We start from the raw sequence: 144,179 nt of genomic DNA on the forward strand, positions 1-144,179 counted from the left end.
TTCTCCAGTCCACCTGTGTAGTTACTTTGTATTTTCTTTGACAAAGACTTTTTACGTTTCAACTGCCGTGTCACATCTGCGTATGGGTCCAAATTCCGCTCCTCACGTGGACGATACATACAGACAGGAAAAGTTAAAAGGTCAGGAACATGTTTAATCTATGTAAACAGAGTAACAACACTTGAAGCTTGAGAGATGTCAAATGGGGGAGTTCTAGCGTCAATAAAGGTGCCCTTGTTCTTTACATCAGCATTAAGAAAATGCAGAGAACAGACTTTGGTGCTCTCTGTAACTGCAAATTTATCCCTGCGAATGTTAACAACCCAATGCTTCTGCTGCTCATCAAACTGGAGTTACACCATAAAGAACCTGTATATCCGGGTAGGCACACAGCAGTGATAGCTGGATGTAGTGTCCCCTCTCTTCTTCACGAATCCGTGCAACCACACACATAAAAACAATCTAGAAAAAATACCCCAAAATGTCTTCAAAACAACGGCGCTCGGCATTACCGGAAAGATCGATGCTTTATGAGATTTTACCGAAAATACGTCACAACACTCTGTGCATAGAGTCCATTGGTTCCTGCACTCTGAATGTGCCTTGTTAATGTGAAAGTCTCATTTCTCATTCATCCTGACTGGACGCTGTTTGTGTGTGTGGGTGAGTGTGCGCATGTGTGCGGGTCTGTGTGCGCACTATCCCTTCTATTATTGTGTTTCTTTCACACTTTTGTCCCCCTCATTTATGTTCCCAAGACGTGTGTGTGTGTTTGAGGTCAGCAGCTCAAACGTCACAATCGGAATTTCTTTCAAGAAGTTGTACACTGTCGGTCTTTGTCCATCCCCTACAGCCATACACGCACGCACACACACACACCGCACACACGCACACACACCCAAGGTAGACATCATGTAGCACCTGCAGAAACAAGTCGGCGTGTCCTCGAATGATCTCAAATCCTTCTCACTTCTCTGCTTCATTTCTTCAATTAAATCACTTTTTTTTCCAAAATGACTTTTTTAGTTATCTTAAGGCACCCCAACTCGAAATTAGTTTGGAACCAGATGCATTGAAGGTGCAAAAGTGGTACAACATACTCATTTTCCACAGGTGCAAAGCTACTATTTGAAACCCTACTTTGAAACTACAGGCTCAAATTTGAATATGTAGTGGCATTTTGCAAATGTCTGCCAATTTTTAAACACTCCTGTGGGACAATATTACCACATGGCTCGCATACCTGTCAACCGGGGTGTACTGAATCCTACGAAAGTTGTAATTTGCCCTTACATATCTTTATATGATCTTACACATTACACATTATTTTCGAATGGCGTACATGTTTGAAAAGGTGTTTCCACCTGTACAAATTACGCCGAAAGTGTACAACTTGACAGGTATGGGCTCATTGTAAATTTAGCTCTCTACATATTTGAACAACTGTCGTTGATCAATATTCCACAGCACTAGACACTTTAAAGCGTTCAAGGACTTTCTTTCATAATTGCACACCCCAAGTTTTTATGGCTTCTGGTCACTTAAAAATGGTACAACAATTATCTGCATCAACTGCACAACTTACAGATATCCATCCATCAATTATCCAATCCGCTTATCCTCACAAGGGTCGCAGGCGTGCTGGAGCCTATCCCAGCTGTCTACGGGCAGTAGGCAGGGGACACCCTGAACTACCAATCGCAGGGCACACAGAGACAAACAAACATTTGCACTCACAATCACACTTAAGGGCAATTTAGAGTGTCCAATTAACCTACCAGGCATGTTATTTGCAATGTGGGAGGAAAACGGAGTACCCGGAGAAAACCTACGCAGACACGGGGAGAACACGCAAACGGGCGCAGTAGGCGCAGGACACCCTGAATCGGTTGCCAGCCAATCGCAGGGCACACAGAGACAAACAAACATTCGCACTTACACCAAGGGGCAATTTAGAGTGTTCAATTAACCTGCCATGCATGTTTTTGGAATGTGGGAGGAAACCGGAGTACCCGGAGAAAACCCACGCAGGCATGGGGAGAACATGCAAACTCCACACAGGGAGGCCGGAGCCGGGATCGAACCCACGACCTCTGAACTGTAAGGCGGGCGTGCTAACCAGTCGACCACCATGCCGCCTCTCTCTCTCTCTCTCTCTCTCTCTCTCTCTCTCTCTCTCTCTCTCTCTCTCTCTCTCTCTCTCTCTCTCTCTCTCTCTCTCTCTCTCTCTCTCTCTCTCTGTATATATATATATATATATATATATATATATATATATATATATATATATATACACACATATATACACACACATATATATACACACATATATATACACATATATATATACACATATATATACATACACACACATATATATATATACACACATATATACATATATATGTATATATATATATATATATATATATATATATATATATATATATATATATATATATATATATATATATATATATATATATATATACATGCCTTCCATTTGTAACTAGTACACGCAACCCTGAAAAAATGGTGTGTTGAATTTACTGACTCTAATTTCAACAAGAGTTTGCATCAAATAAATACATCTGCATCCAAATACATTTGGCTGCACAAAATAAGATCATCTGGATGCAGAAAATTGTTATAAAGTAGACTACTACGCTACTTAAAACATGTACAGTATTCGGATCCAGATGTTTTGATTTCATGCAACTACTTGAAGAAAATTCAGCAAATCTAACAAACCATTTTTGTTTTCAATGTATTACGTTTTCCTGCAAAGTAGGCTGCGCTGAGTAGGTGGCATAAAGTGCAAAAGGTTGGAAAGGACCCCCATGTGGGGTCGTCTCCTAACCCCCAAATTAACCCCCTCCACCCACTTTACCACTTCTTTTTTGGTCTTGATGTGGTTCTGGTTCTATTTTTGGGTTTCCTGCCGCTGCATCTGCTCTCTCATTTGGCACGCGACCGACGCTGGTGACCGAGACTGCATCAGAACCCGCACCCCCACCCCCCGAAACCAGACCCTAACATTTGCTTGAGCATCACACCAGACCCCACGCGTGGTGCCGCACCAGACACCCCCTTCATCATGCACACTGCTGTGTATTATGTTTGTGTTTGTGTTTGTGGTTTATGCATGTGTACTGTGTTTGTATGTTTGTGTTTGTGTGTCTATGTACAGTGGATGTGAAAAAGCTACACACCTCTGCTCAAATAGTATGTTGTTGTGGTACAAAAATACAAGACCAAGATAAATCTTTTCAACATTTTCCCCACCGTTAATGTGAACTGTATAAGTCAATTTAGAAAAAAAAAATCCAATCTTTTCGAGGGGAATTAAATATAAACAAATATGATAATGTGGTTGCACAAGTGTGCACACCCTGTTATACCTGGGAATATGGCCGTGCTCACTTTCAACAACGGACATTCAATTTGATCTTAAATGGTAGTCAGCACACACCTGCCACAGTTTGAAGTACTGTACCTCTTATTAAACCCAAATAAAGTTCTGATGTTCTCGTAGGCTTTCCCTGGAATTTCTTTAGCTTCTCGCAGAAACCTGAAGGGTTTATCCTGACTGCTATTTGGATCCATGCCTCTGATTAACCCCAAATACTATGAAGTTTAGATTGATAAGTGGTTCGGAATGAATGATGATGATGTTCTAGTAGGATTTTCATTTTTTCTTACAAGTTATCGGTTTCAATGAAGACTTTTTATATCCACTGTATGTGGGTGATCTGGTTGCTATGACATCCATGCCTGTGTGCGTGCCGCTGTGTAAATGTCAAGTAGATTCCATGGGAACCCGGTCAACCACCAACATTCCAGTCAGTCAATACATTTGACATAATTAATCATGATTACTTTGATTACATTCACAAGCGCAAATGTTGACTCATCTATGCTCTTTGATCTTCCTCTTTAATTGACATGCAAGCCACAGCGGTTCCTCTGAGTCGTAAATCTGTACCTCGTTTGAACATCTCAGGGCAACACGGCTGCACTGTAGCATGTCGCATTTTTGCAAAACTACACTATAGCATGTTAGCATTACTCCATTATTGCCTGTTACTGCACCGTAGCGTGTAGCATGTTAGCTAACTAGCACAACTGCACTATTGCATGTAGCATGATAGCATGACTGCACTTCTAGCATGTTAGTGCTACTGGGCTATAAATTGAATACATTTAAACGATAAATGGACCTGCCGATAGGCGATTGCTATCTGATCCGGCTTGAGAAAAAAGTGGCTAGAAGGATGGCGGAAGGGTACCCAGGCTGCAGACGAATAGCAATAAACAAACCGGCAAATTTGAGTAAAATACCCACCAATATTGATGAAATTGCAATTATGATCTACAAGATAATAATTAACAAATGGGAATATGTTCCAAATGTACTTGTACTATATGCAACAAAACAAGGGGAAATATTTTGGAGTAATTGTTATTTTATGCTTATTAGTCACTACGACCAATCACAGCTTGCCTGTTTTCTAAAGCTGAGTCGTGATTGGTCATTACCTGAGCCCTGATAGTTGTGATGCAATATTTATCAGAATGCCTTGTTTCAACTAGTGGGCTTGCATAGGACGTATTCTTGAAAAAAATATGTTTGGGTTGATTTCCCCCTTTAAAGTTGATTTGTTGTTCACCAGTTTTATGCCATCCTTGAATGGTATTTTATGCAAGAGAGCCCTTTGGACTGGGAGAAAAAAAAACAGTATTTGGTTATTTTGTTGTTTGCTTCAAAACCTTTATTGTTGCCTTATGTCTTATATGCATCTTTCATACATATAGTGAAAAAAATATTTTCAAAATGAAACATATGAAGAGCATGTATTTTGACCATATGAACGTATTTTGTCCATATTTAAAATATATATATATATTTTTTGTCATCTGTCAAGTTAGGAAGTGTCTGGTCCTATGTGGCCCCCCTGTAGCACTGACTGAAATGTGTGGCCCCTTCCAGCATTTAAATTGCCAAGCCCTGGCTTAAGGTAATGTAACGCATCATTTTGTAACATCATGTAAAGTACAGTCAAGTTACATAACCTCAAGTATCGTATCATAGCCTGTCATAACTTAGTTGCGGTACTGTAACAAAACATAACAAAGCAACATCATTTTCAAGTAACGTAACACAACGTATGGTAAGATATACATGAAAAACTTTCTTTTCAAAGACAGAAATATAATTGCTTTTAGCATGAAACTGTTTCACTATGCGTGCACGCACACTAAGCCCCACCCGCCACGGCATGCCAGGAATCCTCAGGTAGTTGTCACAATATGCAAATGAAGTGCACCTTTTCTCATATGCGTCACATGACCATGTCCTTTTCTGACCCGCTGGCAACTCGCAACTAACGTTTGTGCATAACAAACATAACACTTCCACGTTATAATTACACGTTTCATTATAATTATGAGTTCGAGATGACGATAATTGCAACGTCATTGCACAATTTGTACAAAACATTCTCAGACTACACAAGGTTCCAGCCAGCTCATCTTTGAGCCTTTGATAAGCAAAAAACAAAAGCAACAGAGAGAATGACAGAATGAGGGGTGGTTGAAAAGTAATAGGCAAATTGTCATAAAATCGATATTCCTGCTCCCAGGGCCTACTTCACCTACTCTTGAGGCCCACGGTAGTCAAGGGCCTATCAGAATCAAAAAAATAACAACAACAACAAAAAAATCCCAATTCGTTGATTTGTCTCTCAATCACTTTACATTCTTGGCATGAGTTGACCAACCCACAGGCAATTCTGTAAAGCGAGTGGCCATAATTATAGTGTCTTAAAAGTCTCAATACTTTCATATTATTCTGCCACTTGTTGAACTTTCTATCAGTCACTTCACCACGACAACCACTGTTTACGCAGCCAAGCTGACAGGACCGTAGCGGTGACTGTTTATCACTCAATATTCCCTGCAAGTGATTTCACATGTCACTTTGATGAAAAGGACATAATGAGCGGACAGGTTGGAATCTCACAGACGCATCAGGAGTGCTTTTTCAACTATCACAACGGCAGAAGCGGCACTGGCGCGATCAAACAAAGGCTTGGAAGGTTCCGAAGTTTAGGTTACGGGTCGTGTGTACTTGTAGAATTGCATGGCTTTAATCTTTGAGAGAAGCATACTTGCAGGTTCAACCAGGTTGCCTCTGGGATAGCAGCTGTGCTGGCTGGCGGGCGCAGGGAGCAACAGGCCGGATACACCGCGCGCGCGCACTCTCGCCCGCAGCCCCGCCATGGTGGCTGCTATCGGTGCGGAGCGTAGGCCGACTTGGGCAGTATTTGATGGTTAGCTATGCATAGGTAAAGGCCCTGGCCCTGTCTGCTCTAAACAATGAAAGACATTATACATGTTATTTATTACATGGAAAAATGAAAGTAAAGATAAGTTACTATCCTAACTCACTCCTGAACAGTCAAAGTGTGCGGACAATAAGTAATCCTCACAAGTGTTTAAAATGTTTTTGGAATGTCTTTATTGATGCTAAAAGGAAACGCAATTTGTAATGCCTCATTACTTTCCTGGATCAAACCCACACAGGGTGAACATGCAAACTCCACACAGAAAGGGCGGGCTTGGATTCGAACCCACGACCTCTGCACTGTGAAGGCGGATGTGCTAACCAGTTGATAACCGTGCCGCCCAGTTTACAACATAAATACAAAAATAAATATTGTAAAGACCAATTAAGTACATAGAAATAAAATGCAAATTAAAATAAAAGAAATAAAATGTAAGTATTTACAGTAGTGACGTGAGATCCAACTGACCCAACCTTCGAGTTTTTAAAAAAGTAAAGTACCGAAACGCTACAGGCTAAAACTGAGAGGTGCTGGTACTCCATACCGGTGTGTAATGCTCAATTTAAAACACTGTGTTAAACAATAAAATACATCTATTGCCAACACTGACCCATTTAACAACTAAATGGTGGGGCACCTAAAATGCAAATAAACACCTCACATTAGCATATGTACATATGTATTTTCTATACCAAGCAAGCGTGTGTGTCCACAACAAGCACATTGAAAACACACACTGTATCTGCTGCTAATCTGAACTGCGTTACCAAATTGTGTTGCTTTTGTCTGTCTACACAGCAGGTTAGCCCATCACTTTGTATTCATTTAAACTCGTGTGAATTTATTTTCATGAGGTTTTCAAAAATAAAGCTCTTGTTGAAGTAAATAATGCAACCTTGTAAATTCCTATTCATAAATGTGATATTTATACTGGTTGAAAATAACCCTTTGGCAAATTCAAAGGAAAAAAAGTGAAAATTTAATAGAAATAAATTTGTCGACAAATTCCGATGAGTTCATCCCAAAATTATTGGTAGCGTCTCCATTTAAACCAGAGGTGTTTGAACTTTGAAGGGCCACGTAGGGAAAAACCCAAAAAGGCAAGGGCTGCATCGACATCTTTCATTTACAATAAGGCAATTCGTCAGTGTAGGTTAAGATATGTGTAGCTATAATTTTTTCATCCAGTGATGACTGATTGCTTGAAAACTAGAACATGAGAGATGATAAAAAAAAACCCTTCAGTTCTTCTTCCTCGCCATTCAGTGTGGTAAGTACAGTAGTAGAAGGCAGGCAAATGACAAGCCGTGTCATGTTATTTCAGTCTGTGCTGCAGGTCTCAAAAAATGAATGGCAGTAGTTTGGACACCCTGAAAAGAATTGATATCAAGAATCGTTTGGAACCAGACTCGAAGCAAGGAACCAGAATTGGAACTGTAATCATTCAAATTCAAACGATGCCCAATCCTACTCTATGCTATGTTTTGTTCTCATCATCATTTGTACGCCTGGCAGTGACTCGTACATTTCCAATAAATACTCTGCCATAATGCTACATAATGACATAATTAATACGCCCACTGGCAGCAAGAATGACTGTATTTCACACTACAGTCTAGAATACAACCAGCGCAAGAATATAAACAAGCAGAGGTTGTGTAAAGGAGGTGGATAAAAGCAGTGGTGCTAAAGTTTGAAAAAAATGGCTAATGATTGGCTGGTAACTTTAGAGAGTCACCAGCCACATTTAGGCGGTGTTCAAAAAAGTTCATTTAGAACCCTGAGTATATCCATCTATCTGCAGTACAATGTCCACTGAAGCAAAAACTGTTAAATCCTTTATATTCTACTGAATTACGTCATCACTGTTTCCTTTTATAAAGTACGCGTTTTCATATTTAAAAACACTTTAGACACCACTGTGAAGAGTGTTTGACTCTTTGCTGCCGCCGCCGACAGAGTCTCTGTTATCCTATGCTCGAGGCTCTTCGGGGAGGCGCCGGGGTCAACGCAACCGGCGGCGTGATCAAACGCCGACGTTGCCCTCTCCTGTTTTTGCGTCTGAGGTCTGGCCTGGCTCGGCCCGGCCGGGCTGCGCCGCGAGCTCGGTAGCAGCTCAGTAGCTGCGCACCTGTGACAACTCGCTTGTTTTCCTCCAATGCACTCAACACGCTCCCACGCTCTCCAAGTGGACGCGCTTGCACCACCTTCACACCTCATCTGACATTCTTTAACGGGAAACGTACGCCGTGCGCACAAAGGTTAAATAGGCTTTTCACGTCCTGGTGGCATCTTAATACTTTCGTTCAAACGTCGTATTTTGTTTTCACTTTTCACTTCCTGTACACATCCCAATTTACAGTGGTGCTTCTAGATACAAGTGAGTATCACACGTTGTGTATTTGGAGCAACCATATGGCTTTGCCTTATACAAATGTACGCTAGCTTAATGACAACATATAGTAGGACATACCATAGACAGGATAACAAAACTAGCATTGATGCAGCATCACATGGAAAATATATCATTGCTCACAAGCATGTATTCTTTATCTTCTGCAAAGAAATGACTTGCTGAGGCAAACAGTAGCTGTAGTTTTGAAACTCTTCTTTGTTTGTATATGCAGTAGCTAAGTCACAAATATCAGAATGGGCTGCAATGAATTAATGATGATAAACTGTTTAATTCTTTACAGTCTATTTAATGATGTTATCACTATTTGTATTTATATACGTTATTATATACAAGTTTGAGAATGTGTGTGTATTTGTTTGTGAGTGTGCATGCCTGTGTGTGTGAAACTGTGTTCTTTTTGTGGAATGCTTGTTCTGTTTGAATTCCCGACTTGTTGTCGATCCCGCCGGTTCAGAGGAGCGGGCCTGCATTCCTGCTTCCCGACAATTCCCAGGAAGGCTGAAATATTCGTATTAGTCGTCCTAATATTGTGATTGTAACTTCTTATTATTTTTCCCATTATGTGTGCTGGCTTCAAAGACCAAGCTCCAGCAGGTGATGTTGTGTTAGCGGAAAAGCTAACGCTAACGCAACTCCACTCACACACACACACATGCGTGTGTGTTGTGTGGTGAAGACTGTCAGTGTGTGTGTACTGTGTCAATGTGATATTCCCCTGTTTTTGAGTTTGTGAGAAAGCAAAAAACAGATTTGTTTTTCATTCTTCCTATCAGGACAGTAGTTGGCGCATTGTGTGCTTCCTAATATGACGGCTTGTGTTAATTGTTTGATACAAAAATAAAAATTTTACAAAGCTTGAAAGGGCTTAAGGGACTTATGAGTGGGCTGAATATTGGCACTTACTGTATATAATAAGTCTGTATGTAAAAATGATGTCAGCACTAAAATTCACCCCCCTAAAAGAATCTGTAGTGATTTAAGGGCTTGTTGGTGATGACTAAAGCCACCGATTGTCCCGTTCCCTTTTAGAGCTTGGCTTGTTTTTTTCTTCCATCTCAGCCTGTCTACGTCAGAACAGGGTGGCAAGCATCATGATACGTGTTGTTTCCTGGCTTGGTTTGTCACGTTCTATTGTCACCTCGTGTCTGAAACTGTGATTAATTGCCACCAAAATTCATATCGTCGCTGTCCTGTGAAAAACACTTATGTCCATTTTTTTCATTTTTTCCACACTGCAAATTTTGTAGAGTACATTTTACTCTAAAAGACTATTTGGTTCCACTAAACAAAGTGACATTTGAGAGTAAAATATTCAGTGTAAAATTCTGCGGGAAATGTACACAAAATTTTACGCTGAATAGGCTACTGGGACCAAATATAGTCTTTTTAGAGTAAAATGTACTCTATGAAATTTATTGTGCAGGCACAGGTGTAGCGATGTTGCGGACGAGTGGGTGAGTCAATTTCACATGAATAGCTGCGAGACAAGGTTGCCTTGTTGAAATTTCAAAGTTGGACTTGGAAAGACTCGAAGCATCGGACTTCAAGCGATGAAGACGGCCCTTCAGCTGAGCATGGCCGTTTAAAACACCTTTTCGGATTGCGGTGAAGGGAGTACCCAGGTGGACTTCGGGGGAAAAGAAAGTCAAGCTAACCTTTACAGATTTAAATGTACTATATAACGACCTATGAACAATTCAGCTTACGAAAATCTTCTCAGAATGCATTGTGTTTGAGTATATTGGTGACTTGTGAAGGAAAACAAACACGTGACAGAAACTGAGGCAAAGCTCAACGCAGGCTGCTTATTTCTTGCTCTTTTAAGTTAGCCATTGAAAGGCTAATCGTTTTGCCGAAGTCGGCCTAAGTAGAAATGTCCACATACATTTTGGGGCTGATTGATCACGGTTATTTTGACAATATTAGCGATGTATTTACTATGATTTTGAATGGACAACAAGTTTCCTGAGGGGCTGAGGGTGCTCCTTTCCAGGATGCGGTTTTAAAGTTGTTAGTTTTTATTGATTGATTTCTCCGAAAAAAAAAAAAAAATCTATAAATTTAGCTTGTTAGTGAAAACCGGACCATACCGGTTGGAAAATCCCTTTAAAGTGGAAGTCAACCCAAACATTTTTTTTAAGAATATGCATTCCCACTAGTTGAAACAAGGCATTCTGATTACGGTAATACTGTGTTTGTGGAATATGAGTTAAGCAACAAAAAACACCTGTTATTAGCCATCTCTGGGGACGGCCATTTTGTCACTTCTGTCCACTGAAAATGACATCAAAGTTGCTCTGGGCTCCAATTACGATCAATCATAGCTCAGCTTTAGAAAACAGGTGAGCCGTGATTGGTCATTATCTGAGCCCTGAGCAACTGTGATGTCATTTTCAGTCGACAGAAGTGACAAATTGCCCCTGAGATGGCTAAAAACGGGTGGATTTTGCTGCATAACCCATGTTTCATATTAATCATATTGCCTTGTTTCAACTAGTGGGCCTGATGGGAACATATTCTTGAAAAAAATATGTTTGGGTTGACTTCCACTTAAAGCAAGACTTATTTGTTTTATAAAAAATGTGCTAATCCTAACCCTAGCTCAAGGCTAAACTCAATATGCACTGCACACACGAGAAACAGACCACACATGCGCAAGCACACACGTCATAATGAAACACACATTTCCAAATATTTTCTTTTTTTTTTAGCTCCCTGGTGGAGGCAAAAAAATAACATATTAGTGTAGATTGTCGAGTAGAATGTTCTTGTTGACCTGTTGTCTACAGACATGGAGCATGTGTGCATAAATGCACGTTTGTGTAGTTGTGTTTTTTCGTGTGTGTGCGTCTATGTGCATGTGCGTGTACATGATGCAATTGTGCAGCAATAGTAAAAAACATAAGCTCAACAACATGACTCCATCTTTTCACAAAAGACGTCAGTGATGTTTTCAAAAAAGTGTCAAATTGGACAAAATATGTGTGCGAGTTTGTGTGTGCGCACGTTCATCTCCAATGTCCAAAGGAAGACAAGAAAAAGCGTTGGATGAAGAAAGCGAGAGGAGAAAGTGGGAAAGAAATGTGTGCAGATTCCTGACGAGCGTAACGTCAGAGAAAAGAGGCGTCAGTGGCGGGATGGCTGCCAGACATGTGGAAGTCATCAGAAGGCCGCCAGAGAGATTGGGGGAACCCCGATGGATCCACCGCAGCCTGTGCTTGCGTGTGTGTGCGTGACCGCAACGTGTAGTCAACGGTTGCCATCTGTGTGTCTATTGTACACATTGGAATTGTATGGATGCTGATAAGTAGCTTTTAAAATAACACATGTGCAGTAAAAAAATATATATAATAAAAAGACAAAAATTTGACTACCATTTTAGAACTTGTGACTTGCTAGCCAAAAAGTTGACAATGACTTGACTTCCGACTTGGTGTCGAAGCAACTTGACATGTCATCTTGTTTATAGTTTGAAATCTGCATTTTAACACAGTTTGCCTTTGGAGCAAGGAAAATGAAATCAAGAAAATAAAAGAGGGGTTTTGTATCATTCACACCCACCTGGCAACCCAGTAAGCATCACAGGTAGGTAAGCTAACGTTACAGTATCATCCATCCATCCATTATCCAATCTGCTTATCCTCACAAGCATCGCGGGCGTGCTGGAGCCTCTTCCATCCGTCTTTGGGCAGTAGGCGGGGTACACCTTGAACTGGTTGCCAATCGCAGGACACACAGAGACAAACAAACATTCACACTCACAATCATACCTAGGGGCAATTTAGAGTGCCCAATTAACCTACCATGCATGTTTTTGGGACGTGGGAGGAAACCGGAGTACCCGGAGAAAACCCACACAGGCACGGGGAAAACATGCAAACTACGCACAGCAAGGTCGGGGCCGGATTCGAACCCACGACCTCTGCGCCGTGAGGCGGACGTACAAAGCAGTCAACCATTGTTCCACCCATGTTACAGTACCAGTAAAAAAAAAACATTTCGGTACAGCTGAGTAACGTAACTAGGGGTGTGATGGTTTATGAAAGCTGTCCGAACCGTTTGTTTCGAATGTTTGTTGCGATTGGGTTTGCATAGTCATGCAAAAATTCCCCCTGCCCTCTAAAGAAAAATACAAAACTAAGATTCGCAATGACAAAGGCACACGTGAAACTTGGCGTGGGTGATTAGCCATAGGACGCTGACAAGACGAACTAGCATTGGACAAGGGAGACACAAACTAATATATGTATATATATATATATATATATATATAGATATTTTTTTTTTCATGACTGTTTTGTTACGAGACGAGGTCTCTCCTCAGACCCGCCCAGCGCTCGCCCTCCCTCCTCCAGTTTAGGTGATGGCGGAGCAAGCGTGTCAAATTCCAGCGTGTGTTGAGGCCCGGTCGCCCCAGGCAACCGGGAAAACACGCCTGATGATTTTACATGCGCAATTCAGCCTGTCCGTCAAACGTATACGTGGGCACATGTCCTCCTTCGCCGAGTCCCACTGGTGGGAGTGAGGCTGAGTAAGATAAAGATGAGGATGATGAAGAGCGGGGTGCAGTCAGTGACATCATCAGTGGAGCTCCAGCATTACAAAAAAAACAGTGAACGTCTTCTGTGGTCGCTGCCATTCAAGGAAGAAGGTGAAAACCGCAACAGCTATTCACAACAACAGTTACACCGAATACTTTATTTATTTATTAATTTTGAGAAATGCAGTAAAAAAAAACACACACACACATACACACAAAAAAAGCAGAACAAAAATGATGTTCTGCTAGTCCGAAAAGGAGTAGGAAAGAAGTCAAGCTTAATAATAATTTAAGTAAAAACACATTTGTGTCCAGTTTTTACTTCCTGTACATGACCGAATGCTCTCATCCCCATTTTCTTGTCCCCCCAAACTTTCTTTCAAGCGCCATATTTTTTTCACGTTGTTTGGATGTCGTGTTTCCAAATTTTCTTCACTAGTTCCTGTAGGCGTCTCGAATACGTTTGTCTGAGCTTTACATTTTCTCCACTTTTTCCACTTTTATCCTCCTAGTACCTAGTTCACGTTTGGTGTTCCAATACTTTTGTCACCATAACCACCACCCCCCTCCCCTCCCCACATACACACACACTTTCTCAGTTTTGTCAAAAGTCCACATTTTCACCTTCACCAATACTACAACCAATACTTTTTTCCAGATTTCTCATATTGTCTCTGTTTTTCACATCCCAAACTTTTTTTGTCTGAATGCCACATTTTCTCCACCTTTGTTGGTGTCCCAATACTTTAGTCAAAACTCCATATTAATTTTACGTGTCCAAATACATTTGTCCATCAAATTACTGTGATATCATCCAACTCCACATTTTAACACCTGTTTCCATTTTTGACTTTTTTTTTTAACTTTTATCATGTGCTTTTAATTTACAGTGTATAGCGTGAGGAGGCGTGACGAGTTTAAAATAAACTTGCATGAAATGCATTATTTTGTTCTCAAACGCAGACACGATTCAACGTGCGTGTGTACGATTGTGGCCATGTGGTGCACATAACGCTTGCAAGCAGCTGACACAGCAGCAGACATCATCTTCGGCGCCCAATCAGGGAAAACACCAGCAAAGCGTCTCTCGCGCTCGGAACGACATCGGCGACATGACGATGATGAGGATCAGTGGCTCAAGGGTTTTGAATGACATAGTTTCTAATCTTAACAGATTGTTTATCTGTTCCATACAGAAGCAATATTGCTGGCACACAAGAAAAAAAAATCATGTTGCAATGTCAAACTAACGTGTTTTTATAGTTGTTATTATTATAGTGAAATAATTGCAAATACAATTTTAAAAAAAAATTGTTATTCATAAAATAGAATTACACAATTTAGTGACAGATTAGTATTTATTTTTAATGATGGACTCAACAAATAATCCAGATGTGAAAAAAAAAATTAAACTAAAAAAAAAAACAATAGAAATTAAGCAACTAGCTTTAAAACAAATTAAAATTAACAGAATTTGAAAAAATAGTCCAAATGAAATTAAAATAATTACAATGAAAAATACAAATCTATTATAATTCTGGTTATAATGTGATAAGTTTCACATTTTAACATGGTAAGTTTCACACTTAAACATGATAAGGTTCACGTTTGAATGTAATGAGTTTCATGTTTCAGCATCATAAATGTCAAGTTTCAGTGTGATCATTTCACATTTTAATGTCATAACGTTCATGTTATAATGTGATATTTTACTTTATAACATAATAACATTCACATTTAAACATGTACATTTCAGACTTTAACATGCAAAGTTTGTCGTTTTTAATGTGATAACTGTCATAAGATGAAAAATTTCACATTTTAACATACGTTTCATGCTATAACACGTTTCATATTAAAGCGTTTTTAGCATAGGTTTCACACTTTTACGTGATAAGATTGACGTAATAACGTGGTATGTACCACATTTCAACATGACAAGTTTCACGTTTCATTACGATGATTTTCACGTTTTAACGTGATGGTAAATTTATCACATTATAATTTGATGAAGTTTCACGTTAAAACGTGATAAGCATCATGTTTTGACATGTTAACTTTCATGTGAGAATGTGATCTTTCACGTTGGTAGTTATTTCGCTATAATAATAACTATAATAACCTTGGTTATAAACTGAAAGTTATCGTGCCCTGTTTTTGTTCCCAGCACAAGTCTAGCACAAAGCGCAGTCCAACTGTGCACATTGGTGGAGATGTCTTTCTTTAGTTTTTTTGCTAGACTTTGCACAGGTATAACTGGGTGTAACGGGGCCATTCATCAAATTTGAAAAACGTCGCAGTTCTCTTGCAAAAGCATGTAAGTCTTGCTTAATTCTTCAAACCTCCATCCATTCATCCATTATCCAAACCGCTTATCCCCACGAGGGTCGCTGGAGCATGCTGGGGCCTATCCCAACTGTCGTTGGCGGGGTACACCCTGAAATGGTTGCCAGCCAATCGCAGGTCACACACAGACAAACAAACATTTACACTCACAATCATACCTACGGACAATTTAGAGTGTTCAATCATCCTACCCTGCATGTTTTGGGATTGTGAGAGGAAACCATATTACCCGGAGCAAACCCACGCAGGCACGGGGAGAACATGCAAACTCCACACAGGGAGGCCAGGACCAGGTTCACCTTCATAAAAAAATGTTTTATTTGTATCAAACAATTAACACAAGCCATCATAGTGAGCACACAATGTGCCAACTACACGATTATGAGAAGGATGAAAACCAGATTTGTCTCTTGCTTTCTCTGTGCACGCAGTAGGCAATATCAGGTTGAGATCATACTTTTATCCTAGTAGTGTAAACACACAGCAGGGATCCAAATTTCAAGTATTTATATTTAATGTGTTAACTGTAAATATCAAAACCACCAACACAAAGTGTTTTTGACATGTCAAAATACACACACCAAAATCCCCTCAGTAATATTACTAAGAGACAGAGAGGAAAAAAACCTCAGTCTCCATTGTGTCGTCCAAATTTCTGCCCGGGAATATTTGTCGACGGGTGTGTGTGTGTGCGTGTGTTGGTGGGGGACGTTGTTGCGCTGTCGCACGCTGGAACGTAATCGTAGACGGAGTGTTGCAAACAGCAGGGTGGTCCTTCTCCTCTCCCTCCTGCTTCTTCACCTCCACGTCATCTTCCTCGGCCTCCTCTAATTCTCACTAATCCGGCTCCCTCCATTGTACTCCACACAGACAGCTTACCTGTAGCTTATTGATAGAGTTCAGGCTGATTGCAAAGTCAACTAATTATCCAAAAGAGTTTTCCCCTGCGAAAGTGTGGCCAGACATTTGCGTAAATAATAGCCCAAAATGTGTATAGTTTTGTTAGACTGTGTTGATCGTCTGGAAATTGCAGTGAGTCGTGTTTCCAGTTCTTCAAAAAGAGCCCTTTACAAACTCAGTACAAAGCAATGTTTGTGATTTTAGTTCTGAAAAGTGGTTTTGCAAGTTTTAGAAATTGTGCAACAAGAATCACTGTTAAGGTTTCAGCATTCAGAATAAACATAAAACTAAAATAAAACTGTAATGTGCATGTTGAAGGGGCATCCTGCTGGGATAGAGGATGGCTTTGAGAAAGTACAGGCATCGCCAATATGAAAATATTTCGGGTTATGTATAACTAATGCCAGCCTTGACGCAACGCAAATGATCCGCTCATCAGCAAGCTTTTGCACAAGCCTGATAACGATCGTGATCATTTGAATCAGGTGTGTTGCAGGCAGGAAGAGATGAAAAACAGGCTGGGTAGCGGCTCTTGAGGACCGGACTTGAGCACCCCTGGTTTAAAGTTTCAAATAGGGTTTCAACCTAAGTTAGGGATTTCAATATAAGATTTCATAAGAGTCGAGATTTCAAATTAGGGTTTCAACCTAGGATTTGGGTTTCAAAATGGTGTTTCTTTCTTCAGTTAGGGTTTCAAACTAAATTTGAATCCAACAGCAAGGTTTCAAGTCAGGACTTTGGCTAAATTGCTCGATGGAATTCACTCCTGGCCCAAATAACAATGGTAAAGGGTACTGGACACTTTATTGGGTACACCATGCAACCACATTCCATAGAAAAGAAATCACCTTTAATTTTGATCATAATTTTGATTGACACATCACAATATCATCTCCATCAGGAATGTGCAAATTAAATGCTGGAGGGAGCCACAATTTTTCATCCATGCTGCTGAGGGGCCACGCACCACTGCACATCATTCCAAATCTGCAATAAATTCTTAGGCCTACTCAAGTTGTAGTATAAGGCAGTAGATGGTATATTCAGTGTACTCAGAGTGTGGCCCAAAGGCCGCCAGTTGCCCATTCTTAATCTACATATTCATAGAGCTAGGCATTTTACAAAAAAATTGCAGGCCGTTTATCGCCTTCCTCCTACAGCCGGGGTATCCTTCAGCCGTGCGCTTGTCTGCCATTTTGTCCGGCCGGACCAAATAGTAATTGCCGGTCCGCCTATCATTTTAAACGGGCTTCCATTAGCGTCCACTGGGCGATATTTGAAACGACAGACTCACCGTGGCGTGGAAGCCTCACCGAGGCCGGACTAAATGCGTCTCCTTTTAGGACCTTTGAGGACCTTTTTGGACCTTTGAGGATCTCGGCCACGGCCAACGGGAAACGGAAGCCTGGACGTGGACATTGAAGCCTCACCGCGAAAATAGACGATTACATAGATGGAAAAAATTGGCTTCTGACTATGCTTAGTCTGACTATGTTTTTATATTTCCTATCTATTGTTTATCGCCTACAAAATGGAGATAGGCGGATAGACGGACCGGTCCGTCACATAGGCGGAATGCCCAGCCCTGCATATTCATATCAAAATATTAAAAACAGCAGCACATCAAATGTATGCATGTGTGTGTATTTGCGTGTGTGATTATAAACACCTGACGGGAACAATTGTTCGGAACTTCAGAAGAGCATATACAGTACATAGCAACGGACAAACAGTCAATATCAGATCACATAACGACAGACTGGTGAATTCATCTTGAAAAAAAATGACATTTTTAAAAATGCTTATATATTACTACATGACATTATTTCTGTTGTTGTTTGATGTGAGTTGATGAATGCAGGCCAGTCACATGCATGAACACATGTGCTGCAGCCAGAGAGCCTTTGTTTATATTGGTATCAAAACACACGCGACTCGAACACACACATACACACTCATACTCACAATCACATACATTCACGCTCACGCAGTCTCTCTCTCACACACACGCGCGCACACAAACACAAACGCACGCAACCTCTCACCTGCACACACAAAACAAACACACAAAGACATACACACACACCATATAAACACATCCACACGCACACACAAGCACAGCACTATCGACAGGAAACATCTTTCACAGAACAGGAAGTGGCGCTCTTCGATTGGCCGGGCATGATTCATCGGCGAGCCAATCAGGTGGCTCTTATTTTGGGGGCCAGTATAAAAGGAGGCATCAGCCGTGCGGATGTTTCACATTCACGCTGAAGTCATGAACGATGGCATCAAGGTGACGCACGCACTACGCGTTATGCTGTCAGAAAAAGAAAAAAAACGTTCTTTTGAGGAGCAAAGGCTGGTGACTTCATTAGGTACACCAGCTCATGGCATATTTCGCAACACTGACTTTTTATTGACACGTGAGCTGTTTGTAATATTATGACCACCAGATTTAGTGACAAAATAGTGACCAAATATGAGCGTGAATATCTCTCACATTTGTTGTTTGTATTTTGGCAGATGTTTTGAGGGGAAGTTTTCATCAGTTTTTTGTTAAACTTTTCTGTTTTTAACAGATTGGTATGGGTGATATGGTGTAATGCTGCTTAGATTTATGTTAATTTTTGCCCAATTTTGATGCGTTTTTCTCACATTTTTGGCTGTTATTCTAGAGCATGTTTTTGCTCTTTTTAATTAAATTTTTTTGTATTTGAATTCTAAATATTTTGCCAAATTCATTTTTATCTAGTTTGTAACTGTAAAATTGTAACAAATTTTGTGGCAGGTTTTTGTCTGCCATAATTTGATAGTAATTTTGGATTTTTTTGCCTTTTGTTTTGTTTTTTAATCAGATCTGTCAGATTTGTCAGTTTTTGGGGGAAGGGGCACATTTTGAGAGATTTTTGTCCATTTAGGGAGCCAATTTGGACTATTTTTAGCTCGATTGTTGTCAGATTTTTTGTCAGGTTTTTTTTTAGACTTTTTTGTTTTGTTGATATGAACATTTCTGTCAGTTTTTAGCCATTTTTGTTATTCTGTTGTGTATTTTTAATTTATAATTTCACCAGATTTTCTCTTTTTTTTGCCAAACTGTTGGCCAGTTTTTCATAAACTTTTAAGAGATTTCTTGTCATTTTTTTTTATTTGTCTGATTTTTTACATAGTTTTACCAGATTTTTGTTTTGTGTGAATTATTGGTTACATTTTTTTTCTGTTTCTAATTTTTCAGATTTTAGTGTGTCTCAGGGCCCTGTTCAGTTATGATAATGAGTGTGACATTATGCACGATGGTGGTCGAATCTTTGAAGTTTTTCCTTTCTTCAGTGCACAAGTCAAATATTCGCCGGAGGCTTGAGAATGCACCAAAAAAAGCACACAGTCAAATAAAAAACAAGTCAAGTGATCCTGCCTGAACCATAAAGCAGGAAACAAAACCACTTCCTGTTCCTCGTGTGTGCACGTTTAGACGAAGCGTGCGAGTGGGAGTGGGGTGGGAGGTCGAGGAGTAATGTGGACCCTCTGCTTTGGAAAAGACACTTTTACTTTTCCATGACGGTCGAACTCCATTGAAAATCGTGTGGGCGGGTAGCGAGACAAGAATAAAACGCACATTTTCGGCCTCATTACATTTTCATATATCGACACTGCGCAATAAATGCTGGAGAGAAATATAGACTGTAGTCTGTATATAAAATGTCCATTTACAGGATGGCACCAGGCATAGACACATACACACTCCCCCCGCCCCCCACACACACACCCTTGAGCACATGCAGAACTCCTCATAGAGATATATTGTGGTGTTTGAGGACCGTTTTTGGCTGGAATATGCAAAAATAATATCTAAAACGTTCTTGTAGCACACAGGGAAGTGCAACTGATGTGTGGATGTGTTTGAGTGTGTGTTGGCGCGCACAACATGTGTGCGTGGAATAGTGGGTGTCAGCCCGTCACTTTACTGGCCTCCACCTGCCACTTGGGAATTTTAACAGACAACTGACATTGAGTGTCTGCGATGCATTGTGGGAAAGACAGCTCAACGGCTTTCATGCGGATGGACGGACGGCGGCCAGCTCATGTTTTCCGTCACACGGACATTATATGGAATTCTTTCCCCGAGTTGAGGGCGTTGACCTCAAATCGTCGGCGGGTGACAAACCATTCCGGGTCCCTCACACGCCGAGATCGTCTTTCCAGGACGGCATCTGTTAGAGGAGGCAAAAGTCAGGTCAGGGGAAAGGAAAGACTGGTTGCTCACCTGGTGCCACATGCCGTCTTTCCGTCAGAATTGAGTTACGTTCCGCACGCCTCACTGGAAAAACACTTTAATGAGGAGCAGCATGCGTCAAAACATTTTGAACTATTTCTGAAAAAGATTCAAAGATCATAAGAAAAAGTCACTTTGGTTTTTCATGTCATAGTCTAGTTCAAATCCTATTTGATTCTATTCCAATCCTAATTGAGTAATAGTCCTGTTCGAATCAATTCATTGTATAGTCCAATAGTCATAGTCTAGCTCATAGGTATCAAACTCCTCAAGGGCCGCTTTCCTGCATGTTTCCTATCTCTCCTTGCCACAACACACCTGACTCAAATGATCAGATCATCAGCAAGCTCTGAAGGAGCCTGATACTAGACTGGACCAGAGCTTGACACCTGTGGTCTGGCTCAAATGAGGTCATAGTTCGGTGAAAATTGAGTCATAGTCAGCTTCCCACGGCACACTGGTGTGCCACGGCGCAGTGTTTGAAAAACACTGGTCTAGTCCAAATCACTTGGTGGTGTAGTCCAAATCTAGTTGTAGTTGAGTCCTAGTAAGTAGTAATCCAGTCTAAATCAAGTCATATTACTGCAGTCCAAATCAAATGAGTCTGGTTTTGTATATAGTCAAATTGAATCACAGTCCAGTCCAAATCACATTGTCTTGAAGTCCAAATCCAGTTGTAGTCTACTTCAAATCAAGTCATAGTCTAATCCTAATCAAGTAATAGTCCCATCTAAATCAAGTCAGAGTCTTGTCCAAATCATGATGTGTAGTGTAGTACAATTGCCGTTGTAGCCTAATTCAAGTGAAGTTATGATCCAGACCAGGTCATTACTTGATCCCTACCACTTTCAAAACGACCTCCATCCGTCCCCCTACCTCTCTTCCCGCTCAACTCGTAAGGCGGCAAAGATCTCCGGAGTATCCAGAGAAAATGCATGCCGGCACGGGGAGAACATTCAAACCCCACACGGGGCCGGGTTCGTATCCACGATCTTTTGCACTGTGAGGCGCACGTGCTAACCAGTCGATCATCTTGCCGCCCAAACGAGTACCGTCCAGTCCAAATCTAGTTTTGTCCAGTGCAAATCAAGTTACACAGTAGTCTAGCTCAAGTTAGTCCAGTACTAATAAAGTCATAGTCCAGTCCATATCAAGTCATAGTCTAGTCCACATTGATTTGCAAATCGATAACATTTAAAAAATGTTCTTCAAATTCATTAACCACATCATATTGCTCTCTCTTCCTCACTTGTATTTGTCTTTCCATAATTGTAGAGGTGATGCTTGTGTTGTGTGTGCGTGTGTGTGTGTGTGTGTTCGTATTGGAAGTTAAGTGTGTGTCCAGCCAGCCAAACTTTTTATCTGGAGTGTGTGAAGGGAAACGCAAACATTCCTGCTGTCAATCAAACGGCCAGCAAGACCATTCGAGAGCATGAGCTCAGCTCCGCTCGCCATCTGTGTATGCGTGTGTGTGGGGGTGTGCGTGTGTGTGTGTGCGCGTGTGCGTGCGCGGCGCTCAGAGCTCTGCCAGCGCGTCACACTCAAAGTGATGTAACGCAGCGCAAAAAGCGAGTGTGGGAAACAAGGAAAACGTCCACCGACATCACCAAACCATAAAACACTCACACGCAACTGAACATGTGATGAACACATAATGAACATGCACTGAACACACACAAGGAATACAACACGACGAATACACAAACTGAACACGCACTGATTACAACACACAGAGTGAACACAACACAACAAACACACTAAATGAACACACGCTGAACCCAACAAAACAAACTGAATGCACAATCAACAGCAAGCACTTAAGTCAACACAGAACAACAGACAATAAAATGAAATTGTCCAAAACATTCTTGAAACACGAAAGGCATCTGGATGGATTTGAATGGCAAAAGTCAACTTTTGGGGTTTGAAAAAAAACGGATACTGGTTCCAGGAATGTTTGGCAAAAAGGTGAAAATCCCAAGCGGCAATGCGAGGAGGCCGCGAGGAATGAGGCAGGAGGAAAACGAGGAGGAGGACGCGAGTGTGAAGACCTTCGTTATGGTGACAGGGATTGCAGTCGCCACGGCAACCGAGGGGGAACCCCGCACAGCTGCCACTGCTGTCGATGCATTCAAGGCCTCCAGGAAACTGCAGCGCTCTTCAAGAAATCACACACGCGCATGCAGTGCAGTGATGGATGTGCAAATGATGTCAATGTGATGTCATGCACGACAAATGACTTTTTCAAGTTTTGGGCTGCAATTGCATGTACATAAAAACAGTGATGATAGTTTTTGGTTAGACTTTTGTACTTTTTCTTTGTGGCATTTTTGCCTGGTTTGGCCCTTTTCCCTCCAAATTCTTGTCTGATTTTTGTATGTTTTTTGTGACTGATTTGTTAATATGGTTGTTATTTTTTTGTCTGATTTTGTCAGATTTTATCTTTTTTTGGGGGGGGCAATTTATGTCAAATATGTACTCCTTGACTGTCACACTCTTGTAATATTTTTGTCTCCTTTTCTTGATGTTTGTATTTTTTGTCATCTTTTGTCAGTTCTTTGTCAGATTTTTCAAATTTCTTTTTCCTGATTATTTATTTATTTTTGACAGATTTTTGCGTATATTTTTCAGTTTTGGTCAGATATTTCTCTGTTTTTGTCCTGTTTTTGTAAGCTTTTTCCATTTTGTGAGGTACCTGTATAAAATGATCCATGTTTAATGGGTGAATTTGAGAATTTGTAAAACGCTTTGGCCACTATATGATGTAGATAAAGTGCTATAAAAGTCCACACCATTTATCTTATTTTCACAAATTTGTTTGCATGATTTGTAAAATGTTTTGGTTAGATTTTTCACATTTTTACCTATTGTATGGTTTTGTTTGCATATTATTTGTCAGTTTTTAGGGTCTGATTTTTGTCGAACGTTTGCCAAATTTTTAGTATGTTTTTTGTCAGATTTATATTATTTTTACACCAAACTTTTGGCAGTTTATGTCAGATTTTTTCCCTCAGTTTTTTATTCTACTTCTTTTTTTGTCTTTTATTGACTGTTCTTTTGGTCATATTTTTGTCCATTTTTGGGTGCAATTTGTATCAAATTCAGGTGGCCTTTTTGACAAAGGCGTGGTCCTCGGGGTCTCGCCACCCGGGGCGGTGGGCTCACGGACCGGGATGGTTGGGGGCGTAAGAGCCGTCAGTATTTGGCTGTGCTACGGAGCGCCAGGCTGTGTTTCATCATGTCAGAGGCCCAGCCCGCTTTAACACAAAGCAGATGTCAGCCGCACACGCATATGTACAGTATTCAGTATTGCACATACATAACCTACATCATGTCAACACATACAGTACAGTACTTAGAACAGTTGGGTTAAAAATAACACAATTTTGGGTTAAAATGGACCAATCCATTACTTGGGTCAATATGACCCAACTTTGTGGGGGTTATGCAAAAACAACCAAAAAAATGATCCGTTTTTAGGGGTGTAACGGTTCACAAAAGTCACGGTTTGGTACATATACCTCAGTATGGAGTTCACAGTTCGGTACAGCAATAAGTCTCAAATGCGTAAGACTGCGTTGTTTTTTTTTAAATGTAGTTTTAGCAGAGAGCAAGTTACAATTCAATTTGCTATAAAGCAAAAAACATTCCCTGTTACAAAAGCACAAAATAGAATAAAAACTTGCGCATTAGGGTTGCTCATAAATAATAATAATAATGGTAAAAAAGATTAAACACAGGAAAACACCCTTTCTTGTATGGATAGAATGAGGTTGCAGATAAAGTCAGGTAGCACTTGCCAACTAGTAACTTTAACTTCATTGTAAGAGCAGAAGAGGACAGCTCATGCTGCACTACGGCTCCTTCTTGTCCACTCTACACTAAACATAAACAAACACAGATGAGAGATACAGTATATATGTCTCTAGGAAAAATATCAGTTTTCAAAACAACCCAAGAAATTGGGCTGTTTTGTACAAAACAATGCAAGAAGGTGGGTCAAATTGACCCAATTAGTGGATCGGTCCATATTTGTCCCCAAATTGTGTTATTCCTAACTAGAGATGGGAAATCCAGGTCCACAAATTAAAATTCCTGCCACAGTTTGTCTTGAGCCACAGGTGCTTCTAATCAACTGAGCCCGTTTACCTGCCAGTTGATTAGAAGCACCTGTGGCTCAAGTCAAACTGTGGCAGGAATTTTACTTTGTGGACCTGAATTTCCCATCTCTGTTCTTATCCCAACTGTTTTTAGAGTGCAGAACACTCCCACCCACATAATAAATATAACGATGATGATAATAATGATGCATTCTATTAAATGATTTCTAAAATGATTCAGAGGGTAAATCGCTGATGGTGTAGCGCAGCAGGTGAAACATACGGCCCGCGGGCCGGAACCGGCCCTCAGGGAGGTTTGATCAGGCCTACAGGATCATTTAAATGTGAAAAAATGCATAAAAGACACGGAATTCATATTTTTAATACGATGCAATTTATGAATTATCTGCTGGGGGGCACATTGTTTTGATCAGAGTAGAAGACAACATTGTTTAAAAATTCCTTTCTTTATAAATCTCATTTAATCTTAAAGTGCATTACAATATTTTTCAATACTAATTACTTGTTATAGTTTTGTGCCTTTGTACAATCAGTGGCATCAGTTGCAATGCATATTTGTGAATGATAAAAGTAAATTGCACATTTGTGTAAGCAAATCTAAGGTGTTTCATGAAATATTTTGTAAAAGGAATGTTCATTAAATGTCAACATTTTCCTAATGTTCTTGTGCTTCTTTACACCAAAACAGAGGAAGTACATGATATTTCGATTTATAGCTGAGTATGGTAGAATTTTTATGGTCCACTTGACATCTACCGAGGCCGTATGTGGCCCACAATATGAAATGAGTTTGACACCCCTGGTGTAGAGGTACACTCGCCTGAGTTGTGTGCGGGCAGCGTGGGATTGGTTCCCACTCAGTGACTGTGTCTGTGTGTGTACCCTACGACTGGCTGGCGACCAGTTCAGGGTATAGTCGCCTTTTGCCCATTGTCAGCTGGGATAGGCTCCATCATGCCCGCGACCCTTGTGAGGATAAGTTGTTGTCATAATTATGAATGAAATACGGTGACATCCACCACATATATCACCAGAGCCCAGAATCTGTCTGCCTGCACCTCCATCAAACACCTGCGCAATAACTTAGACCTGGTTTTACCTGGTCTAAAGTCTAGTCTACTTTCTGTCAACAAATCGTCAGGTGAGTCAGGGGCATGTAAAAGAAAACGCCCTCAATACAGCATGGCACAGCGCCGTCTGCCAAATTTCCAAACACAGCAAACTGGACTTGCCCCAGCATGAAAATGAAGACGCGCCAGTTTTTATACATGGGCACGTGGGCCTATGAAAATAGAGCCCACAGTCTATATCAAATCAAGTCATGGTCTAATCCACTTGAACACATCTCTGTGGTTGTACTTGTCTGACATGGGTGACATGAATCATAATAATGATGACCATGATGATGATGGAGGGAAAATAAAAGGGCTTCCAGAACACGGCGTGCGTGCGTGTGTGTGTGTGTGGTTTTGTCGGGCTGAGCTTTGTCCTTCTGTACTTCAGAGGTTGATCCCCACGCTCACACTTCTAATTACAAGCTAATTACATGTGCACGCACACACACACACACACACACATGTTCAAAGTGAGTAATTAAACAGGTAGTCTGACTGAAGGCTTAATGAAAAGAGAGGGTCTTCAGAAGAGAGCTGAGAGGAACACCCACAGCTCTAATCACCACTGTCATTCTAAGTGTGTGTGTGTTTAGTCTTCGCAGTAATACACAACAACACGTCTCATTTGTTGTCATGTGCATTTTCAAGTAGACACAAACAGATCACAGATAAGGTCAACTTCATTTGTTCTAGACTTTATTTGAGCTGGTTCGTGACTTGATTTGAAATGGACTACGATTCATTTGAAGGAGACTACCACTTGATTTGAACTAGACTATGACTTGATTTGAACTGAACTATGACTTGATTCAAACTAGACACTGAATCAGACTACTCAACGGGAAGGAAAAGGTGAAGCAAAATATTTGGAACAGCTTCCAATCATCTGAGAGGTCTTTCACCTAAACCGTTAGGGTGTTTTTGTGGAAACTTTTGTCCATTGGTAACGACCTGCTGGCTTTTTCTACACCACACTCCTGCAAGTATGCGTTTCTTGACACTAAGTCGTTAGCCCGCTGCTCTTAACCCGCTGCAGTAAACTTCTTTCAGCGGGGTGAATTTCATACGTACAGTACATATTTTGTGATGTATTCTTTCTCAGCACTCCTTCCTACTCTTCCCTCTGGCGACAGAATGGTCCGGCTCCGAAGTGTTTTCTCCCTCTCACTCCATCTTCATGGACTGCCTCGCTTTGACAGCCAGCATTTTTTAATTTATATTTAAATGTATTTATTTATTTATTTATTTATTTATTTATTCCCCTTGTGTTTCTTGTAGGGGCACTACAACACCTTTGACCTTGCTGAATTGTCTCCTGCCTACCATTTTTTTACACTGATTTCGTGTCACGGATTGAACGCTAAAGCACAGCTCGCTAACTTGGTAATCCGGTGGCTAGCAGGTCACCGAGATGGCTCCACTAATCTTTCCATCCAGTGACGACGGCTCCCGCCTTACAGAGAAAGTCGCTGAGCTGAAAGGACTTATCTCCAAGCTGTACAAAATCCATGAGGTTGATCTGCTAATGGACACAGTCAAATGCGATCACTGGCAACTCGAAGCTGACCCTTCCCCTGCTCCTCCAGACAACAACCTGACGACCACCACCGGAGATCCACCAAGGAGAAGCACTGGAATTCTCCACCCCTTCTGCATTTGAGCCCTAGTCGCTGGATATAGCTCGTCGTAGGAGAGCTGCCCGTTTTTCTACCATATACCACATTCAATTGAGTCATAGATTCTCTCCTTTGGACAATGAGGATTCCTCTGCCTTAGCCTGTCTCCCCGCTTCACCCCGTATCATCGGCCACACGGCATCCTGCTATGGGCATTGCGGCAGCCCGAAGACAAAAACAAGCAATCGTGGAAGCCACTGTGGATATTTCAGGCAACGAATCCCCCGTGCTTATATTCGGGACCTCCATGGTTCGCTATGTGAAGATAAGCAGATGCACTTGTTCAGGATATTAATGATGTTATCTCCCAGCTGCTGTCTGAACGTCCATCTGTCTCTGCCGTGGTTGTCTACGTTGGAATGTGCAACCACAAACTGCAACAGAAACTTAAATATGGCCACATCTCTCTTATAAACGCCATCCTGGACTCAAACAAGCAGGTCATAGTTTCGGGGGCCTTTGCTCCTTCATGCTTTGGGGATGATATGTTTAGCCGCATCAGACAACTCCACGTTTGTCTCAAAGGACACTGTCGGAGCAGAGACATCCCATCTGTGGACAACTTCACTTCTTTTCTCAGTAGACTGGACCTTTTCAAACCAGACCATCTCCACCCAAATCTCGCAGGATCTCGTCTGTTATCCCTGAACATTGAACTCACCCTCCGTTTCTGTTATGTATTTTCACAATGACGGTGAGGGCATTTATAGCATTACAGCAGAAGTGGACAAAATTGCGATGAGTTTAAACATTCTTCCTTGGCTGGCCGTGTCAATGACACGGTGTTCGCTCCCAATAATAACACATACTCCCGAGCTGACAAATAACTATCATGTCCCTAATGGTCCGTCCTGGACAGATGCAATAAAAACCGAAAACGTATTGCGTTATGATGCAAAAGTTTTGCAAAAAACGCAATAGTATTGCATAATAATACAATCTTAAATATTCTCATGATGTCTAAATGCGATCTTGGGTGACACTTAAACAGTTGAAAACAATTCACTCTAAAAAATGTTGGGTTAAAAATAATCAAAAATGGACCAATCCACAACTTGGGTCAATTTGACGAAACTTTCTTGGTTGTTTTTGCAGAAAACAATCCAAAAAATGGGTAGTTTTGTACAAAACAACCCCAAAATGAACTGTTTTGCACAAAACAATGCAAGAAAGTGGGTCGAATTGACCCAATTTGTGTATCGGCCCATTTTTTACCCAAAATTGTGTTACTTTTATCCCAACTATTTTTAGAGTGTTCAATCCACTCACAACTGTCCCAGCCGGCAAGTGGATGTGAATAGGAAATTAGCCAGCTAATGAGCTTTAATTAATGTTTCGGAATTGTGAAATTAAATCGTATAGTTAGCATCTCTTCCATGGCATGGTGTCACTTTTTGGTTGTTTTTTTGGGGGGCGGCAGCGGGACGAACTAGGAATCTTGCGATGGCAAATAACTCAGATCAACCGACTTCATTCACTTTAATAGCATTCACTGACATCTCGGGTTTGCGTGATCTCGCGACAATTTTGTGGGTCCAGCGACAGCATCCATGCGTCTCACAGAGTGTTTTCTGTTTACATCTTAAGTTATTTGCTATTGAGAAATATACTAGTAATATATAGTAATGTACAGTGACCAAAAAGGGGGTATGCACAATATGCACCTGAAGGGGCGCCAAAGCGGTGGGAGGAAAGTTATTTTGAGTCGGTATTTTATGTATTTAACAGCTGTTTGTTCACGTGAAATGATGCGATCAAAAACAGAGTCAAGTCACTGATTAGGCGCCTCTCTGCTCCATGACTGTCACCTCCACTCTCCTCTCTATTCTTTACAATAATATGCTCTATGCGGCCCCACTAGTCCAAACATTGGTATTCTGATTAATATTGTGTTTTTGGAATACAAATAAGCAGCTTACGTTCAGCTTGTGAACATCACAATACCAAACACAGTAAATATTTTGGATTTGATTGGTTGTTACCTGAGCCCTGAGCAACTGTGATTGACAGCAAGTGGGAAAATGGCAGCCCCGTGAGATGGATAAAAACGGGTGGATTTTGCTGCTCAATTAATATTTCTAAAATGCAATATTAATCAGAATGCCATGTTTAGACTAGTGGGGGAGTATAGGGTTTATTGTAAATAAAATATTTGACCGACTTCCCCTTTAAGACAATGTTGGGGTAGGGTTTCAAATTATGTCATCGTCAACACCGCTTATCCTGTACAGGGTCACTGGGGGTGGTGCTGGAGCCTATCCCAGCTGGCTTCGGGCGAAAGGCGGACTACACCCTTAACTGGTCGCCAGCCAGTTGCAGGGCACACACAGACACTGTTACTGAGCGGGAACCGATCCCACACTGCCCGCACATAAGTCAGGCGAGTGTACCACGACACCATCAGCGACCAGTGGGTTTCAAATGAGATTTTCAAATGAGGATTTGAATCCAATGTTGGGGTTTCGGGTCAGGGGGGGTTTAATGGAGGCGTTTAAAGCCTAGGTTAAGATTTCCAATTGGGTTTTCAAACTAGGGTTAGGGTTTCAAGCCTGCGTTGAGGATTGAAACAAGGGTTAGGATACATGTTGGTGAAATAGTCGTCATGAAGGTTTCTGGTCTTCAGAGCTTTTGGTTCAGAGTTCCTGGTGGCTGTTCTCAGATCTTCACATCAACACATTCAGCTTTCATTGCCTTCATCAACATGAACGTTGACCCTCACAGGTGGCACTTTTGCTTCTACTTGAATATTTTTTGGAGGAGATGCAGGTTCTGAAGGGATAGTATGCAGTGTTTTGCTTTTTTGTTTGTTTTTAGTTCATTTTCTTTTCATAATAAAGCTTTTTCTCTTAAAAGCCCCTAAATGCTTCTTTTATTTCTTCTTGCAAACACAACAATCCTGTGATTTGGGATGCTTCTCACACTCCAAACTGGACAACATGAAAAATAAAACTCCAAATGTGTGTGTATGTGTGTGTGTGTGTTTGTGTGTGCATGCGTTCGTGTGCGTGCACATGCGTGCGAGGCAACGAGGAAGTAAATCAGGCTGCAATTTGGTATGAAAGCAATGAGGACGTTGGGCTCTTGTCTCAGAAAGGTCACTATTAATATCATCTATTATTGTTTTTCATCCTCAGAATTATTAATTGTTGTGTTATCTAACGATTGCTTTGCATGAATTATTGTTGAAATGAGAGCGGTTGACACCATGACATTCCACACACCGCAGCCATTCTGGGTCATATGTGTAACATTTGAAATTGATGCCACGTCATCCAGGATACTCTAAGTTGGCTACTGTAACTTCAGACCTGGAAGTTAAGTCATTTAAGTTAAATGCTAGTAGTGAGATACTGGGAGTTAGATCAACTGTAAATCATTAATTGGAGCAACCCGACTTCTTTTTCCGAACAAGAGAAAAAGTCATAGTTGCCTGGGTTCAGCCTTGCATTACCATGGAAATCATCATGGAAATAGTGGAAGTTAGCCATTGTAAAATGAACAACAATTTGGTGTTATTTTTATTACGATATTATGTAACGAAAGACAGATACTGGTAGTTAGCTTTTTTTCCAAGTTAGATACTGGATGTGAAATCCTGGAAGACAGACAATGGAAGTTATATAATGTAAGTTGGTTCCTGATAGTTGGAAACTGTAGACACTGGAAGTTACATCATCTGCGAAAATCAGGGTAACTGGACTTTTTTTCTTGTTGTTTGAAGACATCTTCAACCAACAAGGAAATAAAGTCCAGTTGCCTCAACTCAGCTTTTGCCGATTGCCATAACATTGAATCAGCACAGACATATTGGATGTTAAAGCCTGTAAGTTAGCCACTGTAAGGTAGATAATGAAAGCCAACAACAGTGTATTGTTATTATTGCATTATTTCTATGTAACACAAGACAGATACATGTTAGCTAGCCCTAGTTGGAAGTTAGATATTGGAGGTTAATTAACTCCTACAAGTTAAATCCTGAAGTTAGGTACTGTAAGACAAGTGTCACCAACGTGGTGCCCACGGACGGGCACAAAGGTAGACCCAAGGATCACTTGAGTAGCCCACGGGTCTGTTCTGAAAATAGGATTTATCAGTACTCAAAAAGTAGCTCTCAGTTTCAAAAATGTTGGTGACCCCTGCTGTAACAGGTTAGATACTAGATGTTAGAGACACAAACACAAACACACTAGTTGCGCCACGGTTAGCGATGTACTTTTAAAAATACAAGGGGGTGCAAAAGTAGGTATAGAGTTATAAAAAAAATATATTTCACCGATGTGATACTACTGTAATAACAACAATAATGCATGCACACATATCCTTCACATTCCTGTAACACACTCTATAACCAAGTTTTTTTTTTTTTTAACTATCCATCCACAGTCACAGGGCTTCATGAACTAACATTCACACATGTACAGAACCTTGCCCAACACACTCATAATACAAGCAGGAACAAGTCTCAGTAAAAAGCAACGTTTTGCTAAGCTTCATTTAGTAGATAATGACATTTCTTTTCTTTTGCCGTTGCTTTGCTTTTGTGTAGTATCACATCATCTACTTCGATCTCATGCACTGATTCACTAGCTAACAGTCAATCAGATTATTTAACTATCACCGACGGCTGACACATATATTTAAAAAGCACAATGAGGCCAAGATCTCTTAATTTTTTACAATTCTAAATGTTGTCTTTTACTTTTTACTCATTAAACAAAACCATAACAGTGTATTGTATGATTAACAATGACTTCTTGGCCATTGTTTGCGTGGTATGGTGTGAAAGTAAGGTTTTGGTTGATATTGGCTGTAAGAATCAAATGTTCTTTACTGAAAGCCAATTCTTTTCAAGGGGTCTAAGAATACTGCATCCATGTGAAAATAGCAGAAAAGTCACAGGTATCAAAATGTTCCCCTAGATATAGGGGTGGCCAGAGAGTGACAAGGGGTGGCCATAACCACCCTTGGCCACCATGTAGCTCTGCCCCTGCTCAGAATCTGTCTGCCTGCGTCTTAATCAAGTTACACCACAATCAAGTTACACTACCGGCGCCAAAACTTAGACCTGGTTGCACCTGGTCTAATGTCGAGTCTACTTTCTATCAACAAATTGTCAAGTGTTCCATGGGCTTGTAGTAGAAAATGCCCTCGGTCCGCTGGAATGCCCACCAAGGCGCAACATGTTCTATGAAATTCCTAAACATAGTAAACCAGACTGGTGACGATGCACTAGTTTTTACGCCGAACCCACTTGTGCCAGTCTACGAAAATAGGGAGTCAGATATTGGAAGTTAAATACTGTATATTGGATGGAAACTACCAAATAATACATTCTTATTTACATGAAGTTGGTCCTCACAGCATGTGGTGCCGTGTTACCGTGACGCACAGTATCAAAAATGGTTGCGTGTGGTGGCAGGCTTAACTTCCTGACTTTTTGGCTGGCCTGACCGTAGTTTCTATTGCTATCATATATTGTTGCCAACACAACGCCACCCCCAAATCATGGGCAATCGCTAACTTAATATTTTTTAAAACATGTATAAATAACAAATTATTGTATGATAAATTACCAGCCTCCAGTACTAGTAGCTAGCACCTGTTAGCGACTAGTGGCAAGTAGTTAGCTGCTAGCGGTATGCGCGGCGACAGCCGGCTGACTACTTTTCGAAAATTAATCTGCACACTTATCTCAGACACTGACAAGCCTGACAGTTTTGTAATTCCTACCGATCCATTTTAAACAAACCAGGCTTACTCAATTGTGTTATTTTAGCAGGCAAAAGTGCGACTGTACTTGTGACGTCACTTGTGGAGGGCAATTCCGGTCAACAAGGCAGCTCCCTCAGATTGATGAAATATTCTGTTTAACTTCTTATTCCACAAATGTGGCATTATTCAGAGTACCTTGTTTTGAGTAGTGCTACAAACTGTGCTGCACACAATGATATTATTATAAAAAAGATTTATTTCCCACTTTATTATTATTATTTTTTGGGATATTTAATTTATTATTGTTTCAGTTAACAGAAATTTCACGTCTCTATTTTATATTTTTGTCTAGTTGAAAAAAGTAAATTGGTAGTTACAGTTACTCAGTAGTTCACTGAATGCTTACTCAAGAGATTATTTTGAGGAGTCGTTTTTGTTTTAGTCAAGCCATATTATTCTAAAGTAACAAGTACTCTTACGTCACTAAATTTGTTGCTACTCTACCTGTGGAGTGGGCCATGCGGACACAAGAGGACAAGACAAGAGACAGACGGTTCAGCATATTGTTAATCACGTCAAGAACATGTGAAGATGACATCAGGATGTGAAGACAACGTGTGAAGACGTGTGTGACCGGCGATTTGAGTCCTTAACGTGCATTTGGCAAAAAGATCAAGCAGAAGAAAAAAGGTCAATTTTGCTGTTTACCTTCTTGCAAATGCTGTGGAAGCACATGGCTCCAACTAGGCTCCTCCCACTCCAACCACAAATATGCTGGGAATCCTTGTCCTCCTCCTCCTCCTCCTCCTATTCCTCTCACCACATTCTTCGTGACTTGGACGCTCTCACACATCACACCATGTTTTACAGTAGAACTCATGAGAAGTTCATCAGGTGGACCTAGCTGAAACGGGAAAGACACCAGGGTCAAAATCAATACTTTTATCATCTGCATGTCTGCACTGTCATTTCGATGAGTGATGAACGATACCAGACAATTTTGATTCAATAAGATTCTGATGATTACTATTTTGGGCAATTTTTGTCAAAACCAGTATAACTAATTACAAATTATCACACTGATTTCAACTGCTCGCTTCTAGCAGAACTCGCAGTGTGGTAAACAAGCGAGTGCCCAACACAATGAAAGCAGTTTTGTGACACATTGTCCAACACGCAGAGGTGGGCATTTTACTAAATTTTGCTGGTCCTTCATTCGTCATCTGTCAGCAGCCAGTGTACCCGTCCGTCATTTTTCGTGACGAACAAAATTGTAATCATCTGTACATCAGTCCATCAGTTAAGTCGCCCAGTTAGTCCATCAGAAATTAATTGGTCTATCAGTTCATCCCTCACCCACCCAAAAAAAAAAAACATCAGCTAAACGGGCGTCCGTCAGTGACGGACTGACGGACCGTCACTGACAGACGCAGTTAGTGGTGATTACACTGACGGACGAAAACCCCCTTCCGTCACTGCTTAGGCCTTCATTTAAAAAAAAAAAAAAATCCTATCATTCGTCAATCGTCAGCAAATCGGGCGTCTGTCAATGAGGGACCGAAGGCGGGTTAGACCTGACATTAGTAGTTTCGCAGACAAGTACAGGCCGGCGGATCTGTGAGAGGGAAGACTGTACTGCTGTGAGAGTGGTTACAGCAGACTTCAATCATGGCCATTCAAAGTGGCTGTTTGCATTCCCTTAAATGTGATGCACTAGTCGCACAGTGGAGACTCTCAAGGGTGGAGGGACATCTGTGTCATGAAGTGGGTACTCGGGGAACCATCACCAATCATTTGTGTGCTAGGCCCCCACAGTTCTGTCGTGTAAATATAATTCCATGATTCGGAGGGTTTGATGCCTGCTGTTGACATGTTTATGAATGAAATACATCGCATCGCTCTCGATCCTTCATCTGTGTGGTCTGGGCAGGTGTAAGTTCCAATCGACTTTCTGCCATCAAACTATCTGCCAAAATGGTGAACATGCCCAGCGAAAATCTGATTATGCCTGCATATGCGCCACGGCGCAAGTGCGCTGTCTACAGAAAGAGAGCCCTTCAAATAGTGGTATGGCGCCTGACGTGGCCAATCACAAATACCCCACCCAGTGGCGACAATTTAGCCGGGTTTTATACTTTAAATCAATGTTACATCAGATCTGGCATAATATGTCATATTTACATGGAAATGTTCATTAATATGTATGGAAGCATATCGCTGCCACAGCAAACAAACAAAGAAAAACAAAAAGAGTTCAATCAAGATCACGTTTTAACATGATATATAAATGTGATAAGTTTCCCATTTTTCACATGATGAATTTAACATTTTAACATGATATATTTCCCGCTTTAATCCCACATTTTAATGTGATAAATTTGACTTCCAGTTCAAGTTGGCAAACTACTTTTGGTGTCTTGCTAGCTACTTTACGTAATTACGCTGCTCTTCTATACTGCTGATAGAAAAAAATAAATACAAATAAAAATCAAGATAATTGTTTAAAAAGATTTAAGATGTATTTATTCAAGAAGACACTCATACCTGCATCGGGCTCCGCCAGTCACCGGAACCCAGAAGGAATAGCTTCATTTTGTTTTGCCCAATGCGGAAGTCAAATTTAAGGAGATCTGAATGTTAAAACGTGAAATAAACATGTTACAACTTGACATTGAATTGTTTTTTTTCTGGTGGCAGCAATATGCTTCCATACATATTAATGAACATTTCCATGTAAATATGCCAGATCTGTATTCCCTTGGCAGCTTGATGTAACATTGATTTAAAGTATAAAACCCGGCTAAATTGTATTGGGGTATTTGTGTTTGGTATTTTTTAAATAAATGAATAAAATAAAGATAAGTGAACAGGCTATTTTGTTTTGTTATCATGATAAAACTCACTCTTCTTGTCACCTGTTAGCATGTTAGCATTGTCTTGCGCTACAGGCTGACAAAAGGCGCAAGCGTGTTGATCCAGGGAACATAAATCAGAGTGAACACTCTGTTTGTATTTTCTCTCTGTGTGCGTCTGTCCGGCCTTGGAGGAGGTCCAAAGTGTCTGTGTGAGCCGTCGGTTCCGACTGGACCAGGGCTCCCCTGCGTGGCATGCCGGCGGGAAGCGCCTTCCAAGTGGACTTCCTGAGGAAGCGCGGTAATAAGGAACCAGTGGAACCAGAGGATGGGGGCGTGCGTTTAAAAATAACCCGCCTATAAAAGCACACGCAGGGAGCACACACACAGTACAGAGTATGTCGGGATAGAGTATAGGACGCGCTCGGCGCACAGGAACGCACACACATACACAGATGTTCTGCATGCCAGGCAAAACAAAACAAAGTGAAGCAAAGTAGACAGAAAGTTCAACAAAAAGTTGACTTTTTTCCACGTGTCAACAAAAGTCAAGTTTCTCTACTATCTGAATTAAAGCAGACATACTTCAAATAGTACCACTAAAAGTGCCACAACTTTTCACAATAGCTTACCATGCAAATAAAACAAAACACATTGTCCCAACAGGATGTACAATTACTGTACATGTACCATCAGCACTGTATATATCAATACCAGGACCAGATACAGTGCATTTAACAGGGCTGGGCATTTCACAAACAATTTGGGGTCCATTGTTCACCTTCCGCCTACTGCTGGGGTACCCTTCCGCCGTCCGTTTATCTGCCATTTTGTCCGGACCAAGTAGTAATTGCCTATATAGGCCAGTCCTATAATCATTTTAAACAGGCTTCCGTTAGCGGTTCCGACTACCAGCTTCGACAAAGTACCACTAGCAGCCCCCCCCAACATATGAACCTAAAGACTCACCGCGGCCGGACCAAACGCATCTCCCCTTAGCATCTTCTAGGAGCTTTTTAAAAAAGTTTTATATACCTTCCAGGAACTCGGAAGCTTCGACATATTTGAAGGAGATGCCATTAGTCCGGCCGCGGTGAGGCCCCCACGCCACGGCGCACCAAATCGCCCCAAATATCGCTCAGTTGGGGGGTGCGTGGGGGTAAATAGATGATTACATTGACGGGAAAAAATGGGCTTCTGACTAAGCTTAGTCCAACTATTTTTTTAAGTTTCCCATCTATCATTTATCACCTACTAAATGGGCGTCCGTCATAGGCGAATAGGTGGACCGGTTTGTCACATAGGTGGTATGCCCAGCTCTGCCATTTAACAGTACAATTGAAAGTAGCAGTACATGTAGCACTACCTCTACTCGTGGATATATCAGTATACTGTAAGTATGTGTTCCTGTACCTGTACAAGTAGATGGATTGCTACCATTTCCTGTGCATATACCAGAAGCAGTACAGGTTAAATCAATTACCACTACCAGTGCATGTATATGTCCAGTACATGTACAACATAAGTGCAGTGTATATACCAATACCAGAGCCAGTTTGAGTGCATGTTACAGTACCATTGGATCGAGCAGTACAAGTGGCAGTGCCAGTACCAATGCACATACCAGTACCAATAAGTGTACCAATTCATTACCACTTACTGGGCATGTATCAGTAAAAGTACAATACAGTACACGTAGCAGTTCCAGTGGAAGTACGTACAGTAAATCGTGTGTAAGCGAAGGCACTTGGGTATTGGCGAATTGAAATCAGTACAAATTGAGCATCGCCACGTCACCATACAGTACTTAATCCATTCTATCTTTTTGTTTTTGTTTGTTTTGTTTACACCTGACCATGAAGAATATTGAAATGTGACTTAAACCTTGTCCCGTAAAGTTCCTAAAGATTTTATGATCGTATGACTCTGGAACAAGCTATTTATGGTTTGATGACATAATGAGCATAGTTGTGTTACTTTTTGTTTAAAACAACAGGAGACTCCAGAGAACCGGTCCTTCCTGGAATGACATTATTAATAGAAAAAAAATCATTGTTAACAAAAAATGAAAATTATAAACAAATAAGCATTAAAAATAAACGTTACTTTAAATAGAAATCATTAAATACAGACATTAGCACGTCCGCCTCACAGGTTGTGGGTTCGAATCCGTATAAAGTTTGTATAAAGTAGACGTTAAGAAAAGGACATTAAAAGCAAACAATTAAAATACATTTTTAAAAACATGATGAAAATTGACTTTCAAAACAGACATAATTAGAATTAACAAGATCAAAAGCAGCATTAGTTTAAAAAGCCATTATTAAATACAGACATTAAAAATGAACATTACAAAAAACATCATTAAAATGGACAATTAAAACAGGTATTAATGAAAATTAACATCAAAACTACCTTGTGAAAAACAGAACATATTAAATAGACATTAAAAACAGACATGGCTTAAAACATGATCAAACCAGGATATTGAAATAGAAATTGACAAACAACAATAAAAACAAAAATTTTAATTAGACATTGATTTTTTTTTAACAGTCCATTTTCAATTTCTTCAATTTAGAAACGGGCATCATTTTAACATCAAATTAATCAATTTATTTACTGAAATAAACGTGATAAAAACATGGCATGATTAAAAACAACACAAAAAAAGACATTTTTGTTGGGGACTTTATTACACATTAGACAAAGAGACATTAAAAACCTAAGCGGCAGATATTATTGAAAATGGATATTATTAAAAACAACATTTTGTAAACCAGACATTTAAGTTGAGATTGATAAACAATGAAATAAAATATTTAATTAAAGAATTTAATAAATAATTAAAAGAACATACATGATTTAAAACAACATTACTAAAGACCAACATTAAAAATAGACATTTGTAAAAACATAAAAAGCAGACATTATAAACATGATGAAAACTGGTCAAATGGCAGAACTATAAGGGTGACTACTGGTTGTCATGGCAACATTGCTTGTTGTGGTAACCCCGTCACCACGTTCAGTGACACGATCGGTCGCCGGAATGCGAGCGTAACAGATTTCCTTGTGACGAACACAGCTTTGATGTTGTCGGTGACGTGGCCTTTGTCAGCCGTTAGCAATTAGCGATTAGCCACTCCCTTGGCCTGATTTGGCACAACGAGTTGTGGCGACAGAGGCTGCTGACAAACGGGACAAACATGAACGTGCAAAAATCCATTCATGCCAGTCCACATGGAACACAAAAGACCAAAACTTCCTTCCATGAAATGTAATAAATTATTTTAAAATGATTGTAATGGATGGTCCAGTATCGCAGTACCTTTAGTAGTAACAGTAAATGTACCAATGTGAGTTTCCGGTACCAGTACCAGTGGATGTACCAGGACCATGTATTGGCACAAGAGAATGCACTAATACCAGTGACGTACCAGTACATGAACCAGTAACCAAGTACCAGTGTTGGTACCAGTATCAGAACCTGTACTACTATGCAGTACCAGTGCACCAGTTCAAGGACTAGTGTACTGGTACAAGTCCATATAGATTTACCTGTGATACAGTATATCAAACTCCAGTACAGTACCACTACACTCAGCAGTACCTGTACAAGTACCAGTGCATTTACCATTACCAGGACACGTACCAGTAATAAGTGCCAGTGTATGTACTGGCAAAACTACATTCAGCAGTACCAGTGCATATACCAGTACCAACACCAATACATGAAATGGAACCAATACTTGTACCCTCATGCAGTACTAGTGCACCATTAACATATGGGAACACCTTTTCAAACATGTACGCCGTACATCATGAATCTGTATGGCCAATGTCAATTTTATCAGTGTTATCCGTTGCTGTTTTTGTCACCTAACTGCACAGGGAAGAGCTTTCTCCAAGGCCAGAGTCGCCACCCGGATCGCGGCCGTCGCATGTCGGCGAAATTGTGGATGTACCAAGACCAGTGCATGTACTGGTACAAGTGCATGTAGCACTACTAGTACATGAACTAGTACCCAAATGCCTGTGTTTGCACCAGTATAAATGTACCAATACATGGCATGTACCAGTGCTAGTGCTAAAAGCACTATCAGGTCATGTACCCGCTACAAACGGTATTTGGCAGAGATCATGTAGCAAGCTGGAAAACAAAGAGCACACACGTTAACGTAATGAGTCAAATAGCCTGAAGGGCCCAAGGTTGGATTGGAGTGGATCCCAGTGTCTGGTTCATACGACGACCTGCTTTACCCTCTGACGCATGCCTGCCGTTCCTCCGGTTGCACGGCCATGGCCGCTGCCGTTGCCACGGCACACTCAAAGGATCCAGATCCTGTAATTAGTGTCTTTCCTTAATCTGTGCTTACTTGCAGCAGTACATGGTGTACGCCGCAACGCAACCTGACAATACAACACGAGACGACACACCTACTTGTGTGGGTGCGTCTGTGGATCGAGATCAGTGGGCACAACGTGTTTGACATTTGGAGAAATGTCAAGAAAGTAAGTACATAAGACATTTATATTCTTTTGCATCAGGCCGGCAAATCACGCACAGAGTTCAGTACATATACCAAAATCCGTTTATATACCAGTACAAGTATCAGTGTGTGTGTATAAATACCAGTACCAGAACATGTACCAGTGCAAGACCAGAGGACACGCCATTATAAGTGCATGCAACAGTCCTATCAGTACAGGTTCATGTACCAATAAATACAAGTACATTTACCAGTACTTGTACATGTACCAGAAACAGTGTATGCAGTACAAGTGTGAGTATGAGTACCAGTGCATAGATGACTACTTAAAAATGCACCAGTAGCAGTATATATACCGGTACCAGGAGATGTACCAGTACCATTATACAAAATATATACTGGTGCATATACCAGTACCAGTATATAGCTGTACCATTGCCTTCCCCAGAAGCAGTGTAAACTAGCACAAGTGCATGTACCTGTACCGTTGAATGTACTAGTGCATTACAAGTACCAAGGTATATACCAAGACCAGTACTAGTATAAATAACGTTCCATGTACCAAAAAAGTGCTACAATGCTCAAGCAGGTTGAAATTCAGCGTAGGGCTACTGCATCTTAAAACATGTTTTGTTTTCCCCTTAATTGAGATAACTGTTGTTGTCATTTGGGCTAAACAAAAACAAGTTGATTTGAGTTTGATATTTTATTTCTACATCCAGTTTTCTTCGGTTGGGTAGAGTGTGTCCGTGGGTGGGCACAATACACCCCCCCCCCCCCCCCCCCCAATGTCCCTGCATACCAGTACAAGTGCATGTTCCACAAACAGTGTGTATAGCAATACCTGAGAATGCAGTACTAGTACAAATGCGTGTAGCAGTGCCAGGGAATGCACAATAATAAATGGATGAAGTAGTACTATAATAAATATAAATTAAAGAAAAAGACAAAAACATCGTGTCAGTACAGATTTGCATTAACTATAAATAATAAGTTCTTAATATGCGGCGAAAATTACATTTTCACATTCAAGACGGTTCAAAATAATCTTCTCCAGTTTCTGACTGTCTGTTTTGACAACTTTCGCTTTGAACTTGTGCAGCTCAGGCGAGTGTTGGTGTGGAGGCGGTGCAGGAGGTGGGGGAGGCCGGGGGCGGAGTGGGTGCGTGCAGGGCTGGGTCGTGTCTGTGCCCCGGAGGAGTTTAAAAGCAGCCCAAGCGAAGAGTTGCTCACATTCCAGCCCTGCTCCTCTCGCTCCCTCCGCCTCCCCCGGGGAAGCGGCACCGCCACCTGACACCGGGAAACCTCAGCACAGCGGCCGGCGCCGAGTGTCGCCACCGCGGACTCGCTCGCATTCGACAAACTTTGACGAGTTCGGATTGAATAAACAAAGCAAGATGGCCTCGAGCGGAACCATTTTACCATCATTCTCCACATTTTCCATGCAAAAGGAAGAGGTAAGTCACATTGTTTCATGTTGAAGTGTGTTTACATTTTTTTTTTTTTTTTTGCATGATTTGTGTATCTTGAGCAGCAAGGTGGGAAAAGTGGTCAGCACGTCTGCCTCAACGTTGAATTTCGATGTTTGAAACAGTCCTGTGTGGAGTTTGTATGTTTCCCTGTAGATTTTTTTCCTGTTAAATGCTAGATTCACTGAACATTAAAATGTCCATGTGAAGCTAAATTGAGAATTGACATCTGGGTACTCCGACTTCCTTCTGCAAAAACCTGTTAAGACTGAATTGTCCACAGGTGTAAATTGTTGTTTTCTGTATGTGTCCTGGTATTGACTGGTGACCAGTCCATTGGTTGCCTGTATGTGCCCTGTGATTGGCTAGCGACCAGTCGAGGTTGCACCGCGCCTCTCACCCCAAATCATCTGGGTTAGGCTCCAGCTCACCTAGCACTAAAAAGCCCAAGCGGATAACAAAGAGGATGTGGATGTTGACACTTCCACTGTTGTTCTCCAGGTCTGGAGGGGACCCCGAAAGGACGATGAGGACCTGGACACCTTCCTGGACTTGGACTTTATCCTGGCCCACAGTGTCATGAGCGCAGACACCACGGCGGCCCGCGAGGCTGCTGCGGCCAACTCTTACCGGACTCTCGACGGGCGGGCTCCAGGGTACCACCAGCAGGACTACGCGTCCCTGCCGAACCTGGCCACCCCCACTCAGCCGCCTCACCCTCCGCCGCCATACAGCAGCCTGATGGCCGAGCTGCTGCAGTGTGACACGGACGTCAACAGCTTCCAGTTCGGAGATTCGGGCTCCGGCATCCAGGGCGGCTTCTTCATCAGCTCATCAGCTCTCCAGGACTCAACGGGACCTACTCTGAACTTGGGACCTTCCTTCCCAGGTTCTTTCCCGGAGCACCCGTGCATCAAGCAGGAGCCTGACTCCTACGGGCCCCAGGTGGGCGACGTGCCACAGACCTTCAGCAAGGTGAAGCAGGAGGGCAGCATGACGTCATGTGTCCACTCGCACCCGCAACCACGTCTGGCTAGCTCGCCCCCACAAGGCGCCGGAAACCTGACGCCTCCCCTCAGCCCCAACGACATCGCAAACTTCCCGCAGAGCTTCAACCACCACCAGCACCACCACCATCACCACCTTCAGTTTCAGTTTTCCTCCGGGGCGCATTGCCACTTCCCCGCCTTGTACGAGCGGCCGCAGCAGCAGCAGTGCGGCGTCAGGCAGCGCGTGCTGCTTACGCCGCCCTCATCGCCGCTGGACTTGATGGACAGCAAGCCTAGGAGAGGGCGGCGCACCTGGCCACGCAAGCGCACCGCCACCCACACGTGCAGCTACACCGGATGCGGCAAGACCTACACCAAGAGCTCGCACCTCAAGGCGCACCTTCGGACGCATACTGGTAAGCCAGCCGGTCGCCACGCCCCCTTCACACCGCCGTCACCCACCCGGGTAACATCTCTCACCCGTCTGTTGTCTTTTCTAGGAGAGAAGCCCTACCACTGCACGTGGGAAGGATGCGGCTGGAAGTTTGCCCGCTCTGATGAGCTGACGCGGCACTTTCGCAAACACACCGGACACAGGCCCTTCCAGTGCCACCTGTGCGAGCGCGCCTTCTCGCGCTCCGACCACCTGGCGCTGCACATGAAGAGACACATGTGATGCATGCGCTGCTCCGGCGGACGGCAGAATGAATATGTTTTTTATTTTTTTATTTAACCGCGTGTTGCCCTGAATTAAAAAGTGTAATAAATGACAAGTCAGCAGCATGTGATGTCGGAGGGAGCTGGTACTCCACCAACGTCATGTCTGGCACGTGTGTACAGGCGTGGACGCAAAGATGTCAAGAAAAAAACTTCAAGAAGACGACAAGGTTTTGTTGCAAAACTGCTTTCCGCGCGGTGTGACGGCGCCCCTACCTGGACAGACAACATACAACTGTATATACAAAAGGAAAATGTAAATAGTAATATTTTAATGTACATAATTAAACTATTAACAGAACAAACAGAAGCTGTGTTTCTACCATTAGTTTGTATACTCGAGCGAAACTGTTTTCATTTGACTTTTTCAACACCAGTGAATGATTCCCTTCTTTTAGAATTCCTGTGAAATACTCAATTTTTAAATAGGCAAAGCATATTTTGGTCAGCTGTTGTGAAGAAACAAGGTGGCAACCTCCTTGAGGGGGAGAGCAGTGAACTGGTGTGTACTTTAGTGTAGGAATGATGGGAAAAGAACGCCATCTATTGGCTGGGAAGCATACAGCCAGGGAAAAAGTACAGTATTGGGACACACCTTAAATCCTTTTTTATACCTTCCACCAGGGTGGCCTTGACCTACTCATAGGGCCCGGGGCAAACCATCAAATATAGGCCCCGCTCTCTAACTCTAAATGAGATGCTCAACTCATTTTTTTTGAACAGTGACAAACAGCATATTTATGCATTTCATCAATCTTAACAAATAGGCAACAAATCAAAAGGTTCACACACGATACTTTTTATAAACCAATAATGCATTTTTCCAATCACTTGTATGAGTACAAAAATAAATTTTAATAGTACTGTATTGCACTTATGTGCACTTATTACACTTAGCCAAATTAGCACACATAGTGCACTCTTGCGCCAGCTGCCAGCCCAGAGGCAACCTCGTTGATCCTGCACGTAAGCTTTTCTCAAAGATAAACTCCATGCAGGCCCGTAACCTAAACTTTATCACCTTCCGATGCAAAGGTTTGAATGGCTTGGCGGGGGTCAATCAAGCCGGACATGTTCACTGGTGTCTTCTGATTGTAGATATAGAGTGGTCACCGTTCGGTTACACTTCAGTTCAAAACTCACAAATTCTCCCAAAATTTGGTGGGATTTAGATAAGGACATTGTTAAGAGCCAGAAAACATTCAACTTTTGGCGTCAAAACTATTCTTTGTGTGCATTTGGATGCATGCTTATGTTGTGCAGAATCAAAGAGTGGAACATCTGCTCGGAAGCAGAAGGAACGGAAGACAAACAACGAAAAACCCCAAAAACCAGCGCGACCGCGCTCAACGGTTTCCTGGTTGAAGAGCTGGTTTGGTTTGTGGCCACATCAGCACTCTGGTGTTGTTGACAAAAGATCATATGATAATTAATGTTATCAGATGCAAACTGCAACATTTTTACTTGAAAGGCATTTAAAAAAAAATCATCCTCATCAACTGCCATTCCGCTATTCGGATATCATATTCAATGCATAAGCAGTTGCACCCTGAACAACTCAGCCCTCAAAGCCCGTCACAGACAGCAATATGAAGTTTGGTCAACACACCGATCATGAGTAGAGCCACCAAGAAGTCTCAAAAAGCCACGCCCGAAGAGAAGTCTACCATTTTGGTTTGAAGTTGCAATTTTAGGCTCATTTTACCCATCTTTGTTGCCAACAAAGACAACAAGGCATTTTGTCCCACTGCTAACAATTGTGCACCACATATACTAGACACGGTGATATAATAAATATTTCCTTTTTTGTCATTGTGGTTGGTCAGAGAATAGTGGTGAAAGTCGATGACTCATGCCATTAAACACCTAACTGTAGAAATAACTTTGAATCATTTCTTTTAATCATTTAAAAATCCAACCCCATAAATCATTTTGACTTAGCAAACGTGTGTATCATGAGTAGACCCACAAAAGGTTCTCAAGGACCCATAACCAAAATGACACATTTGCATTTTGGTAATTCTGCAATTTTGGTATTACCTTTGGCCTAATTGCTACTAAATTTGAACCACGCATATAGAGTTTGATGAATAACAATGAAACAAGAGACTGAAACCAACAAATTTAGCCCCGAAGCCGATTTACCTGTCTGCCTTATCTGTCTATCATGAATAGAGACAAAAAAAAAAAAGTCTTCTGAAGCCATGCCTGAAAAGACACATGCAGTCTGCCATTTTGGTTGGAAACAGACAATTTTGACAATTTTTTTTTGTTTTTCTTTTTGCCACTGATGAATATATTCGTCAGGTACGTTTTGCGACGGGGAGGCGTGGAATAGGGTGCAGATGAACATTCCTCCAGTATTGACGGCAGATATTGTATGTGTAACCAGTCGCGTTGTGTTCTTGCGACGCCTTGCTACCAACACGCCAGAGCGCTCACCAGTGAGGTACAATTCCAGGCCGTCGCCACAGCTTGGCACCACATTTGAAGGGACAGGAAGTGAGGTTTAGGTTTACACCAATGGGGGTGCATAGAAAATATATATATAAGAAAATGTTTTATTTGGCTGCTGTGTGGTCGCCTCAAGGGTGTCAACCTAATTTTTGACATTGTTTTGTTTGGGCGATTTTAGTTTTGTTTTCTCAGTATTTCTGTGTAAGTCTCGTCAGTGATTATTGTGTCCACCTGTCTGCATTCCACACCCCAGTGTTGGCCAATCAGCTCCCTCATACCTTGTGTGCCTTTTCCAGGTGTTTCTCGTTGTCTCGCTTATATTTAAGTTCCTATTTTTTGTTCTGTCCTTGTCGGATCATTGTCGCTGTCAGGTGGTTTTGTTTCCCCCAGTGCTATGTTTTGTTTCTTAGTGTTTCTTTGCTACTTTAAGTTTTGGCCTTTTCAAGATTTGTTTGTCCTCGATTTTGTTAATAAATATTTTCTTCAGTACCCCCTGCTTCTCCTACCTCCCTGCATTTGGGTCCTGCATCCCGAAACCATGACAGACACAGGCCATTATAATTTGATTTCCCTCACAAGGAAGTTATGACCATGAAACCATATAGATGTAAAATGGCTATATATTATTACATGTGCACAAAACAATGAGTCATTTTGAACTCACAAGCGAAGGAAAATAGCTTGTTTGACAAATCATTTGCTTTTGAAAGGGCTTTGGGCACAAAATAATGTGTGCAATTGCATCTACTTCATCTTTATTGCCAAAGTCTCTCTTAAAGTTGAAATCAACCCAAACAGATTTTTTTCAATATGTTCTATGCAAGCCCACTAGTTGAAACAAAGCATTCTGATAAATATTGCGTTTGTGAAATGATAGTTAATCCACCCATTTTCAGCCATCTCTGGGGCGGCCATTTTGCCATTTCTGTCGACTGAAAATGACATCACTACTGCTCAGGGCTCAGGTAACGACCAATCACAGCTCACCTGTTTTCAGAAGCTGGTGAGCCGTCATTGGCCGTTACCTGGTGGTAGTTGTGATGTCATTTTCAGTGGACAGAAGCGACAAAATGGCCGCCCCCCGAGATGGCTAAAAACGGGTGGATTTTGCTGATTAATTTATATTCCACAAACGCAGTATTAATCAGAATGCCGTGGGCCTGCTAAGAACATATTCTTGAAAAAAAAATGTTTGGGTTGATTTCCCCTTTAAGATAGACTTTGGCAATAAAGATGAAGTAGATGCAAATGAGGCTTGACGCGGTCATTACCATTACAGCTGCTGAATGATATGCAACGTGAAGCTTCTTTTACCGAAGTTGCATCGTGGGAAATGCGAGCACCCCTTGGCTCTTCAAAGTGTTAAAAAACACACTACGGTCACAGTGCATGTGAGGCTCCAGTCGGGCCACTGGTTCACACTCACTCACTCGCCCCCTCACTCACTCTCTCACTCACACACACTCAAACCTATTCGGCTGACAATCAGTTTTTTCCTCTTGAAGAAATCAACCACACACTCACATGTGAGAAACCACAGTCATGCACTCCACCCTGTTTTGCAAATGAGTTGCTACACCAACGGCAATTCATTTGGATGTTTTTATTTATTTTCCTTTTTTTTTTTTTTGTTCACACAAATTAAAGCCGCTCAACCTGCTGACATGAAAAGGGACCCCAATCATCAACCTGATACACCTGCTGCTCCTGTGTGCGCGTGTGCATGCAAGTGTGTGTGTGTGTGTGGGGGGGTGTGTGTGTGTGTGTGTGTGTGTATGCTATGTAAAAGGTTACAAACACAACAACAACAGAAAACAATGTCTGTGCTTCTAAACTATTCATATAAATGCACATATACACATGCACACTCACAGGAGAGAGGAAGCAAGTTAGGGTGGGTCTGCCAGCAAAGCACACAACTTCAACGTAACCCAAAGTGTCCTCACAAAACATATGCCAGTCATTTAAAGGGAGGTCAAGTAAAAAAAATGGACTTTATGGTGATATGTTCTATGCTCCCCCACTAGTCTAGACACAGCATTCTGATTAATATTGCGTTTGTGGAATATTAATTAAAAAGTAAAATACACCTGCTTTTATCAATTTCGGAGCGGCCATTTTGTCACTTACTGTCGACTGAAAATTAGATCACGGTGGCTACACGACTCAAAAAACAGGTAAGCCGTGACTGGTCGTTTACCTGAGCCCTGAGCAAAAGTGACTGGTGGAAAAATGAGTGGGTTTTGCTGCTTCATTCATATTCCACAAACTAAATAATAATCAGAATTCTGTGTTTAAACTACTGGGGCTGCATAGAACATATTATGGAAGGAAATGTTTTTACTTGACCACCCCTATAAAGCATTACATAGAAAATGAAAGGCAACAAACACATTTGTGTAATTGTGCAACGAGAGTAATGTGACACACGTTTTAATTTTAATTTTAGAATGACCACCATGCATCTTTTATCCTAATTTTTTTGTGTGTATTTTTTTTCTAATCATCCATTCACACAGTGCCACACATTACGCCACATTATCTCTGCGACTTAGGTTGATGGACGGCACACAATGACTAAGAAATCATTTATTAGGGCCTAAGCAACATCTGCTGCTTTCCCTAATTTTACATTTTTAAAAAATCTGATTGGTGCCCAAGAAGAGTGAAATATGTTTACAAGTATTTATTTTTGTATTTATAGGTAGTTTCATCGTGTTAGTGCAACTTGGCATAGCGTATAGTTTTTGGTTCCATTTTAAAATGTACTAAACATCCATCCATTATCGATACCGCTTATCCTCACAAGGGTCGCGGGGCATGCTGGAGCCTATCCCAGCTGTCTTCGGGCAGTAGGCAGGGGACACCCCGATGGGAAGAACATACAAACTCCACTCAGGGAGGCTGGGCCGGGATCGAACCCACGACCTCTGAACTGTGAGGCGGATGTGCTAACCAGTCGACCGCCCATGTACTAAATATTTACAGAAAAAAATTTTAAGGCCACGCATTCAATTTAAGTTGCTACCTCATCTATAAACATGTCAGGAATACAGGTACAAGCTGCAAATATATGTACAAGCTTTAAAATAAGTTATACAATCGTCTTAATTGTCTTTATTATTAACTTGTACATCCCTTAAAGAATTCTAGCTGTAGGCTACTGTTGAAGAGCAGCTGCTTGCTGTCGTGAAATGCCGCGATTTACCGATGAGTCGACTAATCGCGAGTACTGTTGGTGATTAGCCGACTAGCATAATAATCGTTTGTGGCAGCCCTACAGTGGCCGCCCCGCCTAGTTAGACACAGTGTGTGTGTGATGTCACCGGCCCAAAGGGGTTGTCTTGAAGACTCTGAGTATGGCGATGACAAACTGTCGCTAAGTTGGTCGCTACGTTTTTATTGTTTAATCAAAGGAGTCTCACAGCACATCAAAGCCAAGGACATAGTAGTGTTTAATGCAGAAAACTAACAAAAAGAACTACAAATGAATAATTTTATATAATTGTCTATACAAAGCTGTATGTTGGCTACCTTGTCTATAGAAACTTGAATGTTAACTTCATTGGCAACTAGTGTTAAAACCTGTATGTTATCTTTAAAGAATTGTCGATCATGTTCACGTCATTGGAGACTAATAATATTTAGAACAAGAATGTTAACTTCATGACTTTATAGCCTGTATGTTGGCTTCATTGGAGACATAAAAAAAAGATGTCTATAAAAAGGTATATTAGCTTTAATGGAGACTCTTAAAATGGTTATAAAAATGTATTAACGTCATAAAAGTTGTCTTAAAAAGCTTCATTTTGAGTCTTTAATGTTTATAATAACATATATGTTTTCTTTATTGGAGACCGAGACATGTTAACAACCAATAAGGAGGAGAATGAAGGTCTTATTGTCCACGGTAAGGAGAGAATGTTAATAGATGGAACTTGGGGACTATGAAACCAATACGGTGACGTACAGTACGAGCAACGCTAACATTATTAGCATGGCTGTTGATTGTTGTCATTTCTAGCAGTGTATCATCAAATGTTAAAAATGTTGAGAAAGTGAGTCAGCAGTTGTGGTTTAGTGGCCACCCAGGTATTTTATATTGCATCACTTTATTCTGTAATAATGGAGTAGATACCATAAAGCGGAAATTGTGTTAAAGAACTGACAGCACAACACAAGAGCAAGTTCTAGTAGCACAAGTCCCAGTTTAGGCACCGCCTTCCTTCACTGCCGTGTGAACTTGTTCTTATCACTAATCTCCATAAAGAGCGCAGAAGTGAAACTACACTAAATGATGGAGGAGGAGGCGGAGGAAGTGGGCCTGAGGTTTCACACATGTGTAACCAAGGACAATGAGCGGCACCACAAGCCTAACATTTTACCCACATTAGCCAATGCTGTCCCGATGATGGATAATTAAAGCGTTACAACAACAGCCCTGCTCACCACGGTCTGTTTTGGATGGACTTTCTCATGCAAATGAGCTACTTGTGCTCACCCAGAGTCCTTCTACATGTGGGGTGTGACAACATGAGTATGAGATAGTACTGAATGCTTATCAGTTTCTTTTTGTATGTTAGCTGGATCATTCATTTTTTTTCTGGATACCATGTCGCATCATATTTACTTGATGTGCAGATTATCAGAAGCCAATACTAATCTCTAGTGTGGAATGTGAGGAAGGCAACCCGACTGAACAACAACAATACCTACACTTCACATGCACAATATAATAAAACTGAGTTAACAGAGTTGATTTGTTGTAATGCATTCTAAAATTTAAATTAATCTCCATAGTTAACGCTTTAACTTTGACAGCCCTAATATATATATATATATATATATATATATATATATATATATATATATATATATATATGTATATATATATATATATATATATATATATATATCCATCCATTATCCATACCGCTTGTCCTCACAAGGGTTGCGGGCGTGCTGGAGCCTATCCCAGCTATCATCGGGCAGTAGGCAGGGGACACCCCAAACTGGTTGCCAGCCAATCGCAAGGCACACAGAGACAAACATCCGCACTCACAATCACACCTAGGGCCAATTTAGAGTGTCCAATCAACCTACCATCCATGTTTTGGGAATGTGGGAGTAAACCAGAGTACTCGGAGAGAACCCACGCAGGCACAGGGAGAACATGCAAACTCCACATCGGAAGGCCGGGGCCGGGATCGAACCCACGACTGTGAGGCGGACATGCTAACTAGTCGACCACCGTGCCACCTATGTGTGTATGCATTTATTTCCCTTGGTTGTTGTTGTTACTAATGTAGTATGGACGATTTGACTGTAAAACTGAATTGCCCTTCTGGGATTAATAAAGTGTTCTGCATCTGAATCTGGATCTGTTTAGCTTCCATCTGCATTTCTGTTGCCTCGTGACATGTAGTGACAATAAAATGCAGTCCAATGAAAAAGTAGGCAAAACTTGGTGAGTTTTTGAATTTGGCAAAGCTGTAAAATGACTCATCACGGCAAACTCGTCTCTGTCCAGATGTCCGTCTTTATCAAAGTTGCTCAGGTCCCAAAGCTGCCAGCAGTGCAAAGAAGGGGAAGAAGCAGGATAAGATAATTGGATTGACATTTACATTATTGTTTGATGACAAACATGCAGCAAACAAACATGTAGGGCAAGCGCAAACCTTCCTGAGGATATCCAGAGGCAGCTTGAAGTTGAAGTTGGACTGGTCAAACCTTCTCTTCCCACACGAGGGCCGTTAATCGGTGACAGACTTTCAAAAATGCCGTCAAGTTTGTTCTCTGTTTTGTGGTGACCCACAAGGCAGAGACATTCACCAGGAACATGTACCTTTAATGGGGATGGCATTTTCTTTACAATATGTTCTATGCAGCCCCACTAGTCTAAACGGGGCATTCTGACTGATATCATGTGGAATATGAGTTAATGAGTGAAATCCACCCGTTTTTGTCCAACTCAGGGGGCAGCTATTTTGTCATTTTCTGTCAACTGAAAATGACATCACAGTTGCTCAGGGCTCATGTATTGACCAATCATGACTCACTTCAGAAAACAGGTGAGCGCCCCCCGCTCTCCTCCAAAAACTACCATGCGCTTGCTGTGGAGGCGGACGGTGTTTTTATTGCTAATCGCCGACACTTTTTCCATGCGCTCACTCCCAACCAGGACATCTCTGTCTCACCGTCAGAACACTACGAACACCGTGATGGCCCGCTGCCAATGTGATAATGGGTTGTATCTCTGCCGTGCCAGGTTTGGTGCTGAGGCCAAGCAGTTTTCCAAATCATGCAGTGTCAAGGGGCCAGGGAAACCCCAGGCCAGGACTGGTGCTCATTAGCAGTTATTACCAATTCCATCTATGGCCGATGTCTGACACCGGCGCACAATGCAGCATCCTATCGGCACAGTTGGTAGACACTATGACGGGCGGACACAGCCGCCGAATGGATGCCGCTAATGGCACGCCCAAACGTACATACGGCACCGGGTATGTGGAGGTGTCTTTTGGTGGAAGGTGTTTTGGCTGGGACCTTGTTCTGACCTCCGTATCGATGAGACTGCTGGGCGCGAGCGTTCGCCACTATGTGCGGTGCTCGAATACCACGTGGCTTCCCCCTTATGTATGTGGAACTTTTCGTCGTCTCAACAATGCCACGATCCCAGATCAATATCCCAACATGCACATACAGGACTTCTCCACCTGGCGAGGGTCACTATCTTTAACAAGGTGGACCTGGTGCGCGCATCAGGCAGGGCAGCTGCTCCCTATACGCTGAGCATGTAGGGCATCATCGTCCGTGAGGGATACCATCTCGTCCGTAGGGACACATTACAACATCGTCGAGCACGTACGTCATGCGTGCGCATAGGCTCGGGGAGTAACGAAATATATGTACTGGCGTTACGTATTATTTTGCAGAATAATATATTTAATATGGGGAGAGAGACGGCATAGTCGAGTCCTCGCCGCTCGCCTCTCAAAACTTGTTGGCCAACTGCAAACAAGATTTTTCAGCGTTAAGTGGTCATCCCACGTATAGGTTTTTGTTGGCCAGCAATTAAATGACTCAGACAGGTCAGAACTGGCTGCATCGTGTTGATTTCAGCGCGGTGACTCGAAGGGAATGGTTGGTGACTGTTTTTGATCGCATTCACTTCAGGGCGTATTTATTTTAAATAAAATTTACAAAGAAACGTGTGAACTGTCAAAATCATCCAGACTGCTTGTTATTCATGGAGGGGCGCAAAGAGCTTGCATGCTATATAGCCCTACGCCCGCAACTTGTAAGTACACTTCACTATTCGCCCACAGCCTTACTATATCAACGCCATATTACCAATATCACCTGCTAAATTTGTTACTGGGAATAAAAATACAAACAAGCGAATTCATCTTTTCGATATTGGCTTTCACAAGTTAACAAACTGGTCATGTGGAAAGGTCGGAAAAACTTTGGGAAGCTACCAAATCTACTTTCCTTCACCAAATGAATTTATCTATCTATCTATCTATCTATCTATCTATCTATCTATCTATCTATCTATCTATCTATCTATCTATCTATCTATCTATCTATCTATCTATCTATCTATCTATCCGTCCGTCCGTCCGTCCGTCCGTCCGTCCGTCCATCCATCCATCCATCCATCTATCTATCTATCTATCTATCTATCTGTTTGTCTGTCTGTCTGTCTGTGTGTCTGTCCGTGTGTCTGTCTGCCTATCTATCTATCTATCTATCTATCTATCTATCTATCTATCTATCTATCTATCTATCTGTCCGTCCGTCCGTCCGTCCGTCCGTCCGTCCATCCATCCATCCATCCATCCATCCATCCATCTATCTATCTATCTATCTATCCATCCATCCATCCATCCATCCATCCATCTATCTATCTATCTATCTATCTATCTATCTATCTATCTATCTATCTATCTATCTATCTATCTATCTATCTATCTATCTATCTATCTATCTATCTATCTGTCTCTCTGTCTGTCTGTCTGTCTATTTGTCCGTCCGTCCGTCCATCCATCCATCCATCCATCCATCCATCTATCTATCTATCTATCTCTGCCGCATTGTGCACAAGTGGTTCGTATGTCTCCCTCACATTCTTCTGCTTTGGATTTGAATTGTGGGTGCTCAGACTTCCTCCAGCATTTCAAAACCATGCGTATTAAACAGCCATAAGACAGAAAAGACCAATGAAATATTTACAATTAAACATCGTACTGAGTTTTTTTGTTTTTGTTTGTTTTACTGATTTTTTTTCTACACATCTAGCATCGGAGTAATCCAAAATCAATTAAATGTATTCAAGTTACATTACGTTCGTATTATGGCACTTAGATTACATTACAAACTACATTTTTAAACAGGTAACTACTTACAGTATGTAACCATTTACCTGTCAGCCGTACCCTCTACACACGCGCAAATTGTTATATCGGGTTGGGGTGGGGTGCACCATCTGACTTTTCAGTTTAGTGGTGGCAGCGACCCTGCCATCAAGTGCCAGTTCACGCGCAGGATGTGCCTAAAAGACTCATCAGTCTTTTCGAATTCATGCAGATGCCTTTCGGCCTCAAGGGGGCATAGACATTTATTTAGACTGCAAAAAAAGAATGATTTTGGTATTGGTTGGGCAAAAAAAGTAGTTTACATAGAGTCAAATGGCAAAAACATTTTAAACCAAATACTGTATTGATTTTATTAATTCTTGCAAAGTTTTTTGACAAAAACCCTAACTTTTTGTGGTTAACTAATTTATTTATATGAGAATAAAAAGTCACTTTTAGAGTGGCAAAATGAAATGTAAAGTTGAGCGTGTCCATACTGCACTTACATCGAAAAACAGCTCTTTGAACGAGACGTGAGCGCAGAGAACGCAAGGAACGAAAGGAACGCAAGGACGGCATCGACCTGAAGTGAGTCAACCTCAAACTGAGGCTACAGGTGCGCTACTAAAGACTAGCCTTGAGCCAGGCACCTGAGGTCCACGCTTATTGTCCGAGCAATCGACCATTCAAACCAAAAGTGTGCTTTTCGTGAAAGTTCGGCAAAGATCTGGCGAGGAAAGGATTATTTCCTACTTCCGCGTTCATGCCGGAGAAAAGAAAGGAAAAAGAAAACGTTTTGACGTCGTTTTGTCACATTTATCTCACAATGTATTTATTTGTCTTTAATGATCTGAATCAATAGTTTTCATTTAGTTGAAGAGGAGCACCAGTGGACTTGGACAACTTTTATTCCGTGAGTTCAAAACGCGGAATTTGAAAGGGTATATATCGGGTTTTCAAAAAAGTTTTTAAAACATTTTTTTCAAATATTTACTCAAGATATTAACATTTTCTTTCTATTTATGATGTTTTTTCCATGGAAGCTAACATTTATTTTTTATTTGAATAAAAAGAATCATTTTTTTTGCTTCCGAAGTTGCTCTTTCAAGGAAGTTGATGATTATTTGTGACTTTTTAATTAATTTAATTCCAAATTTGACAAGTGTTACGTTTGTTTTTGCTTAATAATCGATCAATTAATAAAGCTTTATTTACAGCCTCGAAATTACAAACGAAATAAGCAATATAAATATAATTGATAATGTTGATATTTTTCAGGTAAATCCATAGTTACTTTTGTTTTCAATCAATAAATTAATTCACGTGACCCTAATAAGACAGGAGTTGTCTCTTAGTGTTCGTGTTTTTTTTTCGGTTCTGCTCACAATAGTACCCAAAAGTACTTATAACGTAAAGTGAGGCATTTTCACGTGCAGCCGTGATCGTATAGTGGTTAGTACTCTGCGTTGTGGCCGCAGCAACCCCGGTTCGAATCCGGGTCACGGCATTTTTGTTTTGCATCAGTGTTCTCTAAAAATCACATTAAAAATTGAGTTCATTCTTTTCCTGTGATTACATTTGACAAACGTTCGACTTCTTCATGTTCTCGAGGATCATTTAGGAAGTTGGAGGCAGCCTCGACGGTAATTCTCGCTCTCGCCTTGTCCGCCAAAAAAAGCCCAACAACAACGTGGACACATATGTGGTCCTTCTGTCACTAAGACGCAGGGCCCTCTTTTTGTTTCCGTGTATTTCATTGTTTAGAAGAAGTAAAAAGGGTTCACTAACAGCACGAACAGTCCCCCTCTCGTTCTTTCTTGGGTTAGCTCTAAAATAACTGCGTGTTATGTAGTACTGAAATACGTTATGTCTTTAGTCAGTAATCACTGTGCTGCAGCACACCACTTAAAAACGTCACAAGAAGTGGATGCACAGTTTAATGTACATTCTGCCATCTAGTGGAAGAGCTTTTAATCGCGCTGCCTGTTACTCATTACTGACACGGATGAACAAAAAACATTTTTTTAGTAGTAGTGTAGTTGTAGTAGTGTGTTTTCATCCAAATAAGTGACATTGGACAGGAGAATGACAAACAACAGATGAAGAAATTTTACTTCCCATCAAAATTGTATTAATCCGTATACAAAATACTAAAACATGCCGTTTCTGAGTAAATTTACTTGTGCCGAGAAATACCAAATAATTCTGGAGTACCCCATAAAATGCAATTTTTCTCTTGTCTTACCCACCTAATGGCCAAATTGAATCTCAAATAATAAAACTGTTTAAATGAAAATTTAATTTCTTTTCATTTTGCTATTAATCGTTTCATTGCTGTCTCATGTAACTGTGGGAACATTTGTTTTGTTAAAAATAATATTCCACAAACTAATTATCATTCATGGAATGTGTGTCACACAACATGCACGCAACCCTGTTACCGTAACCTTTTTACAACGATGTGTCCACGTCACGTATATTGATGTGAGGAGCTGTTTTCCATTGGATGAGCTCTCACGTTGAGTGCCAGTAAGCAAGGCCTCTGCTTGCTACGAGGCTATGCCTCTGTGCTATATAATAAGCTATTTTATCTTAACAATGTCTTAGTAAAGAAATTGGTTAAAACCCATCAGAGTCCTAGAAATGTTAAACACTATTTTACTATGTTGTATCATATTTTACTGTAATAAAATGAGTAGAGGAGGATGCTAATTGGTGATTAGCAAGATACTAACGATAATCGCAAGTGGCTAACCGCCATGCTAACACATACGACATGTACCACTAACTGTTATAGGGATTGTGATATTGCCCCCTGCCCCTTTTGTAATGGTATGCCCCAGTAACAGGTGGGAGGTACAGGTTATGTGATGTCAGAATAAGGAAATACAGGCACGCTTGAATGCTTTTAAATTTATTTTATTGTATGCTCCTATAGATGTTAATAGTGTATATTGCGCACAAACAAAATAATAAGTTTATAAACACATACGAACAAAAATAAGCCGTCTATAAAAACGTTCGGTGCCGTGGAATGAGAAACGGCAGTGGCAGGAATGCCTTGACAAGAGTCAATTTCAGACCCCGGGGCCAAGTGAAAACACAACATGCAAATTCTGCGGTAACAAGCACAGGCGCGGGCGCGACCTTTGCCCCACATTTGGAAAAACCTGCCGCCACTGTGGGATAACAAATAATTTTGCCAAGGTGTGTATGAAAAGGTCCCAAGCCACACGCAGCAGACATCGAGGTGCCTGAGGAATTGGGCAGGTCTGAATTTGAAACAGAGTCACATATATACACTGCAGAGAGCATCGAGGCTGTTCAGGGACGGGGAAAAAAGTGGTTTGCCAATATTAAAATGAATGGAGGAACTCAGAGGTGCCCGCTAGATTCAGGGGCAACATGTAATGTCATGAGCATAAAAGATATGAGGAGACTCGCTCCTGAGGCCAAGGTACAGCCAAGCCAGACCAGACTGGTGTTGTATTCAGACCAATCAATGCATTCAATAGGCATATTTGTGAGGTGAGGGGGTAAACACACAAGCTACAATTTGATATAGTAATGAGCGGGCAGAAACCTCTGTTATCAGGTGAGAAGTGACACTTAGGTTTATGGTAGGGCATGGCAGCTCACAGCCACTAACCAGATAACACTTTGTGCAGACCTACCATGACATCATCAATGATCCAGTTGAGTCACTCCTAGGGGATGTTCATTTTCAGTTAAAGCAGCACTGGGCAGGAAATCGACCTTAATACATTTTTTTTCACAACTCTTTGGATGAAACATTGACTTACAAGTAGCTGAATGGGACTTTTGTCATGGCCTGGGGGGGTCTGTATCATTTTTACTGGCACTAAGAAACTTTGAGGAGGATGGAAGCAACCCTGGCACACACACACAAACAAAAAAAATGTTCTGAATAGCTTTACGGCATACTCACTTCCTCCTTTTGTTATAAGGACGGAAGTCGATTCGAACGTCTACTGGTGTCATGGCAGAAGCTCCAAAACAAAAACAAAAATGACTAGTATTGTTTGAACAAAATTAGATTAATTACCTCATCGCTATTCATCTTTCACACAGCCACTGGAAATAGAAATGTAATTCAGTCCAACTTGCAGGTCAGCGAGAGCTCAGGATTTCACGACACTACGCGCTGACGTGCATTGGAAATGTTTTTGATGTTTGTCAAAATACTACCGCTTTTGTCCACATAGCACCGCCATAATCAACAAAAACTGACATATGATTGTGTTGCGTTAAACACAGATGTAGCCCCAGTGCAGGCTTCCTCACGCAACGTCCCAGTGGCCCTCAGGGAGGCAGTCAAGGCTCAGCTTGACAAATATGAGAAAGACGGCCATTTAACCTTAGTTTCGGAGCCCACTGAGTGGGTTGGCAACATGGTGATCGTCAGGCAGCCAGAGAAACGGAGAATCTGCATTGACCCCAAGTCACTGAATCAGGCTTTAAAGAGGTTTCACTACATCATGCACACACTCAAAGATGTGCTATACAAGCTGCCCAGGGCTCGCATTTTCACCCTTGTAGATGCACAAAATGCCTTCTTACAGTGCAAGCTAGACAAGGAGAGTAGTTAGGTGCTAACTAGGAGTCCTTAGCAGCATGACTAGCCCATGTGTCTATTCTAAAAATAGCTTATGCTGGGACATTGTAACTTCCACAGAACATTTAAAACAAAAGAATGTTAATATTTGTTTTTATGAAGTACAACTACAAAACATAGGTACTGCAATATTTTTATTCTGTTGTATTTTCTACTCAAACGGAGGAGCCATACTTAACCCATTAAGGCCTAAAGCGCCTGGCTAAAAATGTCACCAAAACCTACGAGCGACTATAGAATCACCCTCTTAAACCTGAGGTTCTCCCAGATTTCAAACACCCACAAAATAATTGATATCTCAGTCCCTGAGGCAGATAGAAACTTAGACATGTGGCTTTCACACAGGACTTATTTTATTATTCTTTAATCGAAAATGTAAAACTTAAGTGTCAGTGCAAGAGGAGCACTATTTTTAATTTTAAAAAAATAGAGTGGTAAGTACCATCCTCTATTCTGGTACAAAGACGTCGATATTGTCATTGTCTGCAACCATATCTTAACCATATATCACGTTCGACTGGTTCAAAGTATGCAACTGACATGCTGACTGCAGGAATGTCCACCAGGGCTGTTGCCCAGGAAGAGAATGCTAATTTCCCTACCATAAGGTGTCTCTAAAGGTGTTTCAGACACTTTGGCAGTGCATCCGACCGGCCCCACATTCCAAAAACACGCATGGTAGGTCAATTACTCTTTTAAACTGTCCGAAGGCCTGAATGTGATTGTCAATGGTTGTTTGTCGATTCATGCCCTGAGATTGGCTGGCAACCCGTCAGAAAGATAAGCAGTACAGGGAAGTTGGATGGATGATTAATTATAAAAATACTGCATCAAAATGTAATGGTTACGTCTCTTCCTTCTCCTAGGTTGAATTTTATGGAACTCTGTTGTGTTTATTTTTTAAAAGTATGTCATTAGACACATACAGACAAAAATACAACAACAAAATTAACATTTTTATACTCAACAAATTGACATTGTAAATTCATAGTGATGACGTAGTTTAATTGGCAGGTCCATACTTCAAAACGATGAATTTGTTGATATAACGTTGAGAGCACATACAGTAGACAACTGGGGAAGGTATACACAAAGTAGAAAGTAAACATCACCTATTAGCCCAATGGTGGTAAAATGCAAACATGCAGTTTAGGTGAACTGAACACTCTAAACTCTGTGTGGGTGAATTGGTGAGCTCCATAATCGACTGATCAATTGCGGATGTAATCTGCCTCTAAACCCAAATCAGTTGGAATATGCTCCAGCCCGCCCATGCAGAAATGATAAGCTACAACAGTGCATCAATTGTAGCTGTAGTTTTCCTTCATGTTGATAGATTGCCACTCTGCGATATTGTCTTCAATAACCATGACGTTGGATTTAAATTGGACGTGAAATGGTCTCCTTGATGAAAATATGACAGTCTTGGGTCCTTTTTTGGCCTGAAACATGACTCTCTTCTCAAAAGTGATTGGAATAGATCCTGAGATGCAAGGCAACAGACAGTGTTTAGTCAATGTATTCAATATCAAAAATACAAGAAAGCATTCCAGATATTTATCAGAATATTTGACTGGAGCTTTACTGAAACCTTTCAATTCGAATGGGTGTTGAATTAATATTTTGGATCTTTCAAGCTCGCAAAGTTCATTTGCAAATCGGGCACTGATTCCTACCTGTCTCCCGCAGACACTCTTCCTTGTGTCTCTCGTCCCATGCTATAAGTTTACAGGCCATGGAGCAGTAGAAGACTTTGTGGCAGCGAGTACAAGCAGTTAGCTTCACAGCAGCAGAGCGACCACAGTGGTAGCAAAACTTAAATGGTGACCTAAGGAAAGATTCCATGACACATTACCATAAGCACTAGTTAAAAGAATTGGATGGTAAGTGCAAAACGTTTCTTTTGTTACTGTACCTTAGTTTTAATGCAGTTTGAGGTTCACTTTGTTTGATAGTTTTGGCATCATAAGAAATTGCACCTTTATATGGGAGGAAAAATACATCTTCAGTCGTCACAGAAATAACTTTATAATTGAGTAAATTCTAAAACTATCATTTTTTTCAGTGTACACTGAAAAAAAATTAATAAACAAGAAATAAAACCATCTGTATCCTGATAGATATTTTGTGTAGACTCCCTGAAATGTACCTCAGTCCAGATCATTTTATTTTATGCAACCACTTGATGAAATAAAATTGAGTAAATTCAACACACCATTTTTTCAGTGTAGTGTCCTGATAATGGACATGGCAGCCAGCTATATTATTTTTAAATTCATTTTTAAAGTATTTAATTGTACAAATTATTTTAAGTTATCAAATTATAGACAAAATATTATATTTTTACTTATTACTTTTTACTTTAATTTTTGCCCAGGGATTAGAGAGGATTTTCAAAAAAAATAATTCTCTTGAACCACAATTCAAAAGCAATATTTAATTTCATTGGTTAATTTTCAGTAATTTGTAAATGTATTATTACTTGTATCATTATTTTCTTTCTTTTATTAGTGTTATTTTTCTTTCGTAGGGGTATCAACAATTTTGCTCACGTGTGTACTTACCACTCTGTGCAAGGTCCTCATCTCTCTCGAGGTGCTCCCTTTCTCTCTGGACAACACTCTTTTTCAGCATACTTCCCATCATGCTTAGCAGCTGGCGCTGTATTTTAAATGTCTCTCTCCCCTCCATGCTCAGAGCATGATAGGGAGTATGGGCTATACCAGAGTCCTAGAGAGTAGCATTGACAGTTTTGTGTTGTTTTTGCATAGTCATGATGTCAAACATTTGTACGTTCATTTGTGTGGTTGAAAATCGAATACAGAACTGTAAAGTCAAAACTATACAATAAATGTTCAACAAGTCCCTCGAAATAGGTTTAAAACATTCCCAGTTGGTTAATATTGGGTTGTAAATTTTGTCACCTGGTTGAAGGAGATGTGTGCATAGTCCACTGCTGTTCCGATAGTATCAGCAACGTGAACTGCCATCAATATGTCTGCACCAACCTTCTCTAACATGTCCAGCTATGGGAAGATTCAGAGTGTTCAATTGTCATGCGTACATTTACATACATTACACAAAATGTGACCTAAGGATTCAACACTGTACTGTGAAAGTAACAACAGGTGAAAGACTGGAATAGTAGGCAGCATTTTAGGAACTGGGCGGCAGGGTTTGCCCGACCTCTATGGCCCATCCCACAGGTGGTGAGTCCATTTGAAGGAGGACCCGTGTGGCCTTTTTAGCTGTCTGCGGGATGAAGAGTAATTTTTCCTGCATTTTCACAAGACAGTTTTGATTGAACACCGCTCGACCTCCTCATACCGCGTCTAAACAGATGCTAAAGTATTTCATCTGCTACAAGAAGGGAATTTGGTGAATTTGCCAATTATTGCTGGCGTGGTGATTTGGACTGTTCATCAGCTAGCATTAGGGGCTGCCTTTTCAGATGGGCTTTCAGTAAACTTCAGCTTTTGTTATATACCAGTCACATTTTTAGAAAAAATATGTCTAAATGGTTGTGGCATCACTGATCGTTTGCTGTGTGAGGCATCCGATTTGTTCATGCTAAAAACACGTTTTGGCCATTTATTGGTTTCAAAGCTCTAACCGTCATTGTGGAGCGTAAAGTTGGCACGGCGTCCGTTTCGCTAGTCAGTTCAACCCCTCGTAACTAGTGGTGTTGGCAAGTCAAGCCAGCGTTGGAACAAACACGTTTTAGAAATACGAGTGTTGGTCAGTACCAGTTTTGGTCGGTTGGCATCCAAACGGTAGTTGAAGTTTCCAAGGGCACAAAGGGCACTACCCACGCCGCGACCCAAGGGAAGGTTGGGATCCACACCTCCTTTTAACAGCTCTTCCACTGCCTACACAGGGAAAACACCAGAAAAAAAGCCAAAATGAGAGGGCACAAATTGAGTATTGGTCCGTGTTTGGAAATGTGTGACAAGTCATGTACCGTGTTATTGCCACTTGCTATAGCCAAAGAAAGAGGGGAATGTCCACTCCAGAGGAGGTCTGTGCTGGCTTTATAGGAGAGCAAGAGAGATACTACCTTGCTGGCATTCTGTATGAAAATAACCATGCCGATTATTCTGAGACACAAAAATACAGTACTGGACAAGTAGTTGTTGCAGTGAGCTTTTTAGGTACTTCTGTCAAATATTATTAGTATTAGCATTACGTATTTTGTTACAGTCCAAATATGTCTGGACCCAATTGTACATCCACAGGAGAGGATTAGTAGTAATGATCATTAGCCAAATGATGTGCACCTCTGATGCTTTAACTATGTTCTACCCCATTTCAGCCTCTGAAGAACGTCAGTTTCGACTAGTGTGTTGACTGACGGTAGATGGTACTGCTTTTGCTATGAGGTCTAATTCAAACCCACGACCTCGGCACTGTGAGATGGGCGTGGTTACCAGTCGACCATTGTGCCCTATTATTCTTGTTATTATTAGTATAATTTAATTATGATTATGATTATGGTTTATGATATTATAGAATAATGTGCGCTTATCCAGTGTGTGAAAAGCCACAGTAGTAAAGTCATTTTTTTCCAATACTTTCGTAAAGGTTTGACTCCCATCCCTTTACTAGGTCATCAAACGACATGATAAACCCACAGGGCCCATGCACTATTACTAATATTTAATATTGCTTTGTTAAATAGTTCTGTTTCATCTAGGTATGAAACAGCCCAAAAACAGTCTGTTGGGAGCCATACCCTGAACCTAACAGGATGTCAGACATTTTTAATTATCTTTCAAATGTTGTCTAATTTTCCAAGGCCGTATTTTATTGAACTTCCAAGAGATTTCATCATAAGTACTTCAAACTTTGGCTGTTTCATCTTTGAAAGTGAAATTACCTAAATCGTTTCATCAAAAGCTGTTGCTGTTGTGAAACACTGTTTGACAAGTAAAACAAGCTGTTTTTGAAGGCTTAAAAATGCACAGAACTCATTCCCACTCAACACAGAACAAAATTCCCAAGATCTTTTCTATTCAGAGAATTTTGAAAAGTGTGGTGTAGCAGTGAATGGAGGACAAGCCGCTTTTTAACTGAGTTAAAAAAAAGATAATCTATATTGTATTTTAGTGATTATTTCCCATGGGTTTGTGTCTGTTGCCAACCAGGAGTTGGGTTATTTTTTTTTTCATTTGTGTAGCCCTTAGTCCCAAAGGAGTCTCAAAGGCCTTAACAGGCCCCAAGCTGACGATTGGCGACATCCAGTGATTCAAGCCCCCAACTGGCCAAGGAAAAACTCAAAATCCCATTTTGAGGGGAAAAAAAAAAGAAACCTTGAGAAGAGACCCACAGATGAGGGTCTAAACATGCATGAAAACTTGTGAAACTTTTCACATGTATCATGGTTGGCAGAATAAAAAAAAATCCATGTGTAGAGGTTCACTGTGCCATTTTCCCAAAATTTCAAATTCAATGTGCCAGTACCCCAACGTGCCCAAACCCCAACATGCCAGTACCCCAAAGTGGCCTGGCTTGTGAGAGTCACAGCTCTAGAACATGCATAACTCACTTTTTTTTTTTTTTGCATGCGTCTGTTATCTGGACAGAAATGCACCCTCATGTTGCGTTAACTCACACAATAGTCACTGTCTCTCTGGCAAGCTATGTGGAGAGCTGTACGACCTCCCTCTTTAGGACGTGGCTTCTCACTGACCCTCCATGATTTTCTTGTTATTGTGGAACCCTGTAAAATAAAAGTTGCTTTACCAATTGAACGAACAAAATGTCAAATTATTACCAAAGATCTACAATGTGAATGCATGCCTGTTCGCAGTTAGCTATTCACGATTTTTTAATCCCCCTGTGAAACCGAAACGTATTTGCTGAAAAACTCACCTATTTGCATTTTTTGTTCACTTTCTATTATACTAAGTTCTTGTGTGCCAGGGAGGAGGTAAGCTTAGCTTGGATTGTTTGTGGACGATATGAAGAGTCTTTGTGCATGCACACGCTCCCTTGCGGTGCATTAATCAAATCATTTTTAAACAATTCCATTTTTAGGGGCGTGTCAATTACTTGCATTTGGTTCCTATCCACAGCAGGGCTCTGTCCCTATCCTGTGTGAATAGCGAGGGTTTTCTGCACACCTTGTCTGGTTCATAGATGTCGTCCTGGTCGCATGCCCGTGCATCAGGATCCGTTAAAGCGTGCAGTAGCAGTTTAGTGATTTCGGGACCTTCTAGACCTGGCAGTGCTGCAGCTACATGTAGGGGATAAAGGCCTTTCCTCTACCACACAATGACATTATTAGATGGCTTTTGCAAAACATAAAACATAAAAGATCTCCTCACTACTTTAAAACCCACAATTGGCTTTTTTTCCCACAAATGTTTTGTCTTCTGATCTTCCCACAAACTGGAGGTTGACTTGCATAATGTCGTAATGCGCACCAATATTTCACAACAGTTACTTCTTTTTATGGCAATACTAAACTTATCCAGCCTTCTTATTGTATTAACTATATAGCACTGGGAAAATACAAAAAATATCAGTTGCACAAATAAATTCAAACGTCGGACCTGATTCCAAACGGAATACTACCTCAGGTGGAAGAGAAATATCTGTTTTTGCTCCACAGAGTAGATGTTTCCTGACAGTCTTAGTATCTGCTGCCAAAATGGCCAAAAAGATGACAGGTAAAGGAACTCTGGAAGTGTTAGGGTCAGCTCCCCGATCCAGGAGCAGATTCAATGTGGTCAAACGAACACGATGCCTGGTGACACAAAGCCATGCTATTAATCGATATGACAGCATGGCGGAGGAAAAACCGGACATGATACAATCAGTGGAGGAGGCGTACTCAAACTTCATTGCAGCCATTTTGCGAACAGTCTCTTCAGTATCACCAGAATATTGCTGAAACCAAGCGTGACTCAGAGCTTCAGCCGCTCCCTGCAGAACTCTCTCTGTGACATGGATGCCGTAGTTGTACATGCAGCAGGCAGAGTCAAAACAACGCACTGGGTTCATATTTTTGTTTGTGTCCTGCTGCAGGGTTGGATGAAAACAACGCATTAAGTTTAAAGAGGCTGATTTGTATGTATTTCAGTTTTGAAAGTTGGCTATTTGTGGTCCTTACCTTAGCAGTTTTAGATGAATATTCTTTCCACTTCACGCTGCCTAATACAATATGGCCCTCCTTCACCTCAATGGAGCGTTCTGAAAGCAGCACCTTCTCCTCATTCCCCCTGTCATCCTTATCCCTCCCTTCAGCCTCAATATAATCTCTTATTTTATCACCGCCTTCTACTTTGCCATCTTCCCGTCTGGTTCTTACTTTTCCTCTTACTTTCTTACTCGACGGAGAACGTTTAGGCGACTCCACCTGTTTAATCTGATGATATATTGAAGGAGATGCCCTCTGGAAATATATTATATACACAATCAGAGTTTACTTTGATGAAAATATTCTTGAAGTAACCCAATAAATTGAATTCAGAAAGAAGTCAGACCCTTCCTTTAATTAATTTTCAATTGCCAAATACTTTTTTCCTCCAAATTTACACTCACTACATGCTGCATCAACCCATATTAAATATTACATATAGCAAAAGCTGTTTTTGGACACTTACTGGAAAAATAATTTGTTTCTCATTTGAAAACAGGATTATGTTGTCATCCATTGAACCATGTGGTTCAATTCGGAAAACATAACCAAATAACTTCTTGTGTAAAGTAATGTTGATGGGGAAACAAAATGGGGTCCGAATTCTTTCAGAATTTATTACAAATAGTGTGTAAAGTCTTACTTGTGTTTTGGTTATAAGCCCATCAAACGTGTATAGAGACTGAAAAGGATAGTAGAGTACATGGCACACAGCCAAAGCCGACATCCCCTCGCAATTCACCTTGTCAATGTCAGCACCCAAATCTAACAACAATTGGACTACATCATTATGACAGTTCACCTGAAAGAAAGAAAAACATGTTACAAATTACATCAAAACAAGACTGTTGGCAACATTAGCAACAAACAATCCATTTCTACACAAACGATCATAATTGTATGTTCCGTGAGATGTATATTAACTTACAAAAGAAGCCAATCCAATCCCATTTATTTGTAAAGCACATTTAAAAAAAAGACCAGGATAAAGAAATGTATTGTGCATTACTGTGGCAGCAATCAGTGCAGTGTGCCCCCGAGAATCAGCTACATCAGGGTGAACAAGGCCGTCTAGGAGTATCTTTAAAATGGCTGGTCCTTTTCCTACGGAAGCCTGATGGATCAACAGCTCTGATGTGATTTCCAAATGTCCTTTAGGACCAAAACGGTCCCTTTCCATTGAAAGGACTGCTGCAACATCCCAGTCTAAAGTTTCAGCCTGTTGTCTGAGAGATACACACTTATGTGACTACATTTTCATTTTTACTCAATACAGTCATACATGTAAAACATGCAGTTGGTTTTCCACATTTTTTTTAGCAAGGGTTTACTACTTTTCTGACCTGTGTTTGTGAATGTGAGTCAAAATACGGGCTTGTAAGGGCAGACTGGCATGTGGCTCTCGTTTATAGCCTTCATATTCATGACAATCAGGTTCCCACAGTTGGCCATAAAAATGTTCATCAAACTCTCTTCTACGCCCCGGGGGCAATGGTAGGTGGTCGCCATCTGTGGAATAACTCTCAATGCCACAGGGCAAGGCATTATTTCTGTCATCAAGCAGCCAACTCTCATCTGTGTCTACCTGGAGATACACACATGGACAAAATTGTTGGTACCCATCTGTTAATGAACGGTCGATCAATCAATCAATCAATAATCCATCCATTCAACCAACCGTCCATCCATCCATCCATCACCCCTTCTTAGAAAGGGGGACTTTCACCCCGGTCTGCCAATCCAGAGGCCCTGTCCCCGATGTCGATGCAATGTTGTAGAGGCGTGTCAACCAAGACAGTACCACAACGTCCACAATTTCCCAAAACAATTTGAAATGTGGACTCGTCAGACCACAGAACATTTTTCCACTTTGCATCAGTCCATCTTAGATGAGCTCGGGCTCAGAGATGCCGGCAGCATTTTGGTTGATAAATGGCCTTTGCTTTGCAGAGTACAATTTTAAGTCGCACTTAGGGATTTAGCGCAAAACTGTATTTACTGACATTGTTTTTGTTAGGTGTTATGACACAATGTGGTGATATCCTTTACAGATTAATGTCGCTTTTTGATGCAGGGATCGAAGGTCACGGGCATTAAATGCTGGGTTTCCGCCTTGTCGTTTACATGCAGTGATTTCTCTGCAGATTCTCTGAACCTTTTGATGATATCATGAGCTGTAAATGATTAAATCCCTCAATTCCTTGCAATTGTACGTTAAGGAACATTGTCCTTCAAATGTTTGACTATTGTCTCACTCAGTTATACACAAAGAGGTGAACCTCACCCCATCTTTGCTCGTGAATTACTGAGCAATTCAAGGAAGCTCCTTTTGTACCCAATCATGGCACCCACCAGCTCCCAATTAGCCTGTTCACCTGTGGAATGTCTTTAATCTATGCAGGCTACAATGAAATCTCAAGACTATCAAGGTATTCTCAAGAGCTGCTCAGTGTCAGAAAGCTTAGGTCTCAGTGTCGTATTAGCCTGGCTACACAACACTCATACAATAACATAATATGTGAAATCATAGTTGTTTGTCCATTTTACAGTTACTACTTATTTTACCTGACTTTGGGAAAGTGAGAAGATGTTTTGCTCCAAGTAGGCAGCATATTCAGTTAGGTTTTTTAGGCTGAAGCTGCTTTGTACAGAGTTACAAAGTTGTATCAGATGCTTCCCATGCCAGATGCCTACATCCTGACATCCTGTTGGCTCACAGAGCACACCTGGACCAAACCTCTGGTCAGCATGGTACAAACCCTGAAAAAGACAGGAGTACTTTGTCAGCATTCATTACCATCTATAAAGCCCATTTCATTAAGGTCAGTGCTTTAAGTGGGCGGTACAAACCAGTACGCACCAGAACGGAGTACCGGAACTTCTCAGTTAGTGTAGAGGGACTTCCTACACTGTATCGGCTCTTCACATGAGCCCACAGTAGTCTCTCTTCTATTTCTCTCTTGCGCTTTAGGATGCCCGTATGGCTAGACTACATTATCCGGTGTGTACTGGTTCGCGCTACACGCATTTCTGCGTCGCGAGGCGGTCTCGCGTGTCGAGTGTGTGTCAGAAATAGTAATAATAATCCAACCGTTGCCTTAACCTAAAGGCTAATTCCAGGAACGCTTGGAGTTTCCCAATAGTCGGAGTGAACCACTGCATGCTCGAAGCATATTTCCAATCGTGCCATTTTAGAGCGAGTTGAAACTGAAAGAAGTTATTTTGGGTGGCACAGTGGGCAACTGGTTAGCACGTCCGCCTCACAGTGCAGAGTTCGTGGGTTCGAATCCGGCCCCGGCCTTTCTGTGTGGAGTTTGCATGTTCTCCCCGTGCCTGCGTGGGTTTTCTCCGGGTACTCCGGTTTCCTCCCACATTCCAAAAACATGCATGCCAGTTTAATTGGACACTCTGAATTGCCCCTAGGTGTAATTGTGAGTGCGGATGTTTGTTTGTCTCTGTGTGCCTAGTGATTGGCTGGAAATCAGGGTGTATCCCGCCTGCTACCCGATTGACAGTTGGGATAGGCTCCAGCACACCCGCAACCCTTGTGAGGATAAGCGGTTTGGATAATGGATGGATGGATGGATGGATGGATCAGCTGTTACCCGCCACCTATTTTACCTGGCAACAGTCGAGTAAGGGGAGAACCAACATTTATTTTTTTCCACTTAAAGCGCTGATTAAGGTTACCTTAAATGTGGCTCCATCAGGAAAAATGTGTTTTCCATAGCCCTCTCTCCAATTAAGGTAGAATTTGCCGCTGAATTTGTTGCCTGTTGGCCAACAGTACATTCCATCACCATGCCTGTAGTCTTTGTAGAAAGAACCCTCATAGAACTGAACACAGAAAAAAACGATGCAGATGTTAGTTATGTTTTACTCACAGATGAAATGTAAACTGAAGTAAGAAGAGACACGAAGTTCCATAGCATAATAGATTTCACCTTGCAGAACAAAATGTCTGGCTGAATTGGGACTGCTCTTTACTGTTCTAACCCACTGGATTTTTTGTGTGCAAACAGACAGCATTTTAGTAATGTACTTTTTGTTTTTCTTTGGCGATCATTTTAACTGATTTACAGCTGGTGCAGGGTCGCCGCTCCTTATATGCAGATAACACACAATGCGTAAGGGCACCATCATCTGTGGGGGGCACCATTGTCTATGAGGGGACCAATTTGCATGAGAGGATGCATTTTGATATCATCGAGTGTGCACGTCATGCAAGAATGCTGCGACATACACTTCATGTCATTCAAATAACCGTCAGCACCACCATTAACATGATCAGTGTCATCACATAAATAAATATCATTAATAATGATACATATGAGTAAATGTAATTTAAGCAAATTTGATATTTCAGAGGTGTATATCACACTGGTAGCCATGCGTCATCAGTAGGTGAATGAGGAAATAGTGTTTAACGCTTTGAGCTCCAAAGGTAAGGTATTCACCATTTAACTGTAGTATACAATATGTAGAAATACAATATGCTGGGTTGTTTTCACCGACTAAGGCGCGTTGCATATAAGGCTATTTAATATGTGGACTTTTGTGGGACCTTTGTAAGCCTGTATTGGATTCTGATCTAATGTGCTGTACAACATGATGTACTGTACCACACTTTTTTAATCAATAAAACGATAGGGCTTGCTCCCATTCATTTCAATTTTATTGGACCAGAGGTGTGTGCACTGCTTGCATAGACTTTTGCCACAAGTTTTGTTTAATCATCCACAGATACATGCAAAATTATAAATATAGCTAAGTATTATTCTAAAACACAATACATGTGTATTGTATACAGTGGACCCCCATATAATCAAGGTTAGGCACACTCAGATTTTCAGATTATTATTTTTTTTCATTATTGTTTTATTCACTATTCGCGGATCGGCCGGGTCCCTATAACCCGCGAATAGCGGGGGTCCATTAAAGTGGTGCAGAACTGCATTACTGCAATACATTACACTAAGATGTTACAAACACAAAAACTCTGTCATTAATTTAAAAGGCAACCAAAATATTGCAACCACATCACCCTCATTTGAGCATTTAACATTTTAAAAAATGTCAATTTCTGATTATTGTATTCTTCATTTTTCTCAAACATAAAGGGTTGGATCCCACAAGAGTTGTATTTTGCTGGAGTTACCCTGGAGCAAGGCACCAATCCCTGCATGGGTCTCTTCCAACAGGTTTTATTAAAAAGGTTGCTCCACGATCTAAACAGCGCAATATCAATAACAGGCAAATGTAAACAGAACTAAACACGGTTGCTATGGCTCTCCCCGTTTCATCTTACCTCTCCAGTTTTCCAGGTGTATCTACCCTTGCCGTGTTTGAGACCATTGACAAAATCCCCCTCATATTTGGAACCGTCGAGAAACTCCTGGACACTAAAACCCTGTCGTTGCACCTCGCCGACTTCTCTGTTCGGACTCGCTGGCCGCGGCTTCATCGCAACCGGTCTGTCACAACAGTTTGTCGGTTTGACAACATTCAAACAGCAACTCAACTGGAAGCCAGTAAAAATAATACCTGGGTCCGTTTGCCGATTGTTGCTTTACAAGACTATCGCCTCCTGTGTTTCCCTATGCATGTGTGGCCAAAAGTGCGCTACATTTCAAATCCTTTGAGATTAAAGATGTGTCCAAAGATCATGAATGGCATTATGATGAAAGTCCGCCGCCGTCATCGCAAAGACATATTATTTATTTATTTATTTTAACAAAGAAATCTCGGTTTCGACATGTATTGGGTGACGTCACAGACAGACGAAGTTACTATAGTGATTGGACGATTAGTTATAATGAAATATTGGATTGATGGTGATTATAACAAAGTAGGTTCAACCAATAATTTCAAAACACATTGGAAAAAACAAAACAAATCAGCAGAGGCGATGAGAGCTGTCAACAGCTTGGAGGTCTTTAATTGGTGCTAGTGTGACTGTTTAAAATGACTTTATTTAAAGCTCTCCATGTTTCACTCCCATCATGAGTCTGAAAAATTACTTTCCGGCTTCTCTGACGGTGTGGCACTCTGACTTGAGAACTCTTGGCTTCATATAAGCTAAAGCAGTCGAGAGTTCAGCACACACCTTTAAATGTGCCACCCACCCCCAGAAGTCTTTAAGTAAAAGTTTATATGTGTATCTGTAACTACAACATCTTTCCTCACAAGACAATCAATAGCCTACAGTGAGTACTTTCTATGGATATTTGTGACACACACTGATTTGGCAGAGGATAGGAAGTAGCACTGGCACAAGAAGCACAGAAAATCAGTTCCTTGAGGAAGTCTACCTAATAGGGTCAGGCCATCAGTAGAACCTCATAACACATCACTATATGAACTGTTCAGTCTGCAAAGATGGTCATTTTGACCCAAGGAGGGCTGTGTATACAACTTACAAAAGTGAAAAAAAGAGGCATTTTTTCATAGTTTTGCACTATAGATTGATAAAATATAAAAGCTTGCTTTGAATTTATACAAAATCAATACCAGTAAATATTTTAGTTCACAGAACCATGACAGTGCCAAAACATAAGCAAAGAATCATACATTCATTGGAAAATTATTTTGTTTAATATGAAACTGAGAGAAAGGAGTGCAGATCTATTTAGGTACGTCAAGTACAAACCAATTTCTAAGCGAGTCACGCATTCTGTCAGTTGTAGCTGTAGTTTTCATTCAGGCTGACACGGTTCTTCAAGACATCTTCAATTCCCACGATTTGGGATTTTAATTGGACAGTTGAAGATATGGGTTTTTTCATGGATTTCAATGCAATAGTCGACTGTTTGGAGTCTTGTTGGTTCTGAAACAGGAACATTCTCCCAAAACTCTCCACAGAGGCTAGTTAGGGAGAGATGAAAAAATAATAGTCGTGCAATTAAGTCATAGTTGTGTTTTTTTCAAGTTCCTGAGGTTAATTGATAAAACGGTGTGTGATTCCCACCTGATCCCTGCAGACACTCTTCCCTGTGTCTCTCATCCCATGCTTTAAGTTTACAATTTGTAGAGCAATAGAAAACGTTGTGGCAGCGAGTACAAGCAGTTAGCCTCGGAGCAGCAGATCGACCGCACTGGTAGCAGAACTTAAATGATGGTGACCTGAGAAAAGATTCATTTGCTCGTACAGGATACAAATAATAGGAGTATACGTCTGCAGAATATGAGAGGTTTTTGATGTGTGTTCGTACTTTTGTCTGACTGCTGCGGGAGGTGTAATTGTATGGCTGGAATCGGCATCAGAAGAAAAAAGGGCGCTTTCACCTGTGGGGAAACTCTTGTATTTGAAATTGTCACCACAGTGACTTTACTTTAACTTACAATTCAGTAGCAGTTTCTTTTCTTTCTGCAGTTGTTCTTTCTCTCTGTCGACAGCAGTCTCTCTCAGCAGACTTCCCAGCTTGCTGAGGAGGTGATGCCGTGCTTTGAATGTTTCTCTCTCCTCCATGTTAAGGATATGGAAAGGTGTGTGGGCAATACGCAAGTCCTAGACAATAGTGCAGTATTACGCTATTAGGCTGAATTACACAATAAGATGCAACACAATACATTTAATTGTATTTACACCTAGTATAAAATGTAAACTACATTAAAATAATTGAAAATAAAGTACCGTATGTTCCGGACTATAAGCCGCTACTTTTTTCCTAGGTTTTGAACCATGCGGCTTATATGAAGGTGCGGCTATTCTGTGGATTTTTCTTCCACCGCTAGGGGCGATCCAAACGGAATTTGAATCAAAACTAAGAAAAAAATCAATGCAAAGAAGAATACGCTACTTTTTCTTCAGCAGATAGAACACGGACAACAAATTACAAACAGTTAATTATTTTCAAATCCTTGCCCCCTCTTCATGGAACCCACACAAAGAAGTTTGTATGATGCACATCTTGCTATCCAGGGAGGAAACTGCGCTGCTGCACGCAAGCTTAGCGTCAATGAATCTATGGTGAGATGGAGGCGGCAGCGGAAAGTAAAATGAAGATAAGTATTGGTTGTTTTATCTTGGTTCTGTTCCATTTTAATCAGCAAAGTTGCTTCCTTGTTAAAAGGCACTGTTAAGAAAGAATCTGTTCAGGTACATACATGTACATTTACAGTTCAAAATCATACTGTAAATAGTAAATATCTCATTTTTCAACAAAGATAGGTGCGACTTATAATCCGGTCCGACTTTTATATCGTTTTTTCATTCTTTTTTAAAAACTAGAGTGGGTGCGGCTTATATAAAGGTGCGGCTTATAGCCCAGAAATACGGTACAAGGGTAACCCATATAAACATACTGTACTTTCCAAAAGTGAGACAAAATTGTAGTGGTAAATATTCAGACACATTAATTCGTCTTAAAATGTATTTAGTTAAAATTCATGAAGTTGTCTTACCTGGTCGAAGGAGTGATGTGCGTAGTCGACCACATTTCCTATCGTATCACCGACCTGGACTGGCTTCAACATGTCAGCACCAGACTTTTCTAACATGTCCAGCTATGACAAAGACATGAATACACACACTTTCCCAATAATTCCCTGCTGATGTTTTTTCCTCATTAGGGTCACAGTTGAGCTGGAGCTCACTTGAACACGCTGCTGACTTTGAGTGGCCAGAGACATGGTACAACCTTGACTGGTCGCCAGGCAATCACGGGGTGCATATGGACAAACAGCCATTCAAATACGTACCTACAGACAATTTTGAGTCTTCAATTAACCTAAACTGCATGTTCTTGGAAAGTGGTAGGAAGCTGTACCCGGAGGAAACAAATGAAAGCACGGAAAGAAGATGCAGACACCACACAGGAAGGCCAGGGCTGAATATTGGAACACTGAACCTCAGAACTGCAAGGCAGACATGATAACCACTCAACCTGTTTGTCAAGACACTAAGTCATTTGAGATTTTTCATGTAGATGACTGATAACCATAATTTTTTAAATAAATTTCCAGATGTTGCGGATGTTAAAGAACTGCAAAAATCATTTTAATATTACCTATATACATTGGCGAACTTTACTATATCTATGTGTAGGTAAATACCAGTTTTTCCCTTTTGCCATCCAAGTGGTAGCAGAAGTTAGTGACAACACATAGGGCATTGCCAACTCCGCAACCCAAGGGAATGTTGGGATCTGCACCTCCTTTTAACAGCTCCTCCACTGACTGCACAGGCAAAATAAGACATTATTAGTAGTTAGACTGTAAAAGGATTAGTGGATGTTTCAGACTGTCCGTTTAAGAGTGTGTGTCAAAGTAATGTTACCATGTCATTGCCACTTGCTATAGCCAATGAAAGAGGTGAGTGTCCACTCCAAAGGAGGTCTGTTCTGGCTCTATGAGAGAGCAACAGGGATACCACCTTGCTGGCATTCTGGATTGGAAGAAGAAAAAAAAAACATCAAGTCAACTAAAGAGACAACGTGATGCTATATACATTCGTTTGAAGCCTTTTTCAGATGTTCCAGGATTTTCTTTCTTTAGGAGCAAACTTGGGGGGGGGCAGGGACTTAGAGGGACCAAAATTCGGCCTGGGAATATTCTTCAACAGCCGCGGTTAGGGGTATTGTGACCGCCATCCGTCATGCGCCAAAACGTAGTCGTAGACGGGGAGAGGTGGTGGCGTGGGCGGGGGGAATTCTGGGGTGGACCGTGGGTGCTTTCGACGAGTGCATTACTTTCTCAGCAGTGGTAAAAGGCCAAATTGGACTTCCACCTATGTATTGTGTGTGCAACCAATTGAATGGACCCCTGGCCTGCATATTTGTGTGCATGTTTGGCCATTCTATAGCATTGCTGTACTGTTCGTACTCACACAATGATCACTTTCTCTCTGGCAGGCCAAGTGCAGAGCTGTCCGCCCTCCTCCTTCAGGAAATGGCTTCTTACTGGTGTGCCATGATTTTCTTACCATCATGGAGACCTGCAAAACAGTCAAATTATAATAATTCCACCAACTTAAAGGGACAGTGTGTAGAATTTAGTGCCACCTAGTGGTGAACTAATAGAACGCAACGACCAAACCTAGAAGCTCATTCATTTTGAAGCACGCGCACTACGGTGCCTCAGAGAGACCACACTTAGCAAGCCTACCACCAATTTCTTCAGCAGAGGAACAAACAAAATGTCACCACCAACAACTTCAAGTATTGCCTCAAGTGATGAAGCAAGTGCATTGCATTTGTTACGACTGCTGTAGTCATAATGCTGAGGAAATACACGTACGTTCGCTAAGTTTGTCTCCTACGAGTATCCGCCGCGGAAAGAGGTGCGTCCTATGTAATTTTACAGATGACTTTACTTACGATTATATAACAAAATGTACATTAATTTTTTTTGCATCCATCCATCCATCCATTATCTATACCGCTTCTCCTCACAAGGGTCGCAGGGCGTGCTGGAGCCTATCCCAGCTGTCTTTGGGCAGTAGGCGGGGGACACCCTGAACTGGTTGCCAGCCAATCGCAGGGCACACAGAGACAAACATCCGCACTCACAATCACACCTAGGGGCAATTTAGAGTGTCCAATCAATTTACCATGCATGTTTTTGGAATGTGGGAAGAAACCGAAGTACCCGGAGAAAACCCACGCAGGCACGGGGAGAACATGCAAACTCCACACAGGGAGGCCGGGGCCGGGATCGAACCCACGACCTCTGAACTGTGAGGCGGACGTGCTAACCAGTCGACCGCCGTGCCGCCCAATTTTTTTTTTTTCCTATTATTGAAATAAATAGTGTGTTTTTAAACTAAATGAACATTGAAAAATCAAAAGATTCTACAGACTGTCACTTGAAGTATGAACAGATGAACATACACACCTGATGTGGCTCATAGATTTCATGCCGGTCACATGCCCGTGCATCTGGGTCACATAAAGCACGTAGCAGCAGTTCTGTGATTTTGGGACCTTCTGGGCCTGGCAGTGCTGCAGCCACATGTAGAGGATAAAGGCCTCTCCTCTACAACATAGTGAAAAGGTTAGCTGGGAACATTAGCTGTGGAAACAGGCACATGCATCCCAAAAATGGAGGTAAAAGTTGGTGACAACAGTTAATCATATGATTTGGTACCTCAGGTGAAAGACAAATATCTGTTCGAGCTCCACACAGAAGAAGTCTCCTGACAGCCTCAGTATCGGCTGCCATAATGGCCAAAAAGAGGACGGGTAAGGGGACTACTGAAGTATTAGGGTCGGCCCCCCGGTCCAATAGTAGCTTCAGTATGTGCAAACGAACACGGTGCCTGGGCCCAGAAACACATACAAATACATGTGTATGGATACACCAAGGGAAAAAAGTAGAGCTAATAAACATACTCAAACTTCATTGCAGCCATTCTGCGCACAGTCTCCTGAGAATCAGAATGCTGGGGCAACCCAATGTGGCTCAGCGCTTCAGCTGCCCCCTGTAGAATCTCCTCCGAGACCTGCATGCTGTAGCTCTCCATAGATTGTGCTGGGGTCGGATTTTTGTTTTGGTCCTTCTGCACAGACGTGAGGAAAAACTTTACGACCGAACAGATGTCAAATCTAGGAAAGAACAGATCTCTGTGCTGCACACCTTCATACTTTGAGATGAATATTCTTTCCACTTTACATAACCCAGAACAATGCGACCATCTTTCACCTGTATGGAACGCTCTGAAAAGAGCACCTTCTCCTCCTGATTGTTTTTGTTTTCCTTGTTCCTCCCTTCTTCCTCAGTCAAAGTTCTCAATTTCATTTGGCCATCGTCCTCACCTGATTCTGTAACTTCCTGTCTGGTTGTTATTCGCTCCTCTCTACTTTTGGTCACATTACGTATCTCCTTCCTGTTTCTCTCCTGGTCAGTTTCAACAATGTCTTCTCTGGCCTTTTCCTTTAATTGATGATCTTCCGCAGGGGTCTCATCTTCATTCAGTTCAACGGAAAGCTCACTACAGCTGCTGCGATGAAAGATGATCCGTCCTGATAATTCCTTTTGCACCCTGAGGTTGGAAAACATGAAAAAAATATTGAAATTGATAGATCTATTAGTTGTATTGACAGAAACACACTTATTTTGGTCTGGAATAACAACTGTAACAAAAGACTCATTGGCATCTAGTGCATTGATTCTGAGGGTAGTACTACTAGTGGTATGCAGACTCCCTCTAGTGCAGGGGTTAAAGCAAAAAATAAATAATTTGGCTGAAAATGTTTTATGCTTAAAATGACTGCAGTCAATGAACCCAAATTTTGCAGTGCATCAGGGTGTACACTGATTATTTTTAAATAATAACACTCATTCATTAAAATGGGACAGGGGTGAAAAAGCTAAGAAGTACAGGACCACTCTAGGGGGTACAAGGGGCATTCTCGCTCAACAGAAGTGACTCAATGGACTGAGACGGCTAAAAAGGGTTGGATTTTGCTTTTAATTCATATTCCACAAATGCAATATTAACCAGAATGCCTTGTTTCAACTACGTAGTGGGCCTGCATAAGAACAGATTCTTGAAAAAAAATGTTTGTTTGGGATGACTTTAAAGCGGAAGTCAACCCAAACATATTTTTTTCAAGAATATGTTCCCAGCAAGCCCACTAGTTGAAACACAGCATTCTGACGAATATTGCATTTGTGGAATATGAGTTCAGCAGCAAAATCCATCCCTTTTTAGCCATCTCAGGGGGCAGACATTTTGTCACTGTCGACTGAAAATGACATCACAACATGGCTCAGGTAACGACCAATCAGGGCTCAGCTTCAGAAAACAGGTCAGCCGTTTTTTTAATGTCGCCCGGCACTAATGGTGGCACATGAAGACTAAAGAGATCAATATTTTTTAAGGTGGTACTAAGTTTGAGCGGCGTTCATGGAGTGCAGGTGGTCAAAAATGCAGATGTTATATACAGTATATGCTTACTGATCAGAGGTAAGATCCCAGCTTGTTTGAACAGTATCACTTGTCTGAGGTCTGTTGTTTTGGCTTGATGAGTCTGTAACAAAATCCTGTGGGCTGGTCTGAGGTGTTTTTTCACACAATGACATCAAACCCTAATGAGACATAGATCAATTATCCACTGAAGTTGCTACACTAAGAAAAGCTGTAAAAAAAATAAAAGTATGACTGGCACCTGTGTTTGGGCTTGGGGTCCAGGCAGCAAATAAAGAGGTTGAAAAGGATAGTAGAGGACATGACACACAGCCAAGGCTGACAAGCCCTCGCGATTCAGTTTGTCAATATCAGCACCCATGTCCAACAGTAGGTGAATTACAGCATCATGGCAGTTAACCTGTTGAATACAACAAAATTCTAACAAGACATTTGTCAGCACAATTTAAAATCAGATATTAAGCGGGTAATTTGGAAAAGAACAGAGATGAAATCAACAAGAAAAAAATAAGTTGATTTTACCACAGCAGCAATCAATGCGGTGTGTCCCTGAGAATCTGCTACATCAGGGTGAACAAGGCCCTCCAGGAGGATACTTAAGACAGCCTGTCGTTCACCTCTGGTGGCATGCTGGATCAACAGTTCTGATGCTACTTCCAAAGGTCCTTTAGGACCAAAAGCGTCCCTTTTTAATGAAAGAACTTTTGCTACATCCCAGTCCAAAGTTTCAGATTGTCGTCTGAGAGACACAAAAATACACAAATTCAAAACTGTTTTCATACAGGCTTTTCATTTTGTACACACATTTTTGTGTACAAACAAGTTGCATATTACCTGTGTTTGTAAATATGAGCCAGCATTTTGGCTGGTAATGGCAGAGTGGAGAGTGGAGCGCGTTTGTAGCCTTCATACGGGTGAGAATCGGGTTCCCACAGCTGGCCGTAAAAATGCTGGTCAAACTCTCTTCTAGTATCCGGGGGCAATGGAAGGTGATCACCATCAGTGGAATAATTCTCAATCCCATGAGGGAGTATAGTATTGTCATCACACAGCAGCAATTTTTCATCTTTCTCTGTCTAAAGGAATGGAAACAATTGAAGTAAATTCAATGGGAACTCTATGCTGAAGCTAAATTAATAAAATGGCATGCTCCAGATTAATTACATGATTTGCCTTAAAGTGGAAATCAACCCAAACATATTTTTTTCAAGAATATGTTCCCAGCAGGCCCACTAGTTGAAACACAGCATTCTGATTAATATTGCGTTTGTGGAATATGAGTTAAGCAGCAAAATCCATCCCTTTTTAGCCATCTCAGGGGGCAGACATTTTGTCACTGTCGACTGAAAATGACATCACAACTACTCAGGACACAGGTAACGACCAATCACAGCTCAGCTTCAGACTTCGAGCAAAAGACTTCTTAAGACTCATTGACTCTTTCAATTTGATGCAGTGCGTGTGTGGATCCACTCACAAGCAAGGACATACTTTAGACCTTGTCCTTACTTTTGGTCTCAAATTTCAAAGTTTTGGAAATGTGCATTCTGATCATATGACTGTGCTCTTTGATGTAATGTTTTCCAGTGCTGTCAGCGCTAATGCTATCGAGCGCAGGAGACGGTTTTTATTGTATTGTACATACATATGCACGCACACACGCATAGGGCCCTAAATGTTAGTGTTTAGGAAAAAAAATCCTTATCATTTCCTGCCATCCAAATGCCCATTCCTAACCGCTTATCATATTTACTTCAGATTCGGTTTTGGCTTTTGTCTTAGTTTCATTGGAGGGGAATGCATCTTAATAAAAATTAAAAATGGATGTTCATGTTCATATTACAAACTCATATAGGATAATACTGTAGATTCAACATATTTTCAAATGTGGGACGGTCTGCAATGATGAATGCTTTTGTTGAACAATGTTTTGCAAGCATTTTTGCAACACAATACTATATAATATCATACAACATGTTATTTATTTATCCATCCATTATCCTAACCGCTTATCCTCACAAGGGTCGCGGGCGTGATGGAGCCTTTCCCAACTGTCATCGGGCAGTAGGCGGGGTACACCCTGACTGGTTACCAGCCAATCGCAGGCAACACAGAGACAAACAAACATACACACTCACAATCACATCAAAGGGCAATTTAGAGTGTCCAATTAATCTTACCATGCATGTTTTTGGAATGTGGGAGGAAACCGGAGTACACGGAGAAAACGCACACAGGCACGGGGAGAACACGCAAACTCCACACAGGAAGGCCGGGGCCGGAATCGAACCCACGTCCTCTGAACTGTGAGGCGGACGTGCTAACCAGTCGCCCATGTTATTTATTTATTTATTTATTTATTTATACATTACTGTATGTTAATTATTATGGGTGGTTATTTTACCTGACTCTGAGAATGTGAGACAGTGGCTCGCTCCAAGTAGGCAGCATATTCAGTAAGGTTTTTCAGGCTGAAGCTCCCTTGCACAGAGTTACACATTTGTATCAGATGCTTCCCATGCCATAGACCTACATCTTGACATCCTGTTGGCTCACTAAGCACACCTGGACCAAACCTCTGGTCAGCATGGTACAAACCCTAAAAAGGAGAGAAGGCTCTTGTTGACATTTCGCACTCAGCATCTGTAAAGTCAACGGAGGTGGCAAATGTCTGCAAACTGTACTTAAAAGGACAACGTGTAGAATTCAGTGCCATCTAGTGGCCAACCAATAGAATGCAACAACCTAAAATGGAAGCGCGTGCGTTTTGAAGCACACGCACTACAGTGCTTCCAAGAGACCACATGTCGCAGCTTACCAACAGTTTCTTCAGCAGAGGGGCAAGAAAAATGTCATCACAAACGAATTCTATTATTCCCTCAAGTCATGAAGTAAGTGCATTGCGCTGTTTATACATTCAGTTTAGTCATGATGCTTCGGAACGATGTTCGCCAAGTTTGTCTCCTTCGAGTAGCTGTAGCACAAAGATGGCAGCGAAACATGGCAGCCTCCCGTAGGGGAGGCGCGCACTATGTAATATAACAAGAGATTACTTCACCGACTATTATATAACAAAATGTACGTTAATGTGATAGAACATATTTTTGGGCATATTGCTGAAATGAATAGTGGGTTTTTGAAATGAATGTTCATTGAAAAATTAAAACATTCTACACATTGTCCCTTTAAATTTTTGAAAGTACTAGTCTGAAGTATTTGTACTTGAATGATTACTTCCCACCATTTAAAGCGGCAGTCAACCCAAACATATTTTTTCAAGAATATGTTCTATGCAAGACCACTAGTTGAAACAAGGCATTCTGATAAATATTGCACTTGTGGAATAATAGTTAATCCACTCGTTTTTAGCCATCTCTGGGGGCGGCCATTTTGTCACTTCTGTCGATTGAAAATGACATCACAACTACTCAGGGCTCAGGTAACGACCAAACACAACTGACCTGTTTTCTGAAGCTGATCCGTGATCGGTCATTACCTGAGAGCTGAGTAGTTGGATTGTCATTTTCAGTCGACAGAAATGACAAAATGGCCGCCCCCTGAGATGGCTAAAAATGGGTGGATTTTGCTGCTTAACTCATATTCCACAAATGCAATATTAATCAGAATGCCGCGTTTCAACTAGTGGGCCTGCTGGGAACATATTCTTGAAAAAAATATGTTTGGATTGATTTCCGCTTTAAAGTTGATTTCATTAAGGTTACCTTAAATGTGGCTCCATCAGGAAAAATATGTTTTCCATATCCTTCTCTCCAATTAAGGTAGAATTTGCCAATGAATTTGTTGCCTGTGGGCCAACTGTGCATTCCATCACCATGCCTGTAGTCTTTGTAGAAAGAGCCCTCATAGAACTGCACACAGCAGAAATGGTAGAGGACATTACTTTTTGACTCACAATTGAGCACACTTGAACAAGTTAATGAGATCCAACACCGCACAGGATATTTATTCAATATTCTCTAAAAGCTAACCACTTTTTTTATTGACATTGCCTGAGAAGTTTCCAGTAATGAGTCCATAACATAGCTTTTGTATTACGTCGTATTAACCTGATTGACAAAACGAAATGCTCGATGGATAAATAAAGTTCTGACAGCTAGCTGGTGAGAAACCTGAACATTTACAAACAGCTAGTAAATGAAGTCGACTTAATGCGTATCTCTCCATTCCACCTTACCTCTCCACTTTTCCAGGTGTACCTTCCCTTGCCGTGTTTGAGGCCATTGACAAAGTCGCCTTCATATTTGGAGCCGTCGAGAAACTCCTGGACACCAAAACGCTGTCGTCTCTCCTGAGCGATTTCTCTGCTCGCGCTCCCTGGCCACTTTTCAGCACATTGAACCCTGCCCGCAGTAACACGTCTACGGATTGACAACATTTGAACCGCGGTCATAGGAGTCTTGTTTTGGACGGAAAACTCTGCCGGAAACCACACGAGTAAGAATGCTAGGTAATATGAACTGTGTTTGTAATTTCTGTTTGCTGCAAGAAAGTTTTCTTAGCTGTTAGATTCGCATTTTGAACTTTCCTGGTTGTCTTGACAACAATTTGAATCCTGTGCGGATGTTAACGTAATGCGCATGCGCAACCCCCGAGAAGCGTGCCGTCTGAGCGCTTCATCGAAGTCCTTGAATCACTTTATTTGTACTACGGTAGGATGACTGCATGTTACGACTTACGAGTGAGGAAAAACTGTGCGTTAGTTGACATCTGCGCGGTACTTGCACTACCGTTGAGGCACTAAATGTAAAACGAGAGGCGTTCGAGCACGCAGTTGTCAACCAGTGCATTTTGCCTCGCTTGTACGTGTGGGTGTCCTGGCTACCAGTACAGTGGTACCTCTACTTACGAAATTAATTGGTTCTGGAAGAAATTAGTAAAAAATTAGAAAAAAAAATAGTAGAAAAGAAAGTAGAACATTTTGTAAATAAAGACGTGTTTTCCATGTAAATGTCCTAATACGTTCCAAGCCCCCCAATATTCAGACATAAATGTTTTATAAAGCATAGAAATGCATCAAAACATGTAACAAATACATGTTACAATTAGATTATTGCACAATAAATGTGCATAATGTAAAAAAAAAACAAAGAAGAGAGTAAAGAATAAAAATGATGGTCGTCTACCTTTTAATCATAGTTCTCATCGCTTTTTACCCTCTTTGGTTCATGTTCTCCCTCAGAAGTGGTTTTTGCCTGGCGTTTTGTAAAGAACTGATTTAATAACGTGGCGACTGTCGATACTTTACGGTCATATTCTTTCAACCAAACGCATCCCCTTTTCATACTTTTCTATTATCTCTTGCTTCGTTTGTACGGACAAAAAGAACGATTTTCTCCTATTTTTTTCTTTTCCTCGTTTCTAATTCACGTCAAACTATCGGAATACCTCATGGTCCGAGGGGCGAATGACGAGGACTCTGCATAGACATATCTATCACATATCCATCTATCTACCTGTGCACACATAGACACATATGGTAGAGGTCCCTCTTGGCCAATGGGATGCTGGGAAGATGCTAGGCTAGCCAATGGCAGAGCAACTATGAGTAGGTTGCGTTCAGGAAACTCTGGAACTGCGAGGGGCTTTCGTATCTTGAAATTTCTTTCGAAACAAGAGGCAATATTTTCCTGTTGAGGCGTTTCGTAACTTGAAAATTTCGTATTTAGAGACGTTCGTAAGTAGAGGTACCACTGTATTCTAAAGTTGTTCAGCTAGTGAGGACAAAGAGCGTACTCGTGCATTGACGATAAGATGATATCTGGGTATCGAGTAATTATGTATAAGCATTTATCCGATACTTGATAAGGAAGTGACTGTGTGATACATGAATAGTTGGGACTAGCAGTACGAGCGTGAACTCTGCAGCTCCTATTCTGAGCAGTTTACATGAAGAGGTGCTGGCGTAATTTGCAGGGATGTCAAACTCCAGTCCTTGGGGGGCGCCCTCCTGCATGTCTTAGAGGTTTCCTCGTCCAACACACCTGGTTCAAACGATGGGGATCAGGATCAGGCTCCTGCAGAACTTGCTGATGATCTGATCATTTGAAACAGGTGTGTTGCAGCAGGGAGAGATGGAAAACAGGTAGGACAGCAGCCTTCGAGGACCGGAGTTCGACACCCCTGTGTCAAAGAGATGGTTGGGCCGGGAGGCCATGTTTTCACTAACAAGTTCATTTTATATATTTTTTGATCAGGAAAATGAAAAGAGTTGTCATTTTCTATTTTAAAAGCACTTATTAAAAAAAGCAACAAAGACGCCTCCCTCAACGTAGATCTCGGGCGAAAATCGTGTATGTTTTTTACATTCATTGAAGCTAACTACAATGTGGTCCGTGACCAAAATAGCTTTAGTATGTGATCTGTGATTGGCTGGTGACAAATTAAAAAAAAATGGCTGGACTAAGCATGGCCGGAAGTGGATTTTAGTCTGGCCCACTAATCGGCCCTCATGCGTGTGACATGCTCGCGAGGCGGCCAAATTTCATCTCAGCCTACTTGGTGGAGGTCGGAACGGGGCGGGGGCTGACAATGTTTATGAATTTGGCCGGGGGGGTCGCGACCGCAAGGGTACCCAGGTCGAGGGTGGAGGGTCGCGGCCGGACGGGCAAAAAAGAGTGCAAAGGAGTTTTACCGTCAATTATACAGAAATTATTTTCATAGCACAACGAGTGAATTTGCCCCGTGTTGCAAATCAAGCACAAATGTAACAAAGTCAGCGTGGGGTCTAGGACCCAAATGCTGGGAATCGGGGGGACAAGGCAAGAGGGCAGTAAGTACTCCAAAACAAAATGCGAGGGGGGTCTGACTGCAGACCGCAGACCACAACACGGCACGCCCCTTCTCGCCAGGACACGAAACGCCCACGGTAACACCACGCCCCAAATAGCACAAATAGCAATACTATTCATATGTTTGAGTCCATGCGGAGCCCTAAGATGACATGAAAAAAATGGTTTCCATCGCAAAAATATTGTGTTCATTCCCTCGAAAAACTTTGCGTTCCCTGAAAAGAATTAAATGATTGTGAGGGAAAGCTATTTTTTTCCTTTCAATTCCTCCCTTGAGGCTTGCGTAGTGTCGCACTAACGTAATTTTACATATGGAGCAACATGGTCTAATTTGTTTGTGGTTGCAGCACAGCGTAGCAATTTAATAACGTTAGCGTTAATATAACAATGGAATATGAATCGCAACATAGTTTTACTCGGTGGTGGCAAATGTTAAGTCATTTTATAGCAGTAAGCACATGTGTTTGTATTTGTGTTGGTATATTTTGGGTTTTACTTACTCAACTTGTCACTGATGGTGTAGTGGTACACACGTCTGAGTTGTGTGCGGGCAGCGTGGGATCGGTTCCCGCTCAGTGACGGTGTCTGTGTGTGTGTGCCCTGCGACAGGCTGGCGACCAGTTCGGGGTGTAATCTGCCTTTCGCCCATTGTCAGCTGGGATAGGCTCCAGCACCTCCCCGCGACCCTTTACAGGATAAGCGGTTTGGAAGATGACATGACTTATTCAACTTTACAGTAGATGACCAAAAATATTAAAGGACGGCCTTTCACATTCTTCTGACAACAAGCAGAACGGTCACTCTGCAGTAGAGAAATGACGTTCAAAATAAAACACAAACTCAACTGTGACTTCGTAATAATTTGTAATAAATCAATTTGTCATGGAGGTATGTTTTAGTTTGGAATTCAGTATAATCCAAGTACATTTTGTGAATTGAACTCCATGTTGTTCTTGTTTTTTTTTAGGAAGCAATTTATACCAATATAAAAATGAATGCTTTGTTGGTTTTAGGGATGTTCAATACATTTGGGTACGAATAACTCAACTCTTACTCACTGATACCAATGCCAAGTTACCAATACCACTAGTAGGCTGACTCTTGATAGAAAAAAAATATAATTAAACAAATGACAGATATTTTCAAAGAAAGACCTTTCATATTTCAACCCGATACAGAGAAGTAAGCCTAGTGTCGGTACTCGCCAATCCCTAGTTAGTTTTGAACAATGCATAGTGAATAGCATGTCTGCATAAGTACTTTTCAAATGTAATTTCTCACTGTTTGCGGGTCACGCGATGTTCAGATGTAATGGGGGGTGTATTAAATCCTATCATTATCATTGCTGCTACTGTGCAAAAGTTGTAATGAGGCCAACTGAATTTATGACCCATCTTCAAACATGCAGATCAGGTATTTATTCTTTTGTTTTGCTTTTATGTTTCAATTTTTACATTCCATATTATTTCTCATGGTTTTAAATTTAAAACTTCCCATTGCAGCCTCACATGCTGCTGTCCCAAGCGTCGCTCCATCGCCCGGCGACACAGCACTGCCAACTTCATCCTCACGCGCTGCTGCCCCAAGCGTCGCTGCGTCGTGCTTCTAATAATGACATATGTCATCATTTTGGCTGTTGCTATGTCATTAAGTTTCTATTTTTACACTCACATATCTTTACAGGGGCTTCCTGGACAACATCTTGGCAGCAATGACGGTCGAATCTTCATGATAATGGTGAATGAACGCTTGCCTCTAAGGCAAAGGTGTCAAAGGCCGGTCCTCGAGGGCTGGTATCCTGTATCTTTTAGATGTCGCCCTCCTACAATGCACCTGCTTGAAATTATCAGCATAACAGCACGCTATCCTAGAGCAATTTCTTTTGGTGCCCGAGTCCTTTCAAAATAAGAGGCCTTTTTCTTTTCATTCACCTTTCTGATGTGTATACATAAAGTTTTTATCAGCAGTACTCCTGGTATACTGTCATGGAGGTTCCATTTGATTTTACTGGTGTAAGTATGATGATACTAGCCATGTCTCTCATTATAACCTGTTTAATTTTCCTTCTTGCATAATGTCATCCCTTATTATTTGGTTGTTTTGTTTTTGTTTTGCTTTAGCTTTTATATGTGCAGTGCTCAGTTATTAGATGTGAACTTGTGGGCCTTGTAGCCTATTGAATTTTTACACACTTGTTTTTTCTGCATGACATGACATATTTGCGGAGGTGGTGGTGCAAAATATTGGAGAATTTGGAGATTGAAGAGTACTGGTATCTTCAACTTTTGAAGATATTTTAAAACTATGGTATAGCAGTTTTGTAATTGTTTTCATTTTTATTTTTGCAGTTGTTGGCAGTTGAGGATTCGAAACTTTTGTTTTTGGCCAGTGTTTTCCTTTGTGTGTAAAGCTAAAAAAATGTTTTGACTTTGTATTGTTAACATTCGACTGTTCCACTACTCAACGTTTATTTATTCATTTATTTTGATTGTTGGTATTGTTTCAAAGGTGAGCGGTAAGCCTTGTCAAGAATGGAAACAATCGCCATCTCTTTGTTATTGTTTGGACATATTGTCCTTGTTTTAGTTGCATTGATAGTCATTACTTTGCTTGATAAGAAAGTGCTTTTGACATTTTATTTTTCTTTGCATTGGTTGCTATGATATTCCACAGCCGTTACATTGGTTTCATTAACCAAAGCGTTTCAACGTGTTTTCCTTTGTAGCATAAAGCTTTGAAACATTCAGCTGCACCGCTATCGATCTTTGCTAATTTATTTTCATCAACTGAGAGTTTCGGCGTCAATGTCATACATTTTACAGATTTCAGAGCATGCCATCATCGCTGTGAATTACTATGCGAATGTAGAGGGATGCAACGCAGTGGTTTATTAGTAAGTTTATTGCTTACTAGCAGTCCATATCCAAAAAAATATGCAGACAAAACCACATAGCTACCAATTGGGAGATTACCGATCTGAAACTATTCAACTATATTATCATTTCAGCATTTAAGAAGCAACAAGGAGGATTGTTTTGTGTGACAATGACTTACTTTACTTTTCTTATTCATATTCATTGTTGGGTCCACTGAATAGGAACATGCTATTCTATAATAGTAATCATGTATACTGTACTTTTTTTTCTGACTAATGTTTGAATTTTGAGCGTGTTTAATCAGAGGAATGTGAGAAAATGTTACTGGTGAAGTTTACAGTCTTAAAACACACAGCATAATGTGTATAATGTGTGAAACTTATCCATGCTTTCATCTCCAGTAGACTTGATTATTGTAACGGTCTTCTTACTGGTCTCCCTCAAAAGAGCATTAACTTAGCTTATTCAGAACGCTGCAGCTCGGGTTTTTACCAGAACAAAGAGATCTGAACATATTATCTGTAGAATAGATTTAAAAATGTTGCTTCTGGTCTATAAATCACTGAATGGTTTGGGTCCTGAATACATTCATGAAATGCTGATTGAATATACAGTAAACCCTTTAAAGGCTCTGAGATCTCCAGACTTGGGTCAATTAGTGGAGCGCAGAGTTCAAGGTAAACATGGTGAAGCTACATTTAGCCGTTCTGCTGCACACAAATCGAATAAGCCGCCGACAGAAGTGAAGTCAGTCCAGAGTGTAAATGCTTTTAAATCCAGGTTAAATGTTACTTTTTTTCCTCAAACCTTTGATTAAGGTCCTCTAAACAATTTTAAATCATTCTTTTCTTTTACATACTTTAGAAACCCACGTTTATTTCTTTAGTTTTAAATGTTTTGAACGTTTTCTGCTAATGTATTTAAATGTTGTAATTTTGTTAGCTACTTTTGTTTTCTCCGCTTTGCTTTTGAATGTTATTAACATCTGTTGTGTTTGTAAATGCTTGTAGGCTGTTGCCTTTGCTTGTGTGAAGCACATCGAGTTGCCGTGTGTATGAAATGTGCTATATAAATAAAACTGCCTTGTCTATAATAACTGTAAAAAAAAAATAAGTTTCCTACTTCGCGGATTTCACCAATCGCGGGTTATTTTTGGAATGCAACCCCCCGCGATAAACCACTGTATTCTGCAAACAAAACAACCTAGATGGTTTGAACCACTTCATACATTTATTAGTCAGTTGTTCAATTCCAGAAAAAAAAGAAAACAAAGAGTACTCAAAAACACTGAGAAAATAATGTTAACTGTTTATACACATGGATGATCAAGTTTACAAGGGCAGAGTGAGGTCCAGTGCTTACGTACAATATGTACATTAGTTAAGCGCTAATGTTCTCCACCATTCCGTTTTATAAAAGGTAAAGTTTACCAGTATTTTTCCAGCGCCGGGTGAGGCCAATTCACATGATCTAACAACTATCCGAATCCTCTCATCTAACTATACATTTGAGTTTCTAAAGGCAAACCCATGGTGTAAATCTATCTGCAGAAATGCAGAAACCAAGATACTTTTATGTGTGAATACACAAACAGGCATACAAGATAATACATTCCCTTCATGTCCCCAATGAAGGGGTTTTGTTGAGTGCACTAATGATAACATTTAGGGAAGGGCAGGGAATTTGGGGAGTCAGTTGGATGACATTTTAGTCATCGCTCCCCTCCTCAATTGTGAAAGTCCCCATAGGACGTTTGCTTAGGGCCTTGATATCATCCAGGAGATTGGTGGGGGTTAAAATGTGGGAAGATCCTAGAGTTGAAACACAACAAAATGAATGTCAGGCTTTGAAACACAATAGAATAAACATTCAGTTTGACTTAAATCAATACTATAAAATATGACAACTACGTATATAACCTACATTAAATTACACTTAACAGCTTATATGTGGAATATTGCATGAGTGCGCACCTATGATGACCTGACAGGATTTGACGGTCTGTGTGACCTCATAGGCACAGCGCATCTCAGAGTAGCTGATTCCTCCAATGACAAAGATGATGAGGCGTGAGCCCGTCCGACGTTCATCCTGAGCGCTGGATTTGTGCTTCTGACGTGCGCTGTGAGGTAGAGAGCATATGATGGGAATCAAATCATCAACATCTATCAGACATTGAGGCGCTCACGTGCAAAATGTAGAAACTAAATAAAACTGAAATTTGCGATTCACTTATTTACAAATATTTCTGTGGAACTTAACGATCATCTGCTGAAACACTCAGCTACTTGTGCCTGTTTGCATATTTTTGTGTCTTTCTGGAATGCCTTAGGATGCCGTCCAAACGCCCTGATCCTTCTAAGTGGCTATTTTGGCAGAGGAGTATCTAATCTAAGTAGTTTGTCACCAGTTCATAGCACAGTGAACAGCAGCATGATGAAGATTACAGTAGCAGTTCTACAGCCAGTCGAAGCTTCTTGGTAGGTTTGACGACAGACAAAACAGGATTGGTAAACTTCTCAAGATGTTGCAGGGAAAGGGCCAGACTGCTACTGGCAGTGGTGAAAGTTAAAAGTTGATCAGCTGGCCTGGAAACGACTACCTGCTCAACAAAAGGTAAAGGTTTTGCTAACAAAAGATAGACTGTCCAATACACATGAATGAATAAATGGACAAATAGCTTTGTCATTGTAATAAAACAACAAAATTCCAATGAAATTGGGACCTTGTGTTGAAAATAAAAACATAATACAATGATTTGCAAATCATGTTCAATCTACATTTAATTGAATACACTACAAAGACAAGATATTTTATGTTCACACTGATCAAATTTGTTTTTAGCAAATAATCCTTAACTTTTATTGTTCAAAAACAGCTGGGACAAAGTCACGTTTATCACTGTGTTACTATCACCTTTTCTTTTAACAACATTCAAAAACAAGACTGCAGACTTGACAACTGGCCAGAAAACCATCATTGATACCCTTCATAGGATGGATAAGCCACAGAAGTTCATAGCTAAGGAGGCTGGCTGTTCAGAATGCTGTGCATATCAATGGAAAGTTTAGTGGAAGGGCAGAATGTGGCAGGAAAGACGCACCGGCAAAAGAGACGACCGAGGGCTTCGGCGGATTATCAGGCAATGCATGGTGTTTTATCAAGAGAAAAACCATCATATCCAAATACAAAGAAGAGCTGACAGCAAGCATCAAGGAAATCGGGGCTTCCGTAACTCCCAGGCAATGCCACAGGCTGATTGCATCAAAGCCACGGTGCATCAAGGCAGTGATTAAGGCAAAGGATTCCCAACCAAGTACTGACGCATACTTAGCAGCAATAAAATATAGAACTATAAGTGTGCTCGCTGTGAAGGCTCTCCTGCAGCGCTGCCACAAACGATTATTTTGCTAGCCGACTAATCACCAACAGTAGTCGCTATTAGTCAATTTATCGGATCATGTGTAAATTACGGCATAATCGCACCAGCAAGTAGGTGCTCTAACGACTTCCAATTGTATTATCTAATATGGCATATTTCCGGGGGAGAAAAAAAATATGTATTTCACTGAAAATAAAATTTGACCAACAGAGTACATGGAGAAGACGTATATAGTGCTTTACCAACACCAAACAGTTCCGAAAACGTTTTACAAAGACCGACATTCAATTATTTAAAAATGTATTAATATAATGAGAAGACACATTGCTGGCGCATTGTTCTAACTACACAATAGTTATTTTTAGTTTCAAATGGCTTCCCTTACACGGCAACAAGAATTTAAAAGGCACATTAATCCACCAGGAATGTACCTTGTGCTACACAGCATTCTGATTAATATTACGTTTGTGGAATACGAGTTAAGCAGGAAAATCCAACCGATTTTAGCCAAGCGGGAAACATTACAGACTTGACTGGCATTTGGCGTTGTTTGTTCCCTTCATTGCAAACTTTGAATCCGGTGGCTGGGGGTCACCGGTAGCTGCAGCCACTGAAGAAGAAGCTTGGTCCAGGTATGTGTCAGACGTCTCCTGTCTTTTCACGACTTTCACCACAGTTTTCATTCGTCACAAGTGGGCATTCAGACTCCTTGTGAGGAAATAGACAGCCAGACAACGACGAGCGGACTCTTCCAACCGCATCCTCCCCACTGTCTGTTTCTTAAATTCCTTTTCTTAGGAATGCCCTTGAGGCTTACCTGGCTTTGTTTATTCCCCTTTGATTGAAAATTACATCTAAAAGCCACGCAGTGTGGCATTTCGACTCATTTTCGCGATTAATAGTAGTATTAGTAGTATTATTATAGTAATTATAGTAATTATCATAGTAGAGCAGTATTAGTTTGCTTTTGTTTTTCTTTGCGTGGCAAAGAGCAGCAATCATTCTACGTTGCGACCCAGAATGCAATGTCCATGGAAAAAAAAGAAAAATCATCTAGAAATCGTTTTTGTCATGCTTAAAGAGGCGTAGCCATGTTACAAAATATGTTGAACAATATCAACAACACAGAATGTACATCCCCAAACACCACATTGAGTTACTCTCTAATCAAACCCACCTGACAGCTCCGGAGCCATTCCAAGCAGTTGGACACTCTGACTGGTGTGGCCATTCCCTAGTGTCCAGTTTGTTCTCCACAGCATCCTGAAAATAATAGTTCTCATTTAGTTCCATTGCTTGCAAAATGCCGTGTAATGCAAGTCAAATTGCAAATATGATAATACGAGTATTTTAATTGTGTGCTGATGTGATGAAAGGTGAAGACGACCAGCCGCATACTGTTACGGCATACTGTTAACTTCTTTTGAGGAATGTTTTTGGATTAATCTTTCATTATTATATTAGTGGGGAACTACAAAACTTCAGAGACGGGGGACTCCAGTTATATGACATGACTCGAGTTGCTATTTTTAGGACTTGCGACTTGCTTGCCAAAAACGAGGGGAAAACTTGACTTGGAAGTTGGTATCTTAGTGATCTTACATGACTCAACAAGGCATCTTGTTTATAGTTTGAAAACTGAATTTTAACACAGTTTGCCTTTTTAGGGAGGAAAGCAAGAAAGAAAGTAAAAAGAGGGGTTTTGTTTCATTCAGGCCAACCTGGCCAGCCAGTCAGCGTCACTTGTTAGTGTGGTGACGCAAACACCAACTCTGAGGATCATTAATTTTGATTTATTTTGTCCATGACGTTGGGTAAAAAGTAGGATGGCAAAACACATGTTTTGCACCTCGCAGAATGAAGACACAACAATGACGTCTAACTTAATTTGTCATTACAAAACCCACAGACTAAGATAATCTCACAGTTTAGCTAGAGGTACAAACACTGGTTTGAGACCAGTAAAAAAAAAAACATGATTGTGAACATTTAAGTACAGCTAAGTATTAACTTAGGGTGGGATGGTTAGTGAAAACTGCCCGAAACCTTGGTTTCAACTGTGACGTTTCCGTTTTCCGAAAGCACAAGACAACGCAAATGCCTATCTTAGCCTTACAGATTATCAGAATCAGACAACCTCCATAAAAGGTGCTTTGATCACTTCATTTTCTATCAATTGCCTTTCAAATGAGTACAGTACTGTGGTAGCACAGTGACCCGGATTCGGATTTGGGTTGCAAGTTCCTGTTTTTCCTATACATTGTATTCTTGTCCTACATCTTATCTACTATGAGCACGTATCACTTCAATTTATAGACACAGTATTTGGCAGCATCCATCTTGTTTGGTCTGAAGTAAAATACATCAATAAATGACGTGGCACAATTTGGCAGGTTTTGTGTAAAAGACGGCACTAACGCATAACCAGCAAACGTCTCTTTTACTGACCTCCATTACATCCTTTATGGCAGGAGTCCACCTGGAAAGGTTGTACGTCTCTTCCTGAGAACGGTCCCGTCTGGTAGGTTTGCGGGAGAAGAAACTGGGCTGAATTCACGTGTGGAATAAAATAGAGTTGAAAAATCAAAACAGAGTTACGTTCCAAATAAATTGTTGATTCTGACAACAAGCCTCAATGTTGGTTTTTCAAGAAACCCTTGAAGCATTCCGTTCACCACTATAGTGTTGCGCAGTAAATGTTTAATCAATCAATTTTGATTCTCCACGTACAGACGTGATGATGGGGACTCCGAGCTCTTTCCAGTTTAGGATAACTTCTCTTTCATCTTCAATTTTCACATGTTGGATGAGTTTGTTCAAATTCTCATCTGTTGTTCCTGGTGACACACATGAAACAAACAAACTACAGTTTACACCGCAGTTGATTAATTCAACTCAACTTTAACCTGATGCAAAATGAATTTTGAAAAAGGTACTTTATATCACTGTACAAAAATAAGAGCAAAATATATGCGATTCAAATATGAGTGCTGAGATTATCTGAAGCAGAGAGCTGTAGGGTTGAGCTACAGTCCCCTCCAAAAGTATTGGAACTGCAATATCCATTTGGTATTTGTTTTTGTACTGTAAACTGAAGACATTTGGGTTTCAGATTCAGTGTCCAGGCGGTCCTCGGGTTATGAACGCGTTCCGTTCCTACGCTGGCGACGTAACCCGAATTTTCGCATAAATCAGAATTAATGCTTTAATACTCCCTAAATCTCAAAATAAATATCCAATGTTCGTCGGCGTCTTGCCTTTCTCCGACCTTTTGATGCTATCCAGCTTCGTTCCCATTATAATGGCTTTCATCTTGGCTGGACCAGCTTCGCTACAAGATCCTACTTTCATTTTTACACACACACACTATGGGGCTGGAGACAAAATGGCGAACGATTATTGGGCGTCGTAAAGTCGAAACGACATAGGACGAATACCGCGTAACCCGAGGATCGCCTGTACTTTTGGAGCGGACTGTAAGAGCAGTTGGTCACAGAATCTAAAACCTGGACAGCAACCAGCAACCAGGAAGCAATCAGCAACTGGCTTGACTTTTGGTGAGCACTCTGTCTGCTGCTTTGCCATTAAAAACTGTTGGCATTTTCTTGCGTGCATTTTCTCTTAAAACCCTATAAGCTATTTTTTTTCATAAAACTTCAGTATAGAAGTTAGTATCTCAAAAGGTTTTAGCTTGAAAATGGTCCGAGATAAAGGCATGTTATAAATGTTGCTTAGTGCAATTTTGTGACTTGGGTGCTTTAAAGTGGAAATCAACCCAAACATTTTTTTTTCAAAAATATGTTACCAGCAGGCCCACTAGTTGAAACACGGCATTCTGATTAATATTGTGTTTGTGGAATATGAGTGTGAGCAAAATCCACCTGTTTTTAGAAGTCTCAGGAGGCGGCCATTTTGTCATTTCTGTCGACTGAAAATGACATCAAAACTACCCAGGGATCATAACGACCAATCATAGCTTGCCTGTTTTCTAAATCTGAGCTGTGATTGGTCGTTACCTGAACCCTGGCTAGTTGTGATGTCATTTTCAGTCGACAGAAGTGAAAAAATGGCCGCTCCGAGAGATGGCTAAAAATGGGTGGATTATTACTCTTATTTCACAAATGCAATATTAATCAGAATGCCTTGTTTCAACTAGTGGGCTTGCATGTTTGGGTTGACTTCCTCTTTAAGGGTTGACATTGTTTGTCTTCCATCTCCCTGGCCTTCCCATTTCTTCAACTTCTCATTTTATTCTGATCTGTACTAAGCTATCTGGACATTCCTTCCAACCTCTGTACATACAGGTCTTTCTCTTCATCCACTGTGTAAGCAGACCATCTTTCACCGTTACTCCTACCCTTTGGCCAACCCAAGCATTGGGCTTCATGTCCTTCCAACTAACCTGAAGCATTGTGCGTCATACCCACTTCTCAAAAGCCTCCAGCATTCTCACGTCACTCTATTTTTAAGTCCAGCTTTCCGAACCTTGGCAATACTACAGAATAAAGACTTCACCAGCTGTTTCTATAGTTTCAGGCAAATTTGTAAAATGTACCATTAACACTGAAGATGTAAAGCAACACAGCTCTGATCTTGTCATAGGTGGTGTGTGGGTGCAGCAGCACCGGCAACAGAGTCCTCATGGGATCCTTCACTTTCACTCCATCCACGTCAGAGCCCACAGCAAGGTCCTACACAGTGATAAGAAATAATAATTAACAAATAAAACACATTTCAAATCTACAAACTATACAGAAGAGTCTCCCATCTTAATTCTAGCAAGGTTAAGTAATCTAGTGATTTCACCAAAACAAAAGTGTAAACTCAGACTGACCTGTTCAGCTTTGCAGAGCTTTTCTACATTGTTGGAAAAATGTTTCATACAATCTTCAGCCAACTGCAGGTGAACAGTTTTCTAGTGTTAAGAGAAAGAGGCAGAGATCAAGCTATTAAAAAAAAAAAAAAAAAAAAAAAAAAAAAGGACATTAATTTAACCCTTGTTTGAAAATGGAAAAGCCAGGACAAAAAATATGAAACATTCCATGCAACAATACACACAAAATAAGGTGCGACATAAATCAACCTGAAAAGAAATGGACAATCAAAACTGCGAGTGTTCTTTATTCATGCTTCCCAAAGAACAGTTAAATTATTACTGAGAAGCCAGACCCGACACTACCGGTACATTCTGTCAACCTTGTGAAAAACATGTCACGTTATAAGAAAACAGGCACCAGACACACTTATCACTGTCCCCACTTATCAGTTAGAGTGTCGTTTTAATCAGCAAAATTGCTGCCATGTTAAAGGGCACTGTTAGGAAAGAATCTATTCAGGTACATACATGTACATTTACAGTTCAAAATCCATCCATCCATTATCCAATCCACTTCTCCTCACAAGGGCCGCGGGCGTGCTGGAGCCTATCCCAGCTGTCTTCGGGCAGTAGGTGGGGGACACCCTGAATTGGTTGCCAACCAATCGCAGGGCACACAGAGACAAACAAACATTCGCACTAACAATCACACCTAGGGGCAATTTAGACTGCCCAATTAACCTACCGTGCATGTTTTTGGAATGTGGGAGGAAACCGGAGTACCCGGAGAAAACCCACACAGACAAAGGGAGAACATGCAAACTCCACAAAGGAAGGCCGAGGCCGGATTCGAACCCACGACCTCTGAACTGTGAGTTGGACGCGCTAACCAGTCGACCACCGTGCCGCCCTACAGTTCAAAATCTTTCTGTAAAGGCAGTAAATATCTAATTTTTCAACATGGATAGGTGCGACTTACATAAAGTCGCGGCTTATGTTTTTTTTTTTTTTTTCATTTCTTGTTTATTAAATACAGTGGGTGCATCTTATATAATGGTGCGGCTTATAGTCTGGAAAATACAGTACTTGTCTCGTAGTGAGGTATGCGACAACGGTACGGATTTGATTGATGCTATTACCAGGTTTTTAATTTGGTCATCAGGTACCACATCATGAAGTACGCCCAGCATGCAGTCCATGGTTATCTCAGAGTTTGTGAATGGCTTTTTCTTTTTGGCTTTCTTTATGGTGAATAATTTACATTATTTGGGTGATGCTGAGCGGGCCAGACCAAAAGCTTCACGGGTCAGATGTGGCCGATACATGAGCCACCAGTTGAACAGACCTGGTGTAGTGGCTTATAGTGGTGAATGCCTGTCAAGTAAGTCCCTGAGATGTGCAAAAGCCAGTCACTGCAACATACCTGTGTCAGCTGCTTACGGAATGATGGCATCTTTTTCATCATTTGGGCCAAATTTCTGATGGTGATCTGAAAATAAATGAATGAATGAATTGAAAAATAAATTAAATAAATAAAAATATAAATAAATGCTAAAATGTTTTCAGCGGGGTAAAATTACAATCAAAAAGCTATAATCAAAGTACAGTTATATACTGGTGTATATATATATATATATATTTATTAGGGCTGTCAAACGATTAAAAATTTTAATTGAGTTAATCACAGTTTAAAACTTAATTGATCGTAATTATTTGCAATTCGAACTATCTCCAAAATATGCCAAATTTTTCTGTGTATTTTTGTATTGTGTGTATATATATATATATAATATATGTATTTGTATATATATATAATATATGTATTTGTATATGTATATAATGTTGTCATTGTCATTATGTTTTCATTCCAACAAATCCTCATGAGATGAAAATTAAAAAAATTAAATTAAAATTGTTAACATTCTTTCTGTATTAGACAGTATTTTTATTCACTACAAAAACATAAATGCAAAAGGGCCTTAGAACAGTGACAGAAATATTTCAAATGTGTGCAAACAAAGTGTGTGTGTGTGTGTGTAATGTACACATTTTTATGTGGCCCTTGTAATATTCTTAGAGTTGATGTTTTCCGAGTGGTCCCTGAAATGCACATGAATGTGATTGGCTCATTATGTTATGCTATGCTAAGATGTAGGTGGTCTCAAGACGTTGTGTGTTCCTCCTTTAGTTACTGACTTTAAAGGCCCTGATACACCAAAACGACGTTCACCAACAGTGACGGACGCTTACCCCCTGTGGCGTCCGGCCGGCTGTCGGCACGTCACGCTGGCAAAACACACCGCAACGACAGACAGCGACGCTGACCATTAAAGTACCTTCTGCGCATGCATAAGATGTAATGCCCTTCCATACCATCGGCGGCGGTAGTCACTATTCCTCATGGTTAGAAAACTTCAACCAGAAAGATGTTGGCCGGGCTGATTGATTATAACAACGTAAACAATGCATTCGCCTCTATTCTTCGCTCACGATGAACTCCCACGCGAAGTAAATCATCACGTTCTTGACATGGTATTGTGAAATACTTACATTGTCAACGCTCGCTCTTGTACTTGTAAGAAGATTAAGGCAGCGGAGGCGTGCTCACTGTTTTTCCGCCTTTTGTCACTTCACGTTGGTGAAGGCAAACCAATTTATTCACATTTCTGAGATTTAAAGCTGCCCCCTTCTTTAGAAATGCTACTTTATATCGTTAGAGTTTATTTTTTCCGAGTAGTCCCTGAAGTGCACACGAATGTGATTGGCTGAGGCTCATAATAATGCTGTGCTCTGCCATGGTTTCAGCACGTGTGTGTTCCTCCCTTAACTGACTTTATTAACACAAAACAAGACAGCCCTCTTATATCCCCCACCCACACACACACACACACACACACACACCCACACACAACAAACTGCACAATGAAAATATAAATGAAAACATGTACCTTCCCATCTGGTTGTTTCTTGCTAGCAGATATTTCCTTGACCATCTTTGGGATTTGTCTGTTTCAAGAACACATTTAAGTAATAGGTAAGTTAGTCTAGTAAAGGGTGAATGCTTTGGTGGGAGGGTGGTTCATCAATTGATGTGTACATTCCATCGGACCACCATTCCGCTTCCCAAATTTGTCAGACTTACTCAGACACCTCAGCAATGTGCTTGTGCCTCAACTTAACCCAAAGCATGTCATCCTCATTCAGCAGAGCCTGCTTCTCTGATCCATCTTTAGACTTGTATCTGTCAACACCAAGACAGTTTGTATCATCAAGATCACAAGACATATCATTTGTGTGCGCCCGTACATACGTTTCGTTTTGTTCTTTTTTTAAGACATTAAAAATATTGTTGCGGTTAACAAATGTGCATGGGTACATTACTTGTATGTGTCCTTCTGGATATCATTGAGGTCATAGGCCATGGCCTGGTAGGTAAGCTCATGCAGGATAGGGCTGACAGGGTCAAAGCCTCTTTCCACTATCAGCAGCTGGGCCTGAGTCTTTTCCTGGTGGGAAGGTGAAAAAGCAGCAGTTACTGTGACAAGCAACATGTCAAGGAATTACTTTTTGTTTTTACATTCTGACCAAGAATGTATACAATTTAAATTTGGTGACACAAAGCAAAGGCGGCACGGTGGTCGACTGGTTAGCACATCCGCCTCACAGTTCAGAGGTCGTGGGTTCGATCCCGGCTCCGGCCTCCCTGTGTGGAGTTTGCATGTTCTCCCCGTGCCTGCGTGGGTTTTCTCCGGGCACTCCGGTTTCCTCCCACATTCCAAAAACATGCATGGTAAGTTAATTGGATACTCTAAATTGCCCCTAGGTGTGATTGTGAGTGCGGATGTTTGTCTCTGTGTGCCCTGCGATTGGCTGGCAACCAGTTCAGGGTGTCCCCCGCCTACTGCCCAAAGACAGCTGGGTTAGGCTCCAGCACACCCCGCGACCCTTGTGAGGAGAAGCGGTACAGAAAATGGATGGATGGATGGACACAAAGCAATTGTGACAACTTGTTGCATTATCAGAATCAGAATGTACTATATTGTATTTCCAAAACATTGGCTTTGTTTTCTGTCAACATACTCAGTGAAGCAGATGTCTGTTGACCTTCATTCAATAAACAACGTTTATTAAGTGTTCAATACTTTTATTCCACTAACTCCGCAATCGCCTGTCTGCCTTCCACCATGACCAACTTTCCTTCTCCCCCGCACACACTGCGCATACCCAGACCTCTATCAGTTTGACAGTTGACAGTAGGGGAGGCTGTATGTAATACAGCGAAACAATGCAATATAGTATTTCAAACAGAAACACAATGTTAAAAATGTCTGACCTTTTTCTTACTGTTGTCATCCAACTCATAGTATCGGGACAATTTGTTGTCCACCAACTCTGCAAGAGTCTTAGCGTACTCCAAGTTGGCATCTCTAGTGGGGAAAAGGTATTACCATGAGTTCACTGTTAAGATCAATGCAGTAATAATACACAAAGAATTATACTGTTAATGTTGCGGATGATAAATAGTTTACTCATTAGTTAACTAAAGAATATCAGTGTGCATTTAATACTGTACTCCTCATCCAATATAAAGTTTAGGTATCAAATCCTGTTGCTTAAGATCAAGCTTTATGCATCCATGTTTATGTTTCTACTGGTCTAAAGTGTGTAATCTGAGTCAATACATTGTCACTGGTGTACTTTTTGTATCGGACTCCTGGGTACTCATCCAACGTGGCGCAGAGCGTGACAAGCTGGTCTGCGAGTGTCTCCAGTGTCTTTTTTCTGTCCTGACTGTTGGGACTGTAGATGCTCTGAAAGGCTCCCGGATTATCACACGTGAACACCTGAAGAGCATTCACATGTCTTGATTGAATACTCTTTTTTTTTTTTTTTCCCTTTAGATCCACTACTAATAATCTCCTTTGGGGGGGGGGGTTTACACTATGTCTAGGTGATACGAACTAAAAATGCAAACACCGCTCTTAACAATTTACATTTAACAATTATCCACCTTAAAATCAAACTTTAAAGTGGTCCATATGAAAATAAACAAACTGCACACACAAAAAAAACAATAACATTGATTATTCACTGGATTACAGCAAATTTGGACATCAAAAAAGAAACGTGCATAAAAGCTCTTAAAACATACCTGTGCTTCGTGAGGTATGAAGGACATATTTATTTCTTTGCAAATCCGAATGTACTTTGCGCAGTACAGTTTCATATTGTTGAAAAGGTCATCAGGGCAGTCTGAGGGATACATTTATTTTATTTGCTTGCAAACTCTCAAAATAAATCAAGACAACAGTCTAAGAGTTACTTACAGTCAGTGAAATAAACATATGCTGATTTGTACTTGGGTTTAGGCTTGAAGTCGGCAATAAAGGCATCCACAGACTGTAAAAGGATAGAAGGTTCAGGATAAAAATGCTTGACAGTGTAATTGTACTACAGTGTTGGAGATGACGGAGCAGTAACGGTATACCTGAGCTGTTGGTGTCATAAAGTAGATGGCCTTCATTTCCAGAACAGGTTCTCTGATTTTGTACAGGTCCTCCACAACTAAAGAAAAAATGATTTTATCTCCTGACAACGTCCAAACAGTACATATAATTATGACATAATTTACATTAAAAGATACTCACAACTGAATTTCAATAAACCAAATACCTTTATTAGACACTCAAGAAGCAAGTAACAGTGATTTTAGTCGATGATGTCATTGTCTGGCGCCTGCCAGACCCGACAACAATCCATGGAGGTCCCGCGCTATTTCATCCGGGATGTTGAAAGTGCGGTGAAAAGTCACTAGAACTCGTCAATTTGTACTATAATCCAATGTTGATTAAATTCATGACTATAGTATCCAGCAACAAAGGGAAAAGTACAGTTAAAAAGGAAAAGGCACAGCTTGCTTGTCCGAGCATTCCGGCAGCCACTCCTGAGGCAGTTCCGGGTGATGCCAAGGGAGCCTCGGCTGCTGCTCTCATTCAATTGAAAGGGACCCAGCAGGGACCCGTGTGCTTTTGTAGTTTGTACCCCAAGAATCAATATTCATAAATATTGTTCTTTGAGTTGAGGAGACTTCTGCTAGTTGCATGTGTACAACTTATAATTTTTTTCAGTCACCCCATTGTGAAACTAGAGTGCAGCCTAGAGCCCCGGTTCAAATAAACCGCTCTGGGAAAACTAAAGCCGTGTTAACAAATGGCTCACTGTTACTTTTGAAGTCGCGTACAGCGGCGCCATATTACCTCCCACGTCATGCAGCAGAGGCTTGGACTCTTACAGTGACAGTAAACAGACCAACGTTAGTGTATCTGAGGTGGCTTTCGATATCGGACCGATACAATTTAGGTGATTTTTTCCCCCAATATCAGGTCAATAATTATCGGTCCGATAGTTATCATGCATCCCTATACACTAATATGCTTCAATTAGGCGCCAAGCGGAGATAGGCTCACTCAGCATCGAGGGTCACTTCCTCGACTGCTTCTGAGTGACCCACCGGGACTGCAGAACTCCCTGCAGCAGGGATAGCCAGTGAGGCTGTCTGCTCAGCCAGTACAGCTGGACGACATCTCCTTCCCACTGCCACACTCGTTGTCGAATTGAAGCATTTTACGAAGTGGAGGGAAAAAAAATCCCCCCAGTACAGACTACCCCGCAGTGTGCAAAAATGAAATGTAAGAAAACAACATTCACACATGACAAAATTTACGTACACATGCAGGGCTTTTGACGCGGGCGATTTTGATCAGCCAAAGTGGCCCTTCGTCAGCATGGGAAATATTTATATTGCCACACCCTGTTTCCATTTGCCATTGGCGAGTAGACAGCGCAAATGCTGGGAACTACACCGCATCTTCAACTGGTGTCTTGTCAAACACTTATCGCAATTATCTAGGACTATCTTTGTGCATTTTCAACCTGTTTGGACCATTTGAACCACGATTTAATCAGTAATATGGGCGTAACGAGTTAGATTTAATTGATTTCCCTAACAAAATACGGAAGATCCATAACATTTGACAGATCTGCTCTTAAGATTAGCCCACAAACTTTTGAGGCCCTAAAAATTGAGGTAGTATTATTGATTGCCTGGAATTCCCAAATATTAAATGCTATATTTTTATGAAGCCTCTTAAATTAAAGCTACAAGTCTCCATTTGCATCACATCTTGATTATTATATTTCAAATACATTGTAGTGCATACAGGCAAAATGAGTCCCGCAACTTTCTAAATACTTTTCATGCTAACTGGAGATAATAACCTACTTGTTATTTTCTCTGATATCAGATCAGACATTTTGCAGCATGATGACAGGAGCTTGGTGGTGAACTGGTCCAGAATCAATATCTGCAGAGAAGATTAACAGGTTTATGAAATTGCAATATGACTGACGGTACTTTCAATTGCAGAGACTATATACTAAAAAAAATGAGAAACTCTGGGCTTTAAGTCAATAATTGAGTGGGCATCTAGAAAAAAGCAGCAATTTTAGGGTTGTCTTAGCAAAAGAATACCAACCCAAAGCGAAAGTTTTCTTACCTTCCATACTTCTGATTTTCTGCAGTCTTCAATAATCGTTTCTTTAATTCCTATAAAAGAAAAAGATGAAACTGTCAGAATATCAAGGTAGGATATGGCTGTTCTCAAACAATAATGCATAATTTGGGAGCTAATACAAATACTAACCAGTTGCTACAGTCGGAAAACGATAAGAACTTGTGCCTAATTCATTAAACAGTGTGGTTGTACAACATAGTGTACAAGCTCCATCTGAAGTCTATGACTTTGGTTGTAATTTACAATTGTGTAGAAATACAGAGCAGATAAAAGCTGTATTTTGCCTGCTTGAAAATATACAGGTATATTCAGTTGAAACCTGAAATTCAGAGGTGGAACAGGCCGTCATTCTGTCACGTCACCCATTTTGCTGACAATTGACAGGACACTTTTAAAAAATGACGGACTAAGCATTGACGGAAGTGGATTTTTTTGTCCGTCAATGTCATCATCAGTAACCAGGTCAAAGTACAGATGGACCTCTCAGTCCGTCACAGACGGACGCCCGTTTGGCTGACGTGTTATATTGGGGGATGTGATGGGGTGGGGAGCGCACGGATTGACGGACAGAAGGACTTGACTGACTGACTGACTGACTGACAGACCAACTGACGATTACAATTTGGTTCGGCTTGAAAAAAATGTTGGACTGACGAATGACAAATGGGTACCCAGGCCGCTGACGGATGACAGACCAGAAAAATTTTGTAAAATGCCCACCTCTCCTGAAGTTTACATACACTAACGTACCCTTTTTTTTTTTCAATTTAATTAATTTAATTTAATTTCGTAAGATTACTAATTATCCTAATTGATTTAAAACATAAAAAGGTTTAGTCTGATGGCATGTCGGGCAATGTGAGGGTGTATGTCTTTCAATATAGTTCTACATCCATATAAACGACAATATGGTGGGAATACTACGCCCTCAATGAACGTTTCAACAACAAATCGCTATACAGTATTAGGGAAACTTCTCATACATTTCTCGTGTCTCACAGGGAAATTTCGTTAAGTATGAAGAAGGTTTAAGACGCACCTACGTGACATTATTGTCTCTTGATGGTGTAGAAAACTTAAAAGGTCTCTGCCGATGACAGTATTCTGTCATTTTCCGAACTCTCTTAAACCGGTAGCCAGAAGACATGAGGTGTGGCTTCAAACTAAAATCTCTCTTTGACCCAGTTTCGGACTGACAGTCACCCTTCTCAAAAATGGATTAGCTGTTACCAGTAAAGTTACATCACGTAAATCACCAAGAGTCACAATCTCGTTGTTTCGCTGTTTACGCCCAACTGCGTTTTTCAAATCGTTGTGGAAGTTAACGATAAGCGACACTGTCATTCGGCGATGCAAAGTCACAAAATCTCTACCACACAAACTCACTGCCTTGTATTCTGTTTAAAAGGACCCTGAACGACTGACTATAACATCGAACTTACTTTTCCAAACTATTCTTTTCAGTCCGTTCTCTGGACCAGTTGCCATCTTGACTTTTTTCCCCTCTTGCGCCTCTTCCTGGCTGGTCTGTATGTAGGGGCGCATAAAGCTAAACATTACGACTTCCGGTAAGACTTCCGGTTGCAGCAATTCTGTGAGAAAACTGTTGGCATTCGTTCGACTGTAGAAATATGTGGTTCAGTTTTGATTTATTTCATTAATTGCAATTTTAATATTTAAATCTGTATAGCATTTTGATCAGCGTCTGTTGTTTTTAAACATGCTTCTTGTACTTTCCCTTTCGGATTGTCCCGTTAGGGGTCGCCACAGCCTCTCATTGTTTTCCATGGAAGTCTATCTTTTGCATCCGTCCTCTCTAACACCTGTTGCCCTCATATCTTCCCTTTATCTATCAATCTTGTCTTGGGTCTTCCTCTCGCTCTCTTTCCTGGAATCTCCACACTCATCACCTTTATACAAATATACTTTTTCCAAAACAACTATAACCTTGGATGACCTTAACTCAGATTAACTCATTTCCATCCTAGTGTCCGTCACGTCCAGTTTCCGTCTAGTTTCCGTCACGTCCAGTTTTTAGACATGCTTATAAAGCGACCTCGAGCACTTTGAAAAATAGATATGTTATTATTATGATTATTATTATTATGATTATTATTATTATTATTATTATTATTATCATAGAAAGAAATAAAAGAATAGCCAGGGAGATTTTTAAACAAAAATTCAAAATAAAGAACATAAATGTTAATCGCTTTCTTGTTTTTGGGGTCCAAAATAGAATTTATATACTGTTTGGTTTCTGCCTCGAAAAATTACGAAGAGGTTTTGAGTGACTAATTTGGGATTTGGAGCTATGTAATTTTGCTAGAATAATCACATTTATAAACAAAGACATAGTTTAGTTTTTTTTTAGTTTTTTTTTTTACCATCTTTATTGAAGAAACCAAACAGTACATTTTCCAGTGAAGAATAAAGTCAGAGTCTACATAACCAATAATAAATCGAGATATATCTTTCCAAAACTTGTTGGTAAACGGACATTGGCAGAACAGGCGAATCAATGTTTCAGAGGACATTGCACAAAACAATCAACACAAATGTCTTTTTTGAACTTAAGAAGACAATGCTTGGTATTATTACATAGCCTTAAGACAGGTGGTCCAGTTTCTTTGTCAAGTGTCTGCTTTGCTTTGATTGGATATGCATGCTAAAAAGGCGTGTCTTGGTATATGTATTACAACCAACACAGATAGCAGATTCGTTTTTAAACAGAGCGAAGCAGTTCAGTGTGAGGCCGAGTTTTAAATCGAATCCTAGCTGAGAGAGTGGTAACAGAAAAGTGAGTTGGGAAGAATGGGTGCGTTGAATTGTTTGGTTGCTTTTGTCTTGGTGTGTATAGGCACAGAGGTAAGACATTTTTTATTTGCTAAAATTGTTGATGAAAAGGACAAAAAAAAATAAAAGTTATTTATTTACAGATGTTAACATGAATTGTTTGAAAGCTGGTGTATTAATTTCTTTTCACTGGAATTTACAGGCTTCAGCTCAAACGGGTATTGTATTACGATTTTATTTTTTGATATATATCTATATTGATTATTGGTGAAACCTATCACCAGTGGTATCGAACAACACAATAACCCAAGTCAAAATGTTCTTTACAATAGAAAAAAACATTCTTTTGTGTGACAAACTTGTTTCACCCCCTCAGTGTTCACAGCATCAGTGTTTGCACACACATCCAGGAGTGCAACTCTGCGATGGAACAGGTATCCTGGAGCCACCTCCTACCTGGTCACAGTGTCCCTATCAGGCTCACCAGATGTCATTTCTTTCACCCAATTTGGTGAAAACACAGTGATGGGCACTGTCAACTCTCTGTCCCCGAACAACTTATATGTCTTCACGGTTCAACCTTTGGATATTAACCAAGTCCCACTGGACATGATCACTGTTCAGTCATTAACAGGTGGGTTTAACACAAACGTTTTGGAGGGCACCGTGACATTTATATGGTAAACAGATCATTAATTTAACATGTGATGTTTACCAATTTGAATAATGTCCCCCTTTTGTTCACTTTTACGGTAATTCCGAATTGTGATAAGGTCACAACGCTCCTAAAATGATGACCACTGTATCATAGGACATATTTGCCTTTGACTTTCAGTGTAACAAAGTGTTTCCCCTTCCTACATATCCTGACCTGATCAAAACTATGTCTACTATTACAGCTCCTGGGGTGATGGATCCCATCCAGAAAGTCAAGCCAAAGGACAGCCAAACATTGATAGTTGAATTTAATTTGGTGACAGGAGCAACTCATTACATTGTACGCGTCGAGAGTTCTGATGGTTTCTACAGAGAAGATACAATTTATTCCTCCCCTGCTGAGATCAAGTCCCTCACACCGTACACTGAATATACATTGAGCATCATGGCGGGGAATAGCGGAGGCCGCAACCAGCCGTCTCGCTCTGTAACTGGAAAGACAGGTACAGTTTTCCCACTTTCATGTCTGGGAAGATATCATTTCAGTACATGGGGAATAACATAGAAAGTGTATACTGTATTCTATGTTAAAAAAAAAAAAAAAAGAGTCACACCCCATTCTCGGGTAGAGGTCATCAGATCTTTTCTATTGTCTCATAGTACACGCTCTTATACAATCACACTCATTTGATACATCAAAAATGTTCGAGCAACTCTAGGTTTTCATCACACGAGAAATGTGACCGCAGCCTTCCGGGATTGTCCTTTATTGGTGGCAACTTTACCTGAGCCCTTTATGTAAAACACAAAGAGTTGACCTCATATTCAGCGCACATCTCTTGCATTTCCCCTCCACCGTCACCCAAGGGGCCACATCTAATCCATGAGCAGAAACACCAAGTAGTGTTTTCACTAAGGAGGCACTGAAATGGAAATTCTTGGCTGAAACCTGGAAATAAGGAGCCCAAGGCTGAAAACCAAAACATTGAAAGCTATTATGATACCTAAAAGACAGTGGAGAATGGACAAACACTCCATGAGTTATTATAATACAGTGTACATAATAAAAGGAACAACTATAACTTAACTCACAGTTAAGAGGCATTTGTAGTCGATAAAATGGACGAAATTGGCGTTAGGCGGACGGAAACTTTGAGCCATCATGGTGGGTCAGAGTAACATCACACAGGAACTGGCACAATGTAAGACCAAAAATGTGTCTGTCATTCAACCAATGTACTTCAAATTTGGCAGAAGCATTGAAAAATATATAATAAACGTATATGGCCAGTTGGATATGAAAAATTGCCTTACGCATTTAAAGTGGAAGTCAACCCAAACCTATTTCTTTTAAGAATATGTTCTATGCAGGCCCACTAATTGAAACACAGCATTCTGATTAATATTGTGTTTGTGGAATATGAGTTAAGCAACAAAATCAACCCGTTTTTAGCCATCTCTGGGGGCGGGGGACTGAAAATGACATCATCAAACCCTCAGGGCTCAGATAACAACCAATCATACTGTAGCTCAGCTTCAGAAAACAGATGAGTCGTGATTGGTCGTTATCTGAGCCCTGAGGGTTTGTGATGTCATTTTCAGTCGACAGAAGTGACGAAATGGCCGCCCCCTGAGATGGCTAAAAACGGGTGTATTTTGCTGCTTAACTCATATTTCATATTAATCACATTGCTTTGTTTCAACTAGTGGGCCAGCATAGAACATATTCTTGAAAAAAATATGTTTGGGTTGACTTCCACTTTAATGGTTTGTCAACAAAAAAATTTGAACTGTTGACCGAGTCTTATACAACCAGGGGCGGAGCAACATGGTGGTCATGGGTGGCAATGGCCACCCCTTCTGTACATCAAGTTGAAGATTTGATACATGCGATTTTTCTGCTATTTTCGCAGTATTCTTAGACCCCTTGATACTCTTCCACAATTCATTTATAAAATTGCATATTTAAAGAAAAAAACTTACAATTGAACTGAACGAAATCTCTAAAAGATTCTGCCTTCCTTAAAAAAAAAAAAAAAAAAGAAGAAGATTCTTATCGTCAATGTCAACCAAAATGATTACCTTCGCACCATAGCAAGCAAACAACATGACAGAGAAGTCTTTGTGTGTGTGTAATAGACAACCACCCTTGGCCCGCCTAGCGGCGCGCAGAGTGGTCTTCCAGCTTCCTGCTACTAGACTTGACCCAGCATGAAAATTAAGATGTGCTCTTTTTTTATGCCGAGCGCACGCGCGCCTGTCTACGAATGTAGAGCCCATAAACTCCATTGCCCAAATCCTCTTCGAGGATCTAGTTAATCCCAACAAGACTGTCGACAAGTTTTACAGTCACACATTTAATAAGCAACAAAGTATATATTCTGCCCATAAAAATAGATTTTGAAACGAAAATGTTCATATTATGTTCATATAAAACAAGCGCAGATCACTGTTACCGAGTTACTGTACCAAATAATTGTGTTTTACTCTTAGTCTTTGGAGAGACTTTATTGTTCAAACCAAATCTCATCAAGGTTTCTTCTCCTTCACAGTTTTGCCCGCTCTTCAGCCGTCAACTTCTTCTCCCAGTAATGACAGCATTTTTATATCCTGGGACCCAATTGATGGTGCTGTCCAGTACACCGTGGCCCTGTACGAGGTTTTCTCCAACACAACCTTGAAACAGAACACCACCAGCACAAATGTGATACTCTCTGGACTGGAAGCTGGCGCACTTTACATGATCATGGCTTGTGGTTGGGATGCTGAAGAGCGAAAGGGAGAGGGAAGTTTGTACATCAACCAGACAACACGTAAGGAAGCACTTTGCCATTTCATATTTGCTTAATGAGGAAGTCAACCCAACCTATTTCTTTGCAATAATATGTTCTATACAGCCTCACTAGTCTAAACTTGGTGTTCTGATTAATATTGTGTTTGTGGAATGCGAATTGAGTTGCAAAAGCCAACTGTTTTTATCCATTTCAGGGGGCGGCCATTTTGTGACTCGCTGTCGACTGAAAATGACATCACACTTGCTCAGGGCTTAGGTAACAACCAATCATGGCTCAGCTTCAGAAAACAGGTGAGCCGTGATCGGCTGTCACCTTAGCCCTGAGCAGTTGTGACGTCATTCTCAGTCTACAGCAAGTGACACAATGCAGCAAAATGCACTAGTTTTTAGCCACCTCTAGGGGCGGCCATTTTGTCTTCTGTCGACTAAAAATGACATCACAACTATTCACAACGACAAATCACGGCTGATCTTTCCTCTGAATCCAAGCCTTGATTGGTCGTTGTGAGCAGTTGTGATGAGATTTTCAGTCGACAGAAGACAAAATGGCCGCCCCCGGAAATGGCTAAAAACAGGTGGATTAACAGTTATTCCACAAGCGCAATATTTATCAGAATGCCCTGTTTCAACTAGTGGGCTTGCATAGATCATATTCTTGAAAAAAAAAACGTTTGCCTTGACTTTCCGCTTTAATGAGTTGGAAAACCCTTTTAAAGTACATTGTTGACAGTCTGATCTGATTTCTTTGTAATTGGTGAATGTATTACAGGAATGAAACTATGACAACTATGTCCTTCAGTAGCCTTTGTGTTTGTTGGCAATTGAAGTCCCGGGGACAGTACTACACATACAGTACAACCAGTTTATTATTGGATGTATTCCTGTGTTTCTTGTGTATTGACAGGACCTCCGACGCCGGCTTCCGTTGAAGTCTCTGTGGTGATGATTGGCGACCAGGCTGCGCTGTCTGCGTCCTGGGAACTAAACCAGGAGGTTTATGGCATCGTAGAATATTATGTGATGAGTGATCAGAGCCTCACTTGTAACACCACATCCAGCCCCTGCGTCCTTTCACCAGTGGGCTGTGGAGAGGTGCACACTATCCAGGTTATCCCCTCCAATGAAGCAGGGCCCGGCTACCCTTCAAGTCCTGTTGAGTTCATCACCTGTGAGTATGAAAACTTTGATTCCCACAGGACCGTTTCTTAACCCTTGTCACGAAGAACCACTTCGACTTGTATAAATGCTAAGAGACAAATATTAACACAACATGTTCAATATTGTTGCACTTTTTTTTAACCATGTGTAATTGTTGTTGTCTGTACCTCTCAGTCCCTTGCCCACCTAAATCTTTAGCTTTGGTGGAGTTAGTGGAAGGAAACTGCACTCTGTCCTGGGATATGGAGCCTTATGCGGATAGCTACATGGCCTACATCAAGAAAGGTGACGGTGGTGAGGAGACATGCAACACTACTAGCAACAACTGCACCTACCACTGCCAATGTGGCTACATGTACCAGATGTATGTGTTTGCCTACAACTATGCTGGCTCCAGTCCGCAAGGACCCCAAGTCAACTATACCACATGTAATTATGTTCCTCTTTCTTATTTGGATATTTGGTCCTTGTTTGGATATTTATATCTGGGGACCTTATTTACCTGTGTGTTAACTTGTGTGTGCCATGTCTTTGTCAGTGCCCTGTTGTCCGGAGGGCGTGTCCGTCTCTCTGGTGAGCACGGAAACTCTGGAGATCACATGGGCAGCATCTCGGGGAGCAGATCTGTATGAGACTCGAGCAGCGGATATTTCAGAGGTCATCCTGTGCAATGACACTGCACCGGTGTGCGCTCTGTCTGACCTGAGCTGTGACAGCGCCTACAGTGTGGTTGTGACACCCTGCAATGACATGAGCGGCTGTAATCATGCATGCAAAGCTCACACCAAAGACACAGGTAAACTACACTCTCACACACACGAATATAAATCAATGAATGAATAATAATATGACTCAATCATCAATGAAAATGAATACTTTAAGTTCATATATATTACTGGGAATGTAACGATTAATCGAAAATCGATTAAAAATTTGATGAAGTCGGTTACAATGATCAACTATTCTCTTTGTAAACCCAAAAATGAAATACTACACAAACACAATTTTAATTCCAAACATACATTTTTTAAATTATTCTGCACAAGTGCTACAATCACCCAGTATTGAGAAATCAATCAATGGAACTGGAACAGGAACATTTCCGTTTTGAAAACTGTTTCTTTCCTTGTTCAGACTAAGACCTGCTACTTTTCTCACAATAGGCATGGGCAAAGTGGAGTGTTGCAGTACCTATATCGCTGTATGGTTTGCCGTGTTGGGAAATAATCAAGGCCATCTTTTCTCACATCAGAGGCTCATTGCTGCAAAGCAGATTATTACAGTCTGTGTTATTATCCAGATGTATACTTGTATGAATCGAAGGAAGTGTCGAGCTGCCAGTGTGGAGTAAACATTTTTAACTGGCAAACACGTTCTTACGAGTTTGCAAACACATTCGAACAGATTTACAAATATGTTAGAATTTACTTTTAGGCTATATGCTAAAAACATAGCATTTTTTCCCATAATGCGATGGGGTATTGACTTGCGCATGCACAAGTAAAAAAAAAAAACTTTTTTTATTTGGACTACATTGTCAATATTTGTTTGAAAATTAAGTAAGTGAACATAGTTCATTAGTATTTTTTTATGGTTTTATTATCTCTGTATAGTTCATGATTCCATTTGGAATTTTTTTCACTTAAAGACTTGCGTATGGTTCTTGAACGTTTTACACCAAGTAACACCACAAAAACAACTTTGCACTCCAAATACCACCGTCATAATACATTAACAGATTGGGCTGAAGTGGTCATCAAAGATGAAGCACTTGCTTTATTATTCAAAAGTATTTGATATATTTATTTCATCCAACTCTAACATTATGCACAGTTTCACACTGCACTTAATGATGTGGGGGGAAAAAAATACTAATACTAATAAAATAATTATTCAATTGAAATGAAATGAAAAAAATGACAAAAAACAGTATACCGAAATGTTTGTAAACAAACTGTTCTAAAATATTAAATGCCACTGTATTGAACTCCAAAGTTAAACACAACTGAACTGTACTTAACAAATGTAGTGTACTGAATTAAAACCAATTCAAGCCTCTATAACATGATTCTTCAGTTACCACTAGAGCAAGCCCGCGTATCAAAAGTGATACGTACTTGTACCACACTTTAGAGAAGCCTCACCTCAAGTATCACATGATACATTTGGCATCATACGGTGAAATATCAAATAACAATGGTTATCCTCATTGTATGTTGGTACTCCATACACTCTAAATATGTATCTTTTCCTTTTTCCTGGCCAGCCCCCTGCATGCCCATGTATATCCAGCTTGATCCCAAAAACTCTTCCTGTGTCAGTGTAAGCTGGACAGCAAACAACCGTGCTGCCAATTACAGTGTGAGCGCAGCGGGAGAAGATGGCACACACACCTGCACCTCAAGTGGAAGTAGCTGTGACATCACAGGTCTGCCCTGTGGAGCCATCTATGAGGTCGCCGTCATAGCAACCAGCGCTGCTGGACAGAGTTTATCCAGCTACTCTGAAACACTAGAAACGGGTAAAGAAGTCAAGCTTTGTGACGGAATCAATCCTGCTCCAGACTGGAATTCCAAAATAGAAACCCTGAATATGCTGATTTGTCATTGATCACTGTACACATTTTCCCCGCCAACAGAACCGTGTTGTCCTGCCAGTCCCACTGTGCAGCAGGTCACGCAGGCGATGAGCAATGTCTCCTGGTCTCACGCTAAAGGTGCTTATACATTTCTGACCTCGTTGACATCACCGCGTGGTCACGCAAGCTGCCACACCCAGGACTTCCACTGCCTCATGGGATGCATCACTTGTGGCACAAACTACACAGTCACCATGGAGGCTTTCAGCCACAGCGGACGCAGTGTCAACTGCACCTATCAGGGCTTCTCATCCAGTGAGTAATCTCATTTCCAGACACTTCTTTCACCGGAAATGCAGGTTCAAAGGGAAGCTGGAACCTATACCGGCTGACATTGGGCAAAAAACAAGATATAACTTGTATTAACCGTAGGTTAGTCACATTAGGTTAGTACAGACAACCGTTCACGCCCATTCACACCTACATCAAATTTTGAGTCCTCAGTTAACCTATCAAGCATGTTTTTGAACTGTTGGAGGAAGCTAGAGTACGTTGTGCCTAATGTAGTACATTACTGCCTGTGCAGCCTATTTTGTGTTGTTGACAGCATCAGCATCTAGTAACAAAATATTCTCAGAAGCCCATGCATTGCATATCACTGGCGTCGGGCCCAAACCTTCTACCTCCAAAACAGTTACTTTTCAGGAGACCTCAAAAATGGCAAGTTTGTTCATCCATTAGCATTGCATCGCGAAAGAGAGCAAGCCATTTTTAACACTTTAGATCGGTTATACATTAATGGCCACATTATGCCGCCGCCCCTGTGTGACCTATATCTTTGCTACTGTAACAACGAAAATTTCCCCACTGTGGGATCAATAAAGGCATTCTTATCTTATCTTATCTTATCTTATCTTATCTTATCTTATCTTAATGATGTGTAAAAATAACACCCACACGTATGGACTGACTAAAAGTATAGATTTAAAGTGGGAAGTCAACCCAAACATATTTTTTTCAAGAATATGTTCCCAGCAGGCCCACTAGTTGAAACACGGCATTCGGATTAATTTTGCGTTTGTGTAATGCAAATTAAGCAGCAAAATGCACTCATTTTAGCCATCTCTGAGGGCGGCCATTTTGTCTTCTGTCGACTAAAAATGACATCACAACCACCCAAGGCTTGGGGAATGACCAATCACAGCTCGCCTGTTTTCTAAAGCTGAGCCGTGATTGGTCGTTACATGAGCCCTGGGTAGTTGTGATGTCATTTTCAATTGTCAGAAGTGGCAAAATGGCCGCACCCACAGATGGCTAAAAATGAGTGAATTAACTCTTATTCCACAGATGCAATATTTATCAGAATGCCCTGTTTGAACTAGTGGGCCTGCTGGTAACATATTCTTGAAAAAAATATGTTTGGGTTGACTTCCGCTTAAAAAAAAAAGAAAAAAAAAAAGAAAAGAAATTAACCAAAATGTGACTTATGAGGTTTTGGCCCAACGCCAGCGATATATTAATTCTCAACCTTTATTCATACACAAGTAATAATATAGTCATTTTCCCGGCAATTTAGGCTTAGTGGCCTAGTGTCAGCTGAGCCCTTTGGACTCTTGTGGGTTTTTCTTGCTTTGTTGTCAGAAAGGCGCAGGAAACAAACAAGACTGAGGCAACATTTATAAAAACGTCACGTAACGAATGTTTCTCACGTCGCTCATTACTCATTTACTCACACATACATAACAAATTGATTTCTTTGATGAAGAAAAAAAAATTGTTTCTTCCCCATTAAATATGAGAGCCACAATATGCTGAGCGCTGCCTCATTGTCTCTGTCTGGCAGGTGCATGTTGTCCATCAGGCGTAAGGGTGTACAAGCTGGCTGGAAACTCTTTGCGGCTGCACTGGCGCACCACTGGCAGCGGCCACCGTTACATAGCCGAAATAATGGGCAGCAACAACTCCTACAACTGTACTACATCTGCGGGAGAGAGCAGCTGCGATATTGCAAACGTCCAATGTGGAGACGTTTATCATGTCGTCGTAGCTCCATTGACACCAGAAGACAGCAAAGTGACATTTTGTGCTCAGAAAGTTTACTCAGGTATGGTGGCATAACACTTGACTCACACTGTCTAAACCGCAGGTGTCAAACTCAAGGCCAGGGGGCCACATCCGGCCCGCGGCATCATTATATTACAAACATTTTTTGAGAATCCCTCCTTTAAAATAAATGGAAAAATAGTTGAACTATTTACTGGCTTCTGATTTCAAAGACACTATAAGGGTATGCTACGTTTATATGGGTTCACATTTGTAATGGCCCTCCGAGCGACCCCATAACAATGATGTGGCACGCGACAAAAAATGAGTTTGACACCCCTGGTCTAAACTCTTATCATACCTTTTGAGCTTTGTACAAAAACAGATGAAACATTTCTGATTTTATATTATTTTGCCTCTTACAGTCACTTGCACAGGAAGTGATGTTGGTACAGGTTAGTGTGTTTTGTAATGAATTATAAAGTCACACCTCAATCATTTAATACTTTTTGCTGTTTTCAAACACTTTTTTGTCTTTAAAAATTATGAGTGTGTCATTGCATTAAAAAAAAAAATCTAAATCAACAAATCTACTTTCTTGCAGTGATTTACAGAGGCAAGAGAAGTGTGGATCAGTAAGGTAAGTACTGTAAAATATATATTGCACTTTAACTTTTATATTTGTAACATTTAAAAAATGAACTCACAGTGGTTTGACATTTAAAATGGACGGTGTTGTGTAACTGTATTTATTTTGTATCCACAGCCTGATGTCATATGAAGTAGCTATCTCACTGTAATTCATCATCATCATCATCATCATCATCATCATCATCATCATCATCATCATAATCATCAATATCAATCTGTATCATATCTCCTTGTTTGGACATATAATATACGCGAGTTGTAAAGGCATCTTATCATTTGTCCATGTTCATTTACAGGTTTTATAGTCTTCCTGATCAGACGTGCCATGCTAATTGTGTATCTTGTAAACAACCCATTCTACTATCCTAACATAACCAAGCACCCAACACTCACTGGACTTAATTATGAGAAAGCACAAGTGGGTACAGTTTACCTGCACTACTTACAATAGCTTGCAGGGATGTAAAAATATGAATTGAGCCATATTTGCCTGCGATGTTATGGCCTTATTTGAAAATTGTAACGCATAATCAATTGTATTGATTGCTTAAAAATCAATATAATTGGTAAACAACCATTTTCTCTCATGTGTAATTGATATAATCTCATCTCCTTTGTCAGCAACCAAATTGCCTTAAGGCTCTCGATAGGCTCAGCCAAGTCTTGCATTATTGTGAGCGTAAAAATGAAGCATGTCGTGGCGGGAGTAGCTACATGTCCAGAGGAGTTTGGCCACATATATGATTTTTCCAGATTTTCATACATCATACTTGCAGTGAATTGCATTTCATCGTAATTCAAATGAATCTTGTTGCAACGCTTCCATTCAACACTTTATTTTCCAGGCCGACATGACATTTGAATTCACAACCCTTGATGTGAGGCCAGGAGTAGGGCTGCTCGATTATGAAAACAAATATTAATCACTATCATTTTGGTAATAATTGAAATCACGATTATTCAAACAATCATTTATTTCTCTGTACAAAACAAGAATGTTTAAACGTAAAAAATATAAAGACAAATACATTTCTTTGAAACGCTATGCAAGTTCCTTTTGGACCAAACAAAATGCATCAAATTAGTTTTTTAAATTAAAAAAAGGTGTGAATGTATAAAGATCAGATATCATTTTCATACGAAAACAAACATAGTGCGTTGGATATGAATGTTTATTAATAATCATTTTTTGTAATCGAGGGAAGTGTAGTAATCGTAATTGGAATTGAATTGATCCCTAGCCAGGAGCACCACCACACATCTGGGGCCCTGTGAACAAAAATATCACTTTGTGTCCCAAACACTTCAATACTTCCACCGTACATTGAAAATACTACTTCACTTTCTAGCACCTCTGTCAGTGAAGGGCTCTTAAAATCGTCATGACTTTTCTCCACCTTACGGTGCCCATGTCTGAGACCTCAATAATAACCACTTACGGTAACAACAGTGCTGTTCTTCTACACTGATTCCGTGATTTTATACATTTGAGATTGAAAAAAATTTAATTTGGCAATCAATCCATCCAAAATATATTTATAGGAATTCTCCCAAGCAGGAAGCCTCCTGAATTTGAACGTCAACACTAATGAATGCCTTTGTCACCATCAACTTTTTCTCAGGATGAATTTTACCCTTTGAAATGTGTCACTTGGGTTTTGCAGACTCAATGCATATTTCTGTTAATAAAACAATTCCCCATTATTTTCTTTGTTGTATGATTTGTTTGGACATAAACAAACATTATAAAGATTAAAATGAAAAAAAAAAGGTTTGTCAAACTTAACTAATTCACTGCTAAACATTTTCAGACCCTCTTTTACCCTAACGTTTGATAAAATTAGGAAAAATAATAATACATTCCTGGGATTGAATGTCTCTATTGTGAAAAGACAAATCAATTTGTCTTTGGTAGTGAATGAGTTTTAATCACACAGAAGACAAAATTATGGCTGTCAACGTTTCTTGCTCTCTCTCTCTGTTTATATATGATAGATAGATAGATGGATGGATGGATGGATGGATGGATGGGTGGGTGGGTGGATGGATGGATGATGGATGGATGGATGGATGATAGATTGATAGATAGATAGATAGATAGATAGATAGATAGATAGACAGATAGATAGATAGATAGATAGATAGATAGATAGATAGATAGATAGATAGATAGATAGATAGATAGATAGATAGATAGATAGATAGATAGATAGATAGATAGAGTGAAATCAAACAATGCCTGAAAAAAATCTTTCATTTTCTCTGATCTGTGCTTTAAGTGTTTTTCTTTAATTCAATGTTCAAATGCATAGGCCAGATTTGAAATGTGTTAGCAAGCAACCTTCCTCACTTCAGATGGTGTAATCTCTCACTAACTGGGTTAGGGAGGCTTGTGCCGGTTTCTCTCTCTCTTTTCTTCGCCAATGTAATGTTTTCTGGCACTGTTAATATGCACTCACATTTTCCATAGTCAGGCAGAATTTTTGTGTCATGTATTTAGTTTTACTCATTGCATTAAAAAAAGTGCAAGTTGAGGCAGACAGTACCACGCCTCACTGAAGGGGGCATACAGAGGTTCCATCCATCCATCCATTATCTGTACCGCTTCTCCTCACAAGGGTCGTGGGGCAGCTGTCTTTGGGAAGTAGGCAGGGGACACCCTGAATTGGTTGCCAGCCAATCGCAGGGTACACAGAGACAAACATCCACACTCACAATCACACCTAGGGGCAATTTAGAGTATCCAATCAACTTACCATGCATGTTTTGGGAATGTGGGAGGAAACCGGAGTACCCGGAGAAAACCCACGCAGGCACGGGGAGAACATGCAAACTCCACAGAGGGAGGCCGGAGCCGGGATCGAACCCACGACCTCTGAACTGTGAGGCGGACGTGCTAACCAGTCGACCACCGTGCCGCCCGCGTACAGAGGTTCACTTTGCTAATATCAGTTCCTGATAAACCAAGTCATTGTCTCCACCTTATAAACACACGCTCACAAAAAGCATTGCTGGTTATGAATCTTGTCTCGCACAAAAGAGCTCTCAGAATATTCACATTTAAATATTGTTAACTTGCATGAAACACTGACAACAATTATAAAAGTATGTCAGTGACAGATTTCCTATAAATAGAGAAAGCCCTGTTGCTACGCTCCTTAACATTGGACGACTACTGTAAATACAGAAATCTCTGACAGACACTAACTACCGGTACTCTACTGACAAATCTACGATAAGTAAAACATTAAACAGAATCGATGTCATTGAAGAACACCACAGTGGAAACCACTGCTGTCCAAAAAAAAAAACCTCCCTGTCACAACCTTAACGTAGGGCAGCCATTTATCCATGCATTTATGATGTATCACGGCTTCTGGCGTTCTGGCTCCTCATCTGGGCCAACACTCAATAGCGTCCGTGTGAAAACTCGCCTACTCGTGCGTAAGCTAGCGCTAATAATAAAAACTGATCAGAACCGGTACGCAAGTGGACCGAACCGAACATGCTGCACCGAAACGTATTAATACACCCACGTATACCGTTACACTCCTAATAATAACCCAAAGGACAGAAGTAAAGCAACAGCTGGATGGCTTCAACAGAAGAAATGATGTCGTGTGGAAAGGCCGAGTCAGAGTCCTGAGTTTCAACCGATTGAGATGTTGTGGCATGACCTGAAGAGTGATTGTAAGGGTTTTTGTATGGGTGTGTGTGTGTATAGGTCATTCAAAGAGGTTAAGTGGAAATTAGGAAATTAAGATTGTGAGCGGGGTTAGGGTATTTATAAACTATCTTCAGCCCTAAGCCTTTCGGCCAGCCACAGCCTTCGATATGTTATTTTTATTTGTACGGAAAATGTATATGTGTGTGTATATGTGAATAGGCTGTTTGAACAAATTCATTCATACATTCAATTACTGGGTTAAGGTTATTGCTGCCAAATGAGGCTTAACCAGTAAAAAGTAAACTCGAAGGTTCACATACTTTTAAAGCCAGCACTGGTACGTAGCACTTAAAGGGGAAGTCAACATAAATATATATTTTTTTCAAGAATATGTTCTATGCAAGCCCGCTAGTTACGATAAATATTGCGTTTGTGGAATAAGAGTTAATCCACTCGTTTTTAGCCATCTCTGGGCGCGGCCATTTTGTCACGTCTGTCAACTGAAAATGACATCACAACTCCCCAGGGCTCAGGTAACGGCCAATCACGGTTCAGCTTTAGAAAACAGACGAGCTATGATTGGTCGTTCCCTGAGCCCTGGGTAGTAATGATGTCATTTTCAGTAGAGGGAAACGACAAAATGGCCCCTGAGATGGCTAAAAACAGGTGCATTTTTCTGCTTAACTCATATTCCCCAAATGTATCAGAATGCCATTTTTCAACTAGTGGGCCTGCATAGAACATATTCTTGAAAAAAATATGTTTGGGTTGATTTCCACTTTAAATATTGTGTGCCGTTAAAACATGAAAACATATACATGTAATTGTTTGTGTGATAGTTTAACTATCTGCACTGGTGCACATACTTAGTGTCTACAATTCTGAGCTCATCTGGTCAGTGTCTTCAGAACAGGGGCGTTACCAGGGGGAGGGGGCAAGGGGGGGCAGTGCCCACCCACAGACACGCTCAGCCCACCCAAAGAAAACTGGATGTAGTTCTGATGGCAGAACCCAAAACAAAATAAACATTGTTACCTGCATGTCCATACTATTCAGTTATGGATGTCTTCTAAGTCAAATAAAATAAAATGAACTTTTATTTATTTTGCCCAAAAACAGTAACAGTTATCTCAATTAAGGGGACAACAAAACACGTTTTAAGGTGCAGTAGCCCTACGCTGGATTTCGACCTACTCGAGCATTGTAGCACTTTTTGCCCCCCCAGGTAAGAGTAATACCCACCCACACCTGGCATGCTGGTAACACCACTGCTTCAGAATACAATTGTATGTCAAATTTACTAAAAAAGAACATGTAGTTTCAAAAATCCAACAGTAAAGACAGTTACAGTATGTTGTGTGTACTGTAGTATGCAGTGCCCAGCCCCCTTTTCACAAGACAAGTTTCAGTTAACTTAATTCCCAGGAACACACAAGGGCGTTCTCCCAGTTATCATGCATATACTGTACTGTAATTGATATTGTTATTATTGAAGTTGATGACTATGCTGTGTTTCTTTGGGGATTACTTGCTATTCATAGCCAAACCCAAGTCTTTGGCTTTAGACTACTTTGAGCCATGTGTTTTCTTCAAACCAATAATTTGGTTACTTGCAAAACATTTCCTGTTGTAGATTAATAAATCAGTAGGTGATGATCATTTTTTTAACACTTGATCTTTATGTTTGTCCAGGAATAAACGTTGCTATCACAGAAACAAGTCAGATGTGATGCTCTAATTGGCATATATCAGGGATGGGCAACTCTGGGCTTCGAGGGCCACTATCCTACATGTTTGAAGACTTTCGATTGTTCCCTCCTCAAACACAGCTGATTCAAATGATCAGCTCATCAGCAAGCTCTGCAGATCCCTGATAACGATACTGATCACTTGAAACAGGTGTTTTGGAGGAGGGAAATATCTATAATGTGCAGGAGAGTGGCCCTTGAGGACCGGAGTTACCCATCCCTGGCCTAAATACCTTGAGTATACTATAAAAATTGTCTGTATACCCTCCAAACTCTGGTCCTCTACGAGAGGCTTTGGAGGCTTGAGGGTTCTGCACAGGAAATGCAGCAAAAGATTTCTTTGGACTTCCAAAACTCATTACAAGCCAGGGATTTGACGCCCAACCAGAAAAAAAGTGAACAACGAAGATATATATTGCATGAGTCAATGTCGCGATATCGATATTTTTTCTAAATATTGTGCAGTGCTAATGTATAAATCTATCTATCTATCTATCTATCTATCTATCTATCTATCTATCTATCTATCTATCTATCTATCTATCTATCTATCTATCTATCTATCTATAGATAGAGGGGCCACTTATGCAAAGGAAACAAGTGCCACTGAAACCAAAGTGAAGTAAGCGAACTTGGGAACTGGGTCTTAATGACATGTTTCGTGTTTTTTGGTGTTTTTTTTTTTTTTTTGGTCAAAATACACCACGCTTGCAGGTTAAAATGTCAAGTTTGATTGACAGCAGTCTGAAGTTGTTAGGTAATATAATTGAACGAAAAAGCAGATTTCCTGTTTGATAAACCTATAACCTGAATGCATGTAGGTTACAAGCTAAAAAGGATCTTTTATGATCAACAACGGGATAATGCGTCCTTTTCTGTAGTCAACATGAAAGCTGACACCAGCCTACATAGTGCATGCTTTATGGTTCATCTGTTGATGACTCATATATATCGATGGACTGTATGTATGTGTGTATCAGAATATGTCAGACTTGACATTTCAACCTGCAAGTGTGGTGTGTTTTGAATTTATATATATATATATATATATATATATATATATATATATATATATATATATATATCAGTTCACTCACTTGACTTTGGTTTCAGTGGCACTTCTTTTGCGTAAGTGGCCCCTCCCAGTCTTTTATCCTTTTGGTTCAGGTTGTTCTCTGTGTCCCATATTGTTGTTTGGATGAAAAGGAGATTCATACTGTCGCAATTTGTGATGTTGCTGGATGCGTTTTCATGTCAAAAAGTAACAATGAAAGGAGAACAGATAAAGAACAGCAAAGCGGAATTTGGATGACAGATATAAAGACAAAAAAAGGGAGGAATTAAGACTTTTTACAGTTTTGGAACAGTTGTGTTAATGTGACGGCTTGTGTTAGTAGGTCAGTTGAGTTAAATAGCAGCGACCTCTTCAGACATTATGACACTGCCGAGATATGATCAATGTTGGTCACACAGCTGAACTGATCTTTATCTCAAGGTGCAACCGGTAGTTAAGGCGACTAACTATGCATCACTCACATGGGCTGTTGTGGTATAATACAAAAATGAAAAATTTACAAATTCATACAAATGAACAAAAATGTAAATAAACTGCTACAGTGGTAGGTAATCATAGCCTGTTATTTTACCCCAAACTTATAAGTGCGTTAATTTAGTTTTATTCTACATCTATTTGCTATTTTATGTGGAAATTGTACATGTTTAAAAGGATCTCAAGTAAAAAATTATCAGTTTTATTTTGTGTACATCCAAATGGAAGAGTTTATTGAGACAATAATTGGACCACTCCTGGGCAACACAACGTGCATAATCATGGTACAACTTTTTTGTACACCACTCCACATAATAAATGACTTGTAATTAATTTCATGACATATGATATGGAGAAAACTAGATTCCCAGACGAATGCTAGAAGTTGCCGTAATGGGGTGATGAAGAAGTGCAGCATCTGAGTCTTCAAATGAATCCACCCACTCCTCCTAGTATCTGCCCTCCTGTTGTGTTCTTAGGGCAGCTTTGACAGCCCGAGGCTGTTGGTGGGTCAGCCTGTCCCCATTTGGGGAATACTGATTGGTTCGCAAAGACACTAGGTTCAACCTCAAGAGAATCCAGACTCCCTTTTGTATTTGACTCCCTTGTACTCTGAACTAATCCCTCATTCAATGTGAAAGATGGGATGGTTTGGAGCCGTTGGGTTTTCTTTTGCATTGCTATCTCTATCCAAGGTAAATATTTAGTAGATTAAATTAACGATTAATCAAAATGACAATGTTAACATCTAGGATGTGGTATTTATTACATTACATTTGTTATTTGCAGATATCTTATAGTGCAGATGGTGAGTAAAAAATTTAAGTTGCCATAACGGACGACAGCATGAGCATAGTTGACCCCTGCAGCACCCGTGCATTCGCATATTTTTCCAGTTTTAATTTTATTTTATTTTGTAATGTTTTTGTTATATTTTTTTTTTTTTGGTTGGATTTTTTCCCCCCAATTCCAGCCTGTTCTATGTCGAAAAAATTACATTTTTATTTGGGAGTTTGAAAAAAAAAAATCCAACACATTTTAATAGGCATCAATTATAGGTGGATTTTCGCTATTCGAGGACCAGCCTGGTCCCTATCCCCGGTGGATAATGGGGCCCGACTGTAGATCAGAAAAATAAAAGTGAGAAATAATTTTTCCTGTATAACACCATTTTTGTTTAAACTGTAAATCTCTTCCAGGATGTCAAATCTCAACAGCAGCACCTGCTGGTCCTTCTTCTATTATGGTTAAATGGAACCCATATATTGGGGCAACAACCTATTTTTTGGACCTCCGTGTGAAAAACAATACAAGTACTGCACCTGTTGTGGTGACTCTGCCAGCCAATCAGACAGAGAAGATTGTCCGAGGGCTGCAACCTGGAATTTACTATAATGTGACACTAAAAGTCTTTCAGCTCTACTTTGTGGTGTGTATGGACAAGAGTGAAGCTTCTACAGGTAAGCATATACTGTTTTTTTTTTTTTTTTTTTTTTTTTTAGAAGGAATTAGGTTGTTAATTGTTCAGTGCCCTTTATGTGCAGTAAAACGTGTTCATAGTGACACACTTTTGTGCATTTTCCTCCAGTTCCTGACACCTCACAGATTGTAGATGGTAGAGCACTGTCAAGTACTTCCATTATAGTAAACTGGATGGAGGTTCCCTCAGCGGAGTACTACCTCCTGCAAGTGAGCTCCGAGGATGAGAGCCAAATGTTCAACCTGACCACAACCAATCTTTCCACCGTGGTGGGAAACTTGACCCCTTCCACCAACTACGATTGCTTCGTCTACACCGTAAACCATGCAGGATTGGGTGGCAGAAGCAAAGAAAGGACTGTCACCACATGTAAGTCACGTCTTGAAGTACACAAAAAATAAACACATTCTGTTATTTTTTTTCCAGTGTAAAGGGATCTCTAGCTCTAAAAATTCCCATTCAAAGATGGCACAAAATTGCTGAACAGAAACCAACGTTAAGTACAAAAACTCATTTTGTGCATGTTATCACAAAAATCAACTCACTCAAAGATATTAATATTACACTTCCATGTGTTTGTCATTCATAATCCTCAAATTAATAGGCTGGCTCAGTCACTTGTATAACCGCAGTGCAGTATACCGCAGTAAACTTCGTCTCTGATCATCCCCTTTTCATCGCCGGTGCGTCATCCATCAAAACGGTCATTTGTCAAATTAAACCACCATGCTCGTTTACAGCACTATTAAGTGTTTAATAGATACATCTTTTTGGAGAACACACATTTAGTAATTCATGCGCTTCAAACAAACTGTCAATGTTTTTTGTTGAAAAAAAACAAGTGTCTGTTTGTGCACTTTAGTTTGACGACTTGGTTCAAATTTTTAGATAATTTCATTATCATATATGCTGTTATGATAAAGACTCTTTTGTTTTACATTTAAATATACCAGTGAAGTTATGTACTTCAAGCGGAAATCAACCCAAACATATTTTTTCAAGAATATGTTCCCAGCAGGCCCACTAGTTGAAACATGGCATTCTGATTAATATTGTGTTTGTGGAATATGAGTTAAGCAGCAAAGTCCAGCCCTTTTTAGCCATCTTTGGCCATTTTGTCATTTCTGTCGACTGAAAATGACATCACAACTACTCACGGCTCAGGTAATGACCAATCACAGGTCAGCCGTGATTGGTCGTTACCTGAGCCCTGAGTAGTTGTGATGTCATTTTCAATCAACAGAAGTGACAAAATGGCCGCCCCCAGAGATGGCTAAAAACGAGTGGATTAACTCTTATTACACAAACGCAATATTAATCATATTGCCTTGTTTCAACTAGCGGGCTTGCATAGAACATATTCTTGAAAAAAATATGTTTGGGTCGACTTCCCCTTTATCTCATCACAGTAGTATACACAGCAAGCACACTGGAGCAAAGACCGACTTATTGTGCAGCAGTTTAGGGTTTTTAATGCCTTGCTTAAGAGCACTACCGTTGTGGGTGGCAACTGTGTTCCCCTTGGCACTGTTTCTTAACATAACAATTTGTCAGAAAAAAATGATGGGGTTGTCAGTTATCCAGGTCACTAAGGTAAAATAAAAAACAATAACTGGGCCTTTATTCAAACTACTATAAACACATCAGAACTGAAGGAATCAACATTTGATTTTGAAAGTATAATTGATTATTCTGCAGAGTGTTCCTTCATAATAATCCCATCCAATCATTAAAATCATGTGAAAGGTGGGAAGTATCCTGTAAAATGCCACTTGTAATGACACCCATCACCTCAATGTGGACCGTAGTGTTTATGTTTAAACTGTCACATATTTAGTAACCAAGGTCTATTTTCTATAATTGTACAGTACTGTTTACTTTGGATTAATATTGCAGGATATGTATAGATGTTCCTCTCATTGTCTGCTTGTAGTGATGCGGCCTCCTGTGGGTGTCATGGTGACGCAAACGGGCCATGACACAGCAAGGGTGATGTGGCTGCCAGTCGAGGATGTTCTGTTGTACCACATCGAGGTCCAGAACAGTGGTGAACCCAACAATGAACCAAAAGTGTATGATGTTTCCGACACCAGTGTGGATCTGGATAGCATCCTCCCATGTTCCACATATACAATATCGGTATCCTCATTCAGCTGGTTCCTGCAACCGAGCGAGCCCACACTCTACATATACACTACTAACAGTAAGTAAGCAGAGCCAAGCCATTATTACTAACTTTTTTTTTCCCAATGCTTTTGAATGAGCATCCATTACACAAGGATTTTTGCTATTCGTAGACCGTCTCGGTCCCTATCCCTCTCAAATAGTGAGTGTCCCCTGTCCCCCTGGGGAAAAAACGAACTGAAGGGAGAATTTTATTTCATTTTTATCAGGGGCGGAGCTACATGGTGACTTTCTGGCCACCCCCCTGGCCACCACTGGATCGATGGAAAGATTTTGACACGTGTGATTTTTCTGCCATTTTCACCTGGATTCAGTGTACTTAGCCCCTAGCTACTCTGCCACAAGTTATAGTAACTGCAGAATGAAAAGAACACTTGATTCTTAGAGTCACTACACGGAGACACTTCCTCCTCTTGAGGCCCCATTGTCCTCCACTGTTGTTGTTTAGTGTCTAGTTCTGATTGATGCATTTAACTCAGCATGGTTTTCATGGTTTCCAAAGCCAAAGAGAGGCAAATGTTAACCCTAAGCCAAGATGCTATATGGCAGTGATTCTCAACCAGTGTGCCGTGGCACATTAGTGTGCCATGAGAGATTTAAAAAAAAAAAGGTTTTGTTAATTTCTTTATGCCAACCACATAGAGTAAAATGCAAAACAATAAAATGTTCTTCCACTAGATGACAGAATGTCCATAATGATCCTGTAAAGCCATTTTTTTGTGAATTGTTTTGTTAAGTTGTGTGCCGTGAGACTTTTTGCGTGAAATATATGCCTTGGCTCAATAAAGGTTGAGAAACGCTGCTATATATGTTAAAATGAAAAAATGGCATAACACACAATGGAGAAAACAGGAGTAAAAGCACCCCGTCATAGCCAATATCAAGCTATTTTAATATGCAGCTCTGTGCCGCAGTCTTGCAACCATAAATATTTGAGAAATTATCCACAAATCTTTGGTTTTCGTACAGCTGATGATAAATTTGATGGCTAAAGCTGTAACAGTAATCCTGCACTGTTTAATTTGCAGAGTTGACTCCAGTTTCCGCAGTATCAGTGGACTACAGCTGCGTCTCTCAGTCCATCATGGTGCACTGGACGGCAGTGTTTGGGGCAGACTCTTATAAAGCCACAGCGATGGGTCAGAATGGCACCATGCTGACATGTACCAGCCAGGGTACCAGCTGTCACATCAGTGGAATGAGCTGTGGCCAGACATTCAGGGTTCACGTCACACCCATTTCCGAAAATTGTGAGAACATGAGCAACACCACCTGGGCTACCTTTCAGACTGGTGAGAAAATGCATTATAGTTCAATTGATATGACATTTTATCTATAAATGCACACGCAGTAACATAGACACTGGGCCTGGGTGAGTCAAAAACTTTTAATATAAAAAAATATGTCTTGGCTGAATGATTCCTCATGGGTGCCCCTTTTTGGTGATGTTTCCCGCCGGAAGGAGGTGCCGGAGAAGAACCTGGACTCACTGGAGGGACCACTGGACTGATTTACTAAAGGTTTCCATATGCAAAAAAATGGGCCCAAATTTGATTGTGCATGTGAACAGATGTGGAAGCTGATTACTAACAGAGCGCAATCAGGATTGCGTCTGCCAAAGGCGCTCAGTTGCTGCACAGTACATTTTACATGTTGTGCATGGGGGGGGAGTAAATGGAAATAAAGGAACTTAGCACACACAATGTGATTCATAAGCCTGAGACGAATTCCAGTGCCTAATTTTGTGTCTAGGAGAACTTTTCCACATGTGTAAATGTTTTTGAAATGCCAACAAAATGATCACAACTTTTTTCATTTTCAGCAATGCAATTTTGGAGCCTCTTTATGATGAAATTCCTTCCATCTTGGTCATTTCAGACCACTGTGACAATTAGTGCTGCACTATCCCAGAACAATTTTTGGAAGTGCTGTTCCAAATTTTAAAGGCCATGTTAAATATTATGGACACATACATCCACACTTAGCACACAAATACTGCACACACAAGTCCAATCAAACTTAACATGGCGTTTATGCCATTTCTCATCCACTACCACCTATCAGTACAAACTTAATTTCTCTTCTCTTTTCTTCTTTCTTTCTTCTTTCTTCTTTCTTTTCTTTTCAATCGGTTATACCAACACCGTGAACTTTCGTCTTTATTTGTCCACCCCCCCTTTTTCTTTTTTACCATTAAAGTACTGTATAAATAAAGTTGTATTGTATTGAATTGTATTATATGAACTCAGCCAGAGCACCTTTTGTTTGAAGCCACCTACTTTTCAAATGGGCACAAATAACAGACATTATTAAATTAACTTCAAATGGAAAATCAACATAAACATATTTTTTTCAAGAATATGTTCCCATCAGGCCCACTAGTTGAAACACGGCATTCTGATTAATATTGCGTTTGTGGAATACGAGTTAAGCAGCAAAATCCACCCGTTTTTAGCCATCTCAGGGGGCGGCCATTTTGCCACTTCTGTTGACTGAAAATGACATCACCACTACCCAAATAGGTCAGCCGTGATTGGTCGTTACCTGAGCCCTGGGTAGTTACAATGTCATTTTCAGTCGACACAAGTGACAAAATGCGATGGCTAAATACGAGTCGATTATTCTTATTCCACAAACGGAATTTTTATCAGAATACCTTGTTTCAACTAGTGGGCTTACGTAGAAGATTTTCTTGAAAAAAACATATTTGTGTTGACTTCCGCTTTAAAGTGAATAACATTGAATATTTAGTGGATGCATGCTCTGTTGGGTTAAGGTCCAGTGAGTGACTTGACCGGTATAAGACTGTACACTTTCTCCCCCTGATGAAGTCCTTTGTTGTGTTGGCAGTGTGTTTTGGGTCATTGTCTTGTTGCGTGATGAAGCTTCTCCCGATTAGTTTGGATGCATTTTTCTGTAAATTCCTTGACAAAATTGTTTTGTAGACTGGATGCTGGATGTTTTGCATATACAACCAAAACTTGCAATTCCAGAACATTTGTAGGAGACTGTATAGAGTTTCTTTGGGAGCCCTTTTTTTCCTATTTCCCAAGTCTACGTTTATTTGTGAGCATCGGTAGGTGTCTCCTATGAAATCTGAGACTCCCATTGAAATTAATTTTTATCACATTGTGTTCCACACCGTACATCCTGCTTAGAATGACCTGTTTGTGTTAAACCTGAAACCTCATACAGAGGAACACAAAGCCACAGTATAGTGCAATCCTCAGCATCGGGATTTGAGCTGCTTTTATGCTTGATTTTTCAACATTATCGATTGTTGTGATTAACGAGAGATTAAAAAGAATGGGCGGCTTGCGTCAGGAAGCGTATCTGTCAGGTGTAAAAACTGTGCCCGGAAAAACCTGTGAGTCACTCAATATGCTGATCCGTCATAGGACAAACCATGAGTTCCAACAACCTATTTCTGTGATGAATCATTATCTAGACATAAAAAAAAAAAAAAAACTTTAAAAAAAAGTATGCATTTGTAATTGTAATTACAATTTGACTCTTTTAAGTGCCCTGTCCTCCCAAGAACCTGGAGTTGTTGCGAGATTGTTCCAGTGAAGTCATCATCTTTTCCTGGGAACATACAAACAACACAGACCATTACATGGCCAGGGCAGTAGACTCCAAGGTACATGGTTTTGTGTTTTGTTTAAATGATCATTCGATGTAAAAAGTGTAAGACAGTTTTCACAATACAAATTTTGATGGCATGTCTCTTCTTAGGGAGTAGTTCAAAACTGCCTGACATTGGACAACTCATGTTATTTCACAAATACCATTTGTGGAAGACAGTACTACTTCACAGTCTATTCCATCTCAGGGCAGTGCAAGAGCCAGACAAGTTCAACAGTTGATATTCGTACAGGTGTAGTGACGCTTAAATGCAAATGACAACATATTGAATAAGTAATAATGTAATATAAAATACAGGTAATTAATTATCATAATCTCATCAATGAAACTTATTTGCTTGCCTCCAGCACCCTGTGTACCCCAAAATCTGCAAACCTCGGCGGACTGCAACTCTAACCTTTTGGTCAGTAAGTGGGACCTCGCTGAGGGTGCACTGCGTTACACAGTGGAGGCTTTTGGCAATAAGGGACACAGCTATTACAACTGCAGCGCACTTTCCAACAGCTGTGCAATAGAGAATGTCCCCTGCGGAGAATACTTGACTATCTTTATCACAGCTTTTGATGATGAATGCGCAAGTCCGAGGAGGCTGGGACCTGTTGCTGAGACAGGTCAGGCCATTTATTCGTCAAATTCATTATTGAACACTTGTATCAAAAGAACATGAACTGCTGTGTAGTAGCCCTTTATTGGGCACGATACAATTAGGATTATTTTTAAAAGTCTGCACATGTTCTTTAAACTGGACTGAGAATGAATGATGTGGGCAATACAGCTTCACTCATTAGGCAATTGAATGTGTTTTTTTTTTTTTTTTTGTGATTGTTGACTGAGTATAAAAATGAGATGATTCTTATATTTTGTCGTCCTCTGTCCTCTAGTCCCATGCATGCCTCATAATGTGACAGCAGCCAAGGAATGTGGAGCTGACTCCATTACGGTGACCTGGGCAGTGTCAGGCAGTACTCTCTTCTACGTTGCCATGGCGAGAGACAGCAGTGGTGTCATTCACAGCTGTAACACAATGGACCTAACCTGTACGATCACTGGCTTGAAGTGCAGCACGATTTATACTGCATATGTCCTTGGCTCCAACTTCAAGTGCAACAGCACACAGAGCGAGGCGGTCACCATAGAGACAGGTGGTGTTACTCTTCTTGTTCAACCCCCTTTTCGCTTGTGTGTCTTTTGACAATATCCAAGTATCTTGCGACACAAATGCATAAACATGCTTTTGCATTTTCATAAAAGCAACACGTCCATCCTTTGTTTTTAGCGGCTTGTCCCCCGAATAATGTCACTGCCTCTTTGGATTGTGAAGCCAATGAGGCCCTCATCTCATGGCATGGCCAACCTGAAATGAACTCTTACACCGCCACCATTGTGGATGAAGATGACAGACTTCTGAGCTGCAGTTCAACTACAACCACCTGCAGGGTACCAAACCTGAAATGTGGCCAACTCTACACTGTTACCGTCTGCCATCATGATAGTATCTGCCCCAGCATGCCTTCTCAACCCATCTACATGGAATCTGGTGGGATTTCCTTTGACAGTACACATCAACGCCATCATTTAAAGTGGAAGTCAACCCAAACATATTTTTTTCAAGAATATGTTTTATGCAAGCCCACTAGTTGAAAGAAGGCATTCTGATAAATATTGCGTTTGTGGAATAAGAGTTAATCCACTCGTTTTTAGCCATCTCTGGGGTTGGCCATTTTATTACTTCTATCGACTGAAAATGACATCACAACTACTCAGGGCTCAGGTAACGACAAATCACAGCTGACCTATTTTCTGAAGCTGAGCTGTGATTGGTCGTTACCTTCAGGTGACAGAAATGACAAAATGGCCACCCCATGAGATGGCTAAAAGCAGGTGGATTTTGCTGCTTAACTCATTCCATAAACGCAATATTCATCAGAGTGCCTTGGTTCAACTAGTGGGCCTGCTGGGAACATATTCTTGAATAAAATATGTTTGGATTGATTTCCACTTTAATGACATTTCCTCCATAGTTGATCAAGGACATTTTCTCAAATGACCATTCCATTTATTCCATAATTGCATTTCTTTCTCAAATTCTGACCTTTATTTCTTCCTGCTTGTCTCCTCCCAGTCCCTTGTGGGCCCCAGGTGGATGCCCACTTAGACTGTCAGTCACTGATCCTCACCATCGGCTGGAACGGATCGAGTGAAGCGAACAGTTATATCGCTGTGCTCTCACACAACAACACACAAACATCTCGTAACACAACTGAGCCCGAGCTGAGCATCAGCGCACTAGAGTGCGGGCAGGACTACTCATTGGAAGTAATGTCCATCACTGATAACTGTGTCAGTCGTCCCTCAGTCTTACCTGTCTGGAAAGGTAAGTGAGCATGTGACACTTTCATTTTTTTCCCTTTGTCTGACAAAGTATGATTGCTGAAATACAATCGGTTTTGGAAAAGGGTTACGTAGGTATTTTATCACGTGTATTAATGCAACAAAGCATTTTATTGTTTCTAATTCCACGTTTGCCAATGCTAGTGAATCTTTTAAATGCTCACAGTAAGTCCCTGCTTTATTGCAATTCACCTATCGCAATCCCCCTTTAGTGCAGAATAGATTCTTCATCAAATACACATTTTTTTATGTTGAAACACATTTATAATTTTTGTTTAAAACGTTTCATTGTGATTACATTAAGTGGGCAGGGTATTTTAAAGGGTAAGTCAACTCCAAAATGGGCAATTTTGTCACTTCTGTCGACGGAAAATGACATCACAATTGCTCAGGGACCAGGTAACAACTAATCATGACCCATCTTCAGAAAACAGGTGAGCCACTAGTTGAAACACGGCATTCTGATTAATATTGCGTTTGTGGAATATGAGTTAAGCGGCAAAATCCTCCCATTGTTAGCCATCTCTGGGGGGGCCATTTTGTCATTTCTGTCAACTGAAAATGACATCACAACTACACAGGGCTCAGGTAACGACCAATCACAGCCCGCCTGTTTTCTAAAGCTGAGCCGTGATTGGTCGTTACCTCAGCCCTGTGTAGTTGTGATGTCATTTTCAGTCGACAGAAGTGACAAAATGGCCGCCTCCAGAGATGGCTAAAAACGAGTGGATTAACCCTTATTCCACAAACGCAATATTTATCAGAATGCCTTGTTTCAAGTAATGGGCTTGCATAGAACATATTCTTGAAAAAAATATATTTGGGATTCCACTTTAATCCTGCAATGAAGAGGAGATCACTATACATGTGAACTTCTGAGCTAATCATGGTTCCCCTTACAGCACCATGTGTGCCCACTAATGTGGTGGCTACGACAAACTGCGGCCAGACTTTTGTTGAGGTGTCATGGCAAGCAAGTCGTGGCGCTTTGTACTACAGAGCGGCTGCAACACACGAAGATGGCCATCAGATATTGTGTGCTTCCAATGAGACGAGCTGCAGGTTGGAGGGTCTAATGTGCAGTCTGGTCTATAACATTGCGGTGTCTGCTGGGAACAACAACTGCTTTAGCAATGAGAGCCCCGAGGTAGTGGTGCAGACAGGTAAATGCATGCAGAAATATACTGTAAATAAATGTTTTGTTTGCTTACATACTAACTGTATTTCTATATATACATGCAGCGCCATGCCCCCCTTCCCAGTTGAACGTCTCAGTCAACTGTAGCAGCAACATTGCCACGTTGAGCTGGAACAGCAGCCCTAATGCAGTGTCCTACACTGGCAAGGGCGTGAGCTCAGATGGACTCACTGTGACTTGTGAAGCAGTGACAAACCTTGTTTGTCAATTAAAAGATTTGCACTGTGGCAAGACGTACAGCTTCACTGTGTCAGCCATGAATGGCGACTGTCAAAGTCCTGAGAGCGAGCCAATCATCCATGAAACTGGTGGGTGTCTCTTTCATTCTTGCTTTTTCTTGACTTTGACACAGTGAACAAAGTTTGAGTCACGTATTTACACCCGCTGAATGCCCATGAACCTACAGGCCACTATAGGCCTCTTTCACAGTCCTGTAGTGAGCATTTTTCCCTCCACCACACATTTTGATCACTCTTGATAATGTAGAAGTGAGCCAAAAGAAGTTGATGCGTGTAACATATTTTTCATTTTGGATACGATTGTAACGTTGTACACAAACCTCTGTAGAATTTTACTGCGTTCTCCTGGCATCAAATGTTTTCCATATTTTCCAGTGCCTTGCTCATGGACACCCTAGCAGTAGTCAGAAGCTATTTGCATTTTTGTTGTTGTTGTTGTTTTTTTTGTCCGCTGCGAGATTTGAAATGTACAAATCATCGATTAAGTGGATTTGAGTTTTGTAGGTCCAGGATAGTGTCTATGCATATGTATCCAATGTAATCATCAAAACTAGTTATGTTAAGATGACCCCAAATGTTCCCAGCTTGTGTTGGAGGCACTGTGTCACAAAGGTGCCAAATCACACGCATGTCTTTTGGGCATGTTGTTGGTTACAAACAATACCACCCTTCTTTGACTCATGGATTCTAAAGCTGAGAGAACTCTATCAAATGGAAAGAATAACTTACTCATTGAGACTTCAACTACATATTTTTAAAAAGGTTGTGGGGCCCTGCGGAGGACTTAATACGAATGTATGAATAGGAAATATGTTGTTGTTCTTGTTTCTCTTTTTTTGTGCGCTGGTTGCATAATGATTTGTGTTTGGTTGTGCCACTTTTGAATCATTGAAAGCATATATTGATTATTGCTGCATAGGAAAGACGTATTTGGGAATGATTGTATCACCTTAGCAACTTTTATTTTATTATATTTTGGGATGCGTAAAATGGTATGAATGATCTGTTGTTGTTAAGAAAAACCCTGAATAAAATATAAGAAATATAAGAAATTTTAAAAAAAAGTTATTTTACCTCAATTTGCCAGACAGATTGACCAATAAATGAAAGATACGTTTTTGACACTACTTATATAATGTTAATCAATTTGAAATTAATTTCATAAAATGTACCTAAATCGTTCATAATTTTCTTGCTATCTCTTATGAATGTATAATTAACTACATCGTGACAAAACGTTTTTTTTTTCCTTACATTTCAAACAATTTGTTTAACTCTGCCCATGTCAGCCCCATGTATTGTGCAGAATGTTGTCAACGCCTTGAACTGCAGCACCAATAAGCTGACCATCAGCTGGATGACCGGGCTAATGCCTGTAAACTACAGTGTCAGTTTCCTGGATGGAGATGGAACGCAACTAAAATGCATCACAGAGACTTCCATGTGCACAATGGCTAACTTACCATGTGGGAAGCAATATGAGACAACAGTCACAGCAGTTAGCAGCACTTGTGAAGGACCAAGCAGCCTTCCAGAGACTGTTACTTCTGGTGAGACTGAATGTTAAATGCAATAAAGTGCATCACGTGTTTTAGTCTTCAGGTTCAATAGTCTCAATTTATACTGATGTTTTCCCCATTTCTGTGTTCTCTCAGTTCCTTGTGTTCCTGTAAATGTCCAAAGCGTTGTAGAGTGTTCTTTGAACACATTGCATGCCTCATGGGATCCATCTGCCGGTGCACTGTCATATATCTCCACCCTGACTGGAGTGGAAAATTTTATTTCTTCCTGTTCCACATCAGAGCAAAGTTGCCAATTCCCAGGCCTACAGTGTGCTAGCACATACATGCTAAGTGTGGTGGCTCAGAATAACCACTGTAACAGCTCAGAGAGCACCGTGATCGCTGTGACTGGTAAATTTGTTTTCCTTATCATGAGCTATTTCAAGAATGACTGAACAATTTTAAATCGCTACTATCTCTACATCCACCTCCAGCACCCTGTGAGCCTACGAGTGTCGGAGTTTCTTTCAACTGCATTTCTGGGGTGGCGACCGTTATGTGGGAGCACAGCTCTGGATCTGAATATTACACAGTCCTGGCTGAGGCCAGTGGACACAATGACACGTGTACTTCCACCATGAATTCTTGTGAGCTGAGCCAACTAATATGCGGGGAAGACTACACTGTTACGGTGCTGGCAGAGAATGGCGTCTGCACCACTGCCGTCCATGCTCAAACTAATGTGACAACAGGTACAGATTGACATACTTTAGAGACAATGCAACCCAACAATGCTGTGCTGCACTTTGATATAATGACTTTGTGAATGCCAAAAAAAATTGGGTAGAACTGTTTGTTTCCCTTCCCAGCACCCTGTCCTCCAAGAATTCAAGCCCAACCACTGGACTGCACCAGCAACCAAGCCTTGGTCTCCTGGCTTCAAGACAAAGATGACTTAAACGTGACAGTCAGTGCAACCTCCAGCACGGGGCATTCTACTTCCTGTGATTCTACCACCAAGCTCAACTGCACCCTGACCGACCTTCTCTGTGGACATGCATACACAGTCCATGCTGTTGCACAAGGAACTCAGTGTTCGAGCAATCCCAGCTCTACCTACGAAATTATGACAGGTTTGCTTGCTAATTGCAAAACATACTATTGTTTTAAAGAGGAAGTCAACCACCCGAAATTCTTTGCAATAATATATATGCACCTTCACGAGTCTAATCCTGGCGTTTTGATTAATATTGAGTTTGTGGAACACGAATTAAGCAGCAAAATCCACCTGTGTTTAGCCATCTCAGGGGGCGGCCATTTTGTCATTTTCTGTCGACTGAAAATGACGTCACAGTTGTTCAGTGCTTATATGACAACCAATCACGACTCACCTGTTTTCTGAAGCTGAGCCATGATTGTTGTTACCTGAGCCCCAAGTAACTGTTTTGTCACTTTCAGACAACAGAAGTGACAAAATGGCCGCCCCCTGAGATGGCTAGATTTTGCTGCTTAACTCCTCAAACACAATATTAATCGTAATGCCATGTTTTGTTTAGTAGTCCTGCATAGAACATATTCTTGAAAAGAAAATCTTCCCCTTTAAGTAAGCGTACAGTGCATATGTATGAAAGCTCTGATATTCAATCTACTCTCTTTGCAGCTCCCTGTACTCCTACAAATGTGGCCCACACATACTCCTGTGCAACAGGCTTAGCTACCGTGAGCTGGGATGAGACTTTGGGCAGCAAGCAATACTATGTCCATGCCTATTCTCCAAACCACATGAGCTCCTGCAGCTCGACACAGACGGATTGCTCCCTACCGTCACTGGGCTGTGGTCGCACGTACAACGCGACTGTCATGGCAGTGAGTGACCACTGCAACAGCAGCATGTCTAGTGTAACACAGATACTGACAGGTGAGAGAGGAATCATGTGGATCATTTTGTGGTGGATAATGTAATTGATGTCTAAAACCTTCCAATTATTTTCTCTGATGAGCTCCACTTTTGTTTTGGCAGTGTATTATGGATTATTATTTTTGTACAATGACAGACTTCCCAATCAGTGTTTGTAAATCTTTCTTTAAATTGGCTTACAAAATGTTTTCAAAGATGCCTGAGTATTTTTCCCACTTCCTTCATGTTGTCCATCAAGTAATATTGATTGAGGTCATTCCCACAAGAATCTTTTAAAAGCCTAAACCATCACATTACCGCCACTAAATTCCACAGATAATCTTGTATTTTGGGAATCATGATTATTTCTAAAACCATTAGCTTTTCCATCACTTTGGCAACGTTTGAGCTTTGTCTTATCAGTCCATAGAACTTGGTCCACACATTTCTAAGGATTGACTTTGTACTTCTTGGCAAATTCCAGCCTGGCCCTTTCCATTGTTCTTGTAACTGAATGTTTTGTCACTTCTAGTGCAGCCTCTGTACTTTAGTTCGTGTTTGTGACCATCACTCCTGCTCTCTGCAGGTTCTTGCTGATGTTATTAACAGTTGTTTCAAAGAGGAAGTCAACCCCAAAAATGTGGAATATGAGTTAAGCAGGAAAATGCACCCGTTTTTGTCCATCTCAGGGGGCAGACATTTTGCCACTTTCTGTCAACTGAAAATGACATCACAGTTGCTCAGGGCTCAGGCTTACGGCTCACCTGTTTTCTGAATCTGAGTCATGGTCATTACCTGAGGCCCGAGCAACAAACGTAATATTAATAAAAATGCTGTGTTTAGACTAGTGGGGCTGCACAGAACACATTCTTGTCAAGAAAATTTGGGGGGTTGACTTCTTTAATGGCTTTGTTTCGTCCTTTTAACGTTTGTTACTTACAGTAGTACACTAGTGGTTTCTTTCTTCTGGACATTTCTAATGGTAGCATTGGCTATGGTTAGTATTTGTTCAATGGCTCTGATTGAGTTCCCATTGTTCAGCTTCACAGTTGTGTTTGTTTTTTTATGTTGGTGAGATCTGTTATTCGTTTAAATGTATTCTTCATGGGCAAAACCCACATCGGAAATTGAGCATAGACATTCAGAGCTATTATCATAATTGTTTGAATAATTTCAAGAAAACACACCCTTTGATCACATGTTCCAATGCTCTTGCACATATGGGGCAGTTCAAACAAAAGGTTCTACTGAACGATTAAAAGATGCTATGTTGACTCTCACTTGTTATTTTATTTTTTTAGTCTACACTAAAAAATAAAGGATGCTTCACAGTTGAAATATTTTGGAGGGAAGCGGATGTGCTGGATTTCATTTATATTTAGTTTGCTTGACCCTATAAGAAGAAATTTCATATTGAGAGGGCTAGTTGTGATGGTGTTTTGATGTGATGGCTCTTTAGCAACCAATACCAATTCCATTTATTTTGTACAAAGTGACTCTGAAACTGATGACCCTTTGGCATCTTTGTGACCTATTCCTTAAAATAGTTGAAAGAGCGGGTGAAAGAAAATGACCTAATACTACTGAGTACATTGTATGCATCATAACTCAACAGTTTTTCTTGTTTTTATTCTCCATCAGCACCCTGTGCTCCCACGGAAGTTCAAGCTTTTTTGCTTTGTGATGACAACACAGCAGAAGTGAGCTGGCAGCCTCGTCCCGGTGCCATGTCATACAATGTGACAGGCCAAAGCACGAGTGGTGACATAAAACAGTGCAGCACAAATGACACGCATTGTCATCTGCCTGGAATGATCTGTGACCATACCTACAACATCATTGTCACCCCGGTATCTGACATCTGCCATGGCTTGGACAGTGACCCGTACACCTATATTGCAGGTAATGGTCCAACAGTACTTGCTCTTACACTCTTGCTTTTTTTAAGGTCAGAGGATGTACTAAGTATGAATATCCTAGTAAATTCGTAAAATATGTCTGTGCTTGCAATAGTATCAAAAGTTGCATCATGAAATTGCATTGAGTGACAAAATTGTAAAATAAATATCTATCATCCCTCTATCCATGGCCCTTGCACACACTCTCTCTCTCTCCACCCACCATATATATATATATATATTTTATTATTTACTATATTATTTATTTTGACTTTCTCCAATGAGCCGTGGAGCAATTTTTTAAAGTAAGACTACGTAAAAGTCTGTCTTTGTCTGTCTTTGCGCCAGTGGCTCCTCTAAATCTGGCTGCAAAGTAAGGAGAGGTCAGCTGCCACGGGATGTAAATAAAACTGAGTTAACTGAGTTAATTTTTTTTTAGTGCTTTATGAAATTTAAACTAATCCCCAGAATTAACGCTTTAATTTTAACAGCCCTAATATATATCTAAACTACCCTTCAAAAAATAAAATAAGTATCTGTATATAATAAAATTGGCCAGCAGTAAATAAGCAGTAAATATAAGTGACTACAAATACTTTAACATGTTTGCCACATTTTCTCCACTTTACCTCTTTCTTATTGCTCTCCCGTCCTCCTTTTATTTCATTTTATTTATTTACTCACTTTGCTTTAGGTCCCTGTCCTCCCAAAAATGTGCAGGTGTCTCTGCAGTGCAATGGAAGTGCAGCTCACGTGACTTGGAACGCTGCAATGCAAGCAGGATACTATGAAGCCACAGCGGTAACCTCTACGGCTGACCACCACAGCTGTAACTCTAGCGATACGCACTGCACACTCACAGGCCTCAACTGTGGTGAGACAGCCGACATTTCTGTTGTGACTGTTGGGAGAGGATGCTGGAGCGAACAGAGCCTCCCTATGTCTTTCAAGTCAGGTAAAAAGAAATGTGTATTGTAAAAAGACATTTTTGTAAAAAGCACATTTTCATTATCACCAGTAATTCAAATTCTGCATGGATAATTTCCAGCTGTAACATTATGACCACTTGCACAACATAATGTAATCGATCCAATAGTAGAGCGGTAGCAAAGTTTCCAACTTTACAAAAGAGAATGATTCATAGTTTTATTGGACACATTTAATTATTTCTTTAGTTAAGTTTGTGCATTTCGGTGGAGTGGACTTACACTGCATCACTCTGGGAGTTTTTGGTATTCTTAAAAATATTTTTTTTCATTTAAAGGTGTTGCAATCATATTTTTTATTAACTCATTTTGATTAAAGATATTTAGAGTGCCTTCATTCCTCTCCGGTTCGTAGTTATCTGCCCACCATCATCAGTGGCCGGAGAAACAACATGCGCCAACAATGACATCACTGTAAAATGGGATACGAGCCCAGAGAGTGGCGCTACCTACATAATTCATAGTGAGGAGGAGAGTGGCACCAGCGCCACATATTCTACAACCCAAACATACTATGTCATCAGCGGCCTGCATTGTGGCCAGTTGTATACGCTTGAAGTTGCTGCCATGGACGCAGAGTGCACCAGTGCTGTCAGCCTGCCAATACAAACGCAAACAGGTTCTTACCTTTACCACTCTATATCAGTAGCAAGTGTCAACTGACTTTTCTCACTGCACTAGTCTGTACTTGTTTGGCAGGGATTCCATACTTTTGTCTGTGTCAATTTTCTAGTTTTATGCAACATATTTTTGAAATAGTCTATAAAGCAAACCTTGCATTTGGCCACCTATGCGTCAGTACTTAAGATATGTTTTATGTTGATGTTTTCCCATCAGCTCCATGCCCTCCAACTAATCTGACGGCGAGTGCTGAGTGTGGCACCAACTTGGGAGTACTAACCTGGGCTCCGAGTGCTCATGCTATCAACTACACAGCTACAGTGGCTGGTACCCATGGTCATGTGGTCACCTGCTCCTCCGAATCAACAATTTGCTCAGTGAAGCTGGACTGTGGATATCAGTACACAGCAACTGTGGTTTCTTACAGTTCCACTTGCGTAAGTCTCACAGGGGCTACTACAACATTTGAATCAGGTATGAATCAGATCCATTGGTTTGGTTAAGTAAAATCCCCCATATTGATATATGACTGGATCCATTTTCTTCACTAGCTCCTTGCTTACCTGACCGAGTGGAAGCGGCGCTACACTGCAATAACAACTCCTTTGCAGTGCAATGGAGAGGCAGCGTTGGCAATGTTACTACCTCTTACACAGCCATCGCCATCGGCAGTGATGAGAGCCGTGTAACCTGCAACACCACAAACACGGACTGCACCATTCAAAACCTAAAATGTGGCCTCATCTACAGCATTGTGGTCACCACACCCTCAGTCAACTGTGGCACCATAAAAGGCTCAAACTACATGATACAATCAGGTAATAAATCGTTTGAATACCATTTAAAGGTGTTGTCATTTTCAGTCAACAGCAGTGGCAGTACAAGGCAAAATGGCAGCCCCCTGTGGATAAAAAAACTGTGGCTTTTTCTATTTAATTCAAATTCCAGAAACATATTTCCCCCTTAAAGATGTTAGAATGATGTCATAATATAAAATAAAATATAATAATAATAATAATAATAACAATAATAATAATAATAATAATAATGATACAACATGGCGGCACGGTGGTCGACTGGTTAGCACGTCCGCCTCACAGTTCAGAGGTCGTGGGTTCGATCCCGGCTCCGGCCTCCCTGTGTGGAGTTTGCATGTTTTCCCCGTGCCTGCGTGGGTTTTCTCCGGGCACTCCGGTTTCCTCCCACATTCCAAAAACATGCATGTTAAATTGATTGGATACTCTAAATTGCCCCTAGGTGTGATTGTGAGTGCGGATGTTTGTCTCTGTGTGCCCTGCGATTGGCTGGCAACCAATTCGGGGTGTCCCCCGCCTACTGCCCAAAGACAGCTGGGATAGGCTCCAGCACGCCCCGCGACCCTTGTGAGGAGAAGCGGTACAGATAATGGATGGATGGATGATACAACATCATAATAAATACTAATATAAAACACTTTAAAATGTGTGTTGTTACATTACCGAATGAAAAACCTACAATGCTCACCATTTTATCTAATGACGAAAAATAAATCATTTTCAGACTGTGACTTATGCTAGTGATGGGTGAAATAACAAAAAAAAAAAGGTTAATCAAACACATTTAACCACTATGA

At 40.8% G+C, this 144,179-nt stretch overlaps 7 protein-coding genes and 1 non-coding gene across 11 annotated transcripts in view; 4 read left to right on the forward strand and 4 right to left on the reverse strand.

Moving 5' to 3' along the window:
- Positions 1-17,336: 17,336 nt before the first annotated feature.
- Positions 17,337-36,617, reverse strand: LOC147138153 (uncharacterized). The gene is made up of 5 exons (XM_086047465.1): positions 36,362-36,617; positions 35,991-36,076; positions 34,155-34,350; positions 22,874-22,980; positions 17,337-20,760 (listed from the first exon to the last, which is right to left on the reverse strand). Exons 1-5 carry the CDS (start codon positions 36,369-36,371, stop codon positions 20,728-20,730), a joined length of 432 nt encoding a protein of 143 aa, XP_085903591.1. The 5' UTR covers positions 36,372-36,617; the 3' UTR covers positions 17,337-20,727.
- A 5,288-nt stretch (positions 36,618-41,905) lies between these two features.
- On the forward strand, positions 41,906-44,276 carry LOC147138154 (Krueppel-like factor 4). Its single transcript, XM_086047277.1, has 3 exons — positions 41,906-42,248; positions 42,762-43,665; positions 43,750-44,276. Exons 1-3 carry the CDS (start codon positions 42,189-42,191, stop codon positions 43,923-43,925), a joined length of 1,140 nt encoding a protein of 379 aa, XP_085903403.1. The 5' UTR covers positions 41,906-42,188; the 3' UTR covers positions 43,926-44,276.
- Positions 44,277-56,218: 11,942 nt separating this feature from the next.
- On the forward strand, positions 56,219-56,290 carry trnah-gug (transfer RNA histidin (anticodon GUG)). The gene has a single exon. It is a non-coding gene; the product is annotated as a tRNA-His (tRNA).
- A 4,113-nt stretch (positions 56,291-60,403) lies between these two features.
- LOC147138156 (ankyrin repeat and MYND domain-containing protein 1-like) lies at positions 60,404-72,217 on the reverse strand. 3 transcript variants are annotated; one of them, XM_086047222.1, is made up of 19 exons: positions 72,105-72,217; positions 71,869-72,034; positions 70,251-70,397; positions 69,126-69,320; positions 67,904-68,145; positions 67,570-67,786; positions 67,204-67,362; positions 66,534-66,815; positions 66,255-66,442; positions 65,996-66,167; positions 65,542-65,682; positions 65,031-65,138; positions 63,381-63,488; positions 63,166-63,288; positions 62,344-62,445; positions 61,984-62,149; positions 61,335-61,398; positions 61,096-61,247; positions 60,404-60,902 (listed from the first exon to the last, which is right to left on the reverse strand). In XM_086047222.1, the coding sequence occupies exons 2-19, from the start codon at positions 72,022-72,024 to the stop codon at positions 60,721-60,723; spliced, it is 2,904 nt and encodes a 967-aa protein (XP_085903348.1). In that variant the 5' UTR covers positions 72,025-72,034; positions 72,105-72,217; the 3' UTR covers positions 60,404-60,720. The 3 variants fall into 3 exon arrangements, with proteins under 3 accessions (XP_085903348.1, XP_085903350.1, XP_085903349.1); XM_086047224.1 differs by lacking the exon at positions 69,126-69,320; XM_086047223.1 differs by lacking the exon at positions 63,381-63,488.
- Positions 72,218-73,135: 918 nt separating this feature from the next.
- LOC147138157 (ankyrin repeat and MYND domain-containing protein 1-like) lies at positions 73,136-84,034 on the reverse strand. Its single transcript, XM_086047253.1, has 19 exons — positions 83,624-84,034; positions 83,151-83,297; positions 81,833-82,027; positions 80,263-80,504; positions 79,951-80,167; positions 79,670-79,828; positions 79,459-79,589; positions 78,135-78,540; positions 77,891-78,057; positions 77,646-77,817; positions 77,394-77,534; positions 76,387-76,494; positions 75,838-75,945; positions 75,615-75,737; positions 74,964-75,065; positions 73,902-74,067; positions 73,772-73,844; positions 73,528-73,682; positions 73,136-73,424 (listed from the first exon to the last, which is right to left on the reverse strand). Exons 1-19 carry the CDS (start codon positions 83,837-83,839, stop codon positions 73,237-73,239), a joined length of 3,216 nt encoding a protein of 1,071 aa, XP_085903379.1. The 5' UTR covers positions 83,840-84,034; the 3' UTR covers positions 73,136-73,236.
- Positions 84,035-90,321: 6,287 nt separating this feature from the next.
- Positions 90,322-106,439, reverse strand: stxbp3 (syntaxin binding protein 3). The gene is made up of 19 exons (XM_086047595.1): positions 106,328-106,439; positions 104,868-104,917; positions 104,594-104,675; positions 102,800-102,876; positions 102,639-102,711; positions 102,464-102,564; positions 102,010-102,155; positions 101,645-101,738; positions 100,693-100,817; positions 100,454-100,552; positions 100,260-100,317; positions 98,735-98,800; positions 97,330-97,410; positions 97,051-97,186; positions 95,226-95,332; positions 94,944-95,042; positions 93,673-93,758; positions 91,087-91,235; positions 90,322-90,924 (listed from the first exon to the last, which is right to left on the reverse strand). Exons 1-19 carry the CDS (start codon positions 106,428-106,430, stop codon positions 90,821-90,823), a joined length of 1,836 nt encoding a protein of 611 aa, XP_085903721.1. The 5' UTR covers positions 106,431-106,439; the 3' UTR covers positions 90,322-90,820.
- On the forward strand, positions 106,375-118,127 carry LOC147138159 (fibronectin type III domain-containing protein 7-like). 2 transcript variants are annotated; one of them, XM_086047594.1, is made up of 14 exons: positions 106,375-107,753; positions 107,884-107,899; positions 108,058-108,315; positions 108,581-108,841; positions 110,891-111,151; positions 112,037-112,300; positions 112,465-112,719; positions 112,829-113,086; positions 114,557-114,811; positions 114,929-115,183; positions 116,712-116,972; positions 117,337-117,366; positions 117,516-117,551; positions 117,678-118,127. In XM_086047594.1, the coding sequence occupies exons 1-13, from the start codon at positions 107,700-107,702 to the stop codon at positions 117,548-117,550; spliced, it is 2,463 nt and encodes an 820-aa protein (XP_085903720.1). In that variant the 5' UTR covers positions 106,375-107,699; the 3' UTR covers position 117,551; positions 117,678-118,127. The 2 variants fall into 2 exon arrangements, with proteins under 2 accessions (XP_085903720.1, XP_085903719.1); XM_086047593.1 differs by lacking the exon at positions 106,375-107,753 and having other exon boundaries at positions 107,812-108,115; positions 108,205-108,315.
- Positions 118,128-125,158: 7,031 nt separating this feature from the next.
- Positions 125,159-144,179, forward strand: part of LOC147138160 (receptor-type tyrosine-protein phosphatase beta-like) — a 26,840-nt gene continuing 7,819 nt past the window's right edge. The window contains 22 exon segments of the mRNA XM_086047538.1: positions 125,159-125,221; positions 125,316-125,334; positions 125,726-125,986; positions 126,115-126,375; positions 127,940-128,209; positions 129,219-129,482; positions 131,712-131,830; positions 131,926-132,067; positions 132,183-132,446; positions 132,717-132,977; positions 133,112-133,372; positions 135,129-135,389; positions 135,469-135,732; positions 136,953-137,213; positions 137,319-137,576; positions 137,660-137,917; positions 138,035-138,298; positions 138,826-139,083; positions 140,704-140,964; positions 141,655-141,915; positions 142,302-142,565; positions 142,784-143,041. Of these exon segments, the coding sequence (XP_085903664.1) occupies positions 125,159-125,221; positions 125,316-125,334; positions 125,726-125,986; positions 126,115-126,375; positions 127,940-128,209; positions 129,219-129,482; positions 131,712-131,830; positions 131,926-132,067; positions 132,183-132,446; positions 132,717-132,977; positions 133,112-133,372; positions 135,129-135,389; positions 135,469-135,732; positions 136,953-137,213; positions 137,319-137,576; positions 137,660-137,917; positions 138,035-138,298; positions 138,826-139,083; positions 140,704-140,964; positions 141,655-141,915; positions 142,302-142,565; positions 142,784-143,041 (5,053 nt within the window).

The sequence above is a fragment of the Filicampus tigris genome, chromosome 12 (assembly GCF_054856515.1).
Source record: "Filicampus tigris isolate MCC_2025a chromosome 12, RoL_Ftig_1.0, whole genome shotgun sequence".
Lineage (NCBI taxonomy): Eukaryota > Metazoa > Chordata > Actinopteri > Syngnathiformes > Syngnathidae > Filicampus > Filicampus tigris.

Excerpts from the sequence above, each read along its gene's own strand:
- LOC147138153 (XM_086047465.1), bottom strand. Across the intron at positions 34,351-35,990 it reads ACTGGCGGAGCCCGATGCAG|CTAGGTCCACCTGATGAACT; the intron begins GTATGAGTGTCT and ends TTCCCGTTTCAG. Across the intron at positions 22,981-34,154 it reads TCCACAGCATTTGCAAGAAG|AGCGCTGCAGTTTCCTGGAG; the intron begins GTAAACAGCAAA and ends GATTTCTTGAAG.
- LOC147138154 (XM_086047277.1), top strand. The coding sequence starts at position 42,189 with ATGGCCTCGAGCGGAACCATTTTACCATCATTCTCCACATTTTCCATG. Across the intron at positions 42,249-42,761 it reads TTTCCATGCAAAAGGAAGAG|GTCTGGAGGGGACCCCGAAA; the intron begins GTAAGTCACATT and ends GTTGTTCTCCAG. Across the intron at positions 43,666-43,749 it reads GCACCTTCGGACGCATACTG|GAGAGAAGCCCTACCACTGC; the intron begins GTAAGCCAGCCG and ends TGTCTTTTCTAG.
- LOC147138156 (XM_086047222.1), bottom strand. The coding sequence starts at position 72,024 with ATGAAGCCGCGGCCAGCGAGTCCGAACAGAGAAGTCGGCGAGGTGCAA. Across the intron at positions 67,363-67,569 it reads CTGCACTGATTGCTGCCACA|GTGAACTGTCATAATGATGT; the intron begins GTAATGCACAAT and ends TCTTTCTTTCAG. Across the intron at positions 66,443-66,533 it reads ATTCATCTAAAACTGCTAAG|CAGGACACAAACAAAAATAT; the intron begins GTAAGGACCACA and ends CCAACCCTGCAG.
- LOC147138157 (XM_086047253.1), bottom strand. The coding sequence starts at position 83,839 with ATGACCGCGGTTCAAATGTTGTCAATCCGTAGACGTGTTACTGCGGGC. Across the intron at positions 78,541-79,458 it reads TGGGATCTTACCTCTGATCA|GGTGCAAAAGGAATTATCAG; the intron begins GTAAGCATATAC and ends TTCCAACCTCAG. Across the intron at positions 75,946-76,386 it reads AGAGAGAAAGTGATCATTGT|AATGCCAGCAAGGTGGTATC; the intron begins GTGAGTACGAAC and ends CTTCCAATCCAG.
- stxbp3 (XM_086047595.1), bottom strand. The coding sequence starts at position 106,430 with ATGCGCCCCTACATACAGACCAGCCAGGAAGAGGCGCAAGAGGGGAAA. Across the intron at positions 102,877-104,593 it reads GATATCAGAGAAAATAACAA|TTGTGGAGGACCTGTACAAA; the intron begins GTAGGTTATTAT and ends TTTTTTCTTTAG. Across the intron at positions 95,043-95,225 it reads GAGTCCCCATCATCACGTCT|CCCAGTTTCTTCTCCCGCAA; the intron begins GTACGTGGAGAA and ends ACGTGAATTCAG.
- LOC147138159 (XM_086047594.1), top strand. The coding sequence starts at position 107,700 with ATGGGTGCGTTGAATTGTTTGGTTGCTTTTGTCTTGGTGTGTATAGGC. Across the intron at positions 112,720-112,828 it reads CCAAGTCAACTATACCACAT|TGCCCTGTTGTCCGGAGGGC; the intron begins GTAATTATGTTC and ends TGTCTTTGTCAG. Across the intron at positions 117,367-117,515 it reads AGGAAGTGATGTTGGTACAG|TGATTTACAGAGGCAAGAGA; the intron begins GTTAGTGTGTTT and ends ACTTTCTTGCAG.